A 144179-nucleotide genomic window follows, 5' to 3' on the forward strand; every position below is an offset into this window, starting at 1 on the left:
GGGGGGGTCTTCAGAATATTTAGCTCTTCAGAATGCCCCATCCAAATTTCTAGTTCTAGTAGGAAAAAAGTCTGTAAGATTCCTTTTTTTCTCTCAAAGAAATCAATACTTTACTGAGCAATTATGTATTCAGTTGATAAAAAGTGAGAGTAAAACCTTTACTCCTTTAATACATTGTACCACAGTTCCCACAGAAATATTATGCAGAAATACATTAGTTTTTTTCACATTGATAATAATAATAACAAAAGTTTCTTGAGCACCAAATCGGCATATTAAAATAATTTCTGAAGAATCATGGAGTAATGGCTGTTAAAAATTCAGCTTTGCATCACAGGAAAAATATATTTTAAAATATATTCAAACAGACAGCATTTTAGTGTTTTAAATGGTAATAATGTCACAATATTACAGTTTTTACTGTATAAAAAATCTTACCAACCCCACACCTTTTTAAAAAAATTAACTAATTTAAAAACTATATAATTATAAAAACTAAATAATAAAATGAAATTTGCAACTGATCCAAAACCAGCTGACCAGTATGTAATGTTTTCAAAGCTTTTAGAGGCGCAGGAAATAAATATTTTCAAGGGATATTCAAGGAAATAGTACCACTTTACAATAAGGTTCTGTTTGTTAATTACATTACTTAACATGAGCTAACAATGAAAAATCACCTAAAATGTACTAATACATTAAAATCAAAGTTGTATCTGTTGTCATTAGTTAATAAACCTAAGCTAAAATGAACTATGAACAGTTGTGTTTTTAGTTAATTAATGATTACAAAATACTGTAATAAATGTATTGGTCATTCTCAGTGAATGTTATTGCATTAACTTGTGTTAACATTAACTACTCGGACCTTATTTTAAGTTATACTGTAAGCAATTAAAATGTTTTTTTTTTTTTTAGACATTTAAATGTTTCTCATTTGTCACACACATTATTTAATAACGGTTCATCAAGCTTACTTTCATAACTGTAATGAAATATGGTTTGTAGACAGTATTCTTATGCACGCTCTGTCTTTACCACACACACAAACTTGCGTGACAACCTCGCTCCTGCCTAAAGCTATCCGGTCTCTTAAGGGCACGTGAATGTGAAATACTGTGCCGCTCACTCTGCCTTCTCTTAACACACTCACACTCTCTCTCTCTCTCTCTCTCTCTCTCTCTCTTTCTCTCTCTCACACACACACACACACACACACACACGCAGACATTGGTCGATTCACATGTCGTTATGGTGTGAACCGCTGACCCAGGCTTTTAGAGAGCAAGGAAAGGATGTTATTGCAGTGAAGGGCATGACTTCTCACAGTAATGTTTCAGCGCTAGTCCTGAGTGTCGTACTTTAACACACACACAGAAAAACACACGCATTTGAGACTGCATTAGAAAAGATTGGGTTCACTGACTCTGAAAATAGGTGTTGGTGATTTGATGGTGAAATACAAAGAAATGTTAGACTGATCACTAATTCAAATTCATGATTTTCCCTCTTGGAAAAATATAATTTTGTTTACAAAAATATAATTTTTAATAATTGATGTGTTATATATAATAAAAACGTATTATATACAATATATTTGATCATTATTTATATTTACAATTTATATTGTATTACTGATTATTTATATGATAAATATTATTATTTATTATTTAGATTTACTTGTGTCATAAAAACACAAAAATTACAATTAAAATCATTTGAAGTATTGTATTTTTAATGACAGTTTTATTTATTAACTTTAATAACATTTAGTATAAATTGTAAATAATAACTTATAATTATTTTAGTTTGTAAGCATGTTTACATTAGTCATTAACTTTAATAACATTTAGAAGAAATTGTAAATAATAATTATTATTACTATTATTATTATAATAATAGGTTGAAAACATGATTACATTACTTATTACCTTAAATAACATTTAGAAGAAACTTTAAATAATAATAATAATGAATTACGAAAAATAGATTGCAAAAATGTTTATGTTCTTAGTACTGTGATTTTTATATTTACGTATAGAGATTAAAAGTTTTCCCAATTTCCCATATTACGAAGTTCTATTCTGCACAAACAATAAATAAACATTTGTAGATATATGTAAAAAATACTTCATTGTATAACTTACAGTATATCCAGGTGTAGGCAAAGACTGTAAATGTGGAGACAACATGGAAAACCATGACATTGCAGAGATCAGGATGTTCTTACTAAACTGATGACTTGGCAAGAAGAAAGCTTGTTAGCCAGGCCAACAAGAACCTTAAAGAAGCTGTAAAAATTTATGGCCGTGACCGGACACTCCCTACATACAGTATCACCAAGTCTGAGTTTTAGGGTAAGAATTCAGGATGGAAACTATTTCTTTCAACAAATAACATCCAAGCTCACATAAATTTTGCAAAGAGACACAGCTTCCAAAAATCATGGCAGAAAATCCAAAAGAAATATTTGCCAAACCAACACAGCTCATTCCACACAAACATTATCCGGACTGTCAAGCATGCTGGGGGTTCCTCCTGTTGGCAGAGACGGCTGTGCACAAGAGACCTCTGTGCTGTCTGACAGAGCTTTAAAGAACAATGAGATGAATTGTCCAGGTGTCTTACCAAACAGAGACTGACACTCTAAAAAGTGAAAACATGCAGTTGTTATTTTAAGGATCTATTTCTGCTTGACCTGGCCATTGCAAAATGTAGCCTACATTTTTACAGTATATCCCAACAGACTGATTGTACAATGTTGAAACTTGATCAAATTACACATCCAATCTATTAAATCAAAGCTAGAACTTTTGAAACATTAGTTTCATAGTTCATATACATCTTCTTCCAGAACATTTATCACTTTTATTATAATTTTCAACTGATCTTTTATTACTACCTTGACAGAAATACAAGCGATTGTAAAGCTTCTTCATATCCACTGTAATATAACTTTAATAAAAGACCTCTTTGATGAAATTAGATCAGTTTGTTTTTCTAAACATATTGTTTCCATAAAACAAGTGCATACTGTATGTGTTGTCTCCCTGGCGCTCTCCATACCTCATAAACACACACACGCAATCACAAACATCCAGTAAGTGCTCAGAGGGGAGAGGGTATTCCTGTGGGGCAGTGCAGCTCTGGGCCTGATTTATGTCAGCGCTGCTCAGGGAAGAAACCCAGCAGAGCCCAGTCCTCATCATCTGATCACTGATCAGCACTGCATCAACAGGAGGCCACGCCAGCTACTCTCCCCTCTAAACGTCATTAACACTGCTCATAGAAACCGCTATTTATTTCATGTTATTTTTAAGTTATTTATGCCATGTTTTGCCTTGTGATTAATTACAATAATTTATAATAAGTAGTACTTATTTTCAGACTATAGGTATTTATTTGTTTTTAAAAATTTAATGTCAAATAATTAGGCTAATGTTACTCAGGGGTGGAAACATGCTTCAGCTGAGGTCGCAACTGCATTATAATTACAATCAATGCTCGCCGATTTATGAAGACTGGAGTTATGTTATACGCTAGTTTTGTTTACAGAAGTGCTCCTACGGTGAACATTTATAGTGTATAAATGCAAATGTATTGCCTCTAAACTTAAGGAAAATTAGCTGGGACTTTCACAAGTGGAAAAGAAACGTCTACCTGCGTATACAAACGGAAAACTGCAAAGCACGCGAACGCTTTCCCGTGCGCGCAGAAGAACGTTCTCGTTCACGCGTATAGCCTACTGCAAATCTGTCTTGCGGTTTTTTTTCTTCCTTCAAATGTCTTCACTTTACTTCACTTCATCTACGTGTTGTTGTAAAATGTAGGTAAATTAAAACATTAAACAAAATTACTTATGCTATAACATAACTTTTAAGTAATTATTATAGTCTATTATGGGCTACAAAAAAATGTAATAATAAAATCAAAATAGCTACATATTCTTTATTGACATCTATGTTTTCAAAAGACACATTTAACATCCAGGAAACCTTTCAACATCACACACACACACAAATCTTTAGATTATTAGAAATGAAATGTTTAATGAAACGCTATAGGGAACCTAAATGGGGAATTAATTTAAAGCTGCAGTCCGTAACTTTGTTGTGTTCTAAATGTACAAAATTAATTTAATAAGCGATTACATAATTAATCATTTTTCCAAATTTTTCCAAACCGTTTTTGGCTTATCCTGAATCACGTACACCTAATAAGCCTTTATATTCGGACTATTTCAGACTGGAATCGCTGCGGAGTAGCCCAGTAACCTACCTGCGTGATTCGCCATAGACATAAACAGAGAGAAGTAGCTCCGGCTACAATGTTTTTCCGCAAAACGCACGCAGTTCTGTTTATTAACCGCTAGAGCAACAAAAGTTACGGACTGCAGCTTTAAAAATTTGTGTTTTTTTTTTTTTTTGCGGAAGCCAATTAGCTGTTTTATGGCATCACTGCAAGAATACAACAAAATACAAAGAACCTTTTTGGAAACTTACCTTGAAAAGTAAATTTAAAAAGGCCCTTTTTATTGTTGATCATGTGGATATAAGTTTCTCAAGCTCTCTGAAAAATAAAATAAAATACAAATAAAGGCCAGTATGACTATTTGGCTTTCAAGAGAAGGGAATTAAAATTGTTTTAATGGCTGGAGATTACAGCAAGTGAACAGCCATTCAGATGATCATAAGATGCACACCTAACATGCCTATCTGGGGTTTCTGAGAGGAAGCCAGGGATTATAAATGAATAATGTTTTAAGTGTCTGTGAAATTTTAGCCTTTGGCTCTCTGTTGGTAACGTGCCGAATTTGAGCAGAAGCCTGAAAAACACAAGCACATCTGCACGACAATCTGAACAAAACCTGCCAAACATTTCAAATTTGATGGGGAGAGAGAGAAAGATCAGTGAGAAGAGATAGATCAAAGCAGGAAGAGTGTGGAAGAAGGTTGGAGGGGGAGGACTGTTGGGAGAGAAGAAAGATGATGAAACACTTTTTGTGGAGTAATATTTTCAACAAAAGCATACCATTCATCCACATATATCAGTCATCAGAATCCAAACAAATGTTTCTCTCTCTTTCGTTCTCGGAAAGCCTGCCCTCACCGCATGGCCTTCATTCCACCGCTGCCGGCAAGACTCTCTCGTTCATCCATCTTTTCCAAAGTGCTCTCCTTCCCTTCTTCTCATTCACTCCCTCCCTCTATCTTGCACTCTCCCTCAGCGCGCACTAAACAAATAACGATTGTATTTATCTCTATCATTCTCTCCATTTTCCTTTCCTCTCTCTTTTTTTCTTGCTCCCTCGTTCAATATTTCATGCGGATGAGAGCGTATCTATTCTAAGCTTGCTCTCCGCCACCTCCCCTTCCTCCCCAGTCGTTAAAAAAATCCTTTTTCTCTCCACATCATTCTTTCTGTCTACCCCCTTTCCCTCCATTTCTATAAATCTTTCTCTCTCCCACTTCATCCCTGATGTTTTGTGTCCCATTTTTGCTCTCCCTCTTTCTCTTTCCGTGACTGGACAATGTCCACTTCATTTATTCAAAGAGGTTCTTAGCCAGCATGATTTCTCTTTTTTCCATTGTTTGGCAAACAGCACACACACACACATATGCGCGCACACACAGGCTTTTCTGTTTTTCCATCTCTTTCATTGTTATACAGTACTCTTTTCTTTTCACCAGCCTTACTAATATCTCTGCCTGCTTCTTGATCATCTTCTCGTCTCTCTCTCTTTGTGCGCTCTACCTATGTCAGTGTTGTTTTAGTCACAGCAGTGGAAGGTAAACAGTGAGATTGAAAATTCATGTCAGACAGATGAGAGTGAGAGGAAGGGATAGCGATGGAGGGACGGAGAGTGACAGAAAGAGAAAGAGAGAGCATGTGTGGAGGGCCACTTTTGTTTCTTAATTTTGAAACTAAGAAGCTCTCAGATATAATCGGTCCGGCAAAGCTACAAATTGTGAAAGTGCACTTAAAGAAATATTGCAGGTTAAAAACTTCAGTTCTATGGAGAAGCTGTGTGGCAGTTGTTGACTACAACAGTTGACACATTTGACTTGTTCCTTTAGTTTGTTTAAAAAAAGATATTACATTCATTGAAATGTGGTTAAATATGGAAATAAAAGATAAAACAAAAGAATGGAAAACACATTAAAGTAATGTACTTACAATGGAAGCTTGCAGCAAGTGTTCCAAAGAGCTTAAACGTAAAAATGGTCAAGTTTTACTTACATGAATTCTTGTTAAAAAGTTTTGTTATTTGCCCTTTTAAATCATTTTCTATAATAATATTTGGAACATGTATGTTTCATTACAACCCTTTATTATCGCTTACTATTATCCTGCTATCAGTGTTGGGGAGGAACTAGCTACATGTAACAGAATTATTTAATTTATTTACAAAATAAAATAAACGTAACTGTAATCCGTTTTTATTTCTTTCCAAAATTGCTCTAAATTGCTCTAAGATGTGAGACACCAATGTTTCAGGAGTTTAGGACACAGAATAGAAAACAGGTTTATTTGATAACAGTTTTTTTCCAATTTGGGTTTTTGTATGTGCTTTATTTTTTAAAATTAACCAAAAATTAAAAATAAAATTTTTATAAAATTATTCATATGACTGAACACTCGCTTTAACTGCAAACTTGTTTTCTTTTGTTTATATGTTGATTATTTTTCTGTTACAGCTGAACACAGTTGTATTTTATCTGGAATATTCTTAAATAGACATTTTATATGTGCTAGATTCCCATGGTGTGATATTTTAAATGAGATTTGGGAACTTGGGTAAGTGCTGCAAATATAAATCGACATTGTTATACAACAGTCTACAGAGCCCGTTTCAGTTTGTCCTGATGTCTTTAGCGTGACGGTGACGGGTCACCTCCCAGTCACGGGGAGAGAACTCCAGTGTCATAAGGTCAGCCGTTCAGCCCGATGTGTTTGTGTTTTAGTTGGGTAGTTTATATCTGAAAGCAAATCAAAGTTGGGCCAGAGCTGAATGTTCTATTAGATTGAAGACTATGAGTGTGTGGAGATAGGATTTGAGAGCGAGAACCCGACAGATAGCGCCGAGAAGGAACTCCCAGAGCTAAATGTCATAAGGGCCACGGTGTCACGGGGCCTGAAAATGATACACTACCATTTTTCATCATCTGCTCTAGAGACAGAGAGACACAATTTCATTTGGAGGCAGTATTGCAAATGAAAGATGTTTTATGAAAACTGACAAAAGCCCGTCATGGTTATATAAAATGGTTTGAATCATCGTAAATAAAGAAATGGAACAGAAAGGATATGTAAATTTCTCACTCTAGGGGGAGCGCACAACTGACTTGCTTGAATATTACAATTTAGGAGCTATTTATGATTGCAAATTTCAAACTCAATTTGCAACATATTTAAAATACATGGAATCTTAGTGTGTGAAGCGGATGTTGAAGAGGGGATATTTTCATCTCCCGATTTACATTTTTTAGCTGGAGTCCCAAAACTTGGGTGCTGACAGGGCGAAGGAGCGACTGTTGAAAAGAGGAGTGAAATATCTCATCGCTGCCATAGAAACTCTGGCAGAGAGAAAGATGGCAGGGCGATGAGAGTGAGGCACACAAAGAGGTGACAGAGGTAGATCACGAGAGAGTGAGTGAACAAAAGGAGGACAGAAATAGACTTCCAAAGAGTCAATGTAGCTTGACACAATGGGTGTAGGGTAAAGACAGGTGCTGGCAAATGTGTATGTATGTGGAGGGTGGAGGGGGTGGTGGCACTGTGCTTTACAAATGGGCAGCGGGAGAAAGACAGGTGAGAAGTAGTAAAAAACTAAAAGAGGGAAAAGACAAAAAGACAGAGGGATTCCCCAATGACACCTAATCTCTTCCTCTCTTTCTCACTGTCCTCTCTCCCTCTATTCCCTTCTTTTCTCCCAATAAATCATTTTGACTTCTCCTTAACCAACTCATTCCCAGCAGACAGGAGGCAAGCTGCAACTATCCCTCCTCTGCAACTCTCTCCTTCCTCTCGCTTGCTCACTTTTTCTCATTCCTGAAAAAATGAAACCCTAAAAAAAAAAGAACAAAAAAAAAAGAAGAAGACTATCACAGCTATCACCAAGGCAACGTGTCTTAAGGCATCATGAGTCATGACATCGGCCATCATGTAATAAATATTACAAAGCACTTTTGCTTTAACCATCTACAAACATTTCTGTATCTGTGCATTATCTGTTCTACATCCTAGAAAAACAGACAGACAGACAGATAGATATCAGGGTTGCCAGGTCTGCATAACAAAATCAGCCCAACTGGTACTCAAAGCTAGCCCAATTGTGTTCCGGGGGAAACAGCTATCAAAATCTATCCAGGGGGATCCACCTTAGTCGAAATAACATTCTGAGGCATCCACGACAGCAGAATAAAAGTTACCCAATTTTGTGAAAAAATTACGGACTTGCCATCTTTGAGATACAGTAGATACCTGTAAATAGATAGAAAAATCAAGACCAAAACATGCCCAATTGTGTTGCGGGGGAAAATGGCTATCAAAATCTATCCAGGGGGCTCCACCTTGGTTGAAATCATGTACTGGGCACCCACGGCAGCAGCCACAGTGTTAAAGTATCACAATTTTGTAAGAAAACCGTGGATTTGGCAGCATTGTTATAGAATAGAATAGAATAGAATAGGCCTGATAAGAGGGACACATCTTTCAAATTGATGTGATTTTAATATAAAACAAATGACACAAGTACAAAATACAGGAGCGGGAGAGACTGATTACTATCATATGAACATTAACATCAGCTCAGCATCCTTTATGTGGATGAGTAGATCCCATGAGTGAAGGACAGAGATAGAGATGAGCCAATCCATCAATCCATTCACCCTCCTAAGAGGATTTCCCATAATTATTCCATATTAGAAAAGACCTACACTGTCTAGAGAGAGAGAGAGAGAGAGAGAGAGAGAGAGAGAGAGAGAGAGAGAGAGAGAGAGAGAGAGAGAGAGAGAGAAAGAGAGAGAGAGGGCCGGTGTAGATAGGAGGATGGAGGTTTGCGTATAATAGGATATAAAGCTCTGCTCTCTGACAGACAGTAAGAGGATGTGCTGGTGGTAGGTAATTAAAACTGCAATAGGAACCGTCCCTGTCGTAATTGTTTAGAAATATAAAATAAAGTTGATCTCTTCCGTCGCGAGAGCAGCTGTCTAAAAGCATCTCTGAAAGACTGAGAGCTGAAGCCAACGGACGCGCGCTTTTGTCCTGGGCAGGAGGCGGAGCTGGTGACTGAACGATCGAGCACAGCCTACCAAACAGCGCGCTGGTGTGTGTGTGTGTGTGTGTGTGTGTGTGTGTGTGAGAGAGAGAGAGAGAGAGAGAGAGAGAGAGAGCAGAGCGGTGGATATGGCCAAAGAGAGCGAATAAAACTCACACGAGCACTTGTTCGTCAGACAATTGTAAGTGTGAAGCATCCCGCAGCCGCGCATCCTACCAGATACGCATCAACAAACGAGAATATTAGTTTTACAATCACGGAGCCTGGTTGCCTCCAGAGTTTCTCTAACGCTACGGGAGGACACGCTTCTCTCTTTCCCGCATTTAAACTCTTACCATCCAGCTGCCTGCATCCATTTCTGCTCCGTCCGCGAAGAACCATCAGCGGTGGTCTCGTATCGGACTATTGGATTTGGGTTGACGCAATGGGGACAGAGGGAGGGGGTTTTCGCCATGGATTCTGACTTTTTAAACACTTAAAACAAACCTATAGATTGCGAAACCCCGTGTTTAAGTAGTTTTACGCTTTAGGTCGCATCTCTTCCTGCCCTTCCTCACCGAACGGGATGGTTCCGGCGCAGCGTCGCGTGGGTGAGAAGATCTTGCAAGACTGAGAAGAAAAGCGAGAAATCGAGGGATTATGGCACTCTTCGCGCTCTGTCTTTTTATTCTGACGCTCACCTGCACGAACTTTGACCTGGTGACTGCAGCCAGGCACGCGGTACACTGGAACAGTTCAAACATTCTGTAAGTCGCATGTTAATCGTCATTTTCCCCCTCTAATAAGGCCTCCTTTATTAGAAATTACATTTAAATAGATTTTTTTTTAATGTCTGAAAAAAAAGCCAAACTCCGCTTTAAAATCTTTTTTTTTTTTTCTCCCACAGGGAGAGTATGGGTACACTATAGCTAAACTAAAATTTTCCATGTAGTTATCTAATCTGAAACCGGGATTCCCTTATAGCCCTTATTCCCCTGGGTAGCCTACACCAGTAGACCAGCTTTTTTGAGATGTGCCATGTTTGAGTGTATTGTGCATGCATTACTATAATTAATGCAGGTGTTTGTTTTGGTAATATGCATTAAAAAAAAGTAGGAATGATAGATTTACTAGATGTCTTGATCTTGAAAACAACCAGGTTAGGTAGATGTTTGATGAATAGGGTTAATGCTCTGTAGTGCTCATCTGAGGTCTTTCTGTCAATGTAGTAAAAAATCAAATAAAACAAAGCAGAGTTTTATGCCTCAAGCCCCAACTGTAATGTCAAAGCCAGCCAAAAACATAGTAATGATCACTGAAAACACTGAGATGTACATACTGTGGCAAAGAGAGACTTCTGTTCCAAATATGAGTCTTGTACAGTTCCATATCTGCTGTATGTTGTAGAAATTTGGTCAGGTTTGAGCGTTTGTCCTCACAGAACCCCTCTCTCTCTCTCTCTCTCTCCTTGTGTGTCTCTTTCCATCACTTCTCCGTTCTCTCGCATGTTTCTCTCAGGGAGACTCCGTCTGTTTCTCCCCTCTGCTTTTTCGTTCTCCTCCCTCTTTCAACATCATACATGGAGCCCAGTCTAGTCCCCTGTTTCTTTTCATTCCATCTGCTGTAATTACCAGCACTTTTTCAAAATGACCTCAATATGCCTGAATTGTGACACCATTCAATCTCAGCATCTCTCACTGTCACACACACACTCTGTCTCTCTTTCTCTCACACACATACACACCTCATTTTTTGACTTCATATTAGATTGGATGAGGTGCTTAGGTCACGGTTAGGTATGTCAGCTCTGACTGAACGGTAAATTAGAGCAACAGTGGGGATGTAAATGAGTGTGTTGTTGTATCAGTGTGTGATCTGGCTCTACTGGTTGTAAAACCTATGAAATAATGCAGGAATTGACCTAGTTTACAGGTACTGTTCACACTAATAAGTAGCTTGGGGCAGAATACAAATTTGGCCTAAATCAAAATCCAATTAAAAACATAAACCAACAGCAGCAGCCCACCTGCCTTAGAGCCTCTTATTTATTGGTACGTCTATCTCAATCTCAATCACTCACACACTCTTGACACATTTTACAGCTGTTGTCTGTGATTATATGAAAATCTGAATCTTGTTTTTAAGCTGGCACACACAGTTCGATTTTTACAGCCATTGGACACCCCCTAGATATGAGCATTTTGCCCATCTTTGAGTTTCACCCCAATGTAGTTTAAATACCCCACCTTCCATCTCTGTATATACAAATATTTTCAGTTATATTTTACTTATAGGGCAATATAATCATCATGCTTTGCGCCATGTTGAACATGGCCATGTGACTGACTACAAATTCTGGCATTCATAGAAGAATAGAACTCACACATCCCCTATAAAATGATTGATTTTATCCCAGTACACTCATGCAAAATGCAAACATTTACAGTTTGATTAGTGATAAATACTGATAATTTTGCCACACAATAGTAGTTCTCAACCAACCAGCGTTGCATTTCCCAAATCCATCATTAGCTAACAGTGTTCGTTAGTTCCATTGTATTGGCAACAACTGAACTTGCGACCATAGTTGTTTTTGGGAAACCACCCCAGGTTGGGACCCACTAGGGGACCTCAACAAACTTCCAAAAGGGGGCAGAAGGATGATTTAGGCCATGTCCACAGGTCTTTTTCTAAACGGAGTATTTCCTTTTTCCGTTTAAAAAAAATCTCTGTCCACATGAAAACGCAAACGCACGCTATGATGCACTGTCAAAAGCATGCTAGACCAACAGGTGGCGATATAATCTCAACCGTAAAGCCATGTTGGCCAATCAGAAGCCTGAAAAAGTTTAAAGTATTGTCTACATGATAACACTGCAACCAGAGTTTTTTTAAATCCTCACCCTGGCAGGAGTTTTCAAAAATGTTTGGTTTCAGTAATCTGGCACTGCATTTACGTGTGGACGAACGGCCAAAGCATGTAGAACAAGCTGCGTTCGTGTGGACAGGGCCTTAAAATTATTCAAATTAACATATTATTAATAGCTAAAAAAATCTGATTATGTCTTTGTGACCAACATCATACGGTGTGAACACATTAGTTTTAACGTTAATCACACGTATTTATGCAAAAGCTAAATTTACTGACTTTTTTTAGCCTGTATTGCACTGAAGTTTGAGGAAAGATCATGGTAAAATGTCCAAAAACAATAGTCTTTTTGGTAAGTGCAATAAACCAACATGCAAAGGGCATTTTGCACACACTGGTTTCGCGTGGGCCTGCTTATGCCTTGGTGTTTAACGCTACGGGATTATATCTGCGCCGCCATGTGCTTTTCCATTTATTCCGGAGTGCTCGCTGTGCAGAGAAATGAAAAGTGCTTCTTCCACCCAGTTTCAGCGTACTGAGAAAGCTGCCTAACTGCATTAGCATCGGTAGCAGCATGGGGCCGGATATGTTACGTGATAAAGCCAAATTAAACTGTCTTATTTCCATGGATTAAGTTTAATAAGACTTCTTCAGCAAATGCCATTACACACTTTCGGCCCACTGCAGAGTATGGACATTAACCCCATTTTACTACAAGCTACAGTGTTTTCCCATTATTTCTACAAGATGTGTTTCAAGAAGTGTGTACTTTGTTTTGGCAAAAAAAAAGGTGTGTGGGGAAATTAGCCTGTGAGCTAGCATTATCTGTGTGTATGTGTGTGTGTGTGTGTGTAGTCATCCCTCTCTTTCCATAACTGCTCTGCAACACTGATAACACCCTGTTACCTCAGCTTGGCCTAGTTATACAGCACAGAGAAAGAAAGAGAGAGCTGATATTTAAGTGCTGTAATGCTGAATGTCGGTATGCTATACGTACACTTATTCTCATGGGTCAGAGTCTAAATGTAGCACAGCATGCTAATAGCGGTAATAGCTGTGGTCAGTTTGCTGAATTTGAGTCTACAGCCAAAGCTGCACAGTCTCTCCGTCTCTCCTCACCGTGGACCAGCTAGTATTCTCTGGGTAGTGTTTTGACTCGGGGGTGTGATACGGCACATGTGTGTGTGAGTGTTCTACAACTAAACGTCTTTGTTTCGAGCTGAGCACGTTTGGTGTAAACAGTAAGAGAGGCGCCGTAGGCTATGAGGTAAAAATGAAAACAAAGCAACCAGACCACTGCCTCCTCATTCATCTTCTAAGAGAGTTATAGCTGAGTGTACCTTCAACTCGCACACATACACGCACTGACAATTACTGAGCGCGGAGTGGGCAGTGATCCTAACGGCCCTACACTCTCGCTCCAGTGATGCGCATCCCAGAAAAAATACAGAACCCTCTCAGACGCATAATTGAGAAACAGGGTTGAATAAATACATACAAACTACCAGTTTTCCTGGGCGAACAAACATCTCTGCTGACGAAAGGATAGATTCTGTTTTCACATTCTCAGTGAATGCTTCATTACAGTTACATTAGGGAACTCTGTGGTATGTAATGGAGGAAAAAACTCTGTAAACACATGTGTAATATTAGTAGAGGTGAAGTGAGTGTGGACTCCAGGCGGGAAGCACAATTACAGAACGAGAGTGGAAAACATGAACTGAAGACGGCTAAAAAAAAAAAGCATTAAAACTACAAATCTGTGTTGGGTTAAACTGTGGGACCTATAAAATGTTGTTCTTGTGGTAACATCAAACTTAACTGGTGTGCAAAACTGGTTCAGCTGAATCAACCTGAGCACATTGGGTTTCATGAGTGACATTTAACGGTTTAATCAGCTAACGTAGCTGCATGTATTTCCTTTTTGAAGTGCTTTACAGTGCTGTTAGGAATAATATAAGATAAATATAAGATCAGTTTGTGAATTGTACAATAAATTTGGTGTCAGGGTGAGAGGGAAGGGGGTTGTGTAAGCATTGACATTTTAAAAAGAATTTCTATTTAATTTTTAGGGCCCAATCTGACAAGCTTTGTTAAGCATAAACCAAATGATCTTTTGGTGCCATTTAAAGACTTGTTAAAGGTGCTTTCAGTAGCTGTTTAGCTAGCATTAGCATCAGTGTTTATGTACAATAACAACTAGTACCACAATTGTGGTAGACCCTATGCTGCTGTCTATCAACGTGGTGTTTTACTGACTAATGAGTACTAAGATTTTCTGTCACCAGATCTTTCCACCATGTTTGCTGTAATGACGTTTACACTTGTTTTTGTGTTTGTCCTTCTTTCTGTCTTCTACCTTTAGTTTTTACTTTGGCGGTTCAGATTCTCATGTTGTCTCTGCTGGTAAAGTACAATAATACATGCTTGTCTAATTTTCACATTTCGCATAATCAAACAACACTACACTGTTGTGAATCTACAGAATGAGCGCTAATGGAAAGTACTTGAGCAAACAACTGTTTCTATGGTTTCCACTTCAGGCCGGGTGAACGTGATTTTTGTTTATGAGCATCTATTTAGGATACTGCTAGGTGAACTTGATGGTCTGACTAGAGTGTCAACTTTTAACATACTGAAATGTTTGAAAATCTTGTTTAAGGAAAATATACATGGTGCTTTTTGTTTCACTTCCTTCATAGTTCAAGGTGGGTCAGAAATGTTTGAGAATCTGCACACTGCGTAAGAGGCTAATAATGACACATTTGAAAGATTTTTAGTACTGACTTCTCCCTTTCTCTTTAGTTAGACTGTTAGTTACAGTAAATTTTGACCATATGAGTCATATGAGGTTCTTACCTCTTATGCATGAAAATTGAGATTGTGTGCTCAACCTGCACTTTGAGGACTTTAAAATATATTATAATAGTTTATATGATATTTTATGTAATAAAATAATACACTACTGTACAAAAGATAATAGGATTGTTTTTTTAAAGCTTTGAAAGATTTTGATCAATTTTTGATCAAAACACAGTAAAACCATATTTTATATGGTTACAATTTAATTTATTTTAAAATGTAATTTATTCCTATGAATTTTCTGCAGCATTTCCTTTTATCACACAATAATTATATATTTTTTTTAATTATCTGATGAATAGAATTTTCAAAATCACAGCATTTAAATAGACATATAAAATGGTAAAATGCTTTTACAGTCAATTTTGATCAGTTAATGTGTCCTTGCTAAATTAAAATGAGTTTATTTAAAAAAAAAAAATGTTAAAAAAAGAAAAGAAACATTTTTTACTGACCCCACACCTTTGAACGGTAGTTAATGTGCACATATAGTCTGAATTACATTATAGCCGATTATTGGACGCGCAGGTCATTGCATAGCTGGTGTGTGAGTGTATTTGTGTGCATGCAAGAAAAAGCACAGGTGTGTCCAGGTGTTGTTTAGATGGCTCTCACACATACAGGTTGGTTCAAGTGAGGTGAGTTGGCTTCACGCTGTGCGTAGGTTAAATCTTTGGGATAAGCACCTACTTTGCTTATTTCCTGTATTGTTATTACAATGCATAAACAAGGGATTTGATTGACAGGTGGATGGAAAGACTGAACAGCAAAGCCCATAAATCAGATAACAGTCCGATGTTTGCATATGCAAATTGCCCGGTGCATATTCATGAGTAAACGGAGAGATCTATCTAAGTGACAGAGAAGACCTGGTTCTCGTTCATCAACTTTGTGTTATCATTGAGTTGAAGCTGTTCTGCACGCATGTGTGCCTGAGCTTTATGATGTTAGTATCTATGTGAAGAACAGCAGTCTTTATTAATAACGCCAGTTCAACTGAGACTGATGAATGAGGCAGTTGTGCATAACCACATCCACTTATCTCACCAATCACTTCTGTTTATTTATTCTTCGTCATGGTGAGGGGTTGCGATGAATGCAGGCGATGCCATGTAAGAAGATGTTCCACACTCTTTCTTTTCCATGGTGGCACCTTTGCTTAGTCATTCATGATCACACAATTTATTCTTTTAATGTTTTTAATACCCTCCTCACCTTCTGAGGCTCTGCCTCCCTTCATTTCATTCATCTCCTTTTTTTTTTAATTCTTATTATGAATACCATCTCTTTATTTGTTAATTATATCCAAACAGTGTCACACTCTCTATGAGCATGATGGAAGCAGTGATCCCAGCAGTCTTGGCACACTGTAATAATCCAATAAATAATAGTTGCACTTATGAGTTTTGTAGTTAGTTTCAGCATGTATGGATGGATAAACTGAAACATATTATTCATTACTATGTTCATGTAATGGCCAATAACCAATTAATGGTCAGTATTAAAATTCTGTACAATTCTGTTTAAATAAATACAATAAAAAACATATATAAATTATGCTATTATGTAAATGAAAACATAACATATGTAAAACAGAGATTTGTTTGGAGATTTGCTAATTATTACATTTAACAGTGTTAATAAACTTAAATAGAGGTGAACTAAAACTACAACAAACATATTTTTTGCGTACTCATTTGCCCCACTAGAAAAATTAATAATTCCACTTAAGTGTTTCTGTGTCTTTCCAAAATAGGGAAAATATTGATTATGTTCATCAGAAAGATGTCAAATTTGCAGTAAGTCCCTCCGCTTTTGTAATAGAAACACTCACAGAGCAGTGTTAATATGTAATTTAATATAGGGAAACACAAAGTACAGTTATAAATGTACATGAAAAAAAAAATCTAAAGCGAAAATATATATATACAAAAAAAAAACACAGCTAGATTTACAATATTAATAACTGTGGAAACACATCATCACAGTCTGTGGAAAGGGTCTGTTCCCTTTCGAGAGTACTCTCGTACTGCGTAAGCTAGCTTACGCTATGGGAAAAGGTCCCCTTTTCTCGAGAATATGAAGCCAAAAATTATCCTTAATTTTTAAATAATGTAAAACGCAGTGCTGCAGCACAGCAGACCCAAGCGAAGCGGCTCGCGCGCTTATTGGCTGTGCTGCGGCAACTGCAGCAACCTATGGTGAGGCGGTGGAGAGGAACGAACCAATGGGGGCGCTTCGCGCCTATTGGACGTCAGAGCGCGCCAAAATAGGCGTGGCTGGAACTATATAAGCCACCGCTTCACCATAGGGATCAGATTTCATCTCCTTCAGCGATCTCACCTGCACTTCGCTGTCTTCTCCGGAGAAGCCTCTACACGCCGTCGAAAAACCTCTCAGCGGGATAGCACTGCAACGCAGATCTGAGGACGCCGGCTCGTGCTTCATCTCGACGCCGCCTTCAGCACTCGCTTCCTGCTGCGCCATCCGGCGTGACTATATCCTTTACAAAGCTAGTGTGTTTGCCGCTGCATCACACTTTTTTCTCCAGAATTCGAGGCGTTGTTTCAAATGCCTCGGGCCTGCGCTTCCTGCCGAGGCCCTCTGCCCAGCGAGGACCGCCACATCATCTGTGTCTCCTGCCTGGGCCGCGAGCATGCTGAGAGCGCACTCTCCAAGGGCGGCTGCCCTGAGTGCGACAACATGGCTATATCGACCCTGCGGGCTCGATTAGCTCAAACCAGCCACGATGCTCCACCCGCTCCGCCTCTTCTCTCTCAAGTGCCGCGTAAGAAACGCCGCGATCAGAGAATGCCTGAGCACACTGCTACACGCGAGCTCACGCCGGAACACTCCCCGCGTGCCTCGCCCGCTCTCTCTCCTTCGCCTGTCCTCTTCGTGGACGAGCAGCGCCAGTCCCTGCTCACCAGCGCCCCCTTCTCCTTCGGAGCGCCTGAGGCGGAAGAGGACAGACACGACAGCCTTTCTCTCGCCGCGTCCAGTAGTGAGGAATGGTCGGGCTCCATTGCGGACCCCCCCCCCCCCCCCTCTACAGCACCCAGCTGCACCGGACAACGCGCTGATATCGACGCGGAGCTTACTCGCGTGCTTACAAGGGCTGTCAGCGACCTTCAGCTCGACTGGTCTCCTCCAGACGAGCCCGCTAAAAGCAGGCTGGACGAATGGTTCTTGCAGGGGCGCCCTTCGGCCCCTCCGCAAAGAAACGCCCCCTTCTTCCCGGAAGTTCACGATGAACTCACGAAGTCGTGGAAAGCCCCATTCTCCGCACGCTTGAAGACTTCTGTCTCGTCAGCGCTCTCCTCTGTCGACGGCGCCCGAGACCACGGTTACGAGAGCCTCCCCCCTCTCGAGGAGGCTATTGCTGCACACCTCTGCCCGCCCTCAGCCGCAGGATGGCGGTCGAAGCCTGTGCATCCATCCAAGCCGTGCCGCACCACCTCAGCTCTCGCTGGCCGAGCTTACACCTCCGCTGGTCAAGCTGCTTCGGCTCTACACACCATGGCTGTGCTGCAGGTTTTTCAGGCCAGACTTCTCCGTAACCTGGACGAGTCTGCCCCAGATACCTATGACTTTAAAGATCTCTGCAGCGCTACTGATCTAGCCCTGCGTGCGACAAAGACCACAGCACAAGCGATCGGCCGAAGCATGGCAAGCCTCGCTGTTTTAGAGCGACACCTCTGGCTCACGCTCACGGAGATGAAAGACGCCGACAAATCCGCCTTTCTTGACTCTCCTATCTCGCCTTCCGGCCTCTTTGGCCAGTCGGTTAAGGGTTTCGCTGAACGCTTCACTGAGGCTCAGAAAACGTCACAGGCAATGAGACACTTCCTGCCGAAACGCTCTAGCTCTGCTGCGGGACGCCGTAGAAATGCGCCGCCCCCTCAGACCTCGAAGCCATCGCAGCCAGACTTACAGTCTCGCCCAGCGACCAAAACCCAGCACCGCTCTCGCTCTACGAGCCGCAAACCGACAGAGAGACGGGGAGCTCGGCCCAGGATTGTGCTGAACCCCGAGCCTCCGAAGCCCTCCTGACCTTCGGGCTGAAAAGACCGTGGTTAAGTCCCGCTGCGGCCGGACCACCACACAAGAAACCTCACATGCTTCCTCCAATCCCCTCACTAAAGGCGGTTGGAGATGTCTATACTGCAGTAAACGAGCCTGTTACAATGCACGCACGCCTGCACACAAACGCCGTTTTCACGGCGACCTCAATAAAGCACAAAAAGAGCTTTTTCTATGTAGGCAGTGTGCCCACTACACAGTACGCACCCCTACATGTATACACACTCCCCCAAGTGTCACAAAGACACACTCGGGTCTCCTTTCATGCCCACCTTCCCGCTCGCGCCGGAGGTGCTCTAAATGTAGCGCGAGTGCCCACTTCTCAGTGCGCAACCCTACAAATAAGCGCTGTCACCACAGTGTCACAAGCACAGCATACTCGAGCTACTGGTCCCCTCATAACAGGCGGCCAGTGCCCGAAGCACATTCAACCCATAGCCGCACGAGCCGCTGCATGGCAGGCCATCCCCGGCATATCAAATTGGGTTTTGAATATAATAAAACGAGGTTACTCGCTCCAGTTCGCTCGCAGACCGCCGCGCTTTCGCGCCGTGGTCGAAACGAAAGTGAAAAGCGAAATGACACACGTCCTTCGCGCCGAACTGATAAACCTTCTTGCAAAAGGGGCGATAGAAACTGTCCCCCCTGCGCAGCGCGAGTCAGGCTTTTACAGCCGCTACTTCCTCGTACCAAAAAAGGATGGCGGTCTCAGACCCATCCTAGATCTCAGACGTTTGAACAAAGCGCTTATGACGCGATCGTTCAAAATGTTAACTACCAAACAAATACTCGCGCAAATTCGCCCGAGGGATTGGTTTTTCTCAGTGGATCTGAAAGACGCTTACTTTCACATTCAAATAGCACCCCATCACAGGCCATTCTTGAGATTCGCCTTCGAGGGGCAGACTTTTCAGTACATGGTTCTTCCATTCGGCCTCTCCGTAGCGCCCCGTACGTTTACACGGTGCATGGATGCCGCTCTCGCACCCCTGAGAATGCGGGGAGTGCGAGTATTGAACTACCTCGACGACTGGCTAGTTTTAGCCCATTCCGAGGAACTACTGACGACACACAGATCCTGGATCCTCAGCCATTTAGAATGCCTGGGTCTCACGATCAACACTGTCAAGAGCGCTCTGTCTCCCAGCCAGAGGATTTCCTTTTTGGGGATAGACATAGACTCTGTGACATGTACAGCGCGTCTGACGTCACAGCGCGCTCTCACTATTCAGCATCTAGCCGTGTCGTTCAAAGCCGGGTCTCTTTACCCGCTCAAACAATTTCAGGAAATGCTAGGTCTGATGGCATCAGCCTCTGCGGTTCTCAAACTGGGCCTGCTGCGCATGCGCCCACTACAGCGCTGGCTGAGAGACCGTGTTCCAGCGCGCGCCTGGATTTCCGGCCGCGCGCGCATCAGGGTGACCCACGGCTGCATCACAGCTCTGGCCCCTTGGAAAATAGCCAACTGGTATCAGTTAGGCGTAAGCACGGGCGCTGTCTCGAAATGGAAAGTAGTCTCGACAGATGCATCCAACCTCGGTTGGGGCGCCCTGTACGAGGGCAGGTCTGCCTCCGGCCTCTGGTCGAGCCCGGAGCGACTGTTACACATAAACTGTCTGGAGATGATAGCGGTCGAACTATCCCTGAAAGCTTTCCTCCCATTTTTAAAGGGCCACCACGTTCTGGTCAGATCAGACAGCATGTCAGTGGTGGCCTACATAAATCGCCAGGGTGGTGTCAGGTCAGAAACCTTGCACACCCTGACCGAACGTCTTCTGACATGGGCACATTACAATCTGCACTCGCTAAAGGCAGCGCATGTACCTGGCATCCTGAACCGGGGCCCGGACATGCTTTCCAGGGCGAATGTTCCCCCTGGGGAGTGGTCTCTTCACCCACAAACGGTTCAGTTGATGTGGAGCATCTTCGGCAGGGCAGAGGTCGACCTCTTCGCCTCAGAAGACAACGCTCATTGCCCAATATATTTTTCAAAGAGCAGGGACGCGCTGGCCCTCGATTGGCCCAGACGCCCGCTTTATGCCTTCCCACCGGTCGCGATGCTACCGCAGGTCATCGATCGGGTCAGGAAGAGCGGATGTGCTATGCTGCTAGTAGCCCCACTCTGGACGACCCAACCTTGGTTCTCCGAGCTGATGCAGCTGTCCAGTACAGCCCCATGGCCAATACCGCTGCGGAAAGATCTCCTCACGCAGCTGAAGGGCGCGCTCTGGCATCCCCACCCCGAACTTTGGGCCCTTCATGTATGGCCCCTCAACGGGTACCCGGGAACCTCCCTGAGGGAGTGTTAAAGACCATTACGGAAGCCAGAGCGCCCTCAACCAGGCACCTGTACGCGCAGAAATGGTCAGTGTTCTCCACCTGGTGCGGGACACGGAACCTAGACCCTCACTTATGTGACGTGATGGAGATACTCTCCTTCCTACAGGAGCGTTTAGATGCGGGCAGATCCCCGTCTACGCTCAAAGTGTATGTGGCAGCCATTGCAGCTTCTCATGCTCCGGTGGCCGGCCTATCACTGGGAAAAAACGAACTGGTCATTCGTTTCCTTAAGGGAGCTCGTCGGATGAACCCTTCCCGACCCCCTTCAATCCCTTCCTGGGACCTGTCTACGGTCCTAGAGGCCTTAAAGGGCCCCCCTTTTGAACCGCTTCAGTCTGTCGATATGAAGCTTCTTTCGTTCAAAACCGCTTTTCTACTGGCTCTGGCCTCAGTCAAGCGAGTGGGGGATTTACATGCGCTATCTGTAAGCGCTGACTGTCTCGAGTTTGGGCCTAATGACTCCAGAGTCATTCTCAGACCAAGACACGGCTATGTCCCCAAGGTGCTCTCAACACCGTTCAGAGCGCAGGTCATCTCGCTGTCAGCCCTTTCCTCGCAAAGCGACGAAAGCAACGCGAGCTTCATCTGCCCCGTCAGGGCTCTCAAAACCTATATTGCGCGCTCCGCCTTATTCAGGAGGTCGGACCAGCTCTTCATATGCTTTGGTGGGCGCACCCGAGGTCTCGCCACCACGAAGCAAAGCCTATCGCGATGGATAGTAGACACTATCTCGCTGGCTTACAAATCTAAAGGCCTTCACTGCCCGTTCGGCATCAGAGCCCATTCCACCCGAGGTATGGCCTCGTCATGGGCGTGGTCCTGCGGGATACCACTGGATGATATCTGTGCGGCGGCAGGCTGGGCCTCTCCGTCCACATTTATTAGATTCTATAATCTGCAAGTCCCTGCCCTGCAGGCCAGGGTACTTTCTATATAGACGTGCTAAGCCTTATCACGTCCCCCTTTTTTCGTTCCCTATATAAAGCTCACTAAGGTTGGCTGTTGGGACTGGGATTTCTCCTGCTATAAAGCCCCGGGCTCTCGCCTTGGGCTGTGACAGGTCGAAGTTCCCGAGCACGCACGGCGTTTTACATTGTGTTCCCATAGCGTAAGCTAGCTTACGCAGTACGAGAGTACTCTCGAAAGGGAACGTACTCAGTTACTAGCGTAACCTCGGTTCCCTGAGATGAGGGAACGAGTACTGCGTAACCTGCCGTGCTATGTGCTCGGACCGGGTGATCGCTTCAGTCGATTTAAAACCTGATCCCTATGGTGAAGCGGTGGCTTATATAGTTCCAGCCACGCCTATTTTGGCGCGCTCTGACATCCAATAGGCGCGAAGCGCCCCCATTGGTTCGTTCCTCTCCGCCGCCTCACCATAGGTTGCTGCAGTTGCCGCAGCACAGCCAATAAGCGCGCGAGCCGCTTCACTTGGGTCTGCTGTGCTGCAGCACTGCGTTTTACATTATTTAAAAATTAAGGATAATTTTTGGCTTCATATTCTCGAGAAAAGGGGACCTTTTCCCATAGCGTAAGCTAGCTTACGCAGTACTCGTTCCCTCATCTCAGGGAACCGAGGTTACGCTAGTAACCGAGTACGTTTTGCTGATTTCCCAGCATGCTGTGCGGTATTAAGTAATTAATTTTTTGTAGTCCAAAGCTGAACAAACAAGGTTGTGTGAGGTACTTTGGTCGAATGCTAAGAAAATGATAATCTCTGTGACATTTTGAGTTTTCTCAACTTTTCACTTTTGACAGTGCAGCAGTAGGAGGGGGTCTGTTTTGTACTTTGGGGAGGATGTTAATGCAAATGGAAATGATGTGTATTTCGGGCCGCTTCTAGTCTCCAATTATTCACTTCAAAATCAGGCCAGATTTGACACACCTTTCATTACTACAGCTCATGGTGATGAAGCGAACAGCACTGTTTCTTGCCTCACACCGCTGTTTTATTATAAACAAATGATTTACATAGAAACACCATCTCTGTGGTCTCGTCATCACTCTTTTTGTAAAATGGCCAAGAATTAATCCTCATCCAAAAGTTGCTTTTCTTAATTTCCTGATTTATGGTTGTTACTAATCTGTAACACCTCAAACTTCCTCCAGAGTAGAACTGTGTTCACGTCTCCAGTTTTACAAGGCAAATTTCCCTCAGTACACCTCGAGAAAAACAGCTTAAACCAGCCTAAACTGGTCTCCATGTTGAAGCTAAGATAGTTTAGTTGGTTGCCCAACTGACAAATCCCAAAACCCTTTTAAAACCAGCAAATAATTATCCTAGACTAGTTTTTTTTTCTTTTTATCAGACGTTGATTTCTCTTCAGATCACACACGCAGACATAAACATGTATATACACACTAACGAATGAGCTTGTATGGTTGTGTGTGTGGTCCCCTCTGAGTGTATGTGTGTGGTCTCTTTATCTTCCTGTGTGTTTGTCCTTTGAAGGAAAGGAAGTGAGCAGTGTAAATGTCTGTGATTCGAACAGGAAGAGCCGTGACTCCCGCTCATTTAAATCCAGCAGGCTGATGGAGGTGAATCGTTCAATGGAAGAATCATCTCATCTTAATGAATAGAAAAAAAAGAGCATTCGGAGTCTTTCATTCTATCTGTCTCTATCTCTCTCTCTCGCCGTGATTCTCCTGTTACTCTGCTAGTTTGAGCTCTGGCACAGAGAACAACAGCTATCTTACTCACAGACAGGCTTCAAAGCCTTCAAACACACACACACATATAGTGAAACGCTGCCTGAGACTCATGTACACGGTGATATACAGACACATGACAGCAGGTTATATTCTCGTTAGTGTGTGTTCTATAAAATTTGATGATTTGGAGGCTTTCTGCCCTCTTCTCACATCAACAAGAGACATCTGGCTCATGTGATCCATTTGAACACACACACACACAAACACACAAGCGCACAAGTAGGAGATCGAGTAGCACTAATCCAGACAGACAAGCTAATTTGGAAAGTATCGTATATGCAAATTTAAACGTGAAGAGGGTAAAAAGCAGAGGCTTTCAAGCAGGTTATAATCACACTTGCTGCTTCTTTGTGTTAGTTTAGTGTGACTGCCGCATGATCAGGGCAGTGGTTAAACAACATTTTCATTAAGTTTCTTGTCAACGTCAAGGGTGGCAGAGGTTTAGGCCTGCATTAACTTTCTTGCGATTTAATATGCAGAGACAACTATAAGTAAGCCATTTGTTGATTGATTCCCACAAAAAAAGTGTACTGTAAACACTGTGGAAGCCTCTTTGAGGCTTTTTCAAAACATTGGTCTGTTTGTTTGAGAATCCGACCAGGCTGGCAAAGCAATGGCTCAGCTGAGTTTGGGGACGTGGCTATATGTTTAGCTGACCAATAGCAGATGGAAGAAGTGTTTAGGAAACCAGTTTGAAAACAGTCATTGGCTGAATAGTATACTAGCACTGGTATGCACTGTCTTTAAGAAATGTCTTAAAACAGTGATATAGCTACATTCAAAATATTTTTATCAGGTAAAAATGTGCTGAATTAAATGGTTATTTAGTTTAATATGTTTGAATCAAATTACACTTACTAAAGAATATTTTTGTTTACATAGAAATAGCTTCTTATGGTTATTAACTGCCAAGAATGTGTATGCAACACTAATTGTCACTTAAGAAAAATAAATAAATAGATAAATCTCAGCTGCTTCCCATGACACAGTTTTCCCATATTCGCCTTTTCTATCATTTTTAATGGAGAATTGTGAGTTCTTGCTCTTTATATGAGTGTGTGTGTGTGTGTGTGTGTGTGTGTGTGTGTGTGTGTGTGTGTGTGTGTGTGTGTGTGTGTGTGAGTAGAATGGGGGTTTTAATGGGGATTTTGGCCATTAAAGCCATCATTAGCCGGGTCACGAGTGCGCCCTGTTCACCATAATCATGAACATTATTCGAGAATTAGCGAGAGTTGGAGAGTGAGTGTGTTTGTGTGTGTGCGTTTGCACATATTGGATGTTAATGGAGAGATTTTAAATGGACAAGCTAAATTATGACCTTGTATAATGGCCTTTTTTATCAGCCAATGTCAGACTGTGCTTCAGGAATGGGCCCCACTGATGAGTATGTGTTCTTCTGTGTATGCGTTATTGTGTCTAATTCAATTACTTTTTCTGCATAAGGCAAGGTTTTTTGAGGACTGTCAATCGAATGGAAGTTTTAATCTTATTATTTACATAATATGTCAGTAAAGAAATCAAATTAGTTGCAATTTCATACCAGCAAGTCTGTATACCGATATTTGCTGATAATATCCCTGAAATAAAGATATCAGATGTTACATTATTATATTTTGAAATTTATCAACTGTAACGATATCAACTCTAATAATCATCGGGAAGAAGGAGGCGGGAACCGGCGGACAATCAAAATGAAACTTAAATTACAAAACAAACACAAAACAGCGCACCAGCCCCTCACGGACGACTGGTGCGCGCAAATAAAAACCAAAACACAACTAAAAGCCCAGGCCTGGTCCTCTCTCGTCCTTCACTGTCGTCGCTCCAGTTTTATATCCTTCCATCTCCTCCATGGGCCTCAAGACCGGCGGGGTCGAACAGGTGTAGTTCATCTCCAATCACTCCACCGGCCTCGCTCCCATGTCCCTCGGCCCCGCCCCACTCGTCACATACCCCCATCGCCCCTCGCAGGCCGGGGGGTACTCCCGAGACTGCGCTCTACTCCCCCCCCCTCCCCTCCGGGGGGGCCGCTCACGGGGACCTGCGGGAACCTGGGGGTAGGACAGACGAGGCGAGAGAAAAGGAGATGGAAGGAGGAGCGACAGAGACGAGAGAGGGGAGAGAGGGGAAAAAAAAAAAATTCCGGTTCCCAGACGCACCGCTGCTCGGCCCTCCACCAGCTGGGCGATCTCCTCCGCGGTGCCTGGCGGTGGCACTGGACGGCCCTCGCCGGACGACACGACACTCCTCCGCCGCCCGGTGGACGGCGACGGCTCCTCCGGTTTTGGGCAGCCGGCAGGAGTCCCCCGTCCCCTGCTCCTCCCCGTTCCGGCGGATGGCAGCAGGCTCCGGCCACCTGGCGAACGGCGCCGACTCCTCCGCTCCCTCACGGACGGCAGCCGTCTCTCCACATCGTGGGCGGCCGGTAGCGAGCTCGCCCGTCCCCGGCAACTCGCTCCAGCCCACCGCCTCGAGCGTCCATGGCGGCACACTCCTCGCCTGCTCGTTGGCACCGCGGATTCACCACAGCGGCGAGGGATCTTCAGCAGCGCGTCCCTCCTTCTCCCGGGTTTCGGCACCACTGTAACGATATCAACTCTAATAATCATCGGGAAGAAGGAGGCGGGAACCGGCGGACAATCAAAATGAAACTTTAATTACAAAACAAACACAAAACAGCACACCAGCCCCTCACGGACGACTGGTGCGCGCAAATAAAAACCAAAACACAACTAAAAGCCCAGGCCTGGTCCTCTCTCGTCCTTCACTGTCGTCGCTCCAGTTTTATATCCTTCCATCTCCTCCATGGGCCTCGAGACCGGCGGGTCGAACAGGTGTAGTTCATCTCCAATCACTCCACCGGCCTCGCTCCCATGTCCCTCGGCCCCGCCCCACTCGTCACATCAACGTTTAAATGTTTCAATCTGTTGATATTTTATATTTTATTGTCCATGCACATTTTCCCTATTTTTACACTTTGATTACCTTTAATGTCTAATGCTCACTTAAATTTATTCTTTAAAAACAATAATTTAATAACATTGTTAAATGTAATATTAAGCTAATCTAAAAATGAATATTCCCTTTTCATTCTGTACAATTTCTAAATTGAAGCATTTACAATGATGAGTTTTTGGTGTTGTATTTTTCATTCATTTAGACAAGTTTTAACATTGGCCATTTGTAGGTTTTCGGCCATAACATAGAAATACAGAAAAGAATCTTAATATCAGCACATCTCTGCAGTATTTTTTTAGTTTGCTTCATTTCAGTGATGTGCATTGTCTCTAGAAGCAGCTAACTATGCATTCACAGAAACATGAAGATGGTAATTAATCAAATTAAATTAACAGCTTAAATTGACTGCCCTTTTTTCCCCAAAATCTGTCTCGTTCCATTTAAATCAATTTATCCTAAAGCATTCTCTGACTGCCCCCCCCCCTTTACTGTGACACTCAGAAACTCCTTCATGAGCGTGTGATCCACAGAATACAGAATGTACAACTGATTCTGTGAAACAAAATAGTTTCTGTGAGTCCTATCAGAAATGTATGTGTATGTGTGTACATAAGTCTTTACTTCAAAATCCTCTCTTGCCTGTACGTGGTGGCACAGAATATCAATGGCCTACTGCAGGTCCCACTGTCTGAGTGAGTGTGTTTGTGTGTGTGTGTGTGAGGGGTGGGTGTGGGTGTGCAGTTGTTAGCATTGCAGGCTTATGGTAATAAATGCATTTTCACAGCAGTTAACAGAATTCTGTGTCACATCCCGGGAGAAAGACAGAGAAAGGAAAGGAGATGTCTAGAAAAGAAGGATTGAGCAGAAGACAGGTAGGTATTTATAAAGAGAAAGATGGAGGAGGAGCAGAGAGAGAAAGCAGGGGGCTCTTTTCTTATTTCACTCTGGGTTTACTGTCTTTCACGTTCACACACACATGCATTAAACACACGCTCTCACACTAACACAGACTCTTGTTGAACCAAAGCAAGAGATATCACAAACAACATTTGTGTGTGGTGTAAAACATCCTGATCAACTAAAGTTTAAGCATTTGTACTGTATCAGTTTTATCTATCCAAAAATAAGTTTACCTACACATAAGGATCTTTGTGTATGTGTCAAGTTATACTGCCCTAGTTCTAATATCTTTTATTTAAAATACATTTATTCCATTCTGTGTACTCTAAATCCACTAACATATTTTTGACATAACACTTAAGACTTACTGATATAAAATTATAATTAAACTCTATTTGGAGTATTTCTTTATTGCACAATGCACATTTTTTACTATTATCCTTATTTTTTTAAATGTCACTATGTATAATTTCAATGTATAATCTTTGAATTATATCAGTCTTTAAATGCAAGATATTTAAAGTGTACCTGGAGTATACCTGCAATAGTTCCACTTTAGCACAAATAAATATACTTCAGTATATCTCAAGTTGGACTTTAGCACTACTCCCACACAATTAAAGTGCATTAAGCACAAAATTAGTTGCTACATTTCTCAGACTTTAAGTATACCAGTTTAGTATACAGTGCCTTGCGAATGTATTTATACCCCTTCATTTGTTTCACGTTTTGTTTTGTTGCTGCCTAATGTTAAACTGCTTTAAACAATCTACACTCCATACACCACAATTGTAAACCAAAAAAAAAAAAAATATTAAAATGATTCTATTGTATAAGTATTTATACCCTTATCTGGGACAGTTGAAATTTAGCTCAGGAGCATTCATTTCATTCCTTACCTACCTATTTGTATTTTTTTGTTTTGTATTTTTTATTCCTTATTGTGTTTTTTGTTCTGTCGCTGTCATTTTGTTGCACTGCGGAGCTTCTGTCACAAAAACAAATTCCTCGTATGTGTGAACATACCTGGCAATAAAGCTCATTCTGATTCTGATTCGGCTTGTAGATGTTACTACATTTCAAGTGAAGTTAACCTGTGGCAAATTCAATTGAATGGGTATGATTTGGGACTGCACACACACCTAAATAAAAGGTCTAACAGCTGAAAATACATATCAGAGCAAAAACCAAGCAGAGTTCAGAAACAGGTTTGCGTCAAACCACACATCTGTGGAAGAGTTCAGAAAAAACATTCTACTTCATTAAAGGGTCATAGAAGCATGTAGTCTCTGATCGAGCTCAGCGTCAGTTCAGTCAGGCCACGGAGGCAAGGCTGTGAACAGCTGATGCGGTCAGCTGTCAAATCTCTCCAATCACCACCTCTCTCCTATTAGAGGTGGGTAGAGTACCCAAAAACTGTACTCAAGTAAAAGTAAAAGTACTTCTAGAAATATTTACTCAAGTAAAAGCAAAAGTACTAGTCTTGAATAGTTACTTGAGTAAGAGTAAAAGAGTATCGGATAAAAAATCTACTCAGGTAGTTAGTTACTAGTTACTTTGGGTCATATATACTGAGCCTATTTTTATTTAGATATATAGATAAAATGTATGTAAGGTATGTGTGTGTGTATAAATGTATATATTTCATCAGCCTTTACTCCAATTTATGTAATTTATTATAAAACCCAGTCTGTTTACTTAAGTAACAGATATAGGTGTCATGCCTTAACATATTTTTAATACGACTGACTTTATATTAAATGTGAATTTAACATTGAAAGTTAATGTGATATAAATATTGCTACTAATCTTTCATTGTTCAGAAAGAGAGCAAATAATGTTAACACTGTGAAATCAATATCTTAATTATAGATTCGTACAAACATCTGCACTTTGTTGTTTCTGACGAGAGAATTCACCAGAAAGAGGTATTCAGTCAGTGAGCGAGTGAAGGAAGCACCGGCATTTTAGCGATGACTCATCGGAACACCTCTGATTGGCCAATGCTTTAATAAGCTCAAAAGAATCATGTGTGATTGGTTATAATGCGCAGCGCTGTAAAAACGCGTCTGTCTCTGGCACAGCGCCAGCAAGCGATCACAGATCTGAATTTAGCAGCTGATGACTCGCTGAACGTACTCGCACAGGTGTGATTGTATTAAAATTAATAAAATCTTAATCGGCTATTTTTTGTCTTTTGGAAGCTGCATTCAACTTGACTCCCCTCTGTTATAATCCACACACGTACAACAAACTAATGTCACAGTGGTATCGTGTACTGTAATCGAATGTAGCCCAAGTTATTACCTGTTATTAACAGTAGACAGCACACGCGGTGTTCATCTAATAAGGATCTCCATCGCTAGCAAATAATAGCCTTTGCAGATTTGCTTTCAATTCAGTGCAGTTCCAGCCACGTTTTCAACGCTCTTTCTGTTCTTAAACGTTACAACTCCGAGTGAACCACTTCAGACGCTCAGCGCGTGCGGCAGGGAACTGAACGACTCATTCAAACTGATTCATGAACCATTTCACTCGTTTGCCAATTGGTTTGATCAAGCCTTTGAACAGAATTGACTCAAAAGAATGAATAATTCGCGACTGGGCATCGCTCATTGCCCAGAGAAAAATAGATGGCGCGTTTGGAATAAACTGAAGCATTTATAACATTTATTGCATTAAAATAAAGTAACGAGAGGAGCGTCGCCCACAGTAACGAAGTAAAAGTACAGATTTTTCCCCAAAAATTTACTCAAGTAAGAGTATAAATTACCCATCTTTAAATATACTCCGAAAAGTATTAGTTACCCCCAAAAATTACTCAAGTAAATGTAACGAAGTAAATGTAACTCGTTACTACCCACCTCTGGACGCGGGACATATATATACGTGGCACTACTGCTCGGTAAGTATGCTCAACTGCTCACAACCCTCCCTCCCTCCCCATTATAAGCATGAGCACACTACTGCGCACCGTCTGGCTGTCGTCTTCTTTGTTTCAGATCACTAAGGCTTCCAAAAATCTTAGCTGGCATGGACCTCACTGCAGAGAGACACCCATCTTCATAACCAGGCTACAGGATAGACGTACTACTGCCACATCTACATGATTATCACCGTTTGCTTTAAAGACTTTATTAAAAATCTTAATTATTATGTTTTTCTAAATTCATGGTTCCGGGGGGGGGGGGGGTTAATGTTAAAGCTCTTGTATGTTCAGTTATTCTGGCAGCAAGAACCCCCATAAGGAACCATACCGCCAAAGATAAATTGTGTTCAATAAACTCAAGTAAACTTGCCAAAGTGATTCCTGTGTGAATTACCCTTAATGGAAGAAGTTTGAAACAACCAGGACTCTTCCTAGAGCTGGTCTTCTTGCCAACCTCATCAACTGATGTAGAAGGGCTTTAGTTAGTATGGTGACCAAGAACCTGATGGTCACTCTGTTTGATCTCCATGATCAGAATAGGAGATAGAAGCAGTCTACAGAAGGACAAACATCACTTCAACACTTCACCGATCTGGGCTTTATAGCAGTGTGGCCAAACTCAATCCTCTCTTCAGTTAAGACACATTAAAACATGCTTGGAATTACAGTTTTTCCTCGATTGCTAAAACACATTTCTTGAAAGCAGCTCACCTTTTCTCTTAAACTGTGAACACACAACTCAATTTTCAAGCTACATTTACAAAACCTCAGACACTTCTTGCAAAACCAAACTTTCACCTCAAAACAGTTCAATCTGTGCTCAAAACTGAACTATGTTGTCAAATCGTGCCCCGAGTCAATCAAAATTAAAAAAAACTACTGAACAGTCACTAAACACTAAGTAGAAAAATAGAAAACACAATACTCAGGACATGAAGCTGGTGAAATAAATGTTTGTTCACTGTAGGCTAAATGCAAGTTGCAAAAAAAAAAAAGAAAAAAAGTGCATTTAGCACTTGTACAAAAAGACAAAACAGAAATCTTGTGCATTTACATGTACTGTATCACTTTTAAAAACAAACAGAAATCATACGTGCTTACCACTTGTGTACAGTAAGCCTATGTATACTGTAAATATAAAGTACAAAAAAATACAAATAAGTGAATTATTCAGCCACAGCATCATGTCTCCGTACTGGGTCAGGCCACAGGACTTCATCCACATCACAGGCCACATTTTGTTTGGCCAGGCAACGGGGAAAAAAAACCCCTGGCATGCCGTATCCAGGCTTGGCATGCATCCACACCTATGTCACCACAGGCAAGTCCCATGGCTTGCAGGAGATTTACCCTGGTGTAAGGTTGGCGTTCATATACCTTCCACCGCCATGAGGAGAAGAATTCCTCAATGGGGTTTAGGAAAGGGGAGTACGGTGGAAGGCAAAGATTGATAAAATCTTGGTTCATATTGAACCACTCTCTAACCTGGGAGGGCTCTGTGAAAACTCACATTATCCCAAACAACAACATAGATGGGATGCTCATCCTGCTGCCCCAACAGAGCATCTCGCATGTTATTGAGGAAAATGAGGAGCTGGTGAGTGTTGTAGGGCCCCAGGTTGGCATGATGGTGGACAACCCCATGATTGCTGATGGCAGCACATAATGTGACATTGGCACCACGCTGCCCAGGAACACCAACAATGGCCCGATGGCCAATCACATTACGGCCTCTCCTTCTCCTTTTGGTGAGATTAAACCCAGCTTTATCCATATAGATGTATTCATGGGGTCTTTCCATTGCATCCAGTTCAAAAACCCTCTGTAGAAATAGATATAGTTCTGTAAGTGATACGGAAAGTGATTTAGGCCACTACAGTAATCAACATTGAATGTGTCTGGATGTATGCCAACCTGTACATACTGGAATCTTTGCTCCTTTACTCTGTCTGAGTTGCGGTCAAAAGGAACTCTGTATAGCTGTTTCATGCGCAGTCTGTTGCGCTTGAGGACACGATCAACAGTAGAGAGGCTGACACTGTTTATACCCTCAAAAATTTACATGGTCCTCAATGATCTTCTGCTGAATTTCACGCAGTTTAATGGCATTGTTCTCACGGACCATATCAACAATTAGGGTCTCTTGGTGTGGGGAGAACATACCTGTCCTGTCACCCCCATGTGGCAGTCTTTCAATTCTACAAAAAGAGAACATGGAGTTACAAAAAATACACATGGAATACTAGGCCTACAAACAGTTCGACCAACCCTCCTTTACAATACTACAGTACATTGGTACAGTGGTGTACTGGAACATATATTTACTTACAGTATACTGTGATACAGTATATAGCATATCTTACAGTAATTGCTGTCAGCATTTACATACTAGGCTATAATTTAAAAAAAAGTTATTACCTGTTCTCTTCTCTAAATCTTCGGATTATGGTGGACACAGTGAATCTACTAAGGTTTGGTTGTACCCTTTGTCCAGCCTCCCTCATGCTCATACCATGGACAAGAACATGGTCAATCACAGTAGCTCTGATTTCATCAGATATTACTGTTCTTTGTCTTTGCTGACCACCTCGACCACCTTGACACGGACTCTTCCTCTCAGATTTCTATCCATTGTAAGACCTCACAAACCAGTGCTCTCTGAACTGGCTTATATGTTCCCTCACATCATTAGCCACAAGTGTGATCAATTTTGAGTTGTTGTGTTCAACTGGTGACACCTGTGCTTTCATTGTGTTTGACTTTTGTCACTTGTGCTCACCATTCTGCAGCACAGGTGCATCACAATGAAAATGTGTTGACAAGTTGTGTCTAAACAGGTGAAAAGTGCTTATGGTTTTGCCAAAAGAGTGATTGATTCAATCAGTGGGTTCAGGCCACTTAGCATTTGGTTCAAACAATAGGGTTTAGTGTTTTAGCAATTGAGAAAAACTGTAAAAAAACAAAAAAAACAAAAAGCACCTAAAGGACCCTCAGACTCTGAGAAACAAGATTCTCTGGTATGATTGGCAGTCAATTCCTCAATTCTAAGCATCATGTTTGAAGGAAAACAGCTCTGCTCATCAGCTGCAGAATACCATCCCAAAAGTAAAGTGTGCTGGTAGCAGCCTCATGTTGTGGGGCTGTTCTTCAGCGGCAAGGACTGAGGGACTCATCAGAGTAGAAGGAAAGCTCAGTGCACCAAAATATTGAAATCCCTATGCACACAGCATGAGTGGCTTATAGACAACTCTGTGAATGTCCTTGAGTGGCCCAGCCACAGCAAGAGCTTGAACCCAATCAAATATTTCTGGAGAAACCTGAAAATGTGTGTCTGTCCCCATCCAACCTGACAGAGCTTGAGAGGTGAAGAGATGAGGAGAAGGATGGCAGGCAATTGCCAAAAACTGATGTGCAAAGCTTTTCGCATCATACCCAAAAATACTTGAGACTGTAAAGATGCTTCAGCTAAATATTTATTTGCAGCAACATAATAAAATGAAAAAATCAAGGGGTATAAATACTTTCACAAGGCACTGTAAATACAATTACAAGGTAATTTTCTAAGCACATAAATATGTAAATGTATTTCAAATACATATTAGTATTTTTTGTGACTAGGGTGTTCATCTGTCTATTCTATTTTTGACTGTGTGTGTACTATTGTGCTTATCAGTGACACAACAAAGGTGTAAAGTGTTATTGTAATAACTGTACTTCATTGCTATATGGAGAAATTTGTGCTTTTACTGCAGTAATTTTAATTTCTAAGGATTATGTATTCCAACTTTGGTAAAAGTATGATGATTGTGTCCAAATTAAATTTAAAGACAAATATCTAGCCAAAAGCATAATTGGAAGAATACTTTTAAGTGGAAAATTAACTTTAATTCTTAGCTGTTGAAAGTGACTAAGAAACCTTTCACCTCATTCGCCCCGTTTAAGTAAGTTTGATGCACAAACTTGTGCAAAAAAGCCTGTTTAATTACAGTTTTCTCAATGTTCTATCTTTGAAAGGCTCTAAGACATACCGGATGTTTAACAATAAAAAAAAAAAACACTTACTTGATTTTGTTAAACTCTAAATTCTGCAGCTGATTTTAGTTGTTTGACACAATGTAAATGACCTTTTTTTTTTCTTTTTTTTTTTTTTTATAAATTAGTTCAGAGCACACCAAATAATTTCATATTGAAATGAATTATCATTCATAACACTTTAACTTGTTTTAGTTGCTCAGTAAGATGTTACAAACGATTTTTAAATCATAATGACCAGTTACTTATGTACTTTGTACTCTGTAGTTGTACAGGAAAATGTCAAAAGTACTTTTTCCTTCAAAATATATGTACTTTGTGTACTAAAATTCAATTTAATTAATAACTCTCCATTGACATTACAATCTCCAGTACAAAGTACAATAATACTAAAGAAATATAAGAGCTCTAATAAATTACACACGTTTCACTAATATGAACATATGCAAACTCACAAATCCAACACAACAGCACACTCCGTAACTGTATAAATCTCAGCCTATCCCTACAGTCGAAAATTAAATTTACATATAAACAGTAAAGCTAAAGACACATTCGCACAGACACTTCTGTGAAGGTAAACTCATTTAAAAGTTGAATATATAGTTTCTTCAGTATTGCAGTTGTCACAGGTCTGAGGAGATATTTCTAACAGCTGTCATGAGTTTAATATAATTGAGAGAGGGAGAGGAGAGGAGAGGCTCAGGAGAGGGTTCATTAGAGAAGAGGGAGTAGAGAAAGAGAGAGGATGGAGAGATAAAGGAGGGATGGGAGAGAGGAAGGAAAACAGAGATGGGTAGAAAGAAATGGATAGAGGGAAGGCATGTTGTTGCAGTGAGATCGGGTCTTATCTGAGGCTCAAAATGACAGCAAGCTGACAACACTCTGCAGCGCTGTGACACGAACAGACTTCACACACACACACACACACACACACACACACTGAGCAACAAGCTCTCACATGCACAATACGGTTGACACACATCATTATGCATGTGCACACATATACTTGCTCTCAATCACATGCACATGACCCAAAGCGCATCATGGTTAGACATGTAATTTTGTGTGTATAAATGTGTATTCTTACTTTCACACAGGAGCATTCACATTATGGTTCATAAACATAATTATGCAGACACACATATGTGCACAACCAGGCACACACACACATGCGGCTTCTGGAGCCTGGGGTCATTATTTTTGATGTGATGTACAGCAGCTGGAACATGTAGGGGTCTTATATTCTTCCACTGGGACTGCAGCAGACCAGTGAAAAGCTTGTGTGTGTGCAGCAATTTATGATAAGCATGGTCCGTCGGCTCTGAATACATTACTTGATCATAATATTTCAGTATTTTCAACTATTTAATCTACATAATATCCTTTTGCTACATTTTCGGCTTTTTTGCTATGTGTGTGTGTTGCAGATGGAATTTATTGTGTTTGAATGGGAAAAGTATAGTGTTCAGACTGTCTGGCCTATTTGAATTTGAATCAAACTGTGGAATAGTAGAAATGAGAGTGGACAGGGAAAGGCAGGAGGCGGGGGTGCGGGGGTGGTTAGTCTGGAGTCAGGACGGGGCGAGACGAGAGTGCGAGAGGGGCCAGACTGCCAATCAATTGTAATTATAATGTGGGTCAATTGTAATTAGTTTGAACTCTCATGTGACACTGCCACAGTGATATACAGTCAGAATTGCAGACCATATGCTGTGTGTGTGTGTGTTTGTGTTTGTGTGCGTCTGTCGCACTCAGTCAGTCAAATGAAGGATATTGGAGACAAAGTTGATGTGAATGCCACCAAGATTTGACTTTGACCGGTTTTGGGGTCGGCAGATTTAAATATATTACCATGTCAAACACTGGTTGAGGACTTCATAGTGGGGCATTTGAATTCACCACTTTTGTTTGTCCTGCAAAATGTAGCTCCAACCAGCTCCAGAATACCTGCTTGGAGCTTTCTAATCCTGAAGACCTTTCGTGCATCCCAGTGTTCATACTATCCATCCTAAATGTTATGTGAGATTAGAGTAAGTGTTTCCCAACTCATAGTACAGTATTTTGAAAAGAGTATGCCAAAAGTACTCATAGGGTCTACCATTTCAGGTATCTGGTATCAGGTTTGACTTACTAATAATCAACATTGAACTTGGTAAATAAAATATTCATTTAATGTTATTTGTGCTTTAGTCCATCTGCAACAACAATAGGAAGGTAGGAAGTTTAATTAAATAAAATGTGGAGGATGTTAACTGTGACAATATGATTGACAGGCCAGTTTACAGTGACAGTGTGCGTCTAAGTATGTGACAGAGCGGTGTATGCAACTGTATGATGTAATTGTATGTCCCAAAGATTGCCTACTCTTCTACTACACACTCAAGTACTATGAGTGTGTACTTTTTCAGGTGTTCAGGTGTGTTTAATTAGGGTTGAGCTGCATGAGAGTGGCCTTCCAGGAGCCCTGATTTATACTACAGTCGTGGCCATAAGTTTTGAGAATTACATAAATATAAGTTTTCAAAAAGTTTGCTGCGAAACTGCTTTTAGATTTTTGTTTCAGTTGTTTCTGTGATGTACTGAAATATAATTACAGGCATTTCATACGTTTCAAAGGCTTTTATCGACAATTACATGACATTTATGCAAAGAGTCAGTATTTGCAGTGTAGGCCCTTCTTTTTCAGGACCTCTGCAATTCGACTGGGCATTGCTCTCAATCAACTTCTGGGCCAAATCCTGACTGATAGCAACCCATTCTTTCATAATCACTTCTTGGAGTTTGTCAGAATTAGTGGGTTTTTCTTTGTCCACCCGCCTCTTGAGGATTGACCACAAGTTCTCAATGGGATTAAGATCTGGGGAGTTTCCAGGCCATGGACCCAAAATTTCAACATTCTGGTCCCCGAGCCACTTAGTTATCACTTTTGCCTTATGGCACGGTGCTCCATCGTGCTGGAAAATGCATTGTTCTTCACCAAACTGTTGTTGGATTGTTGGAAGAAGTTGCTGTTAGAGGGTGTTTTGGTACCATTCTTTATTCATGGCTGTGTTTTTGGGCAGAATTGTGAGTGAGCCCACTCCCTTGGATGAGAAGCATCCCCACACATCAATGGTGCCAGGATGCTTTACTGTTGGCATGACACAGGACTGATGGTAGCGCTCACCTTTTCTTCTCCAGACAAGCCTTTTTCCAGATGCCCCAAACAATCGGAAAGGGGCTTCATCTGAGAATTTGACTTTGCCCCAGTCCTCAGCCGTCCATTCACTATACTTTCTGCAGAAGATCAGTCTGTCCCTGATGTTTTTTTTTGGAGAGAAGTGGCTTCTTTGCTGCCCTTCTTGACACCAGGCCATCTTCCAAAAGTCTTCGCCTCACTGTGCGTGCAGAGCTTGCTCAGGAATGGCAGCAGGCAGGTGTGAGCGCATCCTGGTGGCACTCCGATCCCGCAGCTGAATCCTCTTTAGGAGATGATCCTGGCGCTTGCTGGACTTTCTTGGACGTCCTGAAGCCTTCTTTACAAGAATTGAACCTCTTTCCTTGAAGTTCTTGATGATACTATAAATTGTTGATTTAGGTGCAATCTTAGTAGCCACAATATCCTTGCCTGTGAAGCCATTTTTATGCAATGCAATGATGGCTGCACGCGTTTCTTTGCAGTTCACCATGGTTAACACTGCAAGAACAATGATTTCAAGCATCACCCTCCTTTTAACATGTCAAGTCTGCCATTCTAACCCAATCAGCCTGACATAATGATCTCTAGCCTTGTGCTCATCAACATTCTCACGTGAGTTAACAAGACGATTACTGAAATGATCTCAGCAAGTCCTTTAATGACAACAGCAATGAAATGCAGTGGAAAGGTTTTTTTGGGATTAAGTTAATTTTCATGGCAAAGAAGGACTATGCAATTCATCTGATCACTCTTCATAACATTCTGGAGTATATGCAAATTGCTATTATAAAAACTTAAGCAGCAACTTTTCCAATTTTTTCTAATATTTATGTAATTCTCAAAACTTTTGGCCACGACTGTACATCAAACATACATTTGTAATGGTTGCAAAGTTTGTTCCTTATGAAATGTAGTACATGGACAGTATACAATTTTAGACACACCTCAGTTGTTTTTTTAGGCAAGATTCACCCTGAACTTTAAATCAGTTTCAATAGTTGAGAGGACCTTTTTTATGGGTATTTTTTTCTCAGGGCCTAATTAGAAATGATAGAAAATCATGTATTTGTATTTTGTATAAAAGTATTAGTATTATGCCTAAAGTTGATTTAATGTGTTTTCAGTAGCAAATCATATTTCCAAAAAAAAAAAAAAACATCTAAATAAATATTTCCCTTTTATTGGTGTTTAATCCTTCGTTTAACAAGCTCACAGCTTAGTGCACCAGAGTCCATTTCACACCCTCTAAAACATTAGTGACTGCTACAACATCTACTATAAAATAATGAATTACTTGTGATGTCTGCTGTTAGCATATTTTGCAAACAATACTTAAATGCTTTTAGAAATTTATGTTAGCATATGCTAGCTGTTTTGGAAAGGCTGTTAAAACAAAGATGCTTTTTGCCCCCATTATGGTTTAATAGCTGTGCAAATTTTGACTTATTAATATAGTCATGTATCACAAGGTGTGTCCCAACTTGCTTACGCATGCACTATTTGGAAACAAGCCACAACACAACGAAATTAGCACAACACAATGGAAACGAGCCACAACACAACGAAATTAGCACAACACAATGGAAACAAGCCACAACACAACGAAATTAGCACAGAACAACAGAAACAAGCCGCTACACAACAAAATTTGGAAAACACAACAGAAACAAGTTGCAACGGAAACAAGCTGCAACACAACTAAATTTGCAAAACACAATGAAATTAGTCCTTTGCTTTTTATTTTTGCGATTTTGTTGTGTTGTGGAGATTTTGTTGTACTGTGCACTACTGGGCCACTATAGTATAGTGATCACATTGAAAAAGAAAAAGTATCAATTAACCTTAATTGACCAAAAAAAGTGTGGAATGTTGGGCACTTCATGCTCTTAACTTGGAGAGGGATAAAATACATACACTGGACTGTAGCGTACATCATTTGGGACACAACTATTGACTCAAACACTCGTTTACTTGATAGCTCACCAGAAAGATTAGCAATATTAATTGCTAAATTATCTAACAAAAGTGGCCATTGGAATATGTTTGTTACAGTCTGATTGTTTCAGTATTAATTACCCAGTCCATTTCACAGCTCCAGATACACATATCATAATAAAATCCTCCCTCAACCATTACCAGTTTCACTTGGCTGCCTATATGGCTGTATGTGTGTGTGAAAGCATGTGTGAGTTTTTTAGACAAGTTAACGGAGTGTGAAGCTGCAAGAGCTGTCACTAACAGAGACCGCAGCATTACTGGGTAACTGAATGGAGTGTATCGGAATCGGCTTATTTTTTTCTGGTTTTGACACGCCATGCTGACATAATTATACACCAGCCTCCAGTCAAAGACAGCCCTAATGTAGGAATGAGGGGTTGGAGGTGGGCCCAAAACCCGGCTTTGTCACTCGTAATTAGTGATAAACTTTTCTTGGAGCCTGACTGGGCATCGACGTCTTGTTTTGAAGTTGGAATCAATCGAAAGTGTGCGATGCCCCATCAGGGATGTGAGTTTCCCACCGGCAACTTTGTCATTGATAATTAGAAGTGAATTTTTAATTTGTTATTGGGCGTCTGTTGCAGATTCCTTCCTCCTCCTGTTTACGCCCATCAGACACATTTTGGATTATCAATAAGAAGCAGGTAGCCTGTCATGGACTGGCATTTTAGCAAGCGGAATGGTAGTGAATTTTGAACAGAGGAGAACTGGATGAGCTTAGCAAGTACATCACTTAAATCAACATACAAAGTGCTAGTCACATAGCACCGTGCAGTTCTTTGATTTATATCTATCGTAGTCAGCATTACAGCTGTCTCCCATTGGGACAATTAAGACTACATATAGCAGAGCACATTTTTTTGGTGCCTTTACATACCTAAATGCTGTTAATAAATGAAGTGGGGTCCGGTTTTATTTCAGTGTCACACAAGGACCCAGTAACTACAGATGGGAGCTAGTGAGTGGCCTTGGACTTGGACCTTGGACCACACGTCTCGAGCTGATGTGAGGCAGGCTTGTTAGCCTGGGAGAAGATCCTTAAGTGGTTTTTGTGCTTTCTGTCATCGACTAACCACATAACAGAAGAGTCTCACACGGGATTTTTCACCTGTTTGCTATTTATAGTGAGTCCAAGGTCAAAGAATACCAGCTGCAAGCTGTGACTCGTAGCATTTCCCAGTGCATACTGTCTGCCAGGCTGCTGAAAGGAACATTGGATCTTACTTCTAGGTAGTGAAGCACTCAAAAAAAAAAAAAACTCATTATGTTCATTTTGACACAATGTTATATATTCACTTCCTTGATTTTGCATGCCTGCTTTATGCAGCTAAATTAAAGGATTAGTTAACTCAAAAGTTTCAAACCTGTATGGCTTTCTCTCTTCTGTGAATTGCAAAAGAAGATATTTTACATTTACATGTGCTTTTGAATACTGAATAAATTTAGTTGCTCTTTTCCAGACAGTTACAATAAGTGGGAACTGAAGCTTTTAGGCTTCATACTAGACATAAAAGATTTCTAAAAATACAAAAGTGGTTCTACTTCATTTTTTACTCATAATCTTCCAGTAACTAAACTCTTAATTTGAGAACCATCAGTGTTGAATCAATTCATTGGAGTCCTCTGATTTAAAAGAACTCTCTCATTAATGTTTCAAGAAGAGCTAAAACAGATTTTTTTAACTGTAAAAAAAAAGAATTAAATTAGCCTATTATTAGTATTGATGTATTATTTTATATATTTTTACTTATTAATTATTAGTGCTGGGCAACGATTAAAATTTTTAATCGACATTAATCACATTATTATGCACAAAACTAATAATGCATTCAAAAGTAGTGTACTGTGCACTTTTTTCATTTAAAAGTACAAAAATGCAATAACATTTGGTTTGCAACACACTTTTTTAGAGCAGTATTCCTTTTACATAGTAGCAGTTAAAATATTTCTTGTAAATCTTAACTTATAACATTAATGTAATGAAGTTAAATATAAAACCAGCTATTTGTCACTGCCAGAACATAATTTTTTTTATAGAAAATATTTTATAGTTTGTTATTCAAAAACAAGTTATGCTCAGAGTCCAGAGCCTCGATCATAACATTATAACAAGCACCTTCCTATTAGAGACCTGCCCGATCGCGGGACCCATCGCAGCAGAGTGCGGCATGGGACAACACTTGATGTGTGGGTAGAGACTCGTGTGTGCAGGATGCGGGAGAATAATTAGGGTGTGCTTACGCTAGGCAATCTTAACCCCCAAAGCCTGGTTCGTTTGACTAGTGTGATCGTATCGTTTAGCAGTCCCTGGCTTGGTTGGAAGAGGTGGGCCAGAGTGCGGTTCAGTTATATAAAGATCAGTGAGTGTGAGCGCTAACCACGCCGGCGCGCAGATCTCTGATACGTGCTGCATGATTGTGTGAATATTTCTGAGTGGCAATAGCAATAGATATGTAAAGCTAAATATTGTGAGCGGGCCGTGTGTTACCGCGTCCCATACGACTCAAAATAATGAACCACAAAGTTAACAAAACAACTCACTCCACTGTGCTGAGAAAGCGCTGTCTTCAAGTGCTATCGGAAACTTCCTAGCTCAGTGGTTCCCAACCTTTTTCAACTCACGGCCCACACAACCAAACACATATGTTTGCGCGGCCCACTGCAAAAAATTAACTGACCCCTCTATTGTTGGGTTTATAACATAGTACTCAGAAGCTAGATTGTTAACTGTCTTTATTGAATGAACTGGCAATGAACAGAATATAACTCTGGCTGGCACCGCTCAGCAAAACGGGAAAACCAGATACAGGCAGAGCTCGGCAGCGGGTAGACAGTCAGTGGACCAAGCAGTCAGGAGGGAACATGTTGACAGCCATTTATGTTGACCCTGTTGACAACCATTTATGCATGTTTGAATTTGTTGTTCTGTAGCATATGCAGCAAAAATATCTAAGATAAATTGGCGGTTTATTCTTAAACTAATCAGCGAGCTCGTATAGTGGAAGCATATTTACAGTTTAATATGTATTTTTTGTTATTTAATCATATATGTGAATTTATGTTATTATGTTATGACTTAGACATTTTTACATGTATTAACAATATTGTTATTTCTTTTAATAGTAATTGGCGGCCCACCTGCAATACCGGCCCACAGGTTGAAAACCACTGGTCTAGCTCGTTGCATTCTTTTCTGTTAAAAATAACAGTGGACAGTGGTTTGTAAATGCAGATGCTTAGCCTAAATAATTTGATCGGGAGCATCCCCTCCTGTGTCTCATGATTTGTCTGTATGTGTATTCGGTCTGCGTCATTTTGCCAAGTAAGGCATGTTCCTGGATTATCTGCTTTAATCAATTAATGCGTTAATGCGATAATAGCACATTAACTTGCCCAGCCCTTTAATTATTATTATTATTTTATGTATTCGTTCATTTTTTGTAAAGGTATGTACAGTATGCTTCAGAAGTTTTATGGATGTCTTAATACTTTTTAATTTTGAGTGACCAGCATGCTATCCAAAATATCTTCTTTTGTGTTCCACTGATGGAAATGTAAGGTTAGAACATGACGGGGAGAAAATTATGTCCAAATGTTAATTTAGGGTGAACTATTCTTTTTAAGATAAATGCTTTTTAATATTATTACTTAATTCTTTGGTCAGAAAACAAGAACAGAAAAGTAAGATTTTTAACCTGTAATAGCTGTGTGAAGATTGATTGGTAATGGCTTGTCAACACACACATCTCCGCAATAAATCCAGTATCTAAGCCCAGCAAGAGCTAGCCTGAGGTGAAAGTAGTGCTACGTCCCTTTGGGTAGGAGACTAGGCTTAAAGCCCTCAGAGCATATTGAAATGCCATGTTCTGCAGATCCCTCATTTGTGAAGCAGAAATCACCAACTAACCGTGCAGCGAGAGATTTTCAAATGGGATTTCTCACACTCTAACCTTGTAATGCCGGAATTTCAAATGAGATTTTGCCACCTGCTAGCGTGCTAGCATAAGGGGGGATTCACCTGCTGTATGGGGGGCAGGGTTTATCAACCATTAACTACTGTTCACACCAGTGCAGTTTCCCGCCAAACGGTTATCTCTACTCGCCCACCTGCCTTCCTCGCCACTTTTCATAGTGAAGCTTCAGCTAGCAGATATTTGCAGTACAGCATAGCTGGCCTCACCTGCTATTCAAAGAACCGTTATACCGATCTTTACCACACTGCCAAACCCTTATATTCTTGTCAAACTACAGTACTTTACACTATGTGCAGGCAGTGCTATCTCCTGTTGGATTAGCTTGCTCTTCAGATGCTTGTCAGATTAGCTATATGGAGCAATGGATATGCTATCCTTGTGAACAGAGGTGTTTATTTATGTTGGCCTCGGTGTTGATTCTTGATAGTATGTTGGTTTCTATCTATGTACTCAAGCTTGAATGGGAAAAAGTCAGTGTTATTGGTCTCTAGCAAGTTTAGGGAGGTAACAAAGGTTTCTTGAGAATTCAAACAAAACTGATTCTCTAATCAGTGTTCCCACTCTTTCTGGCCACAGACTTTTCCATGACCTTTTCAGTGATTTATTTTTAGTGGAAAGTATTTTGTAGAAATCATTTTATAGACATCGATGGGCTGATTTATATCTCTAAGTCAGTCTTATGAATAACTTGTTTAAATTAATAATCTTATTAAGGTGCAAATTTCTCCAGATAGATCCTCAGCAGACAGACAGATGTTATCATGCTGGTTTGCAGACAAATTTTATTTTACACAAGCATTCACTTAAAGCAAAAGCTGGAGAAACAAATACAAATATTGTATTAAATTATCCATCCATTCTCTAAACTGCTTGTCCTAGGGTTGCAGGGATATTGGAACATATCCCATCATCTCAGTCTGAAAGCATTATTATATTATATTATATTATATTATATTATATTATATTATATTATATTATATTATATTATATTATATTATATTATATTATATTATATTATATTATATTATATTATATTATATTATATTATATTATATTATATTATATTATATTATATTATATTATATTATATTATTTCCATGACTTTTCCAGATTGTCCTTGGCCATTCATTGGAACCCTGTCTCATGCTCCAACACTATCAAAAATAATGCTTTCAAAAAAGGAAACATGTACTGTAGCAGTGTTTCTAAACTAGTTTCAGGGCCCAGATTTTATATTGACAGATTGTTTATTTGACAAAAGTGACAAAATAATCCTAAAATCAAAGATTAAAGTTATTAATAATAGCATTACGTGCATAGGCTCTATTATGCAAAATTATTATCATGACATAAAAAAACTGCCAACCCAATCAGAACATATCTGCAAACTACACTGCCAAATACAAAATGTTTTCATGTCCCACAAATAACATTTTGTTCTCCATTTGTTTTATAAATAATCTTAATTAGAAGTTTAAGTATAAATGCATTTAATGACCCCCCTTTGCTCTGATGTTGTAGTATTTGTATATGTTTGTGTATGTATACAGGAGCAAGGACTCTTATATTGTCTTATGCTGACCGACGCATGTACGGTTTCATATTTTGCCAACATTGCATGCGAGTTTTCAAGTGTGTTACATTGTGTGGTCTGAACCGATCAAAGGACTTCTACAACTCGTATCTCAGCCCATGAATCAGCAGAAGCAAATGCAAATCCAAATCCACAATGTAAATAAATACACATCATTGGGGTGGACAGATAAATATCATCTTTAGCTAAGAAGACAAGAGGAAAGGCAGTGGAAACCAGAGGAGAGATGAGTGTTGGATCTTTGAGAGTCTAGTTGACAGCATGTAGAGGGCTCGAGTAAATCCTGGGCTCAGAGGAGCCGCAGTGTGAAATAGAACAGCTTACACTCACACTGGGGGACTTCGGGACATCACATTCCCGCTTTCATCCATCCCTTTCTCTCCTTCTCTCTATGTTTCGGTCTTTCCTCCCTCTCTCCCTTTCTCTCTGGGGCCATGCTGTGTCTCCTCTGATGCCCCATAAGAAGAGCAGTCACGGTCCATTGAGCTGCATGGACAGCAATTTGGTTGAGCTGCGCTCAAAGCTCAACTCATGAGTTTCTTTAGGAATAGTGTGACAGGTGTGTGTGTGTGTGTGGTAAAAGGTTTAAGGTTGATGCTGGAATCTCAAACAATTTAGAGATTTTGCTGTATTTTAATGCTAAATTGCTAAAGCAGTGGGTTTGATACTTCCCATTCGGTCTAAAGAAAGCTTTGCGCTACGGACATGGCCCCCAGGGCTAAAAGGACCCTCTGACTACGCATTCATATGGATATGTGTGGGTTTTTGTGAAGCACAGTCTTTTTTTTCATATGTATGTGTTCGTTTGAGTCTGGAATTGCTAGTTTAGCCACGCATGCTAGTCCATTAGCATGTCAACTTTTATTCTGAAATTAATCACAAATCACTCCCACAGAGAGCTTCTTAGAGAAGAAATACAGCCCACTGTGACCGAAACTTTGTTTCAGAGGAAGGAATTCATTTTATTGTGAGAATTTTTCATCTTTTGTTCTCAGTTTTTTTTAAGATTGGGAATATTCCTTTCAGCCCAGTATATTTTGAATGAATATCAGAGTTTTATTTGACATAGCATTGTTAACATTAGCTATTTCCTCAGTGTTTAGTTGTAAGCCTAGCGCTTGTGATTGAATAAAGTCTGAGAGAGAGAGAGAGAGAGAGAGAGGTAGTTGAGGTTAAGATAAAGGCACAAGATTCCATTAAACTTGGATTCACTTCTTTAGTTTATATATTTAGCCGTTTAGTGAATGATCTGATGAGTATTGATTCAGTAGAGTGGGATCATTGCTGCTGGGCGGACTGCCTGTTCACACAGCTAATCTTTCCATTTAAATTATACATCTCCTTTAGATCGAGTGAGCGAGAGAGAGCTGTGTTTCAATGCCTCCCTATATAAAATTTGACCATTATTTCAATGCATAATGGAAAAAAAAGAATGGGGCCAGCAAAATTGTATTAGGTAATCAAATATTTAGAAAGATTACCTTGAGGTGTGCGCCGAATGAGACTGGACCACAGTCAATAACAATCCTCGCTCTTTCCGTAGACCTGAAACCGGGGTGTTTGTGTGCTCACCACATAGGTGAGACTTTTTGGCATGCACTGCAGTAATATAAATATTTAAATCTGACTTTTAGCGCCTTGGGCTATTTTTTACTGTTTGTTCAAATGCGGTCACTTGCGACTTACGCCATGCACCAGCGTGAGGCATTCTGGGCATTATTTTTTACCATGCCTATAGCCTGAGTTTGGTTTTAATGTTCAATAAATGAGCCATATCCTCGCTTCTAGTTAACACACACACACTGGCTCTGCAGTGCTGATTGGCAGTCATTGTGCTGGAGGGTGAAATATGACTCTAATGTGTTTATCTGTAAACTGTGCAGTGTGCGTTATAAAGTGCCATTCTCGCTCCATACGACACAGCTGATTACGACGGCCTCGCTTAGTTTAGCCCTCAAGATAGAGAGAAAATGTGGAAGAGGAACGACTCTATCACTCCTCTTTTCAGGCCAATGGCATCAAACCGTGTCCGTTCGAAAGCTCACTTCGCACCACTGCCATGGGCGGGTAACTATTTTAGGGCACTCTGACCATTAAGGATGGCGCTCTGCATCGTAATAAAACAATGAAACAATTAAAGTGTGTGTATGCAGGCAGGAATTGCTTTTTAAAACAGTTTTTCATGCTTCGCCAGACTGGGAGGGTGACTCTATTCCACATTGCGCCACTAGTCTTACGAGAATAATCATATTATGGACTAATCGCTTGTGCATGCTCGCACTGTATGCTTGACCAATCAAATTAAGCGCAGATCTCTGATACGTGCTGCATGATTGTGTGAATATTTATGAGCGGCAAAAGCAATAGATATGTAAAGCTAAATATTGTGAGAGGGCCGTGTGTTACCGCGTCCCATACGACTCAAAATAATAAACCACAAAGTTAACAAAACAATGCACTCCACTGTGCTGAGCGAGCGCTGTCTTCAAGTGCTATCAGAAACTTCCTAGCTCAGTGGTTCCCAACCTTTTTCAACTCACGGCCCACACAACCAAACACATATGTTTGCGCGGCCCACTGCAAAAAATTTACTGACCCCTCTATTGTTGGGTTAATAACTTAGTACTCAGAAGCTAGATTGTTAACTGTCTTTATTGAATGAACTGGCAATGAACAGAATATAACTCTGGCTAGCACCGCTCAGCAAAACGGGAAAACCAGATACAGGCAGAGCTCGGCAGCGGGTAGACAGTCAGTGGACCAAGCAGTCAGGAGGGAACATGTTGACAGCCATTTATGTTGACCCTGTTGACAACCATTTATGCATGGTAAACAAACTGTGCAGTGTGCGTTATAAAGTGCCATTCTCGCTCCATACAACACAGCTGATTACGACGGCCTCGCTTAGTTTAGCCCTCAAGATAGAGAGAAAATGTGGAAGAGGAACGACTCTATCACTCCTCTTTTCGGACCGATGGCATCAAACCGTGTCCGTTCGAAAGCTCACTTCGCATCACCTCCATGGGCGGGTAACTATTTTAGTGCACTCTGACCATTAAGGATGGCGCTCTGCATCGTAATAAAACAATGAAACAATTAAAGTGTGTGTATGCAGGCAGGAATTGCTTTTTACAGTTTTTCTCGATTGGTTTGGCTCATTTCTTGAAACCGAGATGACATTCTCAAAATAACATGGACAAATCTCCAAACCACCTTGCAATTGTTCACAACAGAATGTCATTTTTCATTGGTATTATCAAATTGCAAATGCTTTAGTACATGTCTCAAGTGACTCTTTGCTTTTTTTCTTCAAATGATTATGTACAAGTAGCTACAGTTAGCACAATGAGCCCACATTTAGCACATTTTCCAAATAAATAGATCTTGCTGATCTAAACTGATTAGTTGATTTTTCAGTGAAATGGTTACTCTCTCCAAAACATATCAGCATGGTTTCATTGTGTAAGTCATCATATGCACAATTGTCTGTTCAACTGTCAAAATTAGTCAAAGATATAATACCATGAAAGAATTTCTTGGAACATTTGATAAATTTATGACAGTACTTGACAATCAATCAGTATGTTCTCTAATGTTAACATTTCTTTGTACGAATAAAAATGTTTACAGTTTCCTTGAGTATGAGTGGTTTATTGGAGGCTGATTTTACTGTAAAATCTTTTAGTTTTATTCATAGTGGTATTCTGTTGCTAGACCTGTGCCTCAGTGACAAAACGTCTAAGCATTTTGACTTGCAGTGCTTAAACAATGCCAAAGGTATAATGCATTTTGGGGGCATTGACTATTTATGTGTGAAGGATATTTAGTTTTGACACATGGATAAAATGTTTTGGGAGAGATATGAGCTTTTGCAGGGGATCCATGGTGTTGTGCTAAACCATCCAGGTTATTTTGACAAAAGCACTAAATGAATGCACATGTGCCAAGGCAATTGAGAAGGATCTGTGCTATTTTGACTGTACTGACCTTTTATATGGGAAAGGAATCTGCTTTTGAAGCATGGAAGAAGAGTTTGGGGAAAGATATTTGATTTTGCTAGTGAGCTATAATGTTGAGCAGAACTGTAAGACTGTTTGGCCAAATGACCTTATGGTTTTGAGAATGTCATCTCGGTTTCAAGAAATGTGCCAAACCAATCGAGAAAAACTGTAAACCGGTTTTTCATGCTTTGCCAGACTAGCAGGGTGACTCCATTCCACATTGCGCCACTAGTCTTACGAGAATAATCATATTATGGACTAATCGCTTGTGCATGCTCGCACTGTATGCTTGACCAATCAAATTAACAAGTCATCAAAGTGAACTAAAAAGTAATTTGCTTTTCTGGTCCACTAAGTCAGACTTCCTATCTGAACCACACACACACACACAAACACACAAACACACAAACACACATGCATACACGCAGTGGGACAGAGGGATACACTCCAGGGAGAGCAGGATGGGATCAGTGCCATCAGCAGCTTGTGGAGTCTCAGTGGTGAAATACACACACTCATAAAGACCTAACTGTTCAGGTGTACAACTATGCAGAGCAATGATTTCCCTTGTGTGTGTGTGCGTATTATAGGAGGAATTCATGTCGGAGTGTTTTAAGCTGGATTTGTGGGTCAGAGGGGTCCGACTGTGCACATCTGTTGAGAATTAGAAATCGAAACCTATTTACAGAGCTTATGTACGTAAACTCAACCTATGTGTTTGATGTGAAATCGAAACCTTTTTCACTGACAATCTCTTTTTCGAATCCCTGGACTGAAGAATTACAGAATATGAGCCTGAGTCTGTTTACTGAAGCTCTCAGCAGACAAACTCTAACAAGAGAGGAAGGCCAAGACCTGGAAAGAGAGAGAGAAAGGGAGGGAAGGAAGGAAAGAGAATGATGGAAAAAGAGATTGGATATCATGCTCAAAGTGTGATTATTCTCTCTCTCTCCCACTTCTCTCTATTTCTCTCCTGCCCTCTATGTCCATCAGTGCTGTCCATGATTAGAATGAAATTGAATTACTGCAGGCATGAATTTGCCTGGACTCCATGGCACTGCGATAGATAGATAGATAGATAGATAGATAGATAGATAGATAGATAGATAGATAGATAGATAGATAGATAGATAGATAGATAGATAGATGGATGGATGGATGGATGGATGGATGGATGGATGGATTGATCAATGGATGGATGGAATGACAATAATTTCAGAAGGAATCCGTTGAGGCAATCCTCAGGTAGTAATGTATTATGGACTGCCACGACAGTCTAATAAATGTGAATTTGGGATTTAATTGAATGGTTAGATAAGAAACAGAAATAGAAATGATAGATATACTGGAGAGAGTAGAGAGAGAGACTGAGGGAAAACAGAAATAAGCCCTTCATCTATCATGGGTCTGATATATAAATATATTGGCCCGCTGTATTTTTTTTTCTTTTTCGCCTTCGGCCTTCTATGGTCCAAATTAGCCTATCCGTCTCGCTTTTTTTTTTTTCTTACTCTTCACTGTGCTGAGTATTTGTTTATGGAATTAGCAGTTTATCTTTTTCATTTTAACCTTTGACCTTTTACAGACTGAGAGGTTCTTCCTTATACTCTTATATTTTCCTCTTTTTTTTCTTTCTCACATGCAAAAACTTTTGTTTTAAATGTGTGTGTATATATATATATATATATATATATGTGTGTGTGTTAATAATAAAAATACATTATTTGATGTTTATTATTATAATTTAATTTATTATCATTTTTTTATTATTCTTTTTTCAATTAATTGAGGAACATACCGGATTAGATTTTTGATTGTAAAACAAGCAAGTTATTCAAAGAAAGAAAGAAGGAAAGAAATAACTTTTTTATTTGATCTGTTTACAAAACTCTTTTTGAAACTGAAAGATTCATTTTATTTTAAGGTTTGGTGTACAATAATAATCTGATCTGTGTGGGTATATTGGTTTGATCTTTTCATATAAATTGCTTATAAGCCCACAACGTGTGACATTTCCATGCTGAAAGCAGTCTGCCAGCATAATCTTGTGAATTGCATCTATGTGCATGCATTACTGTGCAGTAAGATGTACTATCAAAATTAGCATTAACACACAGAAGAAAGTTCTCATTTTAAATATGCCATCCTCATGAATATGTGATTAGATCCTAGAGTACCTCTTGGATTCTTTCTTACAAGTGTGAATTCGGGTGACTGCAGTGTGCTGGAGCCAGAATGGCCTCGTCTGCCTATGACTCCAACTGTAGAATGGAAAGCCGGCATGCCAGGATTCAAGCTTCAGTGCTTCTTGTTCATTCCTCAGTGATGGCTCAGTAGCGTTGACATTGCTTGCTTTGTCATTGCTGAAGATCTCATCCAGCACATTACTGTGAAAGCCCTGAGGAACAGATGAGAACCTGGAGTCATAATCAGCACAATGGTCACAGATCATCATTATGGTCCTTCTAATGCTAGAGTTTTTGTGTCTGATAGATTGGAGGCACATACTCTTAAAATGTGAAAAAGAGAAGATAATGCCTGCTTGTGCTTACAGACGCCTGTGTGTTTATGTGTCCACTGGTAAATTATTCACCATCTCACCACATGCTGTTCTTTTGAATTGTAGTGTCTCTTCAAAACACTGTAGCACATACATCTCAAATTAACTGGAAGACAGTTATACAGTTACAACTATACAACTATTGAATTTCCCCTTAGGATAACACTGATTTTAAAAGTCTTACCGATATTGATTATTATTTAATAGAGAATAAATGTCAGGTATTCAAATATTTTATATTTAATTATATTTTATAAGCCTGAAATTGATCAAATAATAAACTTAACTCATTTAATGCATGAATGCGCACAGCAACAAATCACTCTTAAAGAAACAGTACCCTTCAAGAGTGATTCTCTTAAAGCATTAAAAATGTGGCATTAATGTTGCTGCTTTAAATTATCCATAGATGATTGCAAATTGGAAACAAGCATCCACAAATAAACATCCAGTATTGGCCAATAACTATTATAATGCACTAAGTGGTGCTCTCTATATATTGTATGGTACATTGAAGAGGAGAGTGATTTGGGAAACAGCAATGGTGTTGTCTGATGTCTTTGTTTACATTGTGCTTTAGGCCAGTAGTAATCCATGTGTGGGGGAAAAATGATGTCTATTAGGCTGCTACATAACAATTCTTAAAGGGATAGTCACCCAAAAATGACAAATCTGTCATCATTCTGTTTTCAGATCTCCTTCCATCCTATATGACTTTCTTTCTTCTGTGGAGCATTATTTATTTATTTTTTTTGTCCAAAAACAACATGGTGTACCCCGTTAACTTTAACTTCATCTTATAAAAAAAAAAGTTATTTAGAAGAGATTACGTTTTTGAGATACATGAGTAAATTATGCCAGAATTATCATTTTGGTGTGAACTATCCCTTTAATCTGGTATTATCCACCCCCAATAATAATAATAATTTTCATAATTTACTGTTGATAACCAACATTTTGACCTCAGCAATGTTCAGTAAATGAATAAATAAATAAAAAATACAATCAAAGTCTACATTCAACAACATTCTTCAAAATATCTTAATTTGTGTTCAAAAAAAGTCATACAGACACCTCAAGTAAATGATGAGAGAATTTTTTGGGGAGAACTATCCCTTTAAGAGAACTGCGGGGCCAAACCAAAGAGGTGACTCACCCATGGGCCATAAAAGATGGCTGAGAAAGGAAATAGGAAGAGAACCTGACCTTGTTGCAGCTCACTGTCTCCTATCCTTTACCCACTATAAGTGAGAGTCGTCCTCTGCTGCACCAAATCTATTTATGATAGATTGCAGTCTGGAATTATTTACGACAAAGTAAGTCTGGACATTTGGAGAGAATCGGTTCTCCAGACACCCACATACCCATCCAACTCTTTAACACAAAGGGCAGTTTTCCACCTCAGGAGATGAAGTTTGAAATGACCTCCAGACACACATCAACAGCTGCCCCGCTTTTCCAGCCCATGTACACACAAAGACACACTCATTCTTTCTCTGAAAGGGAACTGTATTGTTAGGGGAGCTATTCTAATTAGAGTTAATTACCGCAGACCCTCTCCTCTCTGTGGTAAAGTGAGTGTTCTGTCACACAACGGTAATGGAGATGGAAATAGAAACCGTCGACTGGGAGACAGAATGTTTGAAGGGGATTTAGATAGCGAGAGTTTGTGTGTGAGTTCCTGTGATGTTGTGTCTCAGGTACAAGGTCTCGTTTTACCACATCAGGATTAGTAGAATCATTATCTGTCACTTTGACGGACTGGTTTGTTTATTTTCATCATGATCTATTTTTATGCATCAGTAAATCATTTTAATGCCTGACATTTTTAATGTGACATTTGATATCCAGATCTCTTCTGCTTTTCCCAAAGCACTGTGTTCTTGATATTTTCAGTTTATTTCCTCTCACAATTCCTTTCCTGGTTCCTTGCACAATAGTATGTTATGACCTCTGAACACTTTTGCCATAGTGCATGATTTTAATTTTTTTTTTTAAAATACTTGCTCAGTTGCCCACCTGGTACAGCATTGAAATTGTGATGCAGAGAACTTGGGTTCGAGCCCTAAAAAAGCATGAGTCAATGATAAAAAAAGTCAAAGACTTTTCGAAGCAGACTAAAATGGCATGGTTGCTTCAGCAAATGCATTTTTATTTAACATTTTCTTGGCCTGGGTTAAGCTTTGCTGGTATATTATTTTTAAATGTGATAGAGCTTTAACCTTTTAACAGACAACTACGCAGAAAACCAACTTAATAAAACATTACCAGATTCACATGAATTTGTTTTAGATTTCCAGTTTTCCACTCATTTTCCACTTACATTTCACAAAATGTGCAACAAAAAATGTAATAATTTTGTAGAAATATACAACATATACCATTTTTTTCCCGATAAATGACTGAAAATTTTAAACATTGCTTTTGCTGGATTTCCTACAAATCAGGCTTTGTGAGAGACTGAGAGAGGGATGGACAGAGATAGAAAGCATCCAAGAGAAGGAGGGAGCTGATGAGAGAGAAACAGATTGAGGGAAACTGAGAGAGGGAGGCTGGGAGAGATGAAGGGGTCAGTCCAAGGAGATAAGGAAGGAGTTAAATGAGAAATGCACAGAAGAAAAACAGATATTTTACATATGGTCTGGTGACAGCTCAGAGGGAGGGAGAGGAAGAAAGGACAAAATAAAAAAAATAAAAACTGCAAAGATATAAAAAGTTAAATATAAAGAAGAGAATTGAGCAAACAAGGATACAGCAAAGGTACAGACTGCATAAAAAGGAAAAGGATTTATATGACCCTTACAAAGAGCACAGTGCTACAGTGACTGTATCAGGCACCCTATAAAGAATATGTTATCAGGTAACCTAGACAGTGTGCTTTATGTGGTAAAATGTAAATTAACTTATTTTTTTACTGAGATAAATATATTATATAGAATCATTGGATCTGCCTGAATACAACAAGAAGTCATTTTTAATGGGCAAAAAAAAAAAGTACCTAAAGGTAGCAATTGCACACTTTATTTATTGTGGTAATACTATACTTTGTTTTACTGTTATACTGAATTTTCACTATGTTCATTTGAATTAAGTAGCACTTAGAAGGATAGTATTTAGTAGAAAAACGTTTTTTTCTTGTAAACTTTCTTTTATTTACTTTAAACAAATATATTTTTTTACTGTGTATTGTACAGGCTATTACAGTATGTTTACATGGAGGTGAAGGGGTTTTGTTTGTTGTTTAAAATTTATTATTATTTTAATTATTATAAAGTCTGTCTAAAATAAAATAAAAATAGCATGTCTAAATAAATGAAAATATAACCAATTGTTTTGAATGCTGCAAGTAAATTTACAGTAGGCATCACAACATTGCGTACAGTATGAAAAAATAGATGTTTATTTTGATACCTGTTAAAGTTACTTTAACAGAATTAAACAGAAAAAGAAACTTAAATATAAAAATGAGGAAATGAGCATGCACATTTAAATATACATTATTGAATGTTATTGAAAAAAAATCTATAGTGTGCATTTTGATAGGCAAGGATGACGAATACGAAAAAAAAAAGGAAAAATGCATGCGAAATTTTCAGACACAGTGTGCAAGGACCTTAAAAGGATAGTTCCATCCAAGTAAAAGTATCCATCCATCATAAAAGGTCCGTGTATATTTTGGTCATTTGATTTTCTATTTAAAAATAAATAAAGATAAATGAGAAACGGTTTGATTTTCGTTTTTGTTTAAGAAACGGAAAACGAAAATTTAGCTGCATTTTTCGTATTTTTGTTTGTGGGTAAAAAATGAGATTATGCTTTAATATTTGTTTGAATGTGTGGGCGGCGCTGAAACGCCCCTTTTCATCCCTTCTGTACTGCACCGACAAGCGGCAACCGCAAGCTCAGTTCATTTTCACCGGGAGAGAAGCGGCAGACAGCAGAGCATATTAATCCCGCGGATTCTTTGCTAGTGGTGCTTGCAAGCTTTATATATATATATATATATAAATATATATATATATATATATATATATATATATATATATATATATATATATAAAATTTTTGACCAAACAGAAATTAATTTATTCAATGACATATGAATTTTACTGTAGGCCTATATGATCTACAATGACATGAAATATGCGGATTTTTAGCCTACTAATTTTATTCTATACCTATTTAAGAAAAACCTCACAAGTAGCCTATGTTTTCATTTGCTATTACAAACAACAGCAACTGAAGCTTTATCTTGTAGAGTGTAGTCTGCTGCACTTCTCTGATCGGCGGATCCCGATCCACACCTTCCATCCCGAAAACAGGGGAAAGAGCTTCAGCTCCGTCAGTTTGGATCGTAAAACACCCTAAATAACACGAAAACCTTACAAAACTCAACACGATGTGCTTTCTGCCATCTCGGTCTACATTAACTTCTTTCTGAAACGTCAGAAATCAACCATGTTTATGCATCAGACGAACCATGTCTAGCTGGACATGATGTCTACTTTTAAAATAATCCATTTAAATAGAATAATAATAATAATAATTTTATATTTAGGCCTATGTAATTCAAATGAAACCAAGGAGAGGTGCAGTGTTTCCCGTCTGAACTCATTATCTGTAATGATGTCACACCATCACTATATTCATACTGTCATCTACAGAATTCGTGAATTCAGTTCATAATTCTAAATAGCCTATAGCCTATAATTAAAACATTTAAAGTAGACTAATTATGGGGAAAACTTAACTTATTTTAATATAAATTTAATTATAAATGTGGGGTTGGGTTTTTCCTATTTTTTTTTTTTTTTATGAATGGCCTAGAATAATATAAATAAAAATTAAAATAATTAAAATAATAAAGTTGTCAAGTCTGCTTTGTCAATAACATGCAGCAGCTGGAAAATTATAATATTATTTTTTATTTTATTATTAATTTAATTAATTAATTATTATTGTTATTATTATTATTTTATCTTGCAAGCACCACTAGTATAGAATCCGCGGGATTAATATGCTCTGCTGTCTGCCGCTTCTCTCCTGGTGAAAATGAACTGAGCTCGCGGTTGCCGCTTGTCGGTGCAGTACAGAAGGGATGAAAGGGGCGTTTCAGCGCCGCCCACACATTCAAACAAATATTAAAGCATAATCTCATTTTATACCCACAAACAAAAATACGAAAAATCCAGCTACATTTTCGTTTTGCGTTTCTTAAACAAAACGAAAAAACGAAAATCAAACCGTTTCTCATTTATCTTTATTTATTTTTAAATAGAAAATCAAATGACCAAAATATACACGGACCATAAAACTACTCCACATGGCTCCAGGATGTTAATAAAGGCCTTCTGAAGCAAAACGATGTGTTAGTTTAAGAAAAATGACAATTCTTAGAAACTATATGAACTGTAATGTCCAGCTTCTGGTCGCTCAAGCAGCCGTGTTCACAACAAGGTGGTCGAGCGTATGACAGAGGCGTAAGAAAAGGCGCAACATATGATCTGGGGAGAGAGTGATGAATGCAGATGCACAGAAGAGAAAGCAAAACAAAACACCTTTCACACACTTATTTAAACATCCTGGGTATTAACACAAATGCACCATTTTAATCAAAACAGATACAATTTAGTTGTTCGCATGGTTTCATGTACCGTGAACAAAACTTGGTTCTCGCTAGATTACATGCTTCTCCCCGGATCTTAAGTTGCGCCTTTCGTTAACACATACGTCATACGCTCAACTGTCTTTTTGTGATCACGCCTGCTTGGGCAACCAGAAGCTGGACGTTACGGTCTATAAAGTTTTAAAAGTCAACATTTTTGTTAAACTAACACATCGTTTCGCTTCAGAAGGCCTTTATTAACAACCCGGAGCCGTGTGGACAGGGGCGAAAATCTCATCTAAATATTGGGGGGGGACAATAAACATAACATTTCTCGTGAGCAAATTTTGAAGGGGACACCAATAAAACAGGCAAAATTGTACTTAAGGATATGTGTACAGAGAGGAAAGCCTTGCTATTGCATGGAGACCGTTCCATTATCCTTCTTCTCAAAGTTTCTTTTTGGTTCAATGGAAAAGCTGACTAAATTGACGAAAACATTCTTCAAAACAATTTTTTTTTGTTGCAATGTTTTTGAAGTTGTTTACACAATCAAGCCACCAAAATACAATGGAAAACTTTTATTTATTTATATAGCACATTCAATAGCAATGTTGTTGCTTCACAGTTATAATTAAAACATGCATAAATAAAAACATTTGCCATGCCTAGCAAAATGAAGGCATACACATTCTTAGACATACACCCTCACACAACTGTATAGTGAGATCGGTATAGACGTGAAAGACGGGAAAAAACAAAAATAATAATTTATTACGTCAATGACTGATTTGTTCAAAAAGTGGATTTATTCATTTAGGAAACACCTGATGTAGCTTAGTTTTCAACTTTTTTCGTTGGTGAAATAGAGCTAACAGGCAATATGGTGCCTAAAATGCACTTAATATTAACTTCTTGTTTATTCAATTTTTATAAAAATCAAAATCACATTTGTTATGCTAATATCTGGGAACATCTGCACTCTTAGTATGATGTTATATTAGATTAACTATATTAAATGAAATAAACCGACCAGTGGCGGCTCGTGAATTTTAAAATAGAGGAGGCAAACTAATTGTATTGGTCTGGGGATCCCTGCCAATTGTTATTATTATTATTATTTGCTTAACCCGTTTAAAATGGCTTTTTGGCAGCTTTTAGTCAGAAACCGTAAAGAAAATATATTCAATATCGCTACTCATTATAAATACTTGGTAAATTATCAGCCCAGCCGCTCCGGGAGACGTTCAAACCATAGACTGTATAAAAACAGGTTCAAACTAATATCTAATTTATGTCTCTATGATGGTTGGTTGATATTCCAGAAGAGAGGCTGGCCTCCTCTATGATGTTAATTTTCTCAGCACTCCTCAGCGCTGAAAGTGAACACTCGATGCTGATTGGTTCCCCTGGCCTCCCCCTCCCCTTCTCTTTCACTTAGCGGTGTAATTACATCAGCAGATTCGGCACATTCGCCATAGAAAAGCGTAGCTTTCATGTAATGGTATTACAACTGTGAAATTACAAACAAAAATATATACATTCTGAGACATGAACTGAAATGAATAGTGAATTTTATTAACATTAAATCTTCCTTATTTTCACCTCAAAATTTGGGGGAACTGTGCCTCCCCTGCCTCACCCGACGAGCCGCCACTGAAACGACTAAATCATAGTGAACGCGGGAAAATTTAAATGCGCACCCGCACTAGTCTAATCTAACGTACAAGGCTGTATATGCGTACACTTTGGGTGTGTGTAAGAATTTATTAAACAAGCTAGGTAAACGCCTGTATAAAACGCCTGTTATAAACGCTAACAGCGCAGACTACATCGGTGACAAAAGTAAATTGGTACACAATAATATTTTTTGGACACGACTTATTAATGACTCAGCATCATCTATATTAAAGAGAAAATAATCACGTCATACGATGTTTAATGTGAATAAAGTAAGCTAGACTTATGGACTTCCACAACTACTGAAACACGATGTTTTCTCGCACCGGACTGTGTGTGTGTGTGTGTGTGTGTGTGTGTGTGTCGGTGGTGGTGAAGTAAAAGGGGAGCAGGCAGTGGACCAAAGCAATGTGAGGCAAAGCAGGGGGAACTCGAGATGTTTAAAACTTTTTTTGTTGTTGCTCAGTTTGCATTTGTATTGTTTTACTACTTACACAATTAGTTTAACTATATATCTCATTATATTATTTACAATACACATATTTCAATTATATTTTAGGGGGGGACAACCCTCAGATGGGGGGGTCCGGACCCCCCCGACCCCCCCGCGATTTCCGCCTATGCGTGTGGAGTAGTTTTATAATGGATGGATAATTTTTTTCAGAATCAAGGGCACCATTCACTGCAATTACACAGATTGGAGCAGACAGGAAAATTTTGAATATAACTCTGAATGTGTTCTTCTGAAAGAGCAATATCAGACATCCATAGGATGCCTTGGGGGTGAGTAGATCTTTAGCTAATCTTCATTTTTGGGTGATCTATCCCTTTAAGAGTCATTGAAAGTGTCGTTATGAGGGATGCGGAAAGATGAGTATGTTTTATACTGGAGGAGTGAAAACAAAATGACACATCTGTTGGCACACAGGGGAAAAAAATTAATAAAAGCTATGACATCTCTGTGTGTGTTTATTTGTGTGTGCTGTTTGTGAACTCTACCGTACGGTCATATCTCACATCCAGCACGAGTGAATGATTGTTTCTCTCTCTTTTGCAGTCTCTTTATTGCATCTTTGTAACAATGTGCTATCTCTGTTACCTTGTAATAAGGTGAAGCTTCTCATATTTTCATTCCACATTATCTCTCAGTATTTCCTTCCTTTCTCTGTTTAGTCTTTATTTTTCTCCTTTGTGCCAAAATCAGCTCTTCATTAGTGTTTCTGAATTGCTTCTTTATCTCTAGCACATCTATTTCCTTCTCTCGTTCTCTCTCCTCTGTGTTAGAGATACGCTCAGTTGGCTTTGCTTTGTATGTTACCATAAGGACTGTGAACTTGTTCAAGTTGTACATGAAGAGGATGGGTTTTTTGTTGTTGTTGAATGGAGTGGACTATAAAGGGGTTTTGAAAAGTGTCTTTCTCTCCCTCACTCTCTCTTGTTCTCTGATATTAAATTTTCATCCCTTGTAGCTGAGAAAGAGGAAGGCTGCTCGCTGACAATGGAAAGTCAGGAAAATAAATAGAGAGGTGTGTATGCGTACGGTTTCAGTATTTTGTATGAATAAGCTCTTTTTCTATATTTTAGAGCTCATTATTCACATGAGTCATAAATCATACTTGAGTTACAGATGTAATAAACCTCTGCTAATAAATTTCACATGTAAAAGAAGAAAATCTATTGCCTTAACATAATGTATGTTCTTCAGTGAGAATCGGATTAAGGCCTTCATCAAACTTTAAAGAGGATATTGGTATGCTGAAGTGGATTTTTAAGAGAAAACGAAGAAAATTTCACAGGCAGTGAGCTTTGAATTATAAATACAAAATCAAACTGATTGTGTCTGAATTCAAATGAAACCCTTTACATTTTTGATCAAACTGTCATTTTGCTTCCTTTTACCTCTCATTTCCATCTGTTATATATATATATATATTATGGTGTGAATCTTTTTACAAAAATAGATATAAAAATAATAATAATGATAACGATGACATTATTATTATTATAACTTATATTACTCTTATTTTAAATTCAACACTTGGCTTTGGTTGTTGCTTTTGTTGTTATTTTAATTAAATAAATTATTTAAAAAAATATGATAATAATGTTAAACAGCTATCATCATTTAAATATGATTGTCTTTTGGAACAATTCAAAGGGATTGTTTATTTATTACCTATTTTTAATTATATATATAAAAAAACAGGTACAGTGCTATTTTATAGTACAGCATTAAATTGCTAATTTTAAAACTAAAACAACAGTAATAACAATTATTGTTATTATTATTTCAAATTCAGTTCTTGGCTTTGGTTGTTGTTGCTGCTATTTAAATGAAAAAATATATAACAATTTAAAATAGTTATTTAAAAATAGCTTTTCACTTTGGAATTATTGAAAGGGTTTGTTCCCATTTTTTAAAATTATTATTTTTCATAAAAATAATTCTAGTAATACATTTGAAAATAATAAAGTAAATATAAAAAAACATAAATAATTGAAGAACTGCTATATATATATGTATATATATATATATATATATATATATATATATATATATATATATATATATATATATATATATATATATATATATAGTACACACATTGAGAAAATGATAGACAGATGTCACCATCATCTGGAGTGGCTTATTGACATGGTATGGCAACAGTAATCATAAGAGGAAAAGGATAAGCAAAAAAGAAATGAGTGAGAGTTGAGGAGGGAGAATGAGTTTAGAGAAAGAGAACGATAGAGAGCAGAGAGATGTCTGAAAGAGTGCCCAAAAAAAAAGAACCCAAGACAGATGGAGGATGGAGATACAGAGACAGACAGATGCAAAAATGAGAGCAAAAAAGTGTCAGAGTAAAAGAAAACTAGTAAAAGGGGAAGAAAAAAGCAATCTAAGCTGGTTTATTGCTTTTAGGCTTGTCGGTTTGCTGGTTTTAGAGAGTTTCTTCGCTGGGAGACCTTCACAAACCAGACACGACCAGAAAGTCTTTTTTTTTAGCTGGGGTTAGAAAGAAATAGAAGTAAAGAGAAGTCAAAGAAACAAAAGCGGTTGTACACCTACGTTGTTTGACAAAACAATGTTCCGTTTGGTGGGCGAAAGATGTTAAAATATGCATCGGAAACACAAACACAAACAAACACACTGTCTTTCCCTCCTCCTTTTTTCTTGCTGCACACTTTCACATCTTTCTCAAGAGGATATGGTAACGTTAGACGTGTGGGAGAAGCCAGCGAGGTTAATGGAAACACACACACACACACACACTTACAGCGGAGTATATGTGCCATTTACTCTGGCTCACTTGTCTCTGGGACTCTGACTCTGTCAAACTGAACCCACAGATCACACATTTCTCCCTGCACATCCTGTTCGGCTCAGAGCCGCACATGGACTGAGACCCGACAGTAAATAGTGTTAGTGCGAGTGTAAATGTAGTTTAATGACGGCCCTTTATCTGTGTGTGTGGGTAAGTGGGTGGACTCGGGTTCGGAGAAAGTGCTTTTAGAGTGAGTACTTGAGACCATTAAACTGCTCCAATCTGCTCCTTTCTTAACCGCCGTATTGATTCTCCATAAGAGCCTCCAAACTACCAATAACCAGGGCTGTAAACATGCCACACGGCCGGAGCACGTGTGTGTGTACATGTGATGAGGTGGGGGGGTTTGCTTTGGATCAATGTGAGGTTAAGGTTTTGAAACTACAGCTCGATAAAGGTGTGCTGGTTTGTCGTTTTTAGACTGAGTGTGTAGGAGATTAACTGAAGCTGTGAAGTTCAAGTGTCTATTTACTCTGCCTTTTCATTTGTTTTGTCCTCCAGCACCTGGTTCTTTAGAAAGAGTCACTTAATTATATTAATCCACATTTAAATCTTTATGTATAATATAATGACTCAAATGGCTCTTTCTCTCTAAGTATGCAACTGTGTGCACTGATTAGATTTGTGGTCGTAACAAACCTAAGGAAGGTGATAGAGCTGCCTCCAAATATTTGTTGATGTTTAAAGTTTTTTTTTTTTTTTTACCTTTAACCAAAACATGTAAACTGTTTAACTAACTTAATAAACTAAATAAGCTAAAACTTTATATTTCTTCTGGCATTTCAGCAACTTTGGAGTGAAAATATTTTTTGTATTTATTTGTATTGGAGTGAAAAAGAAGAGTGCAAAAGCCTTTAAGTGCCATCTGAAATTTTCTTCTTAAATTTGTATTTTTCTCAGGCTCTTACATTTATGTTTAGTTATTTTACTTTAATGGAAAATAACCTATTCATTGCATCTTTTGCATCTGAACTCTTCAAATGTTTTGTGTGTGTGTGTGTGTGTGTGTGTGTGTATATATATATATATATATATATATATATATATATATATATATACAAACTGCTTTGGAAAAAGCACTGTAAAATAAAAAATAATTGTAACAACTAATTTTATTATAAAATAATAAATTTAAGTTTAATTGAAAATGCTTTTTCAACATTCCTCTCAATGTTGGTAGAATTTTTTTTATTTTCTAGATAATATATTTAATAATTTGCTTTGGCTTCAGTATAGCAGTAATATGAATACCAATTCTTTCATTTGAGTTATTACATTTGAATTATTATACCTTTGTCCACATTTCATGAGCAAGTATTAATAGATGAAAATACGTTAGTATAATTTAGGAATAGTGGCTCTTGCAAGAAAAGAAAATACAATCCACACTCATTTATATACTTACTTGCAACAAGAATACGCATGGTTTGATTCGACCACAATGTTTTGTTCAGTGAAGTTTTGGCTGACAAGATTAATTATTAATTCTAATTTGAAAAGATTCATTACATTTTGTATAATTAATATCATTCCTTTTTGAATGATTAGGCCTTCTTAGTTTAATCACAAAAAAGTCAACCGATGTGTTGAACAGCATTATTTCCCATGTTAAATGTGACCCACCTTCTGTATTTTGGAAATAAAGTTGTTCAACACATTTGTTTGTTGAAGCGAAACCAGTTGGGACTGACTGGTGTAGAGTATGTTTAGGACTTAAGCCTGATGGACGCGTCCTCTCTCTCTTTAGTTCAGCGTCCTGTTTCACCTTCTCTTAGTCTCTCCGTCCCAGTTTCTCACTTCTGTTCCTGTCGTTCATTTCTTCATTTGCATTTCTCCTCTTCCTCATCCCTTTATTCCTCCCCTTCACTTCCCTGAATGTGTCCATCCATCTCTGTTGTTCATCATCCATCTCCTTGAGACACGCACACACACACACAGTCAATGCTAATTCAATTTTAATTCATGACACATGGCCTGTACTGAAGCCAAATGCTTTTAGAATGGAACCCCCAGCCCAGACCACTGCTTAATCTGTGTGTGTGTGTGTGTGTGTGTGTGTGTGCGCTTCCCTCTTTCCTTTCTGTCTGTCTAAAAGATTGTTTTAGAGATCCATTTAAACTCCAGACTACTATGGCAAAAACAAACAAACAAAGGATTGGAGTGGAAATGTTTTCGTTAAAAGGTTGCTCTTTCATAGCTCAGGAGACATAAATACTGTATGTTTCATTTAAAGCCATAGTTCACCTAAAAATAAAAATTCTGTGATCATTCATTCACCCTTACATCATTCCAAACCTGTGAGACGTTCTTTATTCAGTGGAACACGATATCATAAAAGTTCTTTTGTACATACAGTTGAGATTTTACACATTATGACGTGTTTGAATTCATATTGAAATCTCTGATGTTTCCTTGCAGATCTTAAGATATTGGCAAATCTTAGCACAGTTTGGAATTTTAAGATCTCTTCTCAAACACTAGAGGAGTAATGTTTTTATTCCGGAGAAAGATCTGAAAGACAGGTGACTTTAGCTAAAGTTTCCATTTGCTGTCTGTTGCCTAGACGAAACAACAGAGTTATTATATAGACCTTCCTTTGTGGTTATTCTTGCTATGACGATGGAACATAGATAGAGGCAAATCTGATTTTTAAAGGTTCTGTAGAAACCTTTCTAAACCTTTAAAATTTTGACATTAACAATGAGCTCCAAGGCTATAAATCAAAGGTATATGTGATTCTTTTGAAGCCAGCAGTCAGCATGGTTTCAACATCATAAAAAAAAATGTTTAAATTGCAAACTTTCAGGTGAAGTACACTAGAAAAAGATCCACCAATCCAGATAATCAAATCAATCAAAACCAATTCACAGCAAATCAAACCATCCACTATATTTGATAAAATACATTAAATAATAGTGATTTTGTGAAATGTTTTCTGTTTTACTATATTTTAAAAACTTTAATTATTAATCATTTGAATATGCTGATTTGGTGCTATTAAAAACCTTTGGCTAATATATAAAAAATTTGATTTTACACATAACCAATTCATCTAAAATCAAATGTTTTGTGTCACGCTATACATTTGGGGTCATGTCATCATGCTTTACTCATTCCCTTATAAAAAAATCTTTTCCCAGTTTTGTTTATACTTTAGCTTTAAACCAAAGGTTATGATGTTGTGATTCATCTTAAAGCTGGGTGTTTTTGTTCATGGCCTAGAGAGTTTTATAAAATCACTGTGGAGAAAATCAATGGGAAAACACTTCCTGAACCAAGGCTGCTGACAAAATGGGTGGTTACTGTTGCACTCAATATGGCCACCAGAGCATAATCAACACATTTAAGACAACCTCATAAAGCAGGACAATGGCTTGCGGCCATAACAGCACATATGACACATAATTAACAGGCTTTGGCAAAACATCAAGCATGCATAATCGAGTCATTCTATAAACTGCGGTGGCAAGTGGTGTCCCTCTAATTTACCACAGTTGAAATAAACTTTAAATACCAATAAATTACAAAAAGTTTGCATGTTTGTATTCTGTAGGGAGACACAATTTTTGCACTATTAATAGTAATTTTTTTTTGTTTTAAAATACATATTAAATTGAGTTTGGGAGGTTGCATTTGTAACAAAATATGCATGTTCCCACCATACGTTAGAGAGGTATCTTGGAATGTAATTGTAACAATATAACATTTTGAACACAAATCAAGTGGTTATAATGTGAATATAGATAATTGACATAATTTAAATTGTTTTAAAAAATACATATTTTGTTATATTTAAGAAAAAAAGTAATGTTCCCCAAATGCGTGTCTGTGATATTACCACAATGGATTTTGCCCCTTTAAGAAAAGGGGGAAATCTATTTAAACTAATATTTAAACTACTTCCTCTGTGTAAAGGTCACTGCAGGTGCTGGTTGATGTGAGGGTTTTTAATTTTCTTAAAGTTAGCTAAATGTCTGACAATTTTATGTGTTGCACTTTATTAGTGTCTGTGGTGTTATGTTGATATCTTGCATATTTTAGATATTTTAATCAAAATTTTGATTAATGCATACTTATTCATATTTCCAAAATGTCCCCTGATCTTGAAATCATCATGATGGCAGCCTCCATTTTAGAAAAGTCTGGATTTAGGCTGATTTGTCTTTGGTGTTACTTTCTTTTCTGGTAACACCACAGAGCCTATAGTAACTTGCAATATAAAGTCTGTGATGTTATAATTACGTCTGTGGTGTTACTTTAAAATGACATAGACAAAAGTGTCTGTGTCACCAGTGTTTGATTTAAATTGTTTAAAAATCAAAATGTTCTTAAGCTTTCATTTTAATTGATATAGCACATTTAACTGATTTTAAATGCATAGCAATATATTTTATTAGGAAAAAACAAACAAGCATTTTTACAAATTCTATCTCTCATTTGCCACCCCAACTGAAGAATACCCAATCCCAAAGTTAAACAACACAAAACGGACAATTGAGCGATCATTTAGCTTAAAAGCTTTGCTTCCAGGTGCATGATGGGAGATCATCTGCCTCCAGCTGATGTAATAACATGTATAATAACATAAAAGAATAAATAGAGACATGCCCACACACACAAAGAAACCAGGCCCAACAGACACATACATTCTCTCTCTTCATTGCTCAGAGGGGAGCTGTGTTCTGTAAACTTACTTGAACTTGCAATAAAGAGAGCGAAGGAAAGATGCAGAGGAGAGCAAGAGAGTCATATCCTCATTGTTGTTCAGGAGACAGGGAGTAATAAACAGGAAAGCGAGGACCAGCGTGCTTGCTTGTGTGTGTGTGTGTGTGTGTGTGTGTGTGTGTGTGTGTGTGTGTGTGTGGCCGGTCTCTGTGTAGAGGTGACTGAGAAGAAAATCGAAAATGGCTAGACTGAACTAATATATTGAAAAGATGAAATATATTGTATCTATTGAAAATCATATCTGCACCCTCTGTTTAATAAACAGAGTCTCCCAGGTTAACTATAAACTTCATGTATTATCGAACAATGTCAGAAAGTGGCTCTTTGTGTGTGCGTGTGTGTCAGTGAGTGTGAATTTATCTGTTGGATTAGTACAGTTCAAAAGGCTAAAACTAACCATCAGGCCTGTGACACTGAGCGACTGCGCTGATACAGAGTGAGAGAAGAGAAAGGAGAACAGCGGAAAAGAGTGAGATGTAGAGAATGAGCCGCAGAGAGGAGTTAAAGCAGGAGAGCGAGAGATTGGTTGGTTTCTAATTGCCTGTGGCAAATGGGCTTTGAAACGAGGGGAAGTGAATGGAGGTGTGTGTGATTTACACTCACACACACTCTGCTGATGTGAGGGGAGCGGTGATGAGGTCGGCCTTGAGAGCAGGTAACAGCAGCTGAACTCTCCCCCCACCGACACATATCAATTCCTTAGCAGTTTTAAAACCAAACACACACTCATCCTCTCTCTTGGCTGAAACACTGATTCCGAGACAGTTTGATTGATTAAAAAACCTGCTCTGAAGCCAGTGAAAAGTAAGTGTCTGTTTGGCTGCAAAGAGTGGAATTGCGGATTAAATTTATTGGGGTGGCATGTGGCACATTTGCAGTCGCACCCATGTGTGTGAGCTGGCGCCAGAGGCTCTATGATGCCTCTGAATTTAATAACCTTTCAATAATTTACCGCTGTTGAGGAGGAACAAAAGGACGAGTGAAGAGAAGGGGGGGGGGGGCAAATAATTAGATGAGAGTCCAAATGGAGATGCGCAAGAAACATGGAGCTCTAAATACTATCAGGGGAATCAAGCACCTATTTTTGGAGGGTTCACTAATGGCAGTCTTGGCTATAGTGCCAGTCATAGAATAAAGAATAATTAAAATGTTCAATTATAATGTAATATAAATCAGTAGGCTACTTTCAGTGTTGATTTCTTTAAGTTTTATTGTTACTCCAATAGGTGGCAACAAGTGCCTTTATGAGCGTGTCATTGAATTATTTACCCAAGCAGTTAGTTAAAAAAACACTGATTAATTCAGGAATATAACAATTGAGTGAGTCATTGAATCATTTACTCAAGCGATTCATTCAGAAACAGTAATTTATTCAGGAATGTTACAAGTGAATGAGTCATTGAATCATTTATTCAAGTGATTCATTCAGAAACACATATTTATTCAGGAATGTAAATAGGGGTGACCCCAAATAGTCGACGATTCGATGCTTCGATTCGAGGAGCCTTATTCGACTACCAATCTTATAGTCGAATATTCGCAGGCTGTTATGATTATGCCATTCTGACTATATGTGAGCGCTCAAATGTCTGATTTCACATAGAACTTGGTGGTTTTCTCCCAATAAGTTAATATGCTAAAGCTGTAAGAATCTGAAAAGAAAGAAGCTTTAAATTTATGTTTTAAAGTGCGTGAATAAATCCAACCACCCATATAGATTTATGTTTCACTTTCCATAATCCGTGACCGACAGAGGAGCATCTTGGTGGCAGGGATTTAAATCTTTACCAAGACTCAAACTGACACAGGTAGAAACTGGATTTTTCCAAACAGGTAGGGTACAAGTGATTTCAAAACATTTCAGCCGGTGTATATACCGGTATATCGTAGATATATTATTTCCCTGATATAAGATGTATTTGGTTTTGAGTCAAGTGCTTCATTGTAGTACTACGGTGATATCTCCGTGAATATAAATAACTATGACTAGACACACCCATACCATTATAATGAGAACATCATTGTAATAAAACACTGTGAATTTTTAGAGTTTGGTTGCTGTGTTTCTGCACATTGTTTCGTGAAGAACGCGTCCAAAAAAGGAGTTCATTCAGGAGACCCGCAGATATGTTCATGTGCATTTTGGCTCTTTTTGCAGATAGCCAATAAGTCCTAATATTAACGTTATGTTGTATAAATAAAGAAGCGTATTCTACATTAAATTATGAGTTTAATCCCACTGATTAAAAACTTGCTATCAAATGTGTCACTCTACTGGTCATCTTCAGCACGCGCAGCTCAAAACAGAAATGCAGAACATTAATAACTACTTCATTGCTGAATTCACTAAAGCTATTTGTTAAAATATATTGATCTATTCAGTATTGTAAGAAGTCATTAACGCACATTTTCTTAATTTAAAACAACTGATTTACTCAAGTGAATTATTCAAAAACAGTTTCATTCAGAATTGTTATAAGTGAGTGAGGTTCAAAATACTTATTCATTTAGGAACTAAACAATACTTTTACATGTTTGGTTGGGCTTTATTTTGAACTATTTTTATTCACAGAGCAAAATTAGACAGTGTTAATTGCGAAATTATATCGAAAATTTAAGTGACTTATTATGAACTTCTTGTTCATTGAACTAAAGTATAAAATTATGCTTTTGGTCTGAATATCAGTGCAGCTGTGATAACCTGCAGACAAACCACATGATATTCAGAGTAACAACACTCTTGCTCAGGTGATACTTCTTAACTGACTCGATGCAGAGGTCTGTATGTTAACTAAACACTTACGCTTAGTCTACAGTCATCAGTGGATCTGCAGGTGTCCTTTATAGAATGAAGTGAGTGTGTGTGGATGTGTGTGTTTGTGTGTGTTAATGCGCCCCTCACATGTGTTTTGTCAACTGTTCGCAGGACAGATGCTCTCCTTTAATTAAACGAATTGAGGGGGTTAATTAGAAGAACAGAAAAGAACAACGAGGGAAGAGAAGAGAGCTGCTGTTTCTCCTGAGGTGCTGATTCAGCTCTGCCATCTCTCTCTCTCTCTCTCTCTCTCTCTCTCTCTCTCGCTCATTACAGATATGCTCTGTAGGCACAATCATTCTGCATATATGTGACTATGAGAAATGTGCATCTTACTTGTGTTCTACATGGACAGGATGAGGATTTTAATTAATATGTGTCCTAAATCAAGAAATGGACAGTAATAATGGGATTTCATGGTGTACTTGAAACATTTGATTAATGAAGCAAACTAAAACGCTTATATAGGCAGTTATGTTTCAGATGGTATTATTGCTATTCTTGGCTTTTGTTCTCTTGTAGAAGCTTGGTCTCTGTCTCCCTCTCTTGTAGTGACATTGATCCACTGAGTCTTGATCTTGATCTAACCTGCTGTCCCAAAATCCCTTCCTGCCCAGCTCAGCATCTTGCATCTTGGACCCACACAACCTATCTGTACACACCATATACAATAACGTTGAACTGTGTATGTATGTGCCTTCAAATGTTAGCTAAACAGTGCCAGTGTTTTTGCTCTTGTAGACAGATAGGGAGCTACTCTGAGCCGAGGAGAAAATGTGTTGCAGGCATATTTTAAATACTCAGGAATGGATCATTATTAGTGATTTTAGTTCTTACACAGTGGGTTACGTTTCCTCTCTTCGTCGCCCCCTAGTGGACTTAAGAACAACTGCAGATTGTCTTCCTTTAGTCTTCCTCCTACAGTATGATTGTCCTGTCAGCATCCATGCACTCCAGAACAGTGTTGGGTGTAACGCATTACAAGTAACTCGAGTTACGTAACCATATTAGCCTACTTTTTTGAGTAACTAGTAAAGTAACGCATTTCTTTTTAAGTTTGAAGGAAATATCTGAGTTACTTTTTCAAATTAGTAAAGGCAGTTACTTTATTCTCCATGTATTGACTGACAGCTCTCATGTTGCCATGTTGAGAGAAATCAGGAGAAGTGCAGAGCATTGTGTGTGAACATGATCTTATTGTAGTTAGGCTAATCAAGAAATATGAAAATGTATTTACTCATCTCACCTGCACAAAAACAGATGCAGTTTTCCTCAAAATTAATTAAAACAGTCAAATGCAAATTAAGAATATGACACGAACTTGCAATAAATATGTTAATTAACACAAATATCATTTATGTATTTAATCCCGTTTTATTTAGGCTACCAATGTGTTTGCTACTGATCTTCGATGATCCAATTCAACCAGTTGAAAAAATGCGTTTCAATTTTATTATTGCTGAATAGTGTTAAACTTTCTTCTCCTGTGATTTGTTTGCACTGTGCCCTATACTGTACAGATGTGAATTTACATTTCCTTCAGGCTGAGTCGTATTCATTTCACTTTTGATGTGAAAGGGCTTTTACATTTGTAAAAGAAGAACAAGCCCCATCCAGATTTAAAAAGTAACGGAAGGCATTACATTCCATAAAAAGGTGACTAAGTAACGTATAACTGGTTACTTTTTTTAGGAAATAGCGCAATATTGTAATGCATTACTTTTAAAAGTAACTTTCGCCAACACTGCTCCTAAATGTTTGTAATGAAAGAGAAAAAAGTTTTTTATTCTTGAAATACAAATCTGAAAGGTCTGCTTCATTTGTGTGCTCATAAAGAAAGAGTGTATAGTGTGTATAGAGGGGTGTGGCTCAATAAGAGGCGAGCAGAAAACATTGCACTCACTCACCATTTTTGCATTTAAAAGTCAGAAGTAAGATGGAGAAATTGAATTAGAAGATTGTGTCAGTGGGGATCAGAAACGGGGGGCTCGTTAATGCAGCGTTTTTGATCTTCATTTAATAATTGAATAATAATCTCCCTGGAGAAGTGACCTAGAACTGCAGAAAAGAAATTGATATTCATTTGGCATCAAATTACTGACACCTGCTGGTCAGTCGGTACTACTGCAATAACCCGCTGAGTTTCACTCCATCCTCTCGGTGTCTACTGCTGTGACTTTGACAAACGAGTGCAGTGAAGAAGGGACCTCGGCTGGGGTTTGATCTCTGACGCTTGCACGGCTGCAACCTCTCCAGCCTGCAGTATGACACTTCCCGCGAGAGCTGCATTCACTCCTCGTTGTTTATATACGCTGCGTTACGCGCGTTTTTATCAGACGCCGTCTTGGAATGGTAAGACTCATTGTCAATACAGCTGCGCACTGGAGCGGTATAACAATATATTACTACAGGTCCCAACTCAGCCATCAGTCGTCTCTCGCTTCTTCATGCTCTCCTTCATTCTATCTCACAGGCCCGAGGGAGCTTCCCCCGAAATGCAAATGTCTGAAACAAGATTGTACCAATTCTGCCTGAACTTCAGCCGAAGAAAAGCATCCATAATCACGTGAAAGCTTATTTTGTCCTCCTTTAACTTTGAAGGAAAAAGAAAAGACCTGTTTGTGTGTATAATGATTCACAAAAAAACAACCAGTTTTGTCTTGTGTAATGATTATACTGTAAATGTAGCAACATAAATAATCTAGTGCATGAGCTCCATTTGCTCTAGGAGATGTCACTGGGGCCGAGAGGAACTCTTTTTTTTTTTTTTTGCTTTTCATTTTGGAGGAATGTGAAATCAACTGCACCTGACCTCGTGCCATTTTAAATCAGGTGTGCTTGGCTGATTCCAAATGTGAGGGGATTTCTAGTTGTCCTCACATTTGGCTTGGCTGTTGGAGAGAGCAAATGATTGTTCTCAGCTGCATCCATGTCCTCTGGTGTCCAACCGTGTGTTTCCACTGGTCGTCTATACATTTTGTGTAATTTAAGCATTTTTGCAGAACTCTGAAGGTAGTAAATAAAGTACAGTATTTGGATGACTGCACTGTCCTGCAGTTTTATTGCTAACTAAAAATAAAACCATTGAAAAACTTTTTTTTTTCATCGATTAAAATAAAGCTAAAATAAAATATAAAGATCAAATAAAACAAAAATTCAAATGAAACAAAAATGAGTGAAAGTAAGCACTGAAATAAAAATAAAAGCTATAGAAAGAATATCTACAATAAATAATAAAAATGACAAAAGCACAGAATTATAATTAATACAAAAATAACATGTATTTAGTAGACATTTACATTTATGCATTTAGTTAATACTCATGGACTCATGTCAATGACTCCAATAATTACTAAAATATTTAAAATGGAAACAAGTGTTATGTTAGTTAATATTGTAGTTTCTATTTTGTTTTGTATTGTTTTGTTTTTAATTCCCATTTCCTATTCTGTCCAATTTTTGCCCAAGGAAACAGAAAATTGGAGTACAGGAGTTTTGCAGTTGCTTATACATAAATCTGTCATGTTTGTTCTTTTTTTTTGGGCTGGACCTACTGTATGCGTAAAGATATGCCAAATACATGCATGTATGTATGTCCAGCATTATTTGTGCAATGGCTGACCATCTTCTGTGTGTTTCTTTGTGTCATCAGACTTCGTAAGGAGGGCTACACGGTGCAGGTGAATGTCAATGACTATCTGGATATCTACTGTCCTCACTACAACAGCAGCCAGAGAGGCGTCGCCGAGCAGTACGTGCTCTACATGGTCAGTTATCGTGGTTACCGTACGTGTGACCCGCAGCTTGGCTTCAAACGCTGGGAGTGTAACCGTCCCCACGCCCCGCACGCACCAATCAAATTCTCTGAAAAGTTCCAGCGCTACAGCGCCTTCTCACTCGGCTACGAGTTCCACGTCGGGCAGGAGTATTATTATATCTGTGAGTATATAGTGTGCTTTACCTCACCTATACATACTTCCAAGTCTATTGTGACACAGCTCTGTATGTTTGTGTATTACTGTATATGAATCTCAGACAGCCTGTCCTGTACATGTCCACCAAAAACAAAGAAATAAGAAATTATGTTCTTCTACAAAACATTTTTTTTAGAATAATAAATTATTATTTTGTGTAACTACATTATTGTTTACTAAATTATTAAGCACACCATCCCAGACCTCAGATTTTCATAAATGGATAAAATGTGAAAAAGTTATCTATAATTTTTTTTTTACTATTTGTTGTCCTGTCTTAAATTAATTTGGTAAAATATATATATAATTATAATAGCTACTGCAATAATGTTACAAACATGATTAATGATAATTTATTGATTATTGCTAATCACAATATTGGGCGTTTAATAATAATAGTAACAGTCGTTATTATTATTATTATTATTATTTATACATTAAAATATTAAGTGCAAAGTACATTGATGCTTTTTAACATTTTGTGTGAGATTTCAACATATTTTGTGAGATTCAACAATTTGTGAATATAGAATGTTTTATAACTCAGCTTAATTATATTACTGTAAGTGCATTATGTATAATAATATTTACATAAATGTATAATAACTGTGTTCTTTGGATGTACAGTACTACAGAATATTACAGTTATGAATCCTATTTCTGATGATTGACAGATGACTGACATTTTGCGGTATTTTTTTAGCCACACCCACTCATCACCACGGCCGGAGCTGCCTGAGATTAAGAGTGTATGTCTGCTGCTCAACAGGTATCGACCTCTATCCATCCATCTGTCCATCCATCATTCCATCATACATCCATCCATCAACTCATCATTTCATCCAACCATCGACCTCTTCTATTTTTCAGTCAGTTGATCCACCTGTCAGCCCATTTATGAGGTGCACTCAGTCCGTGTTTCTTTAACTCCTCTATCTGTCTTTCTGAGAATCAAATCAATCGGTTTAAACAGAAAGCACACTCTCTCCCTCTCTTTTCCCACTAGGTTTCACATCTTAATTTTGTTGTTTGGCACTGCAGTGATTCCAAACTGAGGGTTACTTGAAAATATTTAAATTTTGATTTGTTAAACCTGCACTACCATTCAAAAGTAAGATTCATAAAAATGTTTTTTTAAAGAACTTTTATTCAGAAATTATGCATTAAATGTGGTAAATGTTAAGGATTTCTATTTCAAATAAATGTTGTTCTTTTGAACTGCTTGTCCATAAAATATTAAATCAGCACAGCTGTTTTCAACTTTGCTAATGGTTCTTGTGCACCAAATCAGCATATTTGAATGATCTCTAAAGGATCATGTGACAGACTGTAATAATGTTGCTGAAAATTCAGCTTTGCTATCACAGAAATAAATACCATTTTGAAATATTAAAATAGAATTTTAAATTCAAATAACTTTTCACAATATTACCATTTTACTGTATTTTTGTTCAAATTAATACATCCTTTGTAATCATAAGATAGTTTTTTCAAAAACATTTTTTTTTAAAATTATACAGATGGCACTTTTTTAGTTATTTAACATAATATGTGACATTAAAATAAAAACAAAATCTAATTAAATAGTTATTATAAAATTATTATTTAAAATATCTTACCTAATTGACACAATATCAAGCTGAAAACAGATAAAAACATACTAGCATAGATAAGGTTTTTGGGGTATATAAAACAAAAAAAGGTTGGGAAACACTGCTATAACTTGCTCACTTGCTCTTCCTCTGTCATTTCTTCCCTCTCTCTCTTTCTCTCTTGTATCCAGGTGCTGTCAGGATTCATGTTCTCTCACAGTCAGTTTGCCGGCACTGAGTGTTATTTTAACCCCTCACCCTCTCTTTCTGTCAGTGTTCATGTTCATTAATAATATTCCAGTATGTGAGAGAGAGAAAGAGAGAGCATACTGTGTGCTGTCTTAACCTCTACCCCCTCTCTTGGTGTCTCTGAGTTCTTGTGTCAAGTGGAATCTGTTATTCCTGCTCAGTCAGGTCTGAACTCCAGTGCTTTGAGTTCAAAGGGCTGAAGCAGGTCTGATGTATTTATAAGGATGTGGAAAACTCCATATTAATGAGCTGATGAGTTGAATCAGGTGTGTTAGATTAGAGAGATAAAATGTGATGTCATCGGAGGTCTTTAAGACCAAGATTCAGAACCACTGAGCTAAAAAAGAGTCAAACAAAATTTAGTAGTTTTGAGATGCAGTTTAAGAAGTTGAAATTAATACGCCATCTTTGAAAACACAACACATGTAATGGGACTCTTAAAGAAACTTTTTTTCTGACGTTTTACATTTTTACAAAATTAAAGCAATACTAAATACCAAAGCTAAAACAACAACAGCAATAATAATAATTATTATAATTTTTATTATTATTATTGTTGTTGTTATTATTTTCTAAAATAAATGATTGCATTTTTACAGTGCAGTTGTTCTGGTCAAAACAAATGATTAAAATTCACACTTTCTGCTAATCCGACAGAAAATATTTTTTATCTATACCTGATGTATTTGTATATCAATTTCACAATCAAAAATAAATATATTTTATATTCACAATGAATACATTTTAAGTGTTTTTTTTTCTCTTCAAATTAAAAAAAATAAAAATTCACAACTTTTTTTTACTTTCTGTTAAACTAACAGAATATCTTTTTTCTAAGCACTGTTAAGAGTTTTTTTTTTCAATTCAAATTTACTTGCATATCTATTTTACAATAGATTACAAATTTATTTTACACTCAATAATTTTATACCCACAATAAATGACATTTTTACTTTCTGTTAAACTGACATAATATATTTTTTCTAAACACTAGAGAAACATCAATCAAATCACAATAAAATGAAAAAATTCTTTTTCAAAACTATATCCAGTCTATCTTTCTGTCTTTTTTTTCTGAACTGGGAACACTAACTACCCCATCACTTTCTCACTGCTGCGTATGACCTAGAGGAGCTTACAAATAAATTCCCAAGTCCTTTGAGAGTATGTCTACGATCCTTCAGAGAGAGCAGAGAGACTGTGTTCTGATTCTCCTTTCATGTCTTCCAGGATCTGATTCAGATGATGAGCCCCAGCCCACAGAGCCAGACTACACTCTAAGACCCAACATCAAAATCGATGACCTCGGTGAGTTACACACACAACAGACGGACCACACTGACACTTATACATATGCATAGATATCACTGACTAAGTTGACATATACACCCATGGATTCTGCAGCATCCACATGCCTCTTTCCTAGTTATACAGTAAGCTCATAAATCACACGTGTGCGTTAGAGCATATTTATTCTTATAAATCAAATTGGGTAGGAAGTTACAAAAGCCAAATGCACTTTATGTGATTTGAATTTGTAATAAAAATGCATATGAGATCAACTCTAATTTGCTTTTCCTGTGCACACGGCGCACACCAAACAAACACAGCAGGTATCTGCTAACACACATCTGAGTGACACTAATGAAGCCACGAGCTAAAAGACAACTGAAGCGTGAGCTGCCTAGCTATAGTCAGCCTGATTAGCGCTGAGGCTAGTGTTAGCACTGATTAGCAGTGGCAGAACTAGCCCTCCAGTTGCCAGCCTTACAGTTACATCCTGCACTTCCTCAGTAACCCGACTCAAGGACGGCGACGACCGCACCATTTAAATGAGAGAAAATAAATTGATTTGACTTCAAGTGTTTTTAGGGAATAAAGAGGCATCGATCTGTTCGTGTTTTTTTTTTTTTTCGAGCGTGTGTTTTGAGACAGATGGATGTGGATGTGTTTTGGGTCGTCTCTGGGTCGGAGCCACCCAACGATTTCCAATAACTGGAATCTGAGTAGCGGCTCTCTCCCGCTTGCTCTGATCGGGGGTTCAGTTTTCAAACAGGCCAGAGAGGGGAAGAGAACAACCGCAAGAGGCCAGCCGGGTCTCAGGAAGCCACACATCTTGGTACAGCTCCATATATCTGTGTCCAATAAACAAAAGAAACAGTCTCGTCCTTGCTCACTGCTGTCGCATTAGTATTGACCAACTTAAAGCACCAATGGAAATGATACATTTCGAAACTGTACTCTAAACTTCTACAAACAAATCAAAAACTGCCACAGGACACTCTAGAATGCTGCGAGTACTTTTAAATGAAGTGCTTAAACATTTTTCTTTTTAATAATTTAAATAAAATTGGATTCTAAAGTCATTAGAAACATAAATTCTCATTTGCAGGATTCTTAATGTCAGTTCTGTAAATCTGCTGGAGCAGTTAGTCCCATTAATGGCAGTAAGTTTCACGCTACAGTCGGAATTCATATTAGTTGCACAAATACACAGGCAATCAAATAAACAGATGCAATAAACACAAAGAAAGCTTTTATTTGGCCTTTAGGGATAATGCAGAGGAAGAAGATGTGTGTGGCATTGTGCTCATACCATTCTCTTTATAGGCTTTTTTACAATAAAAACAAACCATTTCCTGCTTGTTTTAAGCAATTGGTTAATGTTTGATATCCTGAACTAACAATGAACAATATTTTTGCTGCATTTTGTTAATTTAGGATAGCATTAATTTCTACTTATACACTACTGTTTGGAATCGGTGCAGAGAATAATGTTTTTGAATGACGTTGCTTATGTTCACCAAGGTTTTTAGCACTATTGCACAATTAATGTGCATTGATTACAAAATCTGTTGTTCCAATTTAGCAGACTTTAAGTATTCCAGTTTAGTATACCAAAAGTACAATTGCAGGGTGTTTTTGTTAAGTACGTAAATATATAAATGTAGTATACTATGAAGAAAAAAATTCTAATATATTTAAATCTATTTATTTTTCACTAGGGTAATGAACGCTATAAAAATCATGTTCATTGTTATTTCTTGACACTTTAATACATTACCTTATGTTAAGCTTTAACCCTTATTGTAAAGTATTACTGTGATATTCTATGAGATGCAAAGATCTCTGTGTACTGTAATGTAGGATTTGACTTCCCATTCGGGTCATTAATAGGACAAACGTATCCAATTTCTCTGTAATCCATTTTCCAATGGAGAAAAACAACTTAACACTTACATCGGATCAGCTGATTAAGTCACATGACACGTCAGTAGTAATTCCAGCAAACTAAACAAGCTAGAAACGTCTATTTGTCTGGGTCATGAGATTGTATCTGTGTAAGTTGGCACAGAGTGTTGAATTCCAGCATGTTAACAACACCATGTTCCAGAACATCCCACACAGCTTCTCTTTCCTGCCTGCCATCCAAGAACTCCAGTCAATCAAACATTCTTCAGCCATGGTGCACTTTCATTACACAGTGTCTTTTAAATGATTAATCTGTCAGATATTGTTTAAAACACAAAAATAAAGACTTACACATTTACCAATGTTGAAATCCATTTTGCCGATAAATATAATACATGCAATTTACTTTTTTCATTCTTTAGTTTCAAGAATTTACATAAAAATAACAATACTAAAGTTTAAATATTTCAGTGATAAATGGAAAATTAGCACCCCAGACGTGTGTGGAACAACTGCTACATCTTTTGTCTGTGTGTAACAACATCATATTATTCTGTCAAAACACACAGACATTCTGTGTGCGTGTCTGGAGATGTTTGTGGCAGCCAGTTTGCGTCACACACTATTCCTTGTGACCTGAAAGTGAAGACGTGTGTTTATTAACTTGTCTATCACAGCGTCTGTGAACTGGAAGACACCTGCTCACAGTCACAGACACCGACAAACCGGTTTTGTCCGTCTCCTTTGATGATGTAACAGAATTCCATAGACTATTTGGGCACATTGGACACTCCTCTTGTCATGATAATAGTTACATTTTAGTTTGTTGCGTTCACAGTGAAGCCTGTCTATAACTACACATGAACATAGACACCTTCAGTACACACCTGAGTCACTGCGTTTTATTTTTAACTCCTTCCCTTAGGCCTCAGTTGGTCAGAGGGTTTTCTATACCTTAGTGAATCACGCAATATTAGTGTCTAGACCTCGGCTGGTTATTTGTTCTGTCTGTCTCTTTCCAGATGACTACGATAATCCAGAGGTCCCAAAATTGGAGAAAAGCATCAGCGGAAGCAGTCCATCTAGAGATCGCCTTCTCCTAACCGTGGCATCACTTTTCCTCATCACCCTTTCGGTCTCCTAGCATCCACATCCTAAACGTTGCATACCAACGTGGCCTTGGGGAGGGGGGAAAGAAAGGGTCCAGGGCCGATAAATTTTCAGATAAAGACTAGGAAAGCAATGGGAGATGGAACACTTGATGCTGCAGCAGCTTACAGAGTGTCAAGCACCAGCCCACAATTCAACAGTGGTTTCCATATCTTATAACAGAGACACACTTTGCGTGTCACACAAATAATACTAATACACCATAATGATAACTGTGCCATTTCAATTACAATAGTCCGGATTGTTTGTTTGTGTGCGTGCAAGTTTTTGAGTGTTTATGTGTTTGTGTGGCGCCTCCGGTGCTCGGGGGTGGAGTGGATCTTTACTTCGGTCTGAAGGTTTGATGGCTCTATTATCTGTGAATTGGCAGGTTAAAAGTTTAAAAGCATCTCGGATTCTGTTTGATGAGAACTGAAATGAAACCATCTAGGAGTTCAGGTTACTCGAACCCAGAAAAAAAAACGGAAGCACTGTTTAATCCAATTCTAAAAGTATTTGTTTCTCTCTGTGTATTTCTGTTGCCAGAGAGACGTACAAACCACTGGATGATCATGTAATTGCCGTTGGGGATGAACAGCAATATTCATTTGATGAGTTTAAACAAGTCTATAATAGAAACCGATCTCACAAGTCAAAATTAACTCATTTTGGACTTTATAAATTGTCGCCTCATCAAAAGAAAAGCGTTAAAATCCACTTACATCTGATTCTTGTGGTCGCACTTGAAAGCAAGGGCCGATGTGGTTGTTCTGTGATGCAGAGAATTGAGACAGAAGTGATTTTGCACGAGCGCAAACACAAGCGCATTGAACATATTGAGACAAACAGAAGCCAAATAGCTTTTTTGTTGTTTTCGTTTCTTCTCCCTTTTGATAAAAGGTGCTTGAGAGTGTGAGTGATTGCAAGCATATGTGTGTATGTGTGTATTAGCTCAGTGATGCTGGAAAAATCTCCTGTAGACTTTATGGACTTCAACCGGAGGTGGACACCTACACAGACACTGTACATAAAACACTTGCATTTATTTATGTGTGGACGTCCTCGGATCATTTTTTCAGACAACGCTGGTTCCTGCTGGATTCAGAAAAACTCCAAACCAGCTTCGGCTGGTTCATTCCAGTTCGAACCGGTTCCACTCATCGCTGCCTGGTACTTGAATTCTTTCTGAGGTGATCAACAAGACCAAATGGAAATTGAGAGGTCTGGTGGTTATAATCCGTTTCTACGGCAACAGTTATTCAGCTATACACACACACCTAAAGGCATTAGAGTCCAGCAGGAAATCAGAACAACACACACACAAAGAAATAACAGCAATTGCTGACAAAGATTCTGGTGACACTTTTGCCAAGAGTAATACAAGCAAACAAATGCTTCGAGGCAGGTAGTTATTGCATTCTTGCAAGCTTTTCAAAGGATAAACGGCAGCGTATGCATCAATCATTTTACAACAAGGTTCAAAATTAAGGTTCTAACTCTTTTAGACTAGTACCTTATCACAAAGGCAACGACATCATATCATGGCTCACAATGATTGCAGCAACCAGTGCCGCTTTTCGCCCTAGAGACAAGCAAATACTGCTTAAACTAGCGATGGCATGTGGTTTAGGAGAAATGATGTGTGGTAGAAGTTTTCTTACATAGAGTCATAATGGACACCTTCTCAAACACCTACAGGCTGTACCTTTACATATTGATAAATATTGTATCATTCCGCTTTTGCTCTAAAAAATCATTTCAGTTTATGTGGAACATTACGTCTGCTTTGTATTCCATTACTACGGTTTCTGACAAAGCAACTTCAGAACAAATGAACACTAATTTGAATGCTCAGAGTGATACTTTACAGACTTGAATCTACATTTAATTTGTTTCATGTGGTCATTTCTAGGCATTGGGTTGAGAATAAGTAGGTTTTTGGGTTTTTCGGGAGAATTTTTTTTCCGATGGAATAATGTCATATTTCAGAAGAGTCGATCAGGCAAAGAATCACTCTTCAAATGTTGCACTTACAAAAACTTGGACACGAGAATTGTACGTGTGTTAGAGACTGCAATTGTTAGAAGTTGACGTTTGTCTTAAAACTAGCCTAAATAACCTTTCAATTTTTGTGTTTGTGTGTGCGAGTATGAAAGAATGAGATCAAAGGGTAATAAAGATAAAGGACTGTGTGAATGTGTGTTTATGTGAGTTTTCCATTGTTTATTCTAGGCATTTTCTGTGTGAGTCAAACAAACTGTATTGTTTTGGAGGAAACAACAAAAGCATTTATTAGTGTTGGACACAACCGATTACAATCATGTTTACCTTCAAATGGAATGAATTTATGAACTTGAAAAAACAATCTGTAAACTGAACAAACCATAACAAAGCTTATAATAATAATAATCATGATACAAAAAAACACTAAGCCTTTGATTCATATTTGTTACAGACACAAAATTATTTTATAAACTCATGTTTGGGTATTGAAATGTCCTGAATTTGATCAGTCAGTGGAAACCAAAGGACGAAATCTAATAAGAGTATACAAACATCAACTCCCCCTCACTCTGACTTCCCATCTCCTCATAAATGTAGTTTCAGATTTCCCACTGCTGTCATCAAAAACAAGCCATACTTTTTCAATCTCACAATCTGGCATTTTGCACACTCCATCATTTCTTTTAAATCTATTATCATGTGTCAGTTATCTCTGCACAGTGTGTAAGAAGCAAGGAGCACAAAGTTGAAAGGATTACTATCAGAGGCCTGATGCTGGAAACATCTTATCTGATCACTTCTGCATGAAATATTTTTACATATCAAACAACATTGTTGGACTCAGGATGGATGTCACTTTTTCAAAACTGATACCCATCTGAGCAGTTTTTACATTCTTTTGTCTGCCAGTGCAAACTGTGAGAGAGATTACTATACCTTATTTTCCCACAAAACTTTTAAATAACAAATCAGATTTATATATATATATATATATATATATATATATGTGGCTGTCAGTACAATAAAATAATTGCAATTATTCTGATAAATTCCAACCACCATTTTAAAATTTTACAAGTTTTTAGGCTATTTATTTAATTTCCAACATAATTTTAGGCCCACCTAAAAATTTATTTTATGAATTTTTATTTTCTCTGAAACTGTCTGCTGACCCCTAGCACCTTCTTGTTGAGTTCCTGGGGACATGCAGGCTCCAGTTTGAAAACTTCTGTCCTAAATCAATGTTTTTCAACCTGGGGTCTGTGGATGCCTAGTGCTTCAAGTGTAATTGCATCAGATTAATATGAGAGAGAGAGAGAGCAAGAGAGAAGAAGAAGAAGAAGAAGAAAATGAAGAAGAAAAAGAAGACATCTACCTAACATGTCATTCAGGCATTTGTAATAATATGTAGGCCTATTTATTTTCTAAATGTAAGAACTGACGATATAGAAAAAGATCAAATGGTCAAGTAGCAGTAGGATATCTAATCGTATTTGTTAACTACATGCAATACCATATATGAATGAATGTTTTTTAAATATCAGGGGTCAATACCCCAGAAAGGGTACACTGGGAGTTATGCGGACCAAAGTTCTAATAATCATTCTGATTTTGAGAATAAAGGAAGTCCACACCAAAGCTATAAGGATAATGGCACCAATCAACGACATCGTTGTGACTTAATTACTTGTAAAAATATATATAATTTATTTATTTATTTTTTGTTCTCCAAGTAGTGAAGAAAAAAAATCAGCCAATTAAAATCCTCCCTATTTTAAAAAGCGCGCGAAAAAACGTAGTCAGTTGTTGCATATGTTAATCTGTCGCTATAATTATACACAGTCATCGATTCTGGTGTGAACGAGCTTTATAAGGTTAGTTGCTGAGGAGAACGAGGCAGAACAGATGTTGCTGGATTGAATTACAATAATTTGATTTTTCTCATCGAGCTTGGTTCAGCGCGACGTGTCGAGACAAAAACTGACGTGACTGCCGTTCCGTTAATTACTCTGAAGCTCGGCGCGTGAGTAAACCGTCTGAACACACTGCAACAATAACGGCGATTGATCCCCCAGACATCCGCTGTTTTCTGCTACCGGCCACACAGACACTGACTTCATCTGCTGTGGGAGAAGGACAAAGACGCCTCGTTAAATCATATGATGGAGCTAATGAGTAAAATCTCCCGTGTTAAACAAAGCAGAGCAGTATAATGGTGTAGATAGACCCAGCATCTGAACATCTGTATGTGGTGTGATTGTTAGTTTATGTAGGAAAAACATCAGAAACAGAAATGCAGTGGTGACAAAGTTTCTTCCAAAAGTACATAGTTAATTGGAGGGAGTAAAAAAGAAGTCTGTTAGCACTGTCATTCGTGTCTAGGAGAATCTCTGTTGCAGGATCTCACAGAAGTGCACAGCCTGGAGGTAGGCCTAACCATCTTGGCTATATCTGCTGTCATAATATACCCTACCCCCACACAAAATCCCCCTTTCCTCGTGTCATGTATAATCAGAAACTTACCACATTATCATGATATATTGTTTTGCAGATCTAAAGATAATTGCTGTTAACTGTTAGACAACAGCTAACATTAAAGGGTTAGTTCACCCAGATAGCAAATTTATGTAATTAATAACTTACCCTGATGTTGTTTCAAACCCGTAAGACCTCCGTTTATCTTCGGAACACAGTTTAAGATATTTTAGATTTAGTCCGAGAGCTCTCAGTCCCTCCATTGAAGCTGTGTGTACGGTATACTGTCCATGTCCAGAAAGGTAAGAAAAACATCATCAAAGTAGTCCATGTGACATCAGAGGGTCAGTTAGAATTTTTTGAAGCATCGAAAATACATTTTGGTCCAAAAATAGCAAAAACGACGACTTTATTCAGTATTGTCTTCTCTTCCGTGTCTGTTGTGAGAGAGAGTTCAAATCAAAGCAGTCTGGATATCCAGTTCGCGAACGAATCATTCAGTTCACCAAATCGAACTGAATCGTTTTAAACGGTTCGCATCTCTAATACGCATTAATCCACAAATGACTTAAGCTGTTAACTTTTTTAATGTGGCTGACAATCCCTCTGAGTTCAAACAAGCCAATATCCCGGAGTAATTCATGTACTCAAACAGTACACTGACTGAACTGCTGTGAAGAGAGAACTGAAGATGAACACTGAGCCGAGCCAGATAACGAACAAAAGACTGACTCGTTCACGAGTCAAGAACCGTTTCTGTCAGACGCGTCCGATTCGTGAACCGAGGAGCTGATGATACTGCACATGTGTGATTCAGCGTGAAGCAGACTGACACACAGAGCGTCTGAACCGAACTGATTCTTTTGGCGATTGATTCTGAACTGATTCTGTGCTAGTGTTATGAGCGCGGGTAAACCGAAGGCTTGATTCAAGGGCAATCATCGCAAATGACGCCATTATACGTCGAGCGCAAAAGAACCGGTGAACCGTTTTCTTCAACCGGTTTATTGAATCAAACTGTCCGAAAGAACTACTGGTGATCCGAAAACCGATGCAACCGGTTCTTCACTCGTGAACGAGTCAGTCTTTTGTTCGTTATCTGGCTCGGCTCGGTGTTCATCTTCAGTTCTCTCTTCACAGCAGTTCAGTCAGTGTACTGTTTGAGTACATGAATTACTCCGGGATACTGGTTTGTTTAAACTCAGAGGGAGTGTCAGCCACATTAAAAAAAGTTAACAGCTTAAGTCATTTGTGGATTAATGCGTATTAGAGATGCGAACCGTTTAAAACGATTCAGTTCGATTTGGTGAACTATTCTATGCTACACATAGCAAAATTCTAACCGACCCTCTGATGTCACATGGACTACTTTGATGTTGTTTTTCTTACTTTTCTGGACATGGACAGTATACCGTACACACAGCTTCAATGGAGGGACTGAGAGCTCTCGGACTAAATCTAAAATATCTTAAACTGTGTTCCAAAGATAAACGGAGGTTTTACGGGTTTGAAACAACATCAGGGTAAGTTATTAATTACATAAATTTGCTATCTGGGTGAACTAACCCTTTAAAACTAACTGAAAACATGAAGAAAGGTAAATAATTATTCTGACCATCACAACAAAGAACATATTTTGAAGAATGTAACAGTGTTTTTGTCCATAAACTGAAACTGAAAGGGTTTTAATGTTTTGTTTTGTTTTATAGAAGACAGAAACACATGTTTGGAACAATTGAGGGTGAGTAAATTATGACAGGTTTTCATTTGAATTATAAAAAAATATATAATAATAATAATAATAATAATTAAGAATAGGACCACACCAAGCATCAAATATATTAGTCCACGCAGGCATCACAATAGTGCTTTTGCTTCATGAAGATGTAAAAGATTGGATTAGATAGATTGCATGAAATGATCTTTGCCTTCTGGTCATGTACTGAGCTTTGGTTGTTTAATGCGGTTACACAATTTAATCAGCAGGGCAGGAGTGAGAACAGCAAGATCACTGTGTTCTATCGCACCGCACACACACACACACATAAAACATCATTTTATAATTAATACATTCTATAAAACAGTTTGTTCTTTGTGTTTGGCCATTTTTTATTGTTCACAGACCTCAAAAAAGGCATGTTGGTTAGATATAGGTTGTAGTTTAACTTTATGATCACTGGGTGTCTCTGTTTCGTCTTTTGTACATTCAGACTAATAATACTGCAGATAGTTTTTCCTAGTAATCCATAAATGAATCTGTTGTATAAGAGGGGGTGGGATTACACCGTCTGGATTGAGTCTAGTAGGGTATGATATAATCTCCATGTGATGGTTTAACACAGACACATGTTTTCTGATTATGATCCAGGTGCATCACTATTTTAAGCTTTCATTGACAGTTGTTCTGTATAGACCTAATGAGTCAGAGAAACAAGTTTGCTGCCATCTTTAGAATTTTGTCTTTAGACTTCTGTTTTTGTGGTAGCTCTACTGTTGAAGAGTAATTATTTACGGATTTATTTACTGCAGAGTTGACCAAAGTTATCATGAGCATTGTAATGTTTGAAGCGGATGTCATAACAAATGTCAATAGACTGCAAATGAGCGTTTTATTCAAATATCCGTTTGACAGTAAAAATATACAAACCAGATGAGAGAACACAACACAACAGGCACAGTGGTGAAAGGGGCAGGGCTACATAAAAGGTCTATATAGATGGCTTGCACAATGAGTCAGTTCTTATCAGGGCTGAAACGATTCCTCGAGTAACTCGATTACAAAAAATGATCGAGGCAAATTCCTCTGCCTCGAAGACTCTTTTAATTTATTTTAAATCTCACGTCAGGTTCTTTCGCCATGATTTTTTTTAATGTGACACAACGCGTTTACTTCACCCACAAAGCGGAAGGAGACTCAAGCGCTGCATCTGAAATCGCATACTGCAAGGAGTCAGCTGTGTTTTGATTTGAGGGCGTGGGCAATAGTAAAGAGAACGTCGTGGCATGTGTCCATTGCAAGATAGAGCTGGCATACCACAACTAGGGCCCTATGATTTCCGCGATGCAGAAAACGCGCAGGGAATCGCGGAATCCAGTCATAAAAACGGAATTTACAGTTTAACGCGGAATGGCACGGAATATGCCAAATTTTGAATGAATTAATCAAAAATACGTCATTGCACTTCAAATCACGATATGGGCTAATATCTGTAAATATTAAGCCGGAACAGTCTATTTAAATATGAATCCTGCATGTTCTGCGTGTCTCTGTTAATGAATGGAGCAGAAGCGCGTCTTCCTTTATTACAGACACTGAAGCGCGCGTGACGCTCGCGGTGATTTCAGCTTCTGCTGTCTCACTAAATAAGGACGTGAACACATGAACAACATCTGCAGAACTGCTCTGACAGTCACTTCATGAGCATTTGACCGTTTGATTTGAGTAAAATAGTGATGTGTCGTTCGTGAACGAATCGTTCTTTTTGAACAAATCTTTTAGGTGAACAAATCGTTATCGTTCACGCAATCCACTGACTCATAATTCTCTTTCACTGAAGTTCCTCCCACCACAGCAGTGCGGCGCTATAAGCAGCGCATGCGCAGCTCGGTGAACCGGTTAACAACCATTTCATACTGTCAAAGAATTACTCAACCTCGAGCCAATAGCCTTCAAATATTAGATGTGACAGAGCATGTGATTTGTTGAATGTAGTGAACGTATACGCCCTTCAATGAACGAGTTTCAAATGAGTCTGAATGAGATCTAGAGATCTTATCGTTCAAGAATGAAATGACTGAACTGATACCCATGTCGTTCGTGAATGAAATGACCGAACTGGTACACATGTCATTCGTGAACGAGTTGAATGAACGGATACGTCGTTCGTGAAAGAAATGAATGAGAGTAAACCGGGTTAGTCCGCCATTTAGCATGTCAATCTCGCAAAATGCAAAGCTCGCAAAAACGCAGTTACAGTTACTGTGCACATACTCTTGTTTTGATATTTAGCATACAGAACTCCACGTTTAATCCCCGATTTATGAATGTGAATATATAATGTACAACCTATCTGACCAAACAATTAAAATGCTAATTAGGCAAGAAAACCTTGTGCTTTGTTCATCTGAACAAGTTAATTAGACTTTATATATTGAATGCGATTATGCACATTTTAATAAAGCCAGATCAGTTTTTGTAACAAGTGAATACGTTCATTGACTTAAGACATAACACATAATACACTCTTTTTTGCCACCTGCTGGCATATTTTGTGTAATACAAAGAAATGAGAACCGAACGAATCAATGAACGATTCTGAACGAATCATTTTGGTGAACTAACTGAAAATGAACGAATCTCTTGAAAGAATCATAATTTCCACCACTAGAGTAAAACTAGCGTCACATCCATAGACTGTATAAAAACATGGACGTAGTGTCCGTGACGTCACCCGTAGACTCCTGAAGTGTGTTTTTGAAGCCTAAAGTGTGTAGAGCGGGCCGTCGCCATCTTGGCAGCGTGTCACCGCGCGACTCTCCCGGACAATCAAAAATGGGCAAAAAGGCGGGAGCTAGTTGCTGTAGCCACATCCACCTAGCACGACGGCAGTGTCAGCAGCGGTAATCCACCTGTCACTCAAGTGGCTACGCCCTTAATTATGCAGAACTTTAAGTCTTAATATAATTTAAACAGATGAGTTATAAAAAAAATTCACCCCCCTCACAGTTGTCATGCAGGGCAAAATTAGCTATTTAGACCAAAATCATTTTTTGAACCAGGCTGTAAACATGTTTTTTCCTGCTGTAAAGTTAGGCATTTTAACATGGGGAGTCTATGGGACTGACTCCCTATTGCAGCCATCCTCAAGCGGCCAGTCGATGAATTGCAGTTTTAGTCACTTCCTTATTGGCCTCACGAAAGAGAGCAGGGGTGCTTCTCAATTCATATTTGTGCATCCTCGTTTCCTTTCCTCGCTTCCTTTCCTCGTGTTTTAGCTCCACCCTTTCAGGATGCGAGGGAAGGACGCAAGGAAAAGACGTGAGGATGGAGGACTTGAATCAAGTGAAATGATTTATCCTCGCTCCCTTCAGCGTTACTTCAAAGTGTCATCAGCTGTAATTAAAGGGATCTGCCCTTATGTTGTTAAAGTTTGTTAATTAAGACATTCATAATAAATATTAATAAAGCAAGATGCCCTGTTTGAAATATATGACATGCATGGTTTATTTGAAGTGAAAAGGTAAAATATAAATAAAAATTGTTACAACAGATGTGAAGGGGGAGGAGAATTTATACGTGCGTCACGTTAAGTCGATAAAAGACTTCCGCATAGGATACACCTGTGTATCCTCGCTCATCTCTCCTCATGAAGCCTCCTCCCTCCTCGATCCTCGTCTCCTCGTGGTGCAATTAGAGAATTGAGATGTCCTTCAAGATGGCTGTGTTCGATCGGTTTCCGGGTCATAGGATGGAGGACGGAGGAGCGAGGAGACGAGTAGGGATATTGAGAAGCACCCCGGGAGGTTGGCGCTCGGTCACATCACATACACAGAACTGTAAAGGTACGTCAACCCGTCAAAATAAAAGTCCGGCTAAAGACTATCATAATTTTTTTTTTAAGGTTTACTAACACAACATTTTTTCCATGTTTTATATTTAATAGTAAATCCCCTTTGTTTACCAAAAAGTTAAGTTAATAATCAATAATTAAAAGATAAATTAAATTAATGTTTTATGTGTTTAATGTGCATCTCAGAAAATGCTTTAAAACCCCAACTGAATGGCACTTAAATGCACTTAATTCATCTGTCAACTTTCTTGTCATTGTTCACAGTACAAGTACAGACAGAGAAAAAATGTATAATAATTAAATGTTTATTTTTGATGTATGCATTGCATTCTATGCATTGAAAAAAAAAAAAATTCTAAAAAAGGAAACTTAGTTGTTAATTTTAAGAGACCTGCACGTTCAACATGGACGTTAATACGCACAAACACACACCGAGACTGTTTGGTGATACAAGAGTTTATTGTAATTATTGATCAGAGAGTGAATAAAATACATGCAACCCTCAGGCCACACTCTCCACTGCAGAAACAAACACAGACCTTCCATTACAAAGACATCAGATTTATACTGGTGGCCAGCACCATTACCACATGTGGAGGGACAAACTCACAGAAAACACTTTACGCATGTTCCCTTAAATATACAGAGTCTGAAAGAAACATATTGGCATGATGTTCTACTTAATAAACTTTGATGTTATTAATTCGTTCACATTAAACAGGAAATAAACAGCAACAACTCGGCCACGTTGCCCCTGAAACCCCCACGCTCAATTAATAGATGGTAGATTCCCACCCTAAGCGGAACCAATAATTCTTGCCATTGTTTCTTACCAGGACTCTAAAAATCACGGGACAAACGCTACACAGGAACAATACACCTAGTTTACAGGTATTTTATTCACACTCTGATCAATAATTACAATAAACTCTTGTATCACCAAACAGTCTCGGCGTGTGTTTGTGCGTATGTGTGCGTATTAACGTCCATGTTGAACGTGCGGTCCCTCCGTGACCGTCACAAGACCCAGGAGTCTTATTTTCTCTTGCATAATTAACATTGCACTTTAATTAAGCAAAAACACATTTTATCCGATAACTCGATTAGTCAATGGAATTTTTGATAGAATACTCGATTACTAAAATATTCGATAGCTACAGCCCTAGTTCTTGTCTCCAATGAAAGAATCAACTCTGAACATCTAAAAAGAGCTGTTTTCAATTCGAATCCCATTTCCACAAAGTTCATAGGTCACAACTTAATACATTTGGATAATTGGTGCCTACGTTCTGTGTGAACACCTGACAAAAACCTCCCTCAAACGCTGTAGCTCATTCGTGTGAATAGCGTATTATTGTGAAGACGCTGTGCTCTGTGCTGTGAAAATGAATTTGCTTTATTTTCACTTCCAAAAGATGTGGCTGTGAAGAATCAGTTGTTAAAATTCATCTTTGCATCAATACCTCAGCAGTATAATCCCAGTATTTTGCTGTGTTCCCATAATTACAATGATGACTGCTTCCCCAGTCTCTCCGAGTTCAACAGAGAAGTCGTAAAAGGATTGTCTATGAAAGATGTGTCAGTGACCTTTTTGGACCAACTTGCTCCTCCGAATCACAGCCTGTAATATGTCGCTGTAATGTTTGTTTGTTTTTTATTTTGTTTTTGAGGATGTATTATTAATAAGAAAATGAAAGTGTTTTTTGACCTTGCTTGCATGCATGTAAACCTGTTGTTGGAGACTTCTAAAACCAAATTATGAACCTTTGAAGTAGCATAATAGAGCCACTTAAAATAATACTTTAGGCCAGATTTACTAAATAAGGCAAATAAGCACAAGTGCGCAATTCCAAAAAAGCACCCATGGAAGGGATAAGTTCTGCATGTGATTTACTGATAATACTCAAATTAAAGAACATTCTTGCAACACAATGACTAACACAATCTACCAAGAACAGCACACATTTGCATAATGTTGCAAACAAACAGAATAAATTGAAATTGTCATGGCCTGGCAAACAAAATGACCACCAGTGTGCAGCATCCAAATGGATCAGTAGATATGGGGATGATTAGGAGGCCATAATGGTCAGAGGCCCATGGGCGAATTTGGCCAAGATGTCAAGGTCACCAATTCAGTGATCCAATCACAAAGGCTAACAGCTCACTTTAGTTTATACTTTTAATGGCTGAAATTTGTGTCTATTTAACTGAATAAGGAAATCCAAGTTTGAAATAACAAGTTAATGATGACAGAATTGTCATATTTGGGTGAACTATCCCTTAAAAAACACTATTTTTACTGTGTATATTTGATTTTTGAGTTTGTTCGTGCTGAGGATCCGGTCGAAAGTCTGATACAAATCAGATGCAAAGAGGACAGATAAAAAGACCATCTGTCTTTTTATTTTCACTTTTTTAACTAGATAACTCCCTGATCTTTGCTGAACTTTCAGAGGAAGCCTCTCCACCCACTTCTTATTGTTCAGTGCTATAACTGTTGGCTTCCTTGGTACCAGGATTGCCTTTGGTTTCCGTCTTGACTCAGTGAAATGAGGGAATCTGTTATGAGAATTTAAAGTGTGTGAATAAGGCCCACCCACTCACCCCATATGGCCCTATCAGAAATAATCTTCCAGCGTAACTCTGTTAGCATAAATTAGCATCCATTAGCATACCCAGAATGATTAGTCATGTAGGCGACATGCTGCGCTCGATTTAAAATACTTCTCAGAAAAGCGATTACTTGATACACCTCAAAGCAGAATGATTCCCACATACTCATTAACGCCTTCAGTAGCCTCATTACTCTGTGTAAGCTATTCCCCCGAAAAACCAAATCGTCCCATTTTTCACACAGAGAATTAACCTTGCCATCGCACCCTGCTCTAGATGATTTTGTTTTCCTCTGTAATTTTCAAAAATGACCGTAATCACTAGACAGTGAATGTGTCATTACTGGAGGGAGATGAGATTAGCAGTGTAATGCTTAGCACTGGCAGAAGAGGGATTGAAGTGGGAAAACACCAAAGAGCTAATCCAGCACTAAATACGATATTAATAACTGTCCAATCGCATTCATCGCTAGTGGCCACTTCGTATTTCTGAGCGACATCATCACCATTCTTGTCCCCTCTATTGCAGTCTAAATGTGGCAAGCATTTGAGCTGTCAGTCATCTGGCCGGTCTATATACGGCAGAGAGTGTTTCATTAGTCAGTGTGTATCGAGGCAAAAATGACTGAAATGTTTCGCTTGCCAACTGCCGAGAAGTTTTGTCACCCTCAGATTTGCTTCCTTTTCCGCTTTTAACCCTTTAGGCATCTCATCTCCCACTCTCCCTTGGCCCTCCCCTCTCTCTTTTTATGCCTAATCCATTTTTTTAAGGCTGCAGACAGCTCTCAACAGATGGATGTTATATATAGACACACTGGCGCTATCAAACCTCATAGTGAGCACTCATTTACACAGCCTTCAGAGAACAGATAACCTCAATTAAGCATAATTATGACCACTTTAATGACAAACATTTAAACAATCATTGAATTAGCTATTTTGTAGTTTTTTTTTGCATTATATTTAAATAATTTATAATTTAGTGAATAACTTACAGTGGTGCAGTACTTAAAGCTTAAGCATTAGCACATTATGCAAGCACAAATATGCTCCTCAGGCTGAATAGAACTAATACGAAAACCATTAACGGCCCAAACTCAGTCCTCTGAGAAATATATTTATGGCATTTCCAATCATGTAAGGTTTTACTGTTATAACTGGAAACCATTACATAAGAATTGATTAACATTACATTTTTAGAGTATTTTCAGGATTTTACTTGAAACAGGAATCTCAAAATCTGATCTGCTCTTTTTGTGTTTATAAGTAAAAACAGAAAAACAATGTCGATTGATATTAAATAAAATATGGGATATACATAAATAGATAAATGCTCTCAACAGTTATTACTGTAGTTCCTATTCCTGTTACTCAATGGACATTAAAAATAAATAAATAAATAAAAAATGTCAGTGAAAAAAAATAAGAAATCTGAGCAATTTCATCATATTTGTATATTTTTAGTTAGAAATTTGTGCTTTATACAGTTTGAGACAAGATTTCAAGTGAGAATTATGATACTGGCACATTTTCAGTTTTAGAATCTTGGATAAGTGTAATAAAAATAGGAATGTGGCATGTGTGTGTTCTGTAGCCTATACATTCATTGTAATTTTAATTGACAAAATGGTTATGACACTTTAGGAGATATTAGATGAGACACTAAAGCCATTAATTTTCAATAATTCTCATGAGATACTATTTACATTTAGAAGTTGCTTTGGTTGGGTTTGAATCCTTCAGCTCTTGGGTCACTGGGTTGGGTTGCTAAGGATATCAGATGTCTTGACCTAATTGAATAATTAGACAAACCAAGGGACATGGATTATTTGTAACTACAGCCAGATCTTGTCCTTAAGCCACCCAGCGCACGCTATGCACAAGAATTCCCACTATTAAACAAACTCACACATTGTCCTTTATTTAATATTCAAACCATAAGAGGTATGAAATATGACAAATATTCTGGAGATCAGTTGTATTATTATAAATATGTGGAAACTCAGCTGCAGTGTATGTATACACGTATATGTTTTTAAGCATTTTACATGAGCAGCTGGGTTGAGGCAATGATGTCGTCAGGGTGATGGAGACTGGGGCGGAATAAAGATCCATCTAAGCTCTTAAGACTTTCAACTAATTGTGTTGCCTAATTGTATTATCGTCCTTTGACTGGACGGTAACAGCAGCCAGTCCTTAATGTCACCCCTCCTGAGTGGCCATATAACAATCACGAAACCTAATTAGACTTACACTCACTATTGTGGCATCATTACTTTAGAGAAAAATGCCATACATATATAATCTCTTTATATGAGATATTTAAATAAATAAATAAAAATGATATATTTATAAAAAACATTACATTACAGTATATATTTATTTAATCATGCACACTGAATATGCGTAAATTATGTATAGAGTATTGTTTAAAAGTTTGGGGTCAGTAAGATTTTTGGAATATTTTTTAAATTCAGTCTCTTATGCAAAAAATACTGTAAATAATATTGTGAAATATTACTACAGTTTATAGTAGCACTTTTATATTGTAATATGTTTAAAATGTATTTTAGTTATGTGATTGCAAAGCATTTCAGCAATCATTACTCCATTCGTCAGGGTCACATGATCCTCATGTTTTTAAAAACATTTTGTGCTGCTTGGAACCAACAAAGTTTTTGTTTTCACTTTGCACTTTATGAAGAAGGTTGATGATCATTACTAAATCTGTTCATACTTGTTGCAAATGTTTAGTTTAAAGTTCAGCTTTAGGTGAAGACTGCAAAAAAATACTATTTGCGTCATACAGCGTACATGACTGCAATCCAAGTATATTTAACCAAATATTACTTTTACTAATACATTTTTTCTAGTTAAATACTGTCATACCCACACACACAGAGCATGTGAGCACATACACCACCCAAAAGGATGCAGGCTGGCTTAAGTAATGGATTTTATAATGGCTTTTCCAATTTAGCACTGCATGTTTAAATCCCTAAAAGGTGTATTAAATATTCTCCAGTCATGTTATCCGATTAAATAGATTTGACCTATGGCAGGTAAGACCCAGTCCTCTCAAAGAATCCTCTCAAGATTCAAGACTGACCAAATCCACTAACCTTCAGCTTAACAATAGAGACAGTTTATCCCAAGCTTAAAACCACTAAAGCTAAAACAGTCAGAGATTTGTATCTGCTTGGATTAATATTCCCCCTTGAATCATAATAGCATTACAGTGCCAGTACCTGTTTGCAGTATACGTTTGAATGACCAGACAACCTTTGTCTCAATGACGTGGCTATTTCATTATACTGCAGTCATTTCAATTTGGCAGAGACGAATGTGACCACAAATTATGTGATACTGATCTACAGGTCAAAACTCCTGAAAGCAGTAAATTGATTAAAAGTGACAGTAAGGATTTCTGGTTCAAATAAATGCTGTTCTTTTTAAAGGGTTAGTTCAACGAAAAATGAAAATTATATCATTAATGTCTCACCCTCATGTCGTTCCAAACCCGTGAGACCTCCGTTCATCTTTGGAACACAGTTTAAGATATTTTAGATTTAGTCCGAGAGCTCTCAGTCTTGAAAGTGTGTGTACGGTGTACTGTCCATTATTAATGACATAATTTTCATTTTTGGGTGAACTATCCCTTTAACTTTCTAATTATCAAAGAATCCTGAAGTCTAATTGTACTACATTTATTTGTACTAAAAGCATGTGGTATGTAAAATCATGTAATTCTTGTTATTTACCACCAAAGATTATTTCTAGTCATAGCCACTCGTCCTTAGGATGACAAAAACATTTAATACAATAGTTTTCTAGGTGTGTTAAAAGTAATCCTGTCAACATGTATTACAACTCTCAGACCATGTAGGAGAAAACAATAGCACGTGTCAGCGACTTGGAATCCTGCCGGAGTTGAATCTACTGATTCAGAATCTCGGTCCTACTGTCAACATGGATTTATGGCACGTTTCATAAGTTTTTAATGTGTAGGCCTAAAAAAAACAGTGAATTTCAGTTGTATTGTCTAAAGATTTGGTAATGATTGTTATAATATTCATTTGAAAATAAAATAAAACATTGTCTGTACACTTAGTCAGCTGCTGCAGCTTCAGGAACAGATTTGTGAATCTATCAGCACTGAAAAACATCCTCTGATTAGTGTTCAGGATGGTGAACATATTTCTTCTCCTCCCTGACAGTTTTTCAACAGGTCTCTCTTCGCTCTAAACGACGTATTGTGGCCATCTGGAAATAATTACACAGTCTATTATTCAGACCTGTGAGATTCCAACAAAAGACCACAATAAATATCCAGCTGCGCCCTTTCTTCTCCTGATGTTCATAATCACACTTTCTCAAAATTGTGCAAAAAAAAAAGACCATTTGATCTACCCATGAACACCGAAGTATGATTTTGATTGCTGAGGTTTTGTGGGGCAAAAGGTTATTTTCGATCACAATATTTTTTCGGGTCAGTTCGGGACGAATGCAATGCCCTAGCTTCGCTGAAAATAAAAGACTCCATTACACAACCATTAAAGCCCCATAACAAAAACAACTTACTGAAGTCCAGATTTAAAGCTGGCACGTCTCTTATGCTTCTTTCTCACAGTAAGTGTGTTTGTGTATTTATACACTCTCAGTCAATCGCTTACTACAAACAGCCATTCCCTACTAATTAATTTAGTAAACTCCATTACCTTAAGATGTGCCCAGTAATCTCTAGAAGGTCAGTAAATCAGCTCAATTAAGTGGTCAGTCTGTCCTTATGTGACACTAAATGACCAGTGCCTTTGGTTGATGATAAGGGCTGCGGATGCAGGTTCACATGATTGAGACCAAATGAGGTCTGGATAAGCTGCCCCAAACTGACGTGACCTTCTAAAGGGTTTTGCAGGAAGATTTTATGATTTGGGCATTTTATGAACAGAATGTCAATCCCTGTGGCCGCAAACTTGACACTGATGACCTTCACCACTGAATTGGAGCCTTAGCCCCTGATGACCCTTAGATACATCTTTGGAATTAAGCAATGACTGAACCTGATCCTTCACATTAGTAAACACGACTGTGTTTAGTGCTCAAATCCAGCCTAGTTGGCATGAATAAGAGTGTTTACTCTGCGCCTGAAGCACTGAGTCATTTAAGGACAGCACAAGAACAATAAATGCACTGTCTCACACCTACAAACCCATTAACAACAGATTGGAATAGCAATTAAATCACCAAACCTGGCTTCTGTGAAATAAACTAAGAAAAGCATGAGATTAACAGTGTTAATTAATTATGTTTTAATCTGTTGATAGTGCTAGTTTTTAACAGTAAGAAATATAAATCAAATTAAAATAATATCTTTCGTCCATCATAAAAAAAAATCAGATTGGATTTGATTTCTGCGCTTTCGCATCCATTGAAAGCATTTTTATAGGAAAGAATGATGAATTTAAAAAATAAATTGCATACAAAATGTTAGGACTCATAAAAAATTAAAAGCTTAATGTCTTTACAGTCACTTTTGATAATCATTTTTTTGTCATCCTTGCTGAATAAAAATATTAATTTCTTTAAAAACATGTTTTTAAATTGAAATATTTACATTTATTTCTCAATATAAATGAAGGCCACTTTAAAATGCATTATTTTTGTATCCCTTTTGAATGCCTTTTATATAGATTTTAATGTTTTAGCCTTTAGAACCAAATTTCAATCTTAAAACCTGAAAATAATTGTAAACATCACATAAAAATATTAATATTATGCTAAACTAAAACAAAATCATTTATGTGCATTTTCACACAAATCATGACTCACAGCTTTAATTTTCATCCCAACCAAGTTTATTCAAAAGTTTATGAAGGACACAGTATACAATACAGCATGAGAACATTATATTTATTGTGTATCATGTCCAATCATGCCATAGTTTTTTTTATGCTAAATTATGCTAAAGTGTGAGAAATTAATTATATTTAGGATAAACAAAATGCTAAAAATGAAATTGGCCTTAGCAAGACAAGAGAATTTAATTTTCATCACAAAAGTGTTCCTGTAGCTCAATTGATAGAGCATTAGCAGTGCAAGGTTATGGGTTTGATTTCCAGGGAGCACATGTTACGTAGAAAAATGTTAGCCTGAATGCACTGTAAGTCGCTTTGAATAAAAGCGTCTGCTAAATGCATACATTTAAATTTAATTTTTAAATGTAAAATGTTACTAATTCCATTACATGAAAAGTGCTATATGTAGGTTTGACACCGAGTGGTTGTACCAGGTATTGCAAATAAAAAATATTGAAGAGGGGTTTTTTCACCCGGCCCCTCCTCAGACTTGACACCCATACAGGTTGCCAGCCTGACAACACCAACAGGAACGAGCACACTTGACAATGACTTTAATGAAATACACTGTGTTTTTCACCAACTGGCAACCTGGTGTGCCGAAATACAATTGTGTAAACTGGCAGTGGGTGGGTTTCTCAAACCAAAACAGAGACTGACATTCCGGCCCGGAACGCACATTTTCAAAGGAGAATAACTGACTGTTGCATTGTTTTTCAGATAAACGAGTATGTTAACTTAGCATGTTTCTTAAATATCTGCAAAAATATTATGGTATTTTTTATGTTTTAGTAGAGTCAAAAACTTACATAAAGCATTTTTAAGTCTGCATGATGGGAAGTTCCATTCCAGAGCGGAAGCAAATTATTACCAAGATAAACAAATTTTTGGATTACCTTGGACTGATTAATTGTTCACATCAAGACACACAACGTGTGCTAACTTAGTTAAGAGTCCATTTTTATTTCATGAGAATTTTAAGATGTGGTGGAAAGGAAACGTGCATATCAAAAAATGCAGAATTCCATAGACATAAAAGTGGACAAATTAAATAAACTAGTGAGAGTGAAAAGTGTGTTTAAGAGTTTATTTTCTAGTCTACAGGGTCAGAAGTCCCCATAGTTGAAGAAACACCTAATTATCTTCGGTCTGAAGCAGTTCTAATACCACCAGGAATCAGGGAAAGCTGACATTAGATATGCCAATTAGGGGTTTACTATTATAAAAACACATTCATCAGAGGACTCAGAATGGGATCTCACAAAGCCCCTCTGCCCTTTAAAGACTGACGAAACTAGAGGTAATGAAAAGCAAAAACTCACGCACAGTTGCAGTCTCTCTCTCTCAGCCTCCCACACACACACACACACACACACACTGATAAACAAACAAATTCAAAACCAAGACCCAAGAAAGAGATTTTAAACATTTAGGAGTTTTATTTGAACATTTCATATCACAATTACATGGAAAAAGAGTTTGAAGAATTCCTCTGCACTTCACTGTGACCTGACCAGCCAGACTGACTAACAAATACAGCACTTGTATAACCTCGGTTTAAAAGAGCATATTCAATCCATTGAGCGAGGAGACAGAATGTGATACAGAGATGGACAGATCAACAGAAAGACAGAGGAGGAGGGAGACAAGGTCAAGGTTCGGATCACAGGGTTCTCAGTTCGGCTGGCTAGTGTGTTTGTTTCTAGTCTCTTTTCGCATCATGCTTTATGTATGACACCAACATTAAAAATACAGAACAGGCTCGAAAAATAAAAGAGAACAGATAACAGCTTAAATACACTCAGTCACTGGGACATACACCATAATCTCAACCATGAGACGGCCCTCACACATACAAGCATATTCAAAGTAGGGCAGAGTTATATCCTTTTTAATCAATTGTATATCATTCACATTCCCCTAAAGGGACGGATGCACAGGACAGCTGTTTTTCCTCCCAACAGGCCCCTTTCATTCATCCATACATCTCTGTGTTTCTGCCCTTGAGTTCTCACAGTAACAGAGGCTGATTGTCCGATTGTTAAACACACACACACACACACAAACTCATTTGCAATGTCAGTGATGTCAGATCGCAAAGAGTTCACAAACATCACACCACCCTTCAAAAGACTCTGGGAAACAGAGGAACTACTGTGGCACTTGAATAAATAGTTTATTTGCTTTTAACAAGATTTCTGAGAAGCGAAAAAACACACTTGACCTCTCGCGAGGAGATAAAATTATCTAGCAACATTGACTCAGGTCTGAGAATAAAATATTGTCTACCTAATATAAATCTGTGAAGCTTTGTAGTCAACATTATGAGTCGTTTGTGGAATTTGACAAAACAGCCTACAAACCAGGAAGGCTTACTGTATGTGTGTTTACCTTTTTTATGTGTGTGCGTGAACATGAAAACAATTGAAACACAAAGACGATTAGAGGCATTTAAAAAGTCCATCATGGGGCTGATGATGAATAAGCATAAACAAAAGATGTGTAGAAATCAGTGAACTTGTTGCTTAAGCAGAGACTGAGATATGACACTCCCTTTTCTCAAAATATTGTCATGATGCTAACATTGCATTGAATGCAGGGTTTTACCCTTCGGCAGCACTTCAGTTACTGTTTCTTTCGCCCTTGTGATCTCTCATTAGCACTTAGTCCTCTCAGTTTTTCCACCGCTGTTTTTTAATTGATACTCAATGGAATATGCTGAAGTTAATTTATTTACTGTCTGGTTTTAATTTGAGAGTCCTATTGTTTTATATCACACAAGAGCATGACCAAAATCTGCAATACAAATTCAGTGACATCATGTAAACACACACACAAAAAGAAACGTGTAAAACCAAACACTCCATTTGTAGCTATAAACACATATTCGCACAAAATCTTTGTCATAGAGAACAAGCTATGTGTATACATGCCCTTTTGAATTTTTATAATGAATTGCCCTGAATGAGATACTGTGCAGCAGTTCAACTGTCACATCACCCACCTCCTTGTGTATATCATTTCAGACTTTCACACTAATTCTTCATCAAAATACACTCATAACCCTCTGAAGTTCCACCGGCTGGGAAATCTTTTACAGAACTCATTTCCTTTCATCCAGCGAGGTAACTTACAATCCCACATACAGCTATTTGCATACATTTCCAGAAACTAATTTGTCCTTGAATGTCGCAGTGAATCAAATAAGAATCATTTCTCTGCAAAACATTAATCATACCCAAATTCTGCTGCTAAACAAAAAAGTTATGTGTGATAAATGAGAACGTTGTGAACATTAACAGTCACACAAAAGCTAATGACTTTTATCCTGTGGTAAAATTTATACTAGCAAACTGTTTACCAAAAACAAGAACAATAAACAGCAGCCCGCTGTGGAAAAACTATGGAAGAATGTGCATGGATTTATTGGATTTCATAACACCCTTCCTGGAGTTTATAGTTTTCAAAGTCTAACCTTCTGTGCTCTTGTATAACTTTAACTCAATCATTTAAGAGGCACATTTGCTAACATGCTAATATTCACTGAACCACTTACCATTAATGCCTGAAGTGCTCTTGGCCGATCCCTGGATTAATAAATGAAAGACTGAATACATCGGGGGCACCAACAGGACAGGAATGTCATCCCAGGTCCTCAAACAGAGGTGCCCTGCAGTTTCAGATAAAAAAGGGGGTCTGAAGCATGAGGGTTAGTCTTATCGTCCTCACAGCCACATCATCTAACATGTGTAAGAAACTATGGTTGATACTGTATGTGATCTCAAGTCAAGTTCAAGGGCAACTCAATCTGATGCAACATGGCCAGTTATGGTTACATTTTGGCTATCGGCTCTCTGCAGGTGCTCTCAAGTGTTTTACAGTGGGGTAAAAGCCCTTCCTGTGTAAATAGTAAAGTGCACCTAAGGCCATAAACACATGTAATACATCATTCGACTGAGATAAGGAATTACACTGGAATTTCTTTTACTCAGTCAACCACCCTTATCGCAGTTGAGAGCGTGCTCACAAACACACACGTTAGGGTCACCTAGATGCACATAGGCATTTTTGCATGGGTCATTGATCATGACATCCAATTTCGCCTTCTTGATTGTGTGAATAAGGAACTGGTCAGTATAGGCAAGCAGACATACAAATGAATGAATACCTTTACATATATGGATTTGTGCTCCTGTTGACTTGTAATAAAAGGGGGTCGGTTTTCCATAATGTGGGCCAGCTGTTATGGATTTGTCGCAGCAAACCAGACTGCCAGGAGCCGGTAACGAGCTGGACTTAATTAATACCCAACACCCCCGTGGCCTGAACCTCGACCCGCTCATTCTCTCTTTCATTCTCTCTCCTACTGAGCATTCTCCACATGCAGAAAATAATGAATGTGAAAATGAGAGTAATAGAGCTTTTAATGAACGAATGTGCACGAATGATCTTTGGAAACCCTGCTGTAAATCATCTCCACGAATCCTGCTGCTAAACATCACATGCACACATGAAGTGGGAACAAATGTCTGCGAGGGAAATTAGGGATTCAAAATTTAATTTACAGCTGGAAATCATAAAAGAACTTTATAACACAAAATTAAAAAGAATGATTAACAATTCTTCAAGTGCTTTTATGGACTAAGTATTTGCAAAAAAAAAAAAAAAAAAAACGCTCAAGTCCCTCAGTTCATTGTAAACTATACATTGGTTGCAATGTATGTGTTTGATTCATTATAAATGGGGGGAAAAAAGATCCAAGTCAGAAGAATTATAAGCTTTAGAGTCACACTACATAGTTTGTGTTGTATGTTTTTGATTCACTAAAAAGGACCACTTAAAATAATCATTAGTTCTGTAATCGGACTACATTGGTTGCACTGTCTGCTTCATACTGTAGATTTAGGGTTCTACAACCAAAATTCTACAAACCTGCATCCTGATGATGTATCGTTCATCTTTTGGACAAATGTCTTCATGTGATAGAAATTCACAGGTCAGAGTTTACCAGACAAATCCACTGAAATGCAAAACTTCTTCGCACAAGCTTGCGTTTCCAGGTCTATCAGCATTTGCATGCATATGAATGGATCTCCTTTAATTATTTAGTATTGCAGGAAACTATTTACAACATTCCATCCACATTGGCTGAAGAATGCATGTACTTCCTGCATGTACTGTCAAGCCTCTGCAGTTGATCCAGAATGCAGCAGCGAGGGTTGTCTTCAATGAGCCAAAAAAAGCTCACGTTACTCCTCTCCTCATCAGGTTACACTGGCTACCAGTAGCTGCTCGCATCAAATTCAAGGTACTGATGCTAGCCTACAAGACGATCACTGGCACGGCACCAACTTACCTAAACTCACTGGTTAAATCTTATGTGCCCTCCAGAAGTTTGCGCTCTGCCAGTGAACGACGCCTTGTGGTGCCATCCCAAAGAAGTTCAAAATCACTCTCACGGACCTTTTCCTGGACTGTGCCCAGCTGGTGGAATGACCTCCCACTCTCAATTCATACAGCTGAGTCTTTACTCATTTTCAAGAAACATCTAAAGACTCATCTTTTTTGCCTGCACTTAACCAACTAACACTAGCACTTTTCCTTTTCTTGTCTTTTCATTTATAAAAAAAAAAAAAAAAAAAAACCTGGCTATGTGTTCTATACTAGACTAATTGAGACTCGTCATGGCACTTGTATACTGTAGTTGTTCTCTTGTTGACCTGACTGCTTCTATTGTTCTCATTTGTAAGTCGCTTTGGATAAAAGCGTCTGCTAAATGATTAAATGTAAATGAAGAACTGTTACAGGAACCAAATCTTATTACAGTATTTATTTTTTTTTTTTTTTTAAATTATAATTCCTTGTGCTAAAAGGTTTTCACAGTGATTCCATAGATATCAATTTTGGTACCCTCAAATAAATAAAAAATAAAATCTTTCACTAAACAGTTTTTGAAAAGAAAGTGCAAGGAACATCTGAATCATCCAAAAACAATTTGTGTGGGATGGAAGGAATAAATGGGTGTTCAAGGTTCTTTTAGAGCCTGTATTTCTAAGATTTTACCCAAAAGCTCATTTTTTTCAAATGATTCTGTGTTAGTATGTTTAAGATGCTTTTAGATTGAGTTATAATTCTGCAGGGATTGGGTGGGGATCTGGGTTGGACTGACAGGAGACACTTATTCATTACTGGGCAGGACTATGAAATCAGGGCTAGTGTTGGTCATCTGTGATTTGTAGATTCAGGCCAGAATAGGGTGTGCTGAACTTTTGGCAGGCCAGACAGGGAATTACGCACAGATGATCGAAGCTTTCTGAATGATAAGCTCATGTTAGGGTCAGAAGCGTGTTTGGGATAAAACGTGGCATGACTAGAAGTGCAGTTCACTGCAGGGTATGAATGAGTGTCTGGCAGGTCAGGAGAGCGGTGGATGTGTGTGTGGTCACAGATAAAGTCAGTCTGGGCGTCACGAGAGGGTATGTTTGGGTGTGTGTGTGGTCAGATTTGTCTGAGCTGAAATCAGTGTGTGCATGAGTGTCTGCATAGAGTTGCGTCATGTGATCTTGATTAAGTTTCTACAGAAGTGTTATCCATGTGTGCAATTCAATTGTGTGGTTCAGTTCAATCATTGCTGAGTGTGACCTAGTTGAGTTGCTCCAGACAAGTTTAGCTCAAGTGATCTATGCTAACTTATTCAGTGCTTATTGACATACTTTAATCTGCAGATATAAAAGAGTAAACAGCCCTGGTCTCTGTCCATGGAACATATTTTATTATGTGCTTATCATATTATTCTCCATTTCTTTAGTTTGGCTAGTGTGTGCGTGTATGTCTGAGCCAAAGGACCTTAACCGAACCCAGATGCTCTGATGCCATCACCCACTTGAATGGATTCAAAATGTATGTGTTTAAAATAAAAAAATGTCATAAGCTTGTACAAACAGTTGCTCAATTTTCGGAATGAAAATTTCCTGATAATTTACTCACTCTCGTGTCAAGATGTTCACGTCTTTTTTTCTTCAGTCGAAACAGAAATTAAGTTTTGGAGGAAAACAGGCTTATTTTAAATTGGTATACTCAATCCTGTGCAGGTGGTGAGTTATGCATGAGCCACTGGCTCTCATTAACAGACTGACTACTGTAATACATACTCAGAATAAACAGGAGCAGCGAATGCCTGCTAATGTCAGGTTTATGTGGGTGGAAGGGGTGGTCAGGCTGAACAAACTCAATCGAAAGGGAAATCAGCCTTTTTAGTGGAGGAGTAATGGGATGTGAATGGATGTAAATCAGAAATACAGAGGAGTGACATAATGAAGGGTTGAAGGAGCGCATGAGTCAGTGAGAGCGAGTGAGAGGCCTCATGGTACTGCCACAAAGTCCAGCCACACATAGGAGAACTGTAATTAGGACCATCCCAGAATAGAGGAAACACTGGAGTAAAGAAAAGGGAGGCAAATGAAAGCGAAAACATGTCACGCAAAACAAACGAGAAACTTTTGAAAAATGTATTTTGCATTGGGTGCCACCTACAAATCATATTCCTCATGCAAATAGGTAGTTAACTTTTTTTTTTATGATAGGTGACATGTAGTGTTGACAATGTGATATGCTTCACTTAATCTTAAACTATTTTAAACAGCATTTGCTAAATGGATTTTTTTTTTAATTACCACAAACACATTTAGAACCTGTGAAGACAAAATGTATATGGTTATTTACAAGACCAAATTACTCTGGACCACAAAACCTCAAGTTTACATTTTTCTAAATTGAATTTATTCATACATTTATACATCATCTGAAAGCTGAATAAATAAGCTTTCCATTGATGTATGATTTATTAGGATCAGACAATATTTGAGATACAACTATTTGAAAATCTGGAATCTGAGGGTGCAAAAAAAAAAAATCTAAATACTGAGAAAATGTCCAAATGAATTCTTAGCAATGCATATTACTAATCAAAAAGTAAGTTTTGATATATTTACTGTAGGAAATTTACTAAATATCTTCATGGAGCATGATCTTTTTTGGCATAAAAGATAAATCAATAATTTTGACACATACAATGTTTTTTTTTTTTTTTTTGACTAATGTTAAAAATATGGTTTTGTGGTCCAGGGTCACATATTCATAATATATTTAAAACTTTAATCTAGATGTTAATGATGTTAACTACCCAAATAAAATCAGTGTGATGTGACACGAGAGTTTGTTAACGCTAAAACACTGAAGGCAAACTTGATAACTAGTTTATGACAACATTTCAGTTTTGCTTTGGAAATATAGATTATGTTTATTTTTGCATCTGCTTTTCTCACAAGCAAAAAAGAAGACTGCAACTTTGTTTGTAAAGTAAATGCATCCAGATGTTTGTTATATTTGCCCAGAAAATATTCCGAATTTGAAGACCAAGGGGGAATTCACTAAAACAAACTGTGCCCACTGAAAGCCATGTTTATTTGCACATACTGTCTGCATTAATTTGACATCTGAGTCAGTTAAGGAATTATGCAAATCTATCTCATAAATCAGTTCTAAGTGCTCATTAGTTGGGGATGTGGCAGACTACTGCAATCTGGTTTACTTTACTAGACTTTAGTTAAACTCTTTGCTGTACTGAAAACTTGAAAAGTTAACAACATTCCAAATCCACAGTTATATGATGTTTAAATAGTCTTAATTCATAGGGAGATACTAGCAAAACTAAATTTATCTAAATATAATTCATTGTGAAAAGTAAACAGATTTAAATCTAGATCATAAACAGATCTTACATATTATGTATCCAACGATGTGGCTGGTCAGAGAGGCTCTGCTTTGGTCACTGGATGTGCTCTTTGTTCTAAACCCATAATTGCTCCCCAGTTTCCGGTGTGAGTGTTATCGATGGCTAGTCCGTAGACAAGCCAATCCTTTAATTGGGTTAAATAAACAGCAATCCCCACAGGCAAACGTCACACTGTGTGTCCTGTAATGGAGATCCTAATCTACTCAAACACATGCACACACATGCTGCCATAACACTGACCAATTCAGCCACTGGATTACCACATACATAATCAGTTATTTCGCTATTGCCCTATAAATATATCTAAACATCAAAAGATTTTTACTGGAAACACAAAATCATAGGTCTTAAATAAGTCTTAAATTCTTATGCAATTTAGTTTCTTTGGTTATGAAATTGACGCACGCAAGGAAATTTCCCATTTTAAAAGAAACTTTGTATTGGACTTATGGTTGCATAACATTTTTACTGGATATTTGTTTTAAATATTAGAATGTAATTTTGCAGTGTCTTGACCTTTTTACCCTAAAAATAATGACTATGACGAAAGTATGACAATAACAAGAAAAAGATTTGTAAGAGATTTCATTACAGGTTTTTCAGGATTATGTGATTCATGTTTTGTCATTTGAATGTTTATTTCCATGTAACACATAGTGTTTTGTTATTTCCAGTAGAAATGTAACAGTCATCAGTAAGCATAAGATTACAGCAATAATCCCTTTTAAATTAGCAACACAGTTCTTCTCATGCGCCTATGTTGCACCAATCATCGCTTCAACAATTCATCAAATTAAAAACGGTTTAAAGTGTATGTTGAGATTCCTGCATTCATGTTACATTGATAGTCTCGAAGGAATCATTCACCCAAAAATGAGAATTTGCTGACAATTTAGCCTACTCTAATGTCAGAATGAAAGTTCAAACAGCTGATAAAAACTTCACAATAATCCAGTGCACCAATGAACATCTTTTAAAGTAAAAATCTGTCACTTCTAGCCAAAAGTCCATAATCCATAATAACACCAGTAAAAAAGTCCAACCCTCTCACATCAAAATCCTCCGATATATTTGTTTAGAACCGTTTTGGGCTGTTTTCGCATGCAAATGATGCTTAATCTGTGCTTATTTCTCCTTATTCAGACAAAATGACTTTTTCACAAGAGAAAACAATATTATGGATATTGAACTAATTGAAGCAATGGTTTGAAGTTAAAGACATCTTAATGATGTGCAGGTGGTATTTCCAGTTTATAATAGTTGGAAAATCCCTTACCAAATTACCAAAAATAGGTACAGACATGATTATATGCTTTTTTGATTTTTTTTGAAATAATCACAAAACATTAACACATTAAATTAACAGCCCTAATTAAAATGCTTACTATTGAGATGACATCATCTAGGTCACTGAGTCTAATTACACCCTTGCAACTGTTTGCTCTCACAAAACCACACGTCTCTTGTACTCATAAATGCAGCAAGCAATCACACATACATACCCTTGCATGAGCTCATAATATCAATCATCTGTGTTTCTGGTTTATGTCCTGTGGGAAGAAGATCCATAATACAGAACAGACCGTCCTAAATATCCAGCACCAGGTGCATGTATGTCTATGTGTGTGTGTATGGCCAGAGGGAGAGCCCTTCATGGGCAGAGTAAGTGTTAGACGCCGAGTTCTTGTTAATTACGTGTCACTTATCCAACAAGTTTCACACACTTCCTGCTGCCAACAACACAGGCTGTCCCAGACACCCAGCCAAACAAACAACACGACACAATCGCACAGCACATCCGAGCACACTAGCAACACATCTGTATAACAAAATTTATACTTAATGCATTAATGAATGTTAACAAATGGAACCTGTTGCTTTTTCATGCAGAATCACAGCTCAGTTTACATTCAAGGCAATAGCAAGACAAATCACACCAAAGCAGTGAAAAAGAGCTGTCAGTTGCAAAAACAGAAAATGCTGTGTTGCAACAATGGTATCTAGCAATTACCGTAAACAATGAGACAGAGAAATACTCTGAAATTAAGAAAAGAAAAAAAAGAGAGAAACGGGTGAAAAGGTGAAAGAGAAGGAGGGAGAAAGGACATGAGAAACCATCATGACTAGACCACTGAGGCTAGTGTGGTCAATGCCTGGTGAGCAACACACTTATTCTTTACCTCTCTCCCACACATAAAAATACACACACTGAGTGCATCACTTACTCACACACAGTTATATCTGAACCATGTATTAAAATACACATATTTGTATGAATAAAGATTATTCAGTTTGATATTATAAATAATTAAAATACTCAAATTTGATTGGCAAAGCAGCTTTCTCAAGAGTGTTGGATTCCAGATGGAAGTCAGCATCGCTTTGCCCTGCTCAGTTTGAAGTAGTAAGCAGAGCAAGGGTGTCACACAGTATAGCCAATTGCAGCACACTTGGTGAAAGGAGCAATGAAAGGCAACCTCATTTCTTTATGATCCTCACCTGGATTTTTACCATTACAACGTGGCATGGCATATTTTTTAACCACTTATTGTTACTGTTAATATAGTGCTAAATTATTTAAACTTCACATGTAATGCACTAGTAATATATAACAAAACAAACCAATTGGAATTATTCTTTTAAAAAAATTAATTTGAACTGTCTCGCCATCTATCTTCAAAAATGAATGACGAGGACTCGCCATGAGGGCTCACCTGGGCTGCGTTTTCCAAAAGCATCATAAGCCTAAATTGATCGTAGCTCCATTGGTGGCAATGGGTCATCTCCATTGGTGGCAATGGGACATCTACAAATGCCCTAGATCCTAGTGAATTGGCAAATTATAGGCCCATTTCAAATCTTCCATTTATGTCAAAATTTTTTGAAAAAGTTGTGTCTGCTCAATTGAGCTCCTTCCTGCAAAAATGTATCTGTATGAAGGATTTCAGTCAGGTTTCAGGCCCCACCATAGCACAGAAACTGTACTTGTTAAAATTACAAATGACTTGCTTCTTGCATTAGATCAAGATTGCTTGTTTTACTTGATCTTAGTGCTGTGTTCGACACCATAGATCATGACATATTCATAGATCATTACAAAACTATACAGGTATTCAAGGGCAGGCTCTATGATGGTTTAGGACCTGTCTGATCGCTACCATTTTGTTTATTTAAATGGGAGTCATCTCATTCGTCACCAGTAAAATATGGAGTGCCACAAGGATCTGTCCTATGTCCTCTTCTATTTTCAATATACATGTTGCCTCTTGGTAATATTATTAGAAAATACGGGATTAGTTTCCACTGTTATGCTGATGATACTCAACTATATATATCAATGAGACAAGATTACATTTCTAAATTATCTAAGATAACAAAGTGTGTTAAAAAATTAAAAGATTGGATGACCAATAATTTTCTCCAATTTAATTCGGATAAGACAGGGATATTACTTATTGGACCAAAAAACAGTACACAGAATCTAGTAGATTACAGTTTGCAACTAGACGGATGTACTGTTACTTCCTCTGCAGTCAAAAATCTGGGTGTTATATTAGACAGCAACTTGTCTTTTGAAAACCATATTTCCCATGTTACAAAAACAGCATTCTTCCATCTTAGAAACATTACCATGCTACTAAATATGTTACCTGTTTTGTGATGCAGTGAGGCTAGTTCATGCATTACTGACCTCTAGACTTGACTATTGTAACGCACTTCTAGGTGGTTGTCCTGCATCTTCAATAAACAAGCTACAGGTAGCCCAAAATGCAGTGGCTAGAGTCCTTACCAGGTCAAGAAAATATGATCATATTACCCCAATTTTACAGTCTCTGCACTGGCTACCTGTTAAGTTCCGTATTAGTTACAAATTATCATTACTCATATCATTATAAGGCCATTAATGGTTTAGCTCCTGCGTACCTAACTAGCCTTATACCACGTTACAATCCATCACGCTCCCTAAGGTCACAAAACACTGGACTTTTGGTAATTCCTAGGATAGCAAAGTCCACTAAGGTAGAACTTTTTCACATTTGGCTCCCAAACTCTGGAATAGCCTTCCTGATAATGTTCGGGCTTCAGACACACTCTCTCTGTTTAAATCTAGATTAAAAACACATCAATTTCGCCAAGCATTCGAATAATGCATCTCATAATTTGTGACTGCAGTTGTAACTGATCAAATGCACATTCTTATTCTTTAGCTTGGGTTAAATTAATTAATTTTACTTTGTTGGAACAGCAGCTATATGATGTCTCTATTTGTTTCTCTGTTATTAACTAGGATTTACACATGCTCCACTCTGGATCCAGAACACCTGAGAAGAGATGATGCCATCCCCTCAGAGGACCTCAGATGATGCTAACCCTGAAACATACAGAACTAACAAATATTGCTACTTACTATGCAATCACATTATAATTGCTGTTAATAGTGTTCATCGTCTGGTTGACTATGTCTTGTATAAATTTTTGCACATAAACTGATCACCACTTATAATATTAAGCTACTACTAAATATTGTAGAAACTTAATTTGCTGTAAAGTTGCTTTGCAATTATTTGTATTGTAAGCGCTATTCAAATAAATTTGAATTGAATTGAATTGAATTGAATTACCACCCTGGGTCACATGAACATTAACAGCATATTTATTTTCTTGAAGTGACCATTCTATATACCCTTTGCTATCAGCCTTGTCGAAGGGCATTTCATGTACAGATTAATGTTGCTTACATTTGGGAGCATTCCATTCCTATTGCACCCTTCAAGAGAGCAAAAATCACTGTCGCCCCAATTCATCATCTGGGTCCGTTTGTCATTATTTTCATTTTTGTGCATTCCTGACGGCTAAGGGGTGGGAAAGGGTGACTTTTTCGGCAGGTTAAATCTTTATGTCAGTAGGTGGCAACAAGTGACTATTTTTAGGAGTGAGCATTTGTAACATTCACTTAGCCAGTTTATTTCAACCCCTGATTTATTCAGAAATAAAACCGTGTGTTTCTCAGAGATGAAATAATGGTTTGTTGTGCTTTGGATTTGTTTGGAACTATTTTCAACAAAGCAGAGAAAGCAGCTTGATTAATATTTTGCCTAAACAGTAAGTTACTCAATATTATTTTCTTATTGTATTAAAGCAACATTGTATTTGATCAATGTCCCTTTAAGGGTATTCTATAGTCTTTAATTTTATACAGCTCCATTAAATGGCGGTTTTAATCTGTGGGAAATGTAAAACTGATTACAATCTTTGAATGTTCACGCAGAACACTGTTTCTTTTTCATTCCACTGCACTGCTTTTGAGAAGGTATTTTGTTTTTTCCTCATTCCACGTCTCTGTGTTTTCTAAACATAATGTTTTTCGTGTGAATGCCATTTTTTGAAAAAGTCTACATTCTTAGCTAGTAAGAATGAATGATCATGAGTGTGAAATATAACCCAATATCATTAGTGTGAACATCAGAGGAGGACCAAGGGACAAAAGGCAAAATGTTTAGTCCATAAATAAGTGTATGAAGTTGTTTCATTTTTGAATTATTGCAATTTGTTTCATGTTTGCTTGTCGAGTGGGCTTTGACAAATTCAGAAACTGCTGTGAGATGTAGTGAGATGAGTAAAGAGCGCTGCATAAATTTACGCTTTTTGTCGCCCACACAAATTCCTGAACCTAATAATTACACAAAGGCCTATTATTTTGTTTCCTTTCATTTAAAATCCCCTTTTTCCATTAAAAATTATTTATCATGATTAAACATTTTGGCAGTCATAAATACACCTATAAGTCTTTTAAATTCAGTGGCTTAAGATGGATAGATTTGTGAGTGAGCTGCATATGGCAAACATTCTTGAGCATGTATTTACAGAATATACTCTCACGTTACAACTGTTATGGAATGTGTGTATTTTTATGATACACATGTTCATGAACACACCATGTAAGCGACAACAGCATGTTGGAAGTGTAATGCTCCCCCAGGTCACAACCTTATGAATTTAAATCAACTTTAGTCATTTAACACCTGACTTACAGTTCAGCTCGGCATCTACAAATGCATGTACTGTAGATTTATGCATTTATGAAGTTTAAAGAGTATTTAATAATAACTGTGCTTTGAGAATCAAGAAATGTTTGCCGTCAGTTTTGCAATTCCCATGTGCCACAAGAAAATGGATCCTTAATGTAACTAATTATCATTTAATTATTATAAATTCAAGTTTTAAGGCTGGTTTGTGAAGCCTGAATGCATAAAGCTTTGGAAGCATCTGTTGTGACAGGAATAACAAACCTAGAGCGTATATTCAGTGTGTGCTTTCCAGTAATGCTGCCATCTAACCGTATGACAATGCTATTTCTATTTTAATGCAGAAACATAATCACAAGCATTTATGGTTTGAAAAAAAAAAAGTGTGTCAGCGCACATTCAGTTGTGTTTGTCTGAGTCATGGTGATGATTCTCTAAACAATGACTGAATTTCAGATCGGAGAATGATCCAGCATCCCTCTGTCTGCCTTTTTGTTCCTGTTATTTCTTCTGCTCTTGTGTTTGAACATCACAGAAAGCCAAATATACACATACAGTGTTGTGTGATCATGAGTGTGTATAAATTGTCACCCATTGTGTCTTGACTCCACAATAAAATCAGCCCATCTGGGATCCTTGAATATGTGTTTTATTGCTGATGAATAGAGTGTTAATCCATGTAGAGATGCTGAGACAAAGAGACCTGAGGACAGAAAAGAGAGTTCAGTCTTGGTGGTGTAATGCAGTATAGACTTTTTTTTTTACTTTTTATCAGTATATTTGGGCATGTAGCTGATTGTATTTCTTCGGTCTATGTGTATTATTTTTTCCTCACTGTTCAAATATTTAAAGTCAGTATAAACTTTTTTTTAAAGAAAATACTGAGCAAAAAAAAAGTGTCAGTGAAGACATTTCTAACGTTACAAAGGTTTTCCATTTGCCAAATGCTGTTCTTTGAACACTTTATTTATAAAAGAATCTGGAGAAGTTACATCACAGTTAGCAGCACAACTTTTTTTAAACATTGATACTAATAAGAAATGCTTCTTAAGCAGCAAATCAGCATATGATTTCTGAAGGATCTTGTGACACTGCAGACAGGAGTTATGGCTGATAAAAATCACAGGAATAAATTACAGATATAAAAAATATTAAAATATATTTTTAAATTGTAATAATATTTCAGAGTACTGTTGTTTTTGCTGTATTTTTACCTAATAAGTGCATCCTTTGTGAGCATAAGAAACTTATTTTAAACAATAAATAAATAAATAAGAAGCTTACCAACCCCAAACTTTTAAACAGTGGCTTAAATGAAACATATAAATGATAAACTTAAAAATGTTGTTGACATAAAGCATCATATACAGTATACCATGAAAAGGTATTTTTCTATTTAGCCAGGAATCACAGCCACATTAACGGTATTCAGTTTAGTGAATCTGCCACTTGTTGTTTCTCAGAAACAAGAATGTCATGACAACAGCACAGAGATGCATTTAGAGCCAGTTTCACAACACTGTTGTGAATGGCTGTTGAGTAAGAGGATTATTAACATGAAAGACTTTTTTTTCATGATTATGTTTTGTTACATGTTCTGAGCAAAGCAGCGATCAAGGACTAGTTTGACTAGGAGTTATTATTCCTGTTTTATATAAGGTGTTATGTTTTTATTTTGAAAATGTACAAAGAATGTACCGAAGATCAACATTGCTCATTTTATTCATTTGTTATATTTGTTAAACCTCATTTGTACTAATTATGTTCAATATTTTTATTTGAAAAAACAATGGGTTAAGAGTCAACCTCACAAGTCACTAGTCTGAGTGTCACTGAAGAAAGACAACAAAGGCAACTAAAAAGTAAACTAACTGTTCAGTAAATACAGAATGAGGAAAGATAGAAACTTGACAGACGCCACCTGATGAAAGAAGGAAAAAAACAACAGAGATCAGATATGGATGATAATTACTGGTGGTGATGGTGTGTGTGTGTGTGTGTGTGTGTGTGTGTGTGTGTGTGTGTGTGTGTGTGTGTGTGTGTGTGTGTGTGTGTGTGTGTGTGTGTGTGTGTGTGTGTGTCGGAGGAGGTGCTGAAGAAAAAAGAGAGAGAAATAAAGAGAAACTGTGGCAGCCGTCTGGCACATAGACCAATCTTTCATCTGCTGCTTTTAATCCTGATATGGTCCACATTCTTGATAAAGCTTGCGCTTGCATAACCAAAACCAAATTCATAATCATAGCACTAAGCCTTCTGACCATCTCTAAATTTAGAGAGGCTTTAAGCAAACTTAGAAAGACGCTTAAATTGACAAAATGTACTATAAAAATAGATGCATGCAGTGTTGAAACACCAAAGTCACAGCTTTGAATAAGGACAAAAAAGTGATTCATTTGCCATTGGTGTCCCTTCGAAAAATTACAAATGACATACACTGTAAAAAAAAAATCTGTAAAATATACGGAAAAAAAACGGCAGCTGTGGGTGCCAGAATTATGCCGTAAAAAATATGGTAACAACATTTTAGGTTTAACTGTTTTACATTAAATGTACAGTTTAATATCGTAATTTGACTGATATAATGTTAATATACCAACTTATTGAAGTACTGCAATCTGTTTTGTACCATTGTAATACACTGGTAACCATCAAAAGCAGGTGGTGATGAGAAAAACACGTGATGAAACAAAGCACATCACTAGCAGCTATTAAATAATAAGATACATAAAAGGTGCACAGTGTCATTTACACAAACACTAAACACCATCACGGTGAGACTCATTAAACTGAAATATGCAAACATTAATTTAACAACATTATATGTAACATACAACCCTAATAAACATAATTTATTAAACATTATTTCAAAGAAAAAAACATCAAATTCAAACTAAATTTTAAATGTAACGCAGAGAATTCTGGGAACGTCAGTTTACGTTTTTTCCATGTAAATTTTACAGGAAATTATACTGTTAACCATTTAACAGGTTTGCACTGTTTTTTACCGTTCAAATTAAAGTAATTTTTTACAGTGTATAATTATCTACAATTAAATAAAAATATGCCAAAAAAAATATTGTTTGTGATTAGCATGCATTTCTCCATATGCATTGCAAATTGCATGACAAATTGTCATTTAAAGCAAATTATCTAATACACTTGGTTGTGAATGCATGATTTCTGCCAGTGTTCTAAGAAAACACTTTTACCTGCAATTTTAAATAAATAAATAAAATGAGAGGGTAAAATTTAATTGCCAATCTTTTGATCTTTTAGATCAAAAACAAATCTTCTTTTTATTCATTAGAAGAGAAGTTTAAGCATAGGTACAGAGGAAATTATATATGGTTCAAATAAACAAGGCAAAGGAGCAATGGCTCAAACAAGCTACATCAATGGATCATGAAAGGAATGAGATCATAAACATAAAAAAGTGCTTCTAGAAGCCAAGGAAGGGCATATGGAGAAAAGATGGAGGGAAATGATTAGGGAGAAGCAGAGAAACGTCTGTGCAGAGAACAGTTTAGTTAATAATTGGCCTGTGTTTAAGAGCTTAAACAGGAGTGTGCAAGTGTGTGTGAACATCAGCTTTTTGCCCCCTGTGGAGTAACAGGAGCTCCTTTTTTGACTGTGTCTTCAACCAAAGTCTGGCCCTGAATGAAGACCACCTGTATGCTAATGAGGAATCATCCTATTGTATCCACAAAAAGAGAACAGCTTGTCGGAGTGTGCCGCAATGAGACTGAGTGTGACCAACCAGGGAGTTAAATAGAGCGACAGAAGTGTGTATGTGTGCCAAGGGGTCAGAGTGCGGTGTTTCTAATTGATGACCTCAGACCTCAGATGACCTTGTATATATATATATATATATATATATATATATATATATATATATATGTGTGTGTGTGTGTGTGTATGTGTGTATGTATGTATGTATACAAAATCTTCCTTGAAAATCTGCATTTAATTGATCAAAAGTGACAGTAAAGACATCTGTAATTTATTCATCAAAAGACTTCTTTGAAAAAAGTGTTACAGTTACCTCAAAAATATTTAGCGGCAAACCATTTAACACAGAAGACTGAAGTTGTGGTTCCTGATGATCTATCTTTTCCATCACAGGAATAGATTGATTTGTTCATTTGTAATAATGTACCTAATATCATATATATATGATCAAATAAATGCAGCGTTGGTGAGCTTAAGGGACTCAAAAGCATTAAAAAAGTACTATACCAAGCCCAAACTTTTGAACAGTATTGTACTATTTTACAATGATTGTAAAAAGTTTTTTTGCAGTAGCAGTCATAGGTAAAACTTATAACCCTATATGGAAGTGATAGGCTTTTTCCTTTTCCCTATTTTTGCACTCTGAATAGTTAGTTCTCTAACTGTTGATTTTCTCCTACATGAACACCTACTCTGTTCTCCAGGTCATCCATCATTTTGTTCATATATATTATGCAATTTTCAAAGTAAATCTATTTTGCTTTCCATTTCTCTCTCTCCATTTTCTCTCACTCAACCCATTTATACATCTTTCCATCTCTCAGTGTTTTGCAACAGCAGGTTCTCTATATGCCTCGGGGAGTATCTTGGCACAACGAAACAGAGATCCACTCCCATTTTCAACCAAACCCTCAACGGCTTCTACACCCTCCCTAGGTCTTCAACTTTTTTCATCTAACCACATAAACCAATATTTTCCATATTTGATTTATTATCCCAACCCATTCCAACCATTTCCCTGTTTCAGATGCAGTACCGCACGCTATTAGCAAAAATGTAATTATATGTAAGTGATTATTCACTCAGGTGAGGCTTAGAAACCAAAACACTGTGTATATAAATTTCTGTAGTTGCCCGAAGGGTAGACACAGCTTGAAGCAAATAAAGGTTGACCAAAGTTTTTCAATGTTATTATTGTTGTCATTTCTTTTGTTGCATAACTGTGGGGCTAATTTTGCATGTCAGGCAACTAACAAACAAAGTAAGTGTTCCATAGAGATGCATTCAGCTCATGATAACAGCTATGGGCTTGTTTCAAGATGAGGAATAAATACATTTTTCATGAGATATTTCATCATTCCCATCTGAAGTTAGAAGCTAATCAAAGCTGTGAATAATTTTCTTTGTTGCACAGATCAGATCTCCTGAGCCCACGAGGATATGCATTAGAAACTTGTCAGCTTAAATGCTAAATTAACTATAAACAGCACTTCATAATGTGTTGTTATTGAATTATCCTTCTTCTTCTCATTTTTCAACACAAATGCTTTGTTGGGATATCCTGCAAGCGATTACCTCAAAGCCCCACTCACAAAATGACTCTGAAGGCCATGCATTTGCTGAATGCTGCAATAACAATGTAGAGGAACTTTTATACACTAACATTAACAGAACATTAGAGAATTTGTGTTGTACTGGATCCAGGGTTTCCAGACTAAATGGCAAAGTCGTTTACACCTTTATCACTTTGTATTATGCAAATGTGGCCTTTGTTCAGAACACTGGATGAATGCCCATTCACTTTCATATGCATAAACACACTCTCACACACAAGTGGAAAGTATGGCCCAAAAAAATGCTAAACACTCCCACACAGATCTATCCACACTTTATAGACAACAGCGGCTACTGTGTAGGGGGATAGTGAGAGAACAAAAAAGACAGTATGTACAAGAACGAATGAAAGAGAGAATAACTGAGAGGAATTTCAGCTTCTGTCATAGACTTATGCATGATGCCAAGCCAGGCTGTAAAGGGAAGCCTGCTGTGGGCAGATCTGTTCCTGAACATTTGCTCCGAGCTCTACCTCCTACGCCGATGGAGCTCATATTCTGCATTTTTCAGACTGAATAGTCAAAAGATGTCTACAACACATCCCTGCTGTCCCTGCTCACCTGGTGAAGGTGATGCATTTCTCTCAAAGCAGACGGAAAAGCACCCTCACTCACACACTCAGCCTTGACTAATTGTCCCAAACTAAAGCCATCAACAACATGGAACGTGCATGAGCCTGCCCAGCCCTGCCTAGCCCAGCCCAAAATAGGTAGACACGCTTTCCTCTCAGCTCACCTTTCTACCCTCAAGTCAAAAGACCTGGACTAAATGAGGATAATTGGTCTGGGCTGTGACCCCAGGATGAGTAGTCAGACCTGGCTTAGAGAGAGCCCCTGCGGAGGTGGGACGAGGGGGAAAAGCCCGGATGACTGGAGTTGATGTCATAATAGCGTTATCAGGTGTAAAAGGGAATTTTAGGGATTACAGTTTACTGATTGATACCCAGGAAATCCTGCTTTGTTTGTCATTCTACGCAATGTACAATTTCCAAATTTAATATTTCATAACTGACTGAAAAAGACTGCCCACAGTAAATTACTCAACTTGCTGTCACTGATTTGATTAATGCTGAACAGGGCTATAATATCCAGTAAACAGGCTATATATAACCTATAGAAATCTTACAGTTCGACGCTTGTATTGAGAAAAAAAATGCATTTAAGATAATTAAAATAAAATTTAAAATAAAATAAAAACTTTCGTAAAATAAGAAATTGGGTTACTTTATAATAAATAATTTTTTTTATTTGTGTTATGAATATCAAAAGTTTATAAGAGCAGAATAATATTTATTTATTTATTTGGTTAGAATAAAATGTGACCCTGGACCACACAAAACCAGTCATAAGTCACTGCAATAGCCAACAATATGAGTCCAAATGATCGATTTTTATGTCAAAAATCATTAGGATATTAAGTAAAGATCATGTTCCATTAAGATATTTTGTAAATTTCCTACTGTAAAAATGTAAAAACTTCATTTTTGATAATATGGTAATATTGGTAATATGCATTGAAAAGAACTTCATTTGGATAACTTTAAAGGCGATTTTCTCAATATTCAAAAATAGTTATATCTCAGCCAAATATTGTCCTAAGAAAACATACATCAATGGAAAGCTTATTTATTCAGATTTCAGATGGATTCCCATAGAATAATACATTTTAATGTAAAAAACTGATTTATTTGAGAGTTATTAAATTAACATAATTAAAAACAGTGTTAATTGAAATATAGCTTAAATATAAATAATATAAAATATTCACAAAAACAGATATTTGACGAATTATATCAACTAAACAATAATTAAACATGTTTCCTTGTCAACTAATTGAAATGTTGAAGACCTAAAATGACTATAAATCTACTAAAAATAAATAAATACACCTACAAGGGTAAAAACGTAAAAAAAAACTAATAAAATGTAACGAAAATTAAAGTTCACAATATCAATAAAAACTATAATAGCCTATTATGTTAAGAAAACTAAAACAACACTGATTTATTTGTCATGGTCTAAGCCTGTGCGTAGAGGCGTGTCAAATAATAAAGCTTTCCTGATTTTATTGGATCTTTGTTCTTTGGGGGCGTGGTTTACGAATCTGATAAAGCGGTCTGAGCGCACATTTCTCCACGCTTTACCGCTACAGTTTCTGCTAGAGACTCATACGAACCTGTTATCCAAGTACACCGATTCACTAGTGTTTCAGCGAGTCTCGCACTGCAGTAGTGCACATTTTACGTTTTCAACGTGCAAAACAATCCACTGCATTAGTATCTATTCTTTTGAAGAGCATTATATCCCGGACTCCATGGATTTTCTGTGGCTGGTGTGCGTCGCGGTGAGCGTCAGCGCCTGGTACGCGTCTGCGGAGCGACACAGTGTTTACTGGAACAGCACGAACGCAAAGTAAGACTTTGATTGCATAAAACCTTTCAGCTGTATTTATCCATCTTTATATAATGTAACTCTTGTTAGCAGTCTTCTGTGATATTTGAAATGTCTGCATAGTACACTAACACGAGTTCTCCAAATTAAAGCTTGTAATACGCAGTATATTAATATAAGAACTACATATTATAAACACCTGCATTAACAGTCTAAACAGTTTCACAAGAGTTTAGATGCTTTATCTTATTTTATCTAGTTCATGCAATGTTTTGTTGCAATTTCTAGTTATTTGCTCTTTCTGAGACTCATTCTTTTGGGGAAAGGGGCATGTATAGATTAAGGAAACACATAATATCTCTAACACATAACCAATCATTGACCCCGACTTCCAGTTGTTTACTAGTTCAGTTCACTTATCACGCATTTCATTGGTTTGCTTATCTCTGCCTTAGTCTAACCTTTAACTTGCTAGTGAATGACATGATAATTACTAGAGACAGCATCTGGACAGAGAAGTACATGGAAAGAAACCAGACAGATGGATAGACCGATCAGCCTAAATATACACACACATGTTAGTTTTACTATATTTATGAGAGCATCCTATTGACAGGCTTTGCTACCAAGATATATTTACTGTAACTTAGTTTTCCCTCGGCCAAACCTGTTGATATCTGTAGATGTACAGCTAAACGGGAACCAATGAGCCAGTTCTTGTTTACTATATTCATGAGAAACTTATTTATTTAGCTTTAAAAGAGTAGTCTAACTTTTACACACACAATCCATACAGCAATAAATACACAGACATAAACACACAAAATGAGATTATCTATGGCTAGTAATAGCTTGAACTTTTTATGGGAAGTGTCTTGTTACTCTTAGTATGATATTAAGTTGTTACCATTACAGTTGTATAAAACCTAAAGCTCCTTGATGGGATGTTTCATGAAATGATTGCGATTGTAATCTCACCTCAGTGAGGAAGGACAGGTCATCAGGCACTTTAGAGCGATCAATACGAATGACATCTTTTAGAGCGATTTATTACGCTTTTAGCAGGAAACTCAAGAACGAGAAGATGGCCTTTTGTGGATATCAGGAGCTTGTTACTGTAAAACAGAATCTTTGACCATGAGATGATATCTTTTTATTCCTTCCCATAGTAATTGACTTGTTTCACCTGGATTCACATGTACGCAATGATAAGCTTCTAGTTATGAAAGTTAACTGGTGATAGCTGAACTGAATCCGTGCTCATGACCCATTTGGAAGTTTTCGTGATGTCACGGGTGATTCACAACGTCTGTTGTGATTCGGTCTGTTTCTGTGAGTAATTTATCAGTGTCATTGTTGCGCAACATGAGTGTACCAGCCTTAACCAGACACGGTGTCAGAAGAGCTTGGCTCACTATCAGCCAGCAGACACAGAGAGAGAAACAGCCGCTTTGTCTGAAGAAATAATGAAGAAATCATGTAATAGAGACCAAACTCTTTTTAGGACCTGCTGTGAAAATGGGGCAGAAGAGAAAGTGATGGAGTAATAGGAGCTGCTTGGGTTTGGGTAAAAAAAGAAAAAAGAAAACAGGATTGGTAATTTGAGTTAAAGATGTGGATGGAGAAAAAGAGGTGGAGGGGATTATGTGGCAGCAGTCTGGTGCTTGGTCCGGTCTCTAATCCCGACATGGTCCACAAATTTGTAATAACAAAACACTAAGCCCTCATAAAACCTCAGCATTAAAAATCTTGAGTGGATCTGTTCTTTTGAAGCTCTTGTTCTTGTACACATACACAAAGACCTTGCTTTATTAGCATTGAAAAGGTTAAAAACAAACACCCACACATCAAAACCAGAATTGTAAATATAATCCCATTTTGAGCTGGTCATAATCTGGCAGGTGTGGTGGGATCTGCGTTTTAACGGCATCTTTTTCCGAGATAAGTCTCTGTTATTAATCTTATGTTCTAAGAATAAAAGAAACATCTTTTACCTTTCTTTCCTTTAACAACTTCCATCAAAGCATTGTTCAATCAGTCTGTGTGAAAGTGGATTAGTCAGGCTCGACTAATCAATGGCAGATAGGTGTTAAATATTAATTGGCGTGATCATCTGTTTCTGTAGGTGGCGCAAAAGCGTTTGCACGCAAACAAAAACGAACACATGCTCGACTGTTTTTAACCATGTGGGTGTGAGTGAACAGTAATGATTTAATCTCCTGCGCGTGGCCTTTGGCGAGCTGACGCTCTGGTTTGACGGGTACGTGCGTGAGTGTTCGCCCCGAGGAGACTGGTTTTTCAGGTCCAGATTGACATATGGACGTTGTTTTCGACAGTCTGTTTTTGAGCTCGTCACATGCCTACGCCTGCACGCTTAGCGTGCTGAAGGGGAAGTACACAGTCCCATCATGTTAGCATCATTGAATCATTATTTTTTGCCCTGAATCATGCGTTTATTTTCATGTAGACAGCGTTCACTCATCAAAGTTTCACTGGCTCGCATATGGGGGGAGGGGGAATGTGCAATTCGGGCACATTTAGTAGACTGGGATTCCTTCCAGCAAACATGTTGCTATACTTGACCTTTCAGCTGTCCACTCATTGTCCACCCCATTTCTTCGTCGTCCATCCCTTCCTCAGCAAACACACTTTGTTTGATGCATGTATCTGAGCATTATATTACTGAGTTGTTCTCTTGAGGAGGAGGGGAGCAGACAGATCAGCATAACCAGACAGATTCCATAGACGGGCTGTAAATACACTATCTTTAACCCTCCCATTTTTTTGTTTAAGGTTCATAAACGCGCAACCATGGTGGGCTACGTATGAAGAGCTATAATCAGTGAAACGAACAGAGTTCATGCTCAGATTATACGTAGATGTGTGTAATCTGGCCAGATGACCCATTCACACAGAAATCGCAGTGTATATTTATAGACTCCAGTGTAATCCAGTGTTGTATAATCCTGCTTTACACAGAAATTGATGTGTATGGAAAATATAATCCATAATTCCACAAAGCGTTATAGAATGTTCTACCATCTACAGCTTGGATTGATTATGAAATCATAGCCCTTTCTGGATAATTTCTGGAATTTTTTTTCTTTTTTTTTCGCAGATTAGAGTTCCATTTCAAGAACTCAACTGGTCAAGTAATGATGATTAGTAACTGACAGAAAAAGTAATCTGTTGTTCCAGTTCAGTTTTTAATGTGCGTATAAACCCTTTAGGCCTCTTTTTAACTCCTTACTTAGTTTATTTTCTCTTCACTCATTTTAACTCATAAATCCCATTATTCTGAGCTCATCCTGTCTTCTCCTTATCTTCAGCCCAGACTTCCTCACTATTCCTCTCTGTATGTTCTTATACCCTCCCAGCTTCATCTTTCCGTGCACTTTTTTTCCCACACAACTCCCTTTGTCTATCTCGTTTCGTCCCTGATTACTGTTTTGATTCCCGCTGCCCTGTTGAGTTGGAGTTTTCCTGTTTTTCTGTCTGCAGCATGCTTGATTGTGTAACTGTCGGTGTAGTAAAGTGTGTGACCTTTGTGAGCTCACAAATGTAAACAAAAGAACCAGAAGCTTGTTGCCTGGCTTTACTTAATTACCTCAAGTGGAGTGTTTGCATTCAACGTCTTCAGCGGCTCACTGTTGCCATCTACAGAACGCTTACAGTACTTTCATTCAGTGCCTATATTGTTTTCAGTTTATTATTTCACAAGTACTTTTGTGTGACTCAAGTCGCTGACTTTGAATAAAGCTCACAGTATGCTACTAAACAACAAGCTTGCATATCAGCAGGCAATTAACATCCATTTAAAAGTGAAAGAGAAAGGGAGGAGGGGGAAATCAGGCATTTGTGAGGGAAGGACTGAGAGAGATAGGACTGGGGGGTGGGTGATGGGTTAGAGGTCAGAAAGAAAGAAAGAAAGTGCTTCTCTAAAAAATTAGCCTGAATGAAGAGGCCCAGGTTAATAATGTGATTTTAAACAGAGCGGAGAAAGAAAGAGGATGGAGGAAAGGGGGATGGGAGACAGAAAGATATATAAAGATTGGGGTGGAGCAATAGGACAGTGATGGATGGGGTTAAATTTGGTCTTCTGCTTTAAACTCACAAATTGCATATTATCACACAGGCCTGTGTTGTGTGATAAAGTTTTACGTTGACCTAAAACTTAAGTAGTTTTAAGTAGTTTTTTTTTTTACTCAGGCCATTGTAATATACATATAATGATTTGTACATTTGCAATATTTCAATAAATTTGAGATATTGTGCAGCTTTACCCCCCAATCCAACTTGACTTAAAACATGTATCTGTAAAACCCTTCCCCCAAGCCCCACTTTAACCCCTGCAAACGGCCCGTATTGGATGGGTCTGGTGCCGGTGAATAGCAGCGGTGTGATCCGTGTGCTCAGTGTGATAATCCCTGGTTTGGAAGAGCGGATTAACTGGATGGCATTCCGACCCGTTCCGCTACGGCTGGGGTAATTACCGGCATGTAATTGGGCAAGAAGGACAATATGAGAACATACTGATCGGGAAGAAAGTGTGAGAGCGGTGAGGTTAAAAGGACTTAGGGGACTTAACACCTTGAATCTTTCAGACTTTAACGATGTGAAGGTGTAAGACTGAGACGTCTCTGTATATTATACTTGTAATGGAGAAAGAAAGCCAGACAGACACAAATAGCGTAAAAGCTCTGTGCAGGCGTTTGAACAGACAGGTTTTATTACTTGATAGTGTGAGAACAAGCCACTAAAATAGGATCATAATACTTGTCATGACAAGTAGCAGGTCTTAAAGGTTTTCAGCAACCAAACCCTCAACTGTGTGTGTGTGTGTGTGTGTGTGTGTGTGTGTGTGTGTGTGTGTGTGTCAACTGCTGACAGCGAGTGTAGTGCAGTTGGCAGTGTGTACATCTGTTCTGAAGCACACAGTGCTGACCGTCTCTCATTGTGTGTGTTTGTGTGTGTGTGTGTGTGTGTGTGTGTGCGTGTGTGTATGCTGCTGACACAGTTAGGGTGTGTCTGAAAAACCTGACCCTGAACATTACTGAGAGTTTAAAACATTCATCAGAGAGATGAAAGAACACAAACATATCTGAAAAAAAATTCAACTATATATTATACAAAATATACAAAATAGTGTGGGGGGTATATTTTTGAAAAAAGGTCTCTTATGCTCACCGATGTTGCGTTTATTTGATTGCAAAAGACAAGAAAAAACATTAAAACTGTGATATAGTTGTTGTGAAAACCACTATATACTATTTTAATATATTTTAAGTCCAATTTATTCCTGTTATGGCTGCTGAAAATTCAGCTTTGAATTGTTGAGTGTTGAGTGTCACATGATCCTTCAGAAATCATTCTCATATGACAATTTAGTGCTCAAGAAACCTTAATTATTATTATTATCAATGTTGAAAACGATTGTGCTGCTTAATATTTTTGTAGATATGGTGATTTGTCAGGGTTGTTTGATGAATAGGATGTTCAAAAGAACTACATTTATTTGAAATCAATTTGTTTGTAAGAAAGTAAAACCCTTTACTGTTAATTTTGAACAGCTTGCATATATTATATATTACATAAAATATATAATCGATTTTTTACAGCATGGACAAATACATAGTATGAAGACTCATGTCATATCGACAGCTTAATAAATATGATAGTTTTGTTTTACACAAAGTGGATCATCTCACGTGGGCCGCCATGTTGAGATCACATGACCAAACTAATCAGTCAGCTTAAACCAATTAGTTACTCCAACTTTAAGTTTTTAAGCCCACACGCAAACATTTAAACCCAAGCTGCTCTGTGTCTTGTGATGAACAGATGGGTGATGTGGCCCCCGGGGGCTGCGGGTACAGACCCTCCTCTCGGATCTGTGATGTTTACATGGATCCGTGCCTCTCTTACAACAGCATCACTCTCACAGCACAACTGTCACACGGGAACAAGTGGACACAGCGGCGTTTGAAGTGACCGATCACTAGGATGAAAAACACGACAGAGCTTCTCTGTGATTGTTTGAGATATCAGCGCTGGCCTTGGATCAGCTCAGAGAGATTAGAAGCGCATGGGAATCGCAGTGTGAGGGCCCACCAGACCCTCTCAGCATGAAATTAAACTAGGGATGCACTTAATATGCAATACTTTTTGGGTCAAAAGAAATGAAAAATAAAAACTCCAAACTAAAATAAATGATTTAGATGCTGATTGTGCATCTTTAGGCTAACAACTTGGTGTCCAAAGACTAGATGCGACCCTGAGGCCGATCTGATTGAGAAGGAGATGGGGAGGGGAGTTGATGACACCCAATTTGTGTTGTTGTCTTGGTCTTGCAAACACATTGTCATTAGGTTTCAAATAAACTGCTTCAAAGAAACATCAGACGCTTGCTTGGTCTCATCAGCCGTGATTTGTTAATTGGCATATTGAATGCACATACAAAAACCGCTGCTTTCCCACACACAGAAAAGTCAGCTGGCTTAGCAAGGTGTACACCCAGTCTTTTGAACCCTCCATTGATTAGAAGCTGTGCGAGACTGACTCTAATCTCCGCATTAACCGGTGCTAATGAGCGCAGTGATGTGTATGTTTACCCCCAGTCTGAAAAGACCGCCAGGCTGTTTAGACAGGACGGCTAATGCTTACCACAGGGGCACAGTGGGAAAGAGAGGGAGATGAAGGGGGTTGTAGTGGACAACGGGGGGCCCGTCGGGAGCCTTTGTGTCTGTCCGTCATTTAACCATGGCTCCCGATGGCAACAACAACAAATACATGTGCCAAAAGGGAGAAAGTGATAGAGCAAAGGGCATGCTGGGGGAAAGAGGCTGCCTTGTATTTTGACAACGGTTCACATGAGGGACGTGTAAGTAAATGTTATGGTAATGTGATGTGACTGGGTTTGAAGATTTTGGGTATATGGAAATGTGATGGCGTGTAGCGTTGTAACACTCACCAATCACATGACTTATGGGGTTCGAACAATGGTGTCTTGTGGTCATTGTGGGAGTGACGGTACTAAGAAAAACATTGTGATTTATTCATAAATGTTGTGCAAGCAGTTTTTTACAAAATTCACAATAATAAATCACTGACAACATGAAAGCAACAAGACCGAAAGAATAACATACAGAGAAGCCTGTGGATTTGTCATTTGGACATCTGGCAACAGCAGCAGGGAAGCTTAGATCAAGACGAAAACGAGAAAAGCAAATGAGACGACAATAAAAGAAGAGGCAGACAGAGAGGAGGCTGTAAAAACACGTAGAGCCGATTCAAAGAGCCTGTCAGTCTAAGCGGCTCCAAGGAAAAGATTGTAATGGATCACATGAAGTCAAGAGGTTTTCATCAGAAAAAACATAAATAATAATTTACAAAATGTATTTTAGATCTGCCAAAGTTAATGTGTTAGCTTAAAATAGGTTTAAAATAAATGTTAAATTTTTTATAATAAAATGTTTTGGGAACAATATTTATTGTGGAAAACACTTGATTGAATTAATTGAAATAATTTCTTTTCAGTTAAAAAAATGAATGAGATATTTAATATATATAATTTCCAGATAATATATAAATAATTTGCTTTGGTTTCAATGCTGTTATTCACTATTTAGTTATATAGTGATTATAGTATATATATATCATTATTTAATTCTGACAACATTTGTCTATAAGAGGAAAAGAGGAAGGTATTCCAGTTCTTTGTAAAAGTAAAGTGAATTAAATGGCCAAAACATGTGGTAGAAGTTTGCAAAACAAGCAAACAAAAAAAAGGATGGACATAAATCAGTGAAATTAATGAAAAGGAAACCTGCCTTTTCATGCAGGACATAAAGAAAAACACAGTTGGACAATTTCCCACATTTCGACAATCCTTCACAACAAAATACAGAGAATGAAAGAAAGAAAAAAAGAAAAGGGGGATTTTAAAGGGTGTTTTACGCAAATAAAAGCAGCAGGTGAAGGGTGAACACCAGTCACCCACCCACACACATGCATCAGGGTGTAGCTCTCGCGTTTGGTTTGTACTGATGACGCTTGCCTGAGGATGTTTCAGTGTTACCAGTACTTTTGTTTCTGTTTGTTTGTGCACGTCTAGTTCTTTTCTGAGAAGGTTTTAATCCTGAGGTGTGTCTGTGTTCTGTACAACTCTATTGTAGATTGTGTTCAGTAAATATTGACAGCCATTCATGGATTTTCTCTCTCTCTTTTCTTCCAGTTTCCTATGGGATGATTACACCGTGGAGGTCCGCATTAATGACTACCTAGACATCATCTGCCCTCACTACACACGTGGTGAGATCCCATCCCAGGAGGCCGAGCGGTATGTGCTCTACATGGTGGAATTGGAGGACTACGAGAACTGCAAGCCACAGTCCTTCGACCAGCTGCGCTGGGAGTGCTCCAGACCTTTCGCTCCTCATGCTCCAGAGAAGTTCTCCGAGAAGTTCCAGCGCTTCACTCCCTTCACTCTGGGCAAAGAGTTCCGCCAGGGAGAGAGTTACTTCTATATTTGTAAGCATCCACATCTCTAACTCAAGTGTAGATCTTTGTGGCATTTTGGATCTGCTTACGACAATAAGTAATGATGTATACGAGTAAAATCATTTTAATATATACTTAAAAAAGTCAAAAAATATATATATGTTTTTATCAACCAAATCAAAGTGCATGTGATGTGACCAAAAAGTCAGAAGAATAAATACATAACATGTAGAAACAAAAAAAAAAAAATTTTGCTGGGCAACAATGAATCGTGATTAATCGCATCCAAAATAAAAGTTTGTGTTTGTGTAATATATGTGTAATGCATATATTTATTATGTGCATACTGTATAAAGACACACACATACAGTATATATTTTGAAAATATTTACATGTATATTTTATATTCACATAATTTATATCATATAAATATATTTCATATATAAACATAAATATATACATGAATGTGTATTTATATATGCATAAATATACACATTTCACACACATATATTATGTACAAGAAAACTTTTATTTTGGATGCGATTTTAATCGTTGCCCAGCACTAAAAAAATGTAATAAAATAATAATAGAACTGCAAAAAAGACTACATAAAATAAGAAATTGTACACTAGAGATGGCCCCTGAAGACCTTCATCATCATTAAGAATTCAATAAATGTAGATAGTCTTTAAAAATGGGTTTAAAAATCATTTAGAAAATAATTTTTAATGCATTCAAAGTGTGTTTTTACATTTTTTCCAAAGCTTATATAACAAAGATGACTACAAAATGTATGCATGTATTAGCAGTTATAAGCACATCAAGTGTATGTGTAGTAGGGCATCAGATTCCAGTTCTAAATTTGTGCTCTGTTTTCCACAGCCAAGCCTCTTCACCATCATGGACAGGAGTGTTTGAGACTGAAGGTGGATGTAGTTGGACCTCATGGTAAGTCAGATCAGTTTTTTTGCATTTCCACCCAGACATTTCAAGGTTAACTGGATTACACAGACAATGAAGCCTTACTGAGAGTCCAACTATATCATTTAATTTTCTAGGTTCCCAGTACAAGAAGAAGACCATGGAAAAAGATGAGGAATTAGAAGGGAAGGTGGCTGCTGGTGGAGTCCATAACCCATCAAACAGGCTTCCAGCAGGTGAGCACTTCACATCAGTCACTCTTCTCCTCACTTCTGGCAGTGTGTCCATTTGCTTTAGAAAACATGTGGAATTTTTAGACTTCGTAAGCTAAGAGTGATTGGGAATGGTAGTGAAATGTACTCATCATCCTTCTCTTCGTCTACTTTCAGATGACCCTATTGCCATGATCCCAGTTGTGCAGAGGAGCGTGGGCAGTTCGGGTGTCCGCATTGCTCCCGTCTCAAATTTCGTCACGTTTATCTCTATATTCCTCTTCCTGCTTCTCCACTGAACCTAATATAAGAAGACTTAATGGACGCTGGTCCGTTAGGACCCAAAAGACTGTAATGCCGGTGCTGGTTATCGGCTTTGAAAATAGATTTTATACAAAGAATTTTATACAAACTGAAGTTTTGGTGCTGACGTGCAAGTTGCTGAGTGACGTGTTTTTATTTGTGTTTGTGAGAGTGATATGACCAGAGAAAGGCGGGTTTTTTTACCGTTCTCTGATTCTTTTCCCCATAAGCTCTTTTTGATTTACTTTTGTAGACTGTTTGTGTTCATTCTTCCTGAAATTCATCACAAATGTATTTCCCAATGTGATGCAGATTAAACCCTGAAGAGCGGAGAGCTTGTCTTGTAACCATCAGCTGTATAAATGGAATTGTGATCACAAAGTTGAACAATGGGTTAGATGTTATGTTTGATGGAAACCTTCTCTCTACTGTACCGATTTGAGCCAAAGATCGCAGGATTTATCTTAAAACTGTACCTGATCGTGCACCTAAGAGTTGATGTTTGTGCATATAACAGTGTTTGTACATCTAGAAGAGTTATCAAGCATTGGTGTTTCCTGTGTTTTGGATCTCGTGTTGCTGTAGTTTCAGTTGGTTTCTGTGATGTAATGTGAACACACCCTACAAAATGTACTGGCACTAATGTATAGATGAGATCAGAGTTTTTTAAAACAACATTTGGTTTTAAACAGGAATGTTTGGTTGTGCTGTTAGAGTTTTGTGAGCGAGAGAGAGAGAAGCCGGACTTCTGATAGAAAGCACAACACGCACAAACAATTCAACGGTTTAAGAAATTCTCTCAAATAAGTTAAAAGAACAATTTCTTTTGTAAAAACTTGTTTTGTACTGTTATTGGTTTATAAACTTGTAAATAGTTATGTAAAAAATGTACATATTGAGAGTTATATATAATAAAAACATTTGTTAATTATGAAAATGTGTGGAAGATTATTTATATATATATATATATATATATATATAACAATGGCAACACAGACATTTTCTGTGAAATTTGTTGAGGCCTCCAGAGTAAAGTTTAACACTGTCAAAACACTGTTAACACTCTCACTGTCAAACTTGTCAAACTTCCTGTCCTCTTTCATTCCCTTTTCAACTCTTTTTCCTGGCCAGGGCTTCACAGCTTTTAACCAAACATTCAAATAGGGGTGAGATGAATGAAAGAAGAGAGGGGGGATAGTAAAGTGGCACTTGGGTGCCAGGACGTAACTTTTTCTTTGACATTTGAGAACATTAAACACTAAATACTTCTCTATTTAACCACGTCAATGGAAAATTCATCATTTTGTTTGAAAGTATGAAGTGGAATGTTTGCAGCAATAGCATCATGTGAACTCGCTATATGGTTGTCAGGTATGGCTGTTTTTGCGCCCCCATAAGTCATGTGATTGTAAAATGCCTCATAAACGTCCCTTGTTTCTTCATAACAAATGCTATATTGATTAAATTGAAAAAAAAATCATTATTGGAATGGTAATGATTAATAGGCTAGTCGTATTATGCTACAGTTAAGAACTATGGTACATGGCCTTCAGATATTCAAAAAAAAATGTCATATAGATTAAATCATTAAAAGACTGATGAACTGTTAATGAGTAAGAAATAAACAACATCAATATAAGAAAATGTTAAGTTAGATTGATTTCCCATGGCACGCTGAATTAGAACAATTCTGTCAAACTATGACTATATACAACCCGAATTCCGGAAAAGTTGGGACGTTTTTTTAAATTTTAATAAAATGAAAACTAAAACTTTCAAATCACATGAGCCAATATTTTATTCACAATAGAACATAGATAACATAGCAAATGTTTAAACTGAGAAAGATTACAATTTTATGCACAAAATGAGCTCATTTCAATTTTGATTTCTGCTACAGGTCTCAAAATAGTTGGGACGGGGCATGTTTACCATGGTGTAGCATCTCCTTTTCTTTTCAAAACAGTTTGAAGACGTCTGGGCATTGAGGCTATGAGTTGCTGGAGTTTTGCTGTTGGAATTTGGTCCCATTCTTGCCTTATATAGATTTCCAGCTGCTGAAGAGTTCGTGGTCATCTTTGACGTATTTTTCGTTTAATGATGCGCCAAATGTTCTCTATAGGTGAAAGATCTGGACTGCAGGCAGGCCAGGTTAGCACCCGGACTCTTCTACGACGAAGCCATGCTGTGGTTATAGCTGCAGTATGTGGTTTTGCATTGTCCTGCTGAAATAAACAAGGCCTTCCCTGAAATAGACGTTGTTTGGAGGGAAGCATATGTTGCTCTAAAACCTTTATATACCTTTCAGCATTCACAGAGCCTTCCAAAACATGCAAGCTGCCCATACCGTATGCACTTATGCGCTAATTAAGTGGATAAAAGTGTAAACTTTCTCAGTTTAAACATTTGCTACGTTATCTATGTTCTATTGTGAATAAAATATTGGCTCATGTGATTTGAAATTCCTTTAGTTTTCATTTTATTAAAATTTAAAAAATTTCCCAACTTTTCCGGAATTCGGGTTGTAATATAAAATACATCACACACATATATATCCTATGTAAACATATAATTGTTAACTATGATGGTACTTTATTGCACCAACTCTGCATAGACGGTAGCATAAAACACCATTTCACAAAAATAAATATATAACTTAAAACAATCAACCTTATGAGTGAGCATGACCCAGGACTCTACTAAAACACTTCATTCGTGAACTGAACCCCCCAGCCCAATGTTGAAAGCAAAACTACGTCCTTGAACTCAAGCATCTTATTCAGTACATTATCATTTGACAAAACTACAACTTCAATTGTAATATAAATCATGGCATTGAAATTTCAATGACATAAATCATGACATTTGCTTAGATCACTTTGTTTAGGTATATGCAAATCATATTAAAGCATCAATTCTATAATTTCTATAATAATAAATTATAAAATTATAAAAATCAAGTGCAAAAAAATCTAGAATTTCTAATACAGCAGTATAGTTACATGAGAGAGAAAATGGTTAAAATATGTGTTTTAATATCAACCACAGGGGCACTAAACGAGCTACAATGTGCGATTAATAAAACACTTTTCCTTATGCATATTGTTTATAACAAAACTCATGAGTCCTTAAACTCTTTTACTTTTAAAAACTGCATCTCACTATACAACCTATACTACAAAATCTCGTTATATTAAGAAATATATGATATTTATATATATAAAGAAATATATCTGACAATCATCGTCACATTACACCTCTTATTTCACTACACAACCGGACTACAAAATGACGTCAGTGCGCCTCGTTCGGCGATAACCAATCAGAGTGAAGGATTCGATCCCCACTGATTACAAACACGGAAATTCAGGAGGTAGACGTCAGCGTTGCACGACTGCAAGATTCATAGGTTTTGTGAAAATAATTTGCCTCGCTTGATTCCACAGGTGTCTGAATAGAAGCACAGATCATTTATCGCATTTTCAGTCTATGGATTTTCTGCAGTTGCTATCATGTGCGTGCATCATATTCACCGTCGGGATGTTCACGACGGGATTGTAAGTGTGTTCTCCTTGATATTTATAACCAGTCATATCACTTAATCACATTAAGTTAATGTAACTCAGCTGAGCTAAACTGCACTCGCGGGTTTTAATAATTTTCGTAGCTGGTGACATCTCTCGCCTAATATAATCTGACTTCCCTCGAACTTAGTAAACAGCCTCCTCACAGCCATTTAGCATGATAACAGTTTCCGCCAACATACTACAGTCGTGGCCAAATGTTTTGAGAATTACATAAATATTGGAAAAGTTGCTGCTTAAGTTTTTATAATAGCAATTTGCATATACTCCAGAATGTTATGAAGAGTGATCAGATGAATTGCATAGTCCTTCTTTACCATGAAAATAAACTTAATCCCAAAAAAACCTTTCCACTGCATTTCATTGCTGTCATTAAAGGACCTGCTGAGATCATTTCAGTAATCGTCTTGTTAACTCAGGTGAGAATGTTGACGAGCACAAGGCTGGAGATCATTATGTCAGGCTGATTGGTTAGAATGGCAGACTTGACATGTTAAAAGGAGGGTGATGCTTGAAATCATTGTTCTTCCATTGTTAACCATGGTGACCTGCAAAGAAACGCGTGCAGCCATCATTGCGTTGATGGCTAAAAATGGCTTCACAGGCAAGGATATTGTGGCTACTAAGATTGCACCTAAATCAACAATTTATAGTATCATCAAGAACTTCAAGGAAAGAGGTTCAATTCTTGTAAAGAAGGCTTCAGGGCGTCCAAGAAAGTCCAGCAAGCGCCAGGATCGTCTCCTAAAGAGGATTCAGCTGCGGGATCGGAGTGCCACCAGTGCAGAGCTTGCTCAGGAATGGCAGCAGGCAGGTGTGAGCGCATCTGCACGCACAGTGAGGCCAAGACTTTTGGAAGATGGCCTGGTGTCAAGAAGGGCAGCAAAGAAGCCACTTCTCTCCAAAAAACATCAGGGACAGATTGATCTTCTGCAGAAAGTATAGTGAATGGACTGCTGAGGACTGGGGCAAAGTCATATTCTCAGATGAAGCCCCTTTCCGATTGTTTGGGGCATCTGTAAAAAGGCTTGTCCGGAGAAGAAAAGGTGAGCGCTACCATCAGTCCTGTGTCATGCCAACAGTAAAGCATCCTGACACCATTTATGTGTGGGGATGCTTCTCATCCAAGGGAGTGGGCTCACTCACAATTCTGCCCAAAAACACAGCCATGAATAAAGAATGGTACCAAAACACCCTCCAACAGCAACTTCTTCCAACAATCCAACAACAGTTTGGTGAAGAACAATGCATTTTCCAGCATGATGGAGCACTGTGCCATAAGGCAAAAGTGATAACTAAGTGGCTCGGGGACCAGAATGTTGAAATTTTGGGTCCATGGCCTGGAAACTCCCCAGATCTTAATTCCATTGAGAACTTGTGGTCAATCCTCAAGAGGCGGGTGGACAAACAAAAACCCACTAATTCTGACAAACTCCAAGAAGTGTTTATGAAAGAATGGGTTGCTATCAGTCAGGATTTGGCCCAGAAGTTGATTGAGAGCAATGCCCAGTCGAATTGCAGAGGTCCTGAAAAAGAAGGGCCTACACTGCAAATACTGACTCTTTGCATAAATGTCATGTAATTGTCGATAAAAGCCTTTGAAACGTATGAAGTGCTTGTAATTATATTTCAGTACATCACTGAAACAACTGAAACAAAGATCTAAAAGCAGTTTAGCAGCAAACTTTCTGAAAACTAATATTTATGTAATTCTCAACTTTTGGCCACGACTGTACAACTTAATTATTGTTACGACTGATAATAGCCAACACTGACAGCAAGAACGTCACACATTATTAGGATTTTACAGCTGTGCCAATAACTGTAGTAATTATGGTATTTTGCCTGAAACCATGGTATATTTTAACCGCTATATTCTGTGTGTGTATGTAAGTTGAGCATGTAAACATTTGGAGGTTGTGCAGGTCACCTGAAGCAAAGGAAATACCCCATATGTGTTAACTTACAGTGGAAATGGTAAAATATATGTTCTGCAAATGCATAACTTCCTGTATCTATGCTCATCTTGCAAGATAATGTTCTTCTCATTACATTCCTCTCTGCATTTGCAGGACAGACTTGAAGAAAATGAAGGCCACACAGAGTGCAGATAACGTACAGTTTCTGCCCTTCCTCACCACATGCTTGAAGTATGTATTTAATATTTGACACTTGTAGCATTTATTCGGTCATGTTGTATATGTGAATGTAACTTCATACATGCATTGTGCATGGATTTCAGTTAGGCTGATGATACACGGGGCAACTTTTTGGACAATGTTGCCATCAACGGGCAACCAGGTGAGACACCGGGCCCATGGCTGATCTAAAATATCCAGATGGAGTTTTGTTACCCATTCTCAATGGGAAAGTGCCCAAGCAACGCTGTTAAATAAAGTTGCCCTTGTGTGTCATCAGCCTTAGTCTGAATGATAAATATTTCTCCGTGTGTTTTAGTAATCTAGGTTGGCTGTACTATGGATTACTGAAGGGAGATGGAACATTGATGTCTGTGAACATCATCGGGGCCTTTTTACAGACCTTATACATCATCACCTACTGTCATTATACCAAAGACAAGGTTTGTCGTCTAGCACTGTCTTTTTATTAATTCTTATTAATTATACATCGGGGTCCAAAGTCCGAGACCATTTCCTTCTGGTTTGCATTTTTTATATTTTAATATAAAATATTAATGTAATATTTTAATTACGAAGTATGTGATCAGCATTGCAGTTTGATTGAAAAGTCGAAGTGAAAAATGAATGCACCTTTTTTATTTCATATTACATACTTTATCGATAATATAGTTTGAATTAATTTTGTTAAAAAATGAATTTAAATATATTAATATCAAGTTATATTATTAGGTTCATCATTTGTCGGAAATTTATTTTACAATTGAATACTATATAAATTAATACAGGCATTTTAATTACTTGTTATATCATCAAAATACTCGTTTGAGTGAAAATTTTAATTTAAAAGTTTAAAATTGAATTGAAAAATGAATAAAAACCTGAGTTGAGGGGAGAAATTGAATTGAAGAACCTTAAAGTTTACATCCATGTTAAGTCAAATTTGATCCAAGATTTGTTTTTGACTGTGTGCTCAGACATTTAAACCCCACTGTATACAACAGATAAAAGATTTCTGAAATAATGTTTTATGAGTGTTCAGAAAATAGTCAAAATGTGTCAAATAAATGGTATAATTACTTTGCTGATTCTGTGTGTGTTTCAGAGGCGAGTGTACTCGCTGACGCTGGCGATGGTGAGTGTGTTGTGTGTAGGCTGGGTGTATTTCACTGTGCTTATTCCTCCTGGAGAAGCTCAGCTCTCTCAGCTGGGTCTGACCTGCAGTGTGTTCACCATCAGTATGTACCTCTCTCCACTCGCTGATCTCGTGAGTACCCACCTATACATTTAACCAGCATTCATTCTGTTTAAATACACAGGCAGCAGTTACCTGCACATATTTACTGAGAATCACATTGCAGTAAAGCACATGAACATATTGTGAAAGCACCAAAAGCTTGTATTAGCATTGTAGCATATTACCAGCATAGTCTATGACAAACACAACTCATAATAGAACATATTTAAATATATTTAATGTGTTATTTATATAGGACTTTTAAAACCATGCTGACACATCAAACTTAACAGAAAATAAAACCATATAATAAAATATAAATATGATCAAATAACAAGGCTGATTATGAATTAGCTTGACGGTGGAGGGAAAAAATTACAGGAATTACACCACATAATAGAATTAAACATGTAATTGAATCCATCAACCATGAACAAAAAAAAAAAAAAAGATTGCATACAAGAAATGGACTAATACAATTTATGTTAACAGTGACTCCCTTGCATATCACATAAAGCATACATCAACTCTAAAAGAAATGTACATGTCCCTCTTATCGTTTCCTTTGGAAAAAAATAAATAATGGTTTGGAGTCTTGTATTGACATTCCATTTATCACTCCATTCATCCTTTTCTGTGCCCTCTCATAGTTTCCATCTTCCTGTTTTGGATCTCTCTCTCTCTCTCCCAGCTCTGTCGATCTGTCCTGTGCCCTGTGGTGTATTTCCTGTCATTCTCGTACCTCCTTTTGTTGCTTCCTGTTTTTCCCTCCATCACTGTCTGCAAGTGTCAATATCTGCTTGTTCTAGCATAGACTATGCGTGAGTGTAAATGTTGTGGTTGTGGTTGGAGCTGTAATGCAGCATGTGTGCTTCAGGTTTGCTGATCTTTGGTGCTTAAGTGGAAGACACAGGTTTGAGTCTTGATGCTGTCATGTTTCAGTCTGCTTTCTGTCTCCTCTGTACTTGTTTTATTTTTTTGATAATAAACCATAGCAAAAGCATTTTCCTCTCAAAAAACATTTGTGTTCTTCATTTCCACCAGCTGGATATTGTGCGAACTAAGTCTGTGGAGCGCTTGTCTTTTTCCTTGACCGTCGCTACATTTTTCACATCGACATCATGGACACTGTATGGCCTTCAACTACATGACTATTATATCATGGTAAGATGATAAAGAGACTGATCTGAGACAGTGGTTTGAGGTGAAGATGAGTGTCATGTTTTTTGTTATTATTATTTTTATTATTATTGTGTCTTTCAGGTGCCCAACACCCCTGGCATCTTTACTAGCATAATTCGCTTCTTCCTCTTCTGGTGGTTCGGAGCTGTCATGTCAAATAAGTCCTCCTATAAACTGATCCAAATCTGAGAGAGGATTTCCACTGAATCTGATTGAATTTAATGAACTGCCTTCTCTACTTTCCTTTACCCAAGCCAGAAGACATTCTGGTTTCCTTCAGACTTCCATGATACCATCTGAAGTCCAAGCGCTAGTGAAACTGCCACTTTAAATTCTGTGAAGACAGACAATTTTCACTTCTTTGTAGGAAAAAGCATGGTTTACCCAAAAATGTTAATCCTGTCATAATTTACTCATCATCATGTTATATTCCAAATCTGTGTTATGGCATTAGAATGAGTAAATGATGAAATTAAATTACATTGTTTCTTCAAAAAAAAAAAAAAAAAAAATACAAACTGAATTTATTCACTTATATTATTCCAAACCTGTATTTTCTGCTCACAAAAGAAGTTGATTTTTTTATTTATATATATATATATATTTATATTTGTTTTTTTTTCTGCATGTAATTGCAAAGAATTGGAACAGGAGCTTTCAGTGTTTAAAAAAAGACCATACCATAGTAGTCATCATACCATTACTGTATTCCAAGTTTTCTGAAGCTGTGAGTTAAGATTTAAGAAACTAAAACTCTTAATCTTAGCTCTTGGCACCTGTTTCATGAACTGATTATTCTTGGTCTTTTTAATGAATTTGTTTATTCATCTGAATAACTCAGATCAAGCTCACTGGAGGGGAATATTATCAGACTATCATATAAACTTACATGTAGCAAACATGTCTTTAAGATCTATTTTCTGATACTTGTCTATCATGAAATTTCCTGTACACTTTTTTTTTTTAATAATTGGGTGGGAAAGACTCTCCCCAGAATGTATTTTATTGTGTCCTGGAAGACAAGTAAGTCATACAGGTTTTGAATGACATAATGATGAGTAAATAATGACAGTACATTAATATCTTTAGAATTGTAAGTTCTCTGAGTGACAGACTATTTTCACTTAATCTTTTTGGTTAATTCTTGTAAAGATGAGGACGCTCTCAGTTTGTTTGCATGTATATCTTAGTTAATAGGTGTTCAAAATGGGCAAACACAACACACCTTTAACTGAGAGCTCAAACCTGTTTGTTCCCTTATGAAAATTAGCCATAGATTTATTATAGTAAATGTGTAGAAACCATGTTTTTTTTTTGGTTTTGTTTTTTTGGCTGTTTGATCACCATTTGAATTACCAAAGTTTTACTACAAATACTATGGTTAGTGTAGCCAAACCATGGTTGTTTAGTTGTTTTGTAGGAAGAAGGGTTAATTTAGCTCATTCTCTGAAAGTGATGTGTTACTGTTAAGCAGGTACAGTTCTGTTACTTAATGAATGTAGTGTTTTCAGGTTGTTAATTAATCATAACATCATTCTTAACTGTGTCCCTATAGCAGTTTGGCAGCTATTTCATCATGATCCAACTCCATTGACAAAGCCCAAAAGAAATATTATGTGCATAAAACTTTCCTTTGTGCTGAAGAATAACGCAAATATAGAAAATGAGTTTGACTGAATGTTGTTTAATTCGAAATATCAGTCTCTGAGATTTCAGAAAACAGGGAAATTGTACGTTTTGTAGCTGGAAACTAAAAAGGTTGTTTTCTTAACCCTGTCACTGTCAGAACATCGTTCTTTACAATGAACCCATAAAAACAATAACATAAAATCTTAAACCACTTAATGGTACGTATGCTAAATTGTTTGATCTGTGACAGACATAAACTTACATTATATATCTTACTGTACATCTTTATTCACTGCAGCCTTTCCAAGTCTCTAAGACTGGGCTTTGTGAATATAAAAAAGGGTTATTATGATCATTTAAAACATATCAATGTTGTTTTATTGTTATATTGTTTATTGCTCTGGTGTTGGAAGTTTATTTTTTGTGAGTGTTTTTATGTTCCTTTGTACTATTTTATATCCTATGCAACAGTGTGTATTATATCAGAGGGGATTTAGAGGGATGTTCTTTCTGGAGTTTACGGAAAACAAAATGTCTCAAATAAATTTTATATAACATATAACCTTCATTGTCTGGCTGAAACTGAGAGAAGAAGTTATGAGAGCTTAGCAGAGGAATGTGAGAGGATGTTGTTCTGGTCTCAGAGAGGATCAGCGCTGATTGTGAGCAATGAAAACTAAAATACGCTCAAAAGCCAAGGCATAACGCGTGCTGACAGACATTTTAATTTCTGTGGGAAATAACAGCACATTTATCTCCCACTATTAGGTGTTTTGTTTTGTAGAGCTCTCCTCAAATGTTTGCTTGTTTGTATTTGTCTTGGTTAGCACGAGCGAGTGGGAACCGTGTGTTTGCTGTTTCTCACTGCCTATGGAGTCTTTACATGCTTTTCCTGTCTGCTTCACAGAGAAAGACATGAAAGAGGAAAAGCATTGTGGGTGGTGATTGTTCATCAAGAAAGTGTGTTTCTGAAAGAAAACGAGAATTAGTGATTGGCAAAACCTCTTTTGTGAGAGAAACAATGCTGAGCAAAGCTGTCGAAGACAAAAGGATTTTTAAGATGTTCAGTCATGTTTGTTTTAAATGCTTTTAATGGTAAATGCTCGAGTTTACATTGATAAACAAAGCGTTAGAAGATCAGTGTTCTCAACTGGCGGGTCATGACCCAAAATGGATCACAGGTCCATTCTGCTGTGAGAGTTATAGGTCACAGACAACGGGGGCGGAAATGCATTAAATCATGCATAGTTTTTTATATTTTATAATATCATAAATATTAAATATTTCAGCACTACTGAAAGAGGTATATAAATACAGCATTAGTCTGGCAATGACTAATTTCCTTAAAATGTATTTACCCTCAGGCCATCCAAGATGCAGATGAGTTTGTTTCTTCATTGGAACAGATTTGGATAAATTTAGTAATACATTATTTGCTTTAGTAAATGGGTGCCATCAGAATTGGAGTCTAAACAGCTAACACAATAATCCTCAAGTAATTCACATGACTCCAGTCCATCAATTAACATTAAAGTGTTTTAACTTCAAACTTCTGCTCAGAATACAAGTGCTCCAGTGAAAAAGTCAATCCCCTCTTGTCCTCTCACATCAAAACCTATTTGTTTAGAACTATTTGACTCATTGTGCTTGATCTGTACATTTTTCTCACCTGATTCAGACGAGATTACTTTTTCACTGGAGGAAGCAATATTATGGATGGAGGACTTGTATTTTAGTTGTAAGTAAAGGTTTGGATAAAGCTTTTCACTTTAAAAGATGTTGACTGGAGTTGTGTGAATTACTTGTGGATTATTGTGATGCTATTATCAGCTGTTTGGATTTATTCTGACGGCACCCATTCACTGCAGAGGATCTACTGGTGAGCAGTGATGTCATGCTAAACTTCTACGAATCTATTCTGATGAAGAAACTCATTTCATCTACATACATAACCTGAGGGGAGCACATGTTCAGCAATGTTTTATGTTTGCTTGAAATATTCCTGTAAAATAATCTTAGTTGAAGTGAAAATAGAAAGCGACTTCCATGAATCGGTTGAATTCATTTTTTTTGCAGATAAAGGAGAAGTGAGTAATATTCAAGAAAAAAAAGACAATAATTAGGTTAGAACCTTGTCATTTCCCATTTGAAAAATGGCCACACCATGACAAGCTCATCAGGCCAAAACTAGGAAACGGTTTAGTGTATTTACAGTGAAAACCTTCTCTGTTACTCAGATAAATAAACTGAGACGGGGCTGGACGGTCAGGAGTGATGGATGACCATGTGGAGACAGAGAGACTAGACAACACTCTCAATCTACGCTCACACACAAAAGTGTGTCCAGTGTTTTATCCTTTGTCACACAAGATGGGAGCACTTGTGTGAAAGCATCCGGGCAAATGTGTGTATTATGAATCTCATCTCCTTGATCTTGGACACACTGCTCTGTTCTCATCACTAACAGCTCAGTAGCTGTGGTTTTACGTGTGGGTGTGTATATTAGTGTTTAATCAGTACAACAATGGGAGTCCACAGCAAAACAGGATACCACTGTTTCCTGCAGCAGAGACTGTCTCGGATACACACACAAACATACACACCACCTTAAGGCTGTCTAGGTTGCTAACTATACTCTGTGACATTTTTAATGATTCCCATATACAGTTGATCAATAACTTGTTTTGTCTGCACTGGAAGCGTGGTAATGTATAATTGGCACCTTAAGGATCTATTTCTACTTGATTTAAACTACTTGATTTAAAATTCAAAAAGACTTATTATTGGTGTAACCAAATGTAGTTAAGTTGATTCAGTCATATTAAATATACAATTAATTT

The 144179-nt window shown here is 37.8% G+C and overlaps 3 protein-coding genes across 3 annotated transcripts; all 3 read left to right on the forward strand.

The window, feature by feature from the left end:
* The first annotated feature begins 9348 nt into the window (after positions 1-9348).
* efna3b (ephrin-A3b) lies at positions 9349-82981 on the forward strand. The gene is made up of 5 exons (XM_059567757.1): positions 9349-10026; positions 74059-74345; positions 75084-75149; positions 77452-77529; positions 80436-82981. Exons 1-5 carry the CDS (start codon positions 9920-9922, stop codon positions 80555-80557), a joined length of 660 nt encoding a protein of 219 aa, XP_059423740.1. The 5' UTR covers positions 9349-9919; the 3' UTR covers positions 80558-82981.
* Positions 82982-121369: 38388 nt separating this feature from the next.
* Positions 121370-132506, forward strand: efna1b (ephrin-A1b). Its single transcript, XM_059567758.1, has 5 exons — positions 121370-121655; positions 129868-130163; positions 131016-131081; positions 131192-131290; positions 131444-132506. Exons 1-5 carry the CDS (start codon positions 121558-121560, stop codon positions 131563-131565), a joined length of 681 nt encoding a protein of 226 aa, XP_059423741.1. The 5' UTR covers positions 121370-121557; the 3' UTR covers positions 131566-132506.
* A 2403-nt stretch (positions 132507-134909) lies between these two features.
* Positions 134910-140243, forward strand: slc50a1 (solute carrier family 50 member 1). The gene is made up of 6 exons (XM_059567041.1): positions 134910-135126; positions 137226-137303; positions 137611-137734; positions 138397-138558; positions 139573-139692; positions 139792-140243. The coding sequence occupies exons 1-6, from the start codon at positions 135059-135061 to the stop codon at positions 139897-139899; spliced, it is 660 nt and encodes a 219-aa protein (XP_059423024.1). The 5' UTR covers positions 134910-135058; the 3' UTR covers positions 139900-140243.
* Positions 140244-144179: the final 3936 nt, after the last annotated feature.

The sequence above is a fragment of the Carassius carassius genome, chromosome 15 (assembly GCF_963082965.1).
Source record: "Carassius carassius chromosome 15, fCarCar2.1, whole genome shotgun sequence".
Lineage (NCBI taxonomy): Eukaryota > Metazoa > Chordata > Actinopteri > Cypriniformes > Cyprinidae > Carassius > Carassius carassius.

What these genes read in the sequence shown, in the direction of transcription:
- efna3b (XM_059567757.1), top strand. Translation starts at nt 9,920, where the DNA reads ATGGCACTCTTCGCGCTCTGTCTTTTTATTCTGACGCTCACCTGCACG. An exon ending in TGGAACAGTTCAAACATTCT is followed by an intron (nt 10,027 to 74,058) that starts GTAAGTCGCATG and finishes TTGTGTCATCAG; the next exon opens with ACTTCGTAAGGAGGGCTACA. An exon ending in GCAGGAGTATTATTATATCT is followed by an intron (nt 74,346 to 75,083) that starts GTGAGTATATAG and finishes GTATTTTTTTAG; the next exon opens with CCACACCCACTCATCACCAC.
- efna1b (XM_059567758.1), top strand. Translation starts at nt 121,558, where the DNA reads ATGGATTTTCTGTGGCTGGTGTGCGTCGCGGTGAGCGTCAGCGCCTGG. An exon ending in AGAGAGTTACTTCTATATTT is followed by an intron (nt 130,164 to 131,015) that starts GTAAGCATCCAC and finishes TGTTTTCCACAG; the next exon opens with CCAAGCCTCTTCACCATCAT. An exon ending in ATCAAACAGGCTTCCAGCAG is followed by an intron (nt 131,291 to 131,443) that starts GTGAGCACTTCA and finishes GTCTACTTTCAG; the next exon opens with ATGACCCTATTGCCATGATC.
- slc50a1 (XM_059567041.1), top strand. Translation starts at nt 135,059, where the DNA reads ATGGATTTTCTGCAGTTGCTATCATGTGCGTGCATCATATTCACCGTC. An exon ending in TTCCTCACCACATGCTTGAA is followed by an intron (nt 137,304 to 137,610) that starts GTATGTATTTAA and finishes CGTGTGTTTTAG; the next exon opens with TAATCTAGGTTGGCTGTACT. An exon ending in TCTCTCCACTCGCTGATCTC is followed by an intron (nt 138,559 to 139,572) that starts GTGAGTACCCAC and finishes CATTTCCACCAG; the next exon opens with CTGGATATTGTGCGAACTAA.